This window comes from Callorhinchus milii, unplaced genomic scaffold (genome assembly GCF_018977255.1).
Source record: "Callorhinchus milii isolate IMCB2004 unplaced genomic scaffold, IMCB_Cmil_1.0 Scaffold12, whole genome shotgun sequence".
NCBI lineage: Eukaryota > Metazoa > Chordata > Chondrichthyes > Chimaeriformes > Callorhinchidae > Callorhinchus > Callorhinchus milii.
In genome coordinates, this window is record NW_024704753.1 from 15801257 (window position 1) to 15907306 (window position 106050).

At 44.1% G+C, this 106050-nt stretch overlaps 5 protein-coding genes across 12 annotated transcripts in view; 1 reads left to right on the forward strand and 4 right to left on the reverse strand.

Annotated features, from left to right (window-relative positions):
• Positions 1 to 10055, reverse strand: part of klf15 (Kruppel-like factor 15) — a 12005-nt gene extending 1950 nt beyond the window's left edge. Inside the window, exons 1-2 of the mRNA XM_007890363.2 lie at positions 9961 to 10055; positions 3450 to 4582 (exon numbers count right to left, since the gene is read on the reverse strand). Of these exons, the coding sequence (XP_007888554.1) occupies positions 3450 to 4462 (1013 nt within the window). The 5' untranslated portion in view covers positions 4463 to 4582; positions 9961 to 10055. The remainder of the gene's footprint in view (positions 1 to 3449; positions 4583 to 9960) is intronic.
• Positions 10056 to 21716: 11661 nt separating this feature from the next.
• Positions 21717 to 32876, reverse strand: LOC103176683. 6 transcript variants are annotated; one of them, XM_042339743.1, is made up of 12 exons: positions 32665 to 32873; positions 30999 to 31250; positions 30800 to 30861; positions 29536 to 29653; positions 28790 to 28891; positions 26717 to 27513; positions 25545 to 25621; positions 24502 to 24609; positions 23599 to 23816; positions 23428 to 23496; positions 22708 to 22803; positions 21717 to 22412 (listed from the first exon to the last, which is right to left on the reverse strand). In XM_042339743.1, the coding sequence occupies exons 2-12, from the start codon at positions 31196 to 31198 to the stop codon at positions 22157 to 22159; spliced, it is 2103 nt and encodes a 700-aa protein (XP_042195677.1). In that variant the 5' UTR covers positions 31199 to 31250; positions 32665 to 32873; the 3' UTR covers positions 21717 to 22156. The 6 variants fall into 6 exon arrangements, with proteins under 6 accessions (XP_042195677.1, XP_042195681.1, XP_042195683.1 ...); XM_042339747.1 differs by having other exon boundaries at positions 26717 to 27321; positions 32665 to 32872; XM_042339749.1 differs by having other exon boundaries at positions 27167 to 27513; positions 32665 to 32870.
• Positions 32877 to 33611: 735 nt separating this feature from the next.
• Positions 33612 to 48554, forward strand: cfap100 (cilia and flagella associated protein 100). 2 transcript variants are annotated; one of them, XM_007890369.2, is made up of 17 exons: positions 33612 to 33648; positions 35132 to 35259; positions 35381 to 35475; positions 36331 to 36408; positions 36850 to 36953; positions 38473 to 38665; positions 39300 to 39367; positions 40607 to 40770; positions 41362 to 41442; positions 41690 to 41871; positions 43047 to 43137; positions 43986 to 44088; positions 44745 to 44896; positions 45293 to 45428; positions 45877 to 46079; positions 46773 to 46866; positions 47994 to 48554. In XM_007890369.2, the coding sequence occupies exons 3-17, from the start codon at positions 35415 to 35417 to the stop codon at positions 48105 to 48107; spliced, it is 1824 nt and encodes a 607-aa protein (XP_007888560.1). In that variant the 5' UTR covers positions 33612 to 33648; positions 35132 to 35259; positions 35381 to 35414; the 3' UTR covers positions 48108 to 48554. The 2 variants fall into 2 exon arrangements, with proteins under 2 accessions (XP_007888560.1, XP_007888561.1); XM_007890370.2 differs by lacking the exon at positions 33612 to 33648 and adding an exon at positions 34211 to 34246.
• Positions 48555 to 49957: 1403 nt separating this feature from the next.
• Positions 49958 to 59995, reverse strand: si:dkey-156n14.3 (zinc finger X-linked protein ZXDB). The gene is made up of 10 exons (XM_007890563.2): positions 58156 to 59995; positions 57700 to 57852; positions 57120 to 57198; positions 56345 to 56475; positions 55832 to 55999; positions 54291 to 54988; positions 53650 to 53737; positions 53098 to 53246; positions 52401 to 52502; positions 49958 to 51958 (listed from the first exon to the last, which is right to left on the reverse strand). The coding sequence occupies exons 1-10, from the start codon at positions 59993 to 59995 to the stop codon at positions 51875 to 51877; spliced, it is 3492 nt and encodes a 1163-aa protein (XP_007888754.2). The 3' UTR covers positions 49958 to 51874.
• Positions 59996 to 64574: 4579 nt separating this feature from the next.
• Positions 64575 to 97359, reverse strand: uroc1 (urocanate hydratase 1). 2 transcript variants are annotated; one of them, XM_007890373.2, is made up of 20 exons: positions 97084 to 97342; positions 92271 to 92401; positions 91617 to 91710; positions 91245 to 91304; positions 90424 to 90552; positions 88666 to 88727; positions 87063 to 87129; positions 83858 to 84001; positions 81055 to 81143; positions 79511 to 79573; positions 78596 to 78775; positions 77901 to 77998; positions 75588 to 75660; positions 72411 to 72532; positions 68823 to 68896; positions 68082 to 68180; positions 67196 to 67295; positions 66322 to 66403; positions 65345 to 65444; positions 64575 to 64872 (listed from the first exon to the last, which is right to left on the reverse strand). In XM_007890373.2, the coding sequence occupies exons 1-20, from the start codon at positions 97207 to 97209 to the stop codon at positions 64732 to 64734; spliced, it is 2034 nt and encodes a 677-aa protein (XP_007888564.1). In that variant the 5' UTR covers positions 97210 to 97342; the 3' UTR covers positions 64575 to 64731. The 2 variants fall into 2 exon arrangements, with proteins under 2 accessions (XP_007888564.1, XP_042195511.1); XM_042339577.1 differs by lacking the exons at positions 64575 to 64872; positions 66322 to 66403 and having other exon boundaries at positions 65374 to 65444; positions 97084 to 97359.
• Positions 97360 to 106050: the final 8691 nt, after the last annotated feature.

Here is a 106050-nt window from a genome sequence, read left to right on the forward strand (position 1 = left end):
GATTATTATTACTATGATAATGTCTCATCCGAAAAATGGCACCTCCGACAAAGAAACATAACCCCCACCCCCCACCCACCCAGCACTGCATTGGTCTGTAATACTGAGGCTTCAGACCGGGTTACAAGCATTTTAATCTTCTTTACTCTGCACGTGAGCGCAATCCCCTTTAAATGAATAAAAGCGAGGCTGACACAAAATAAGCACTTCTTCTTCCAAGAAAGCGGAATCTCGCACAGCAATCGCACAGCTCATTGGAAAACGGCTAACTTGGAGCCCCGAAGGAATCAGGAAATACTCGGAATTCTGGGATCCCTGCCAAATTTCGGGCCGTGGTATTTGAGAGCAGCTTGTGGGAGCCCATTGAAGGTGTGGGATTACAGCGCTGAAAAGCGGAATATTTTACTTCTCGTGACATTGGCCAAGCAGCCAAGGGTCAGATGTGATTCCAGTCTTTAGTGATGAGGTCAGTCACTTTACAGCCTATCCTGTGAAGCGCTTTGAGACGTCGCCAGGACGTGATAAGCCGCTCTATCAAATCCAAGGATTACTATTATTTGTTATCATTAGTATTAAAACAGCCACTGACATGTAACAGTCAGAAACGAGCAGTGAAGAGGAACTCGGTCATTAGTCGATTGGCGGATCGTATTCGAGGATAACAATCTCTCCAAAAAAAAAATAGTAATTTGGCCACTCAATCCACGGCTGTTTGTGGGGACGCTGCTGTGCGCAATTGGCTGCCGGAAAATACACAGTCAGTTCACTTTACGGTATATTCTGTGAAGCGCTTTGAGACGTCTCAACGACGTGAAAAGGCGCAGTATCAAATGAAAGGATCGTTATTATTATTATTATTATTACTAGCAATCGTCTGTAACATCCTGGGTCTCGCACGTCTCGTGCCTGCCCTGAGCCATATTATGTTCGGCACTGGCTCCCACACTGCGGTTAGAGTGTGCGGTTAGAGTCTTGCAATTGGCCTCTGTGCCCAGGGGGCAGTGAGGGGTCCTCAAGGAGTGTGGTTAAGATTTCTCGAGACCGTCAGCGTCAACGCTGAGAATCACATCCGAGACCACCCCCTCCGCGTCTCGCTGCTATGCGCCCTGAAACTCGGGATCACGCTTCCTCTGTCCCTCCGTCTTGCCCTTTCCTTCCCCATTTTCAGGTCGCGCCTGAAGATCTTCCTGTTCGACCGCGTCTATGGTCAAGTCCCCGTTCCCACCACCCCCGGCTCGGAGGCGTGCACGACCACCGACAAGCGCTCTGGGACTATATAAATACGAGTTGTTGTTGAAGTCTGTGCCGAGTTTTCTGCTCTCAGCTGGGGGAAAGTGGGGGGGGGGTCACTGCAGTTAGCCTCAGCAATCCTGACGGTAATACAGGGGTTGAAATCAGCCCCAGCTCCCGTTCACTGTTCACAGACAACACGTATTTCCGTTGAAAACAAATCCAATTTATTGAGAGTGGCCCAGCCTCAACTCGCACAGCTTGCTGTTTCTGGTCACCTGGTTCCTAATTTATCACATGAGCCTGAGAGCACATATCCTCTCCCCTCCTCATAGCAATCTCAATACAACATGGCACACGGGATGGCCATTGACATACATAAACAGCCCCGATATCACCTCAATATTGTGCCTATATAGGAGTTATCACCACCTCAATACTGTCCATACATGGCAGAACCAACACCTCAGTACTGTCTATGGAGGTAGAATTGAAAACAAATTGAATTACAATGATCAAAAGTCAGACTGTTGAGGTGGAACAGGCTGTTACTCTGATCCAGTATAAATCAAGTCTTCACTGAATTAATTTGAGAAGGTCACAGGAGGCCTGAGAAGCCTTGAACAATGCTGGTGTTTAATACCTGCTGCCCACGTAACTCTGGTGCAGAAAGGCCTGTGTTTCACACTATGGAAATGGAGATGCCAAGGTCTAGATACTTGGACATTTACTTCATCTCACCAATGATTTATTCCTGCGTCAACAACTTAACCCAGATTTTTACTGTGTATTTTCCTGATCTCAGGTTTCTAAGCCTTTTCAATCTGATTTACATATTATCGTGGTTTAACAAGGCATCATTGTGCCTGGATCTCTATAATCTCATGTTCTAAGGAGTGTGTGTGTGTGTTCGGGGAGGGGTCTTAATAGTTTCTGGTGAGAATAAACCCCGCAGTACAATAATTCAACACTACTTTAGTAATTTTACTACGGAGGAGCCAAATGAGGTTGAAAATGACATAGACATAGACACCCATGTGCTCTCTTCTGAGGATTAGCCAAGGATGCATTGGGGTAAGGTAACGAAATCTTTACTCTTCCCGTGAGCCAAGCCATGCTGGCCTATGGGAACATGTTCTATTACTAACATGCAAACAAAAAACGTGGAGGGGATGGTTTGGAATATTTTCTTCAATGTGTATCACATAGATGTCATCGTGGGCCATTGACCCAATGGTGCGGTTGATGGAATCATAGAAATAACAGCACAGGAGGCTGTTCAGCCCTTTGAGGCTGATCCGTGCCAACTCACCAACTGAAGCTAACGACAATACTCTCATCTTGCCTCTTTCCCCATGCTCTCTTTTATTCTTCCTCTTCAAACGTTTATCCGATTCTCTTGCAAATGTCATGTCTATGTGTGTCAGCCTTGCTCAGTGGTAGCTCTATCATCTCTGAGTCAGAAGATTGTGGGTTCAAGCCCCACGTCGGCCCTTGGACGTTTACACAGTCTAAGCTGACACACCAATGAATTGCTGGGGATGTGTTGCATTGTTGGAGGTGCCATCCTTCGATTGAGATGTTAAACCCAGATCCCGTCTGCCTGTTCAGGTGGACCTTAAAGATCCCGTGGCACTACTCCAAAAGAGAAGAGTTTTTCCTGGTGTCCTGGCCAACAATCCTCAAACTAAAATTGCCCCTCACTCCATAGCTGTTTGTGGGACATTGCTGAGCGCAAAACTGGCTGCCGTGTTTCACCCACAGATGACAGAGTCCAATCTACTTTGCAGTGCATCCTGTGAAGCGCTTTGAGGCGTCTCAATGACATGATAAGGTGCTAAACCAAATGCAAGGATTATTATTATTGATTTACAGTTCCCTGATTGAATTACAGTACTCCATTCACTTCTGGGACCTGGGTTCGTCCCCAGCCCAAATGGATGGGTCACTCGAAAAGAGAAGGGAGTTTCTGTCTCCTGGTGTCGTGGCTAAACGATCCCCCAGATAAAATCGTTCGATCCCTCCATGGCCGCGCGTGGGACATTGCTGCGCGCAAACTGCCTGCCGCATTTCACCCACAGTCACCGCCACTGTACGGGATACCCTGCGAAGCGCTTTGAGATGTCTCGGCTACATGATAAGGCGCTGTATCAAACGCAAGGATTATTATTATTATTATTATTTATTTACTATAAAGTGAGAGGGCGTGCTCAACTCACCTCCAGCCGCACCCTGGCCAAGTGCAGGCAAAGGGTTTCTCTCCCGTGTGCCTCCTCAAGTGGGCTTTCAAGTGACTGCTTTTGGTGTACATCTTGTTGCATTCCGGAAACGTGCACTTGTGCATCTTGATCAGCTCGGCCGGCGTGCCCTTCGGAAACTTCTGGCTGATGAGCGTGGAACACCCGGGACTCTGCGTGCCGTCAGCCGCCCCCTCCCCCGAGGGTTTGGCGGCGATGGGGATGGGCGCGATCCTTACAAACTGTCGCGAGGAGTTCAAGTTGGAGGACTGTACAAATTGAGGGACCAGAGTGAACATCTGGCCCTGAATGTTCACCACCAGCTGAGCGATTTTAATATCCCCCTGCGCTTGCGGACTGACACCACTGCCCTGCTCTTGCTTGACCTCCTGGAGCTGGAGAATGAGCGGGAAACCTCCCTCGGCCCTCGAGGCCTCACTGGCTTCGTCCGCCGAGTTGTTTTTGGGATTGTCACACTCCGCACTGCGGTGTTTGCTTTGGTCTTTACCCTGCACGGCGGTGGCCAACCCCTGATCGCCGTGCACGATATGTTGGTGCTCGCCCTTTAACTCCATCTCCATGTTCTCTTCCAGAAACTCCTCGATCTCTTCCAGAGTGGGCTGGAAAGGCCCCACCAGATCTTCCATCTCCGTCGCAAAATCAGGAAGCTCCAGGTTCTCTTCCTTGACGACAAATTGATTTTCCTTCCGGTCCCAACAAGGAGCCGGGATGTTCCCTAGGGAGGCCTGGGAGAGCAGGAAATCTATGATGCTCTCTCCGCTCTCCGCGCTTGACGTGCTCCTGTAGCTGGAGCTGAGGACCAAGGAGTCTGGGCTGGAGCAGGAACGCGAACTGGAGCAGTCGCTGTCATCCTCAGACAGTGGGGACGGGAGGGTCTGGTAACTCCTGTTGTCCATCACCATCTCGTTCAGGTAAGCCACCGGCAAACCCATGGGATGGAAACTTTCCCCATGAGGGAGCAGGTGATCCACCATCCCTGGCTCCTTCTTGGAAGAATTTCCCTTGGCCAACAGAGGTCACGAGCAAGGTGGTTCAGCGGCCCGCCCTGCTGCCTCTGCGTCCAAATCCACCTGAGCAACGCACCAAAGTTTCTCCTGATAAACAGAGACACCGTTTAGATTTGATTTCAAAACTCTTAATAACAACGCTAATAATAATAATAATAATCTTTGCACTTGATGCAACGCCTCATCGCATCCTCGAGACGTCTCAGAGCATTTCACAGGGACATACTTTGGCTTCGCGCGAACCGGGCAAGTCGGCCTGTCGTGGTGAGACGGCTTTGCTCTTTCCAGACTTTCTTGCGGTCTGAATCCCAAACTACACCCCGGCTCCAGGTGCGACGATGTTCCGCTCGGGAGCCACCCCCGGTGCGTTAAACGTGGGCGGAATCGGAACCAATCCGGAAAAATTAAGATGCGGTCAAAAATTCCCGGTTCGACGGCGATTAAGGAGAGGAAGCGCGGTGGCCGAGAGGGAGACGGGAATCGACCGAGCTGGTTCTGAGAGCTGCTGAAGGAGGAAGCCGGCCAGCCCAGTGCGGTCTGATGAAGGGCTTTTATTTTAGCTCCCCGATCTGGGCCACTTCGGTTTCAGCTGTAAATCTTGGCCGTGCCAATGATCAAACAGAATAACTGTCCAAAGATTTGCTAACCCTTCCTAGCGCACGGCCTTTAACGGATTAAAGTCCGATCCCGAACGCACTGCCTGTCATCTGGTATTTATCGACTGTAACCATTAAACCGCCTGTCTGAAAGAATTCTACCGCATTGCCATTAACCCTGCACGCCCTGGAGCGCTTGCGAACGGCCTGCGAATTATTAATGATAATAAAAATAATCCTTGCACTCGATATATAGAGCCTTATCACGTCATTGAGAGGTCTCGAAGGGCTTCACAGGACGCACGGGTCGAGTGGGTTTGGTGAAAGAACCCAATACTTTTCCCTGCTCGTTTCTTTACAAACATGAGACGTTTGCTCAGACTGACAAGGCTCGAAATGTAGTACTCGGAGGTTTAATTTGTCATGGAAACACTGCCCCTTTAAGTATCTCCTGGCTCCTTTAATACTCACCTGCTTTATAGAAGGGCCCAAAGCTACTGTACTTCTTTTTAAAACTTTTGTGTTAAAACTCTTGACACGCTCGCGAAACCCATCACCGTGCAAAATCTCTGGGTCAGAGATTGCATCACACGCTCGAGGAATGCTAACACAGGAACTAACGTGACTGAAAAGAGCACAACCATTTAACAGCAGCTGTGCTGTTAAAAACACAAAACATAAGGTAGCAGATTCCTATGCACTCAACCATCGATCTTTTAATTAATTGCTCAGTTCGTTATCTCGCAGGCTGTTGAAATCAAACACTTGGTGTGACCTCAGGCCCATTTCATCACATCCTCTCTGATCGTTTCAGCCTTGCTGTTGGCGTCTTGCACTGAGAACCTTTCTCCTTAAAAAACACGCATTTAGCTGCTCTGGATTTCACACGCGAACTCCTTTTGAGGAGCTTCTCAAACACAGCAGTTCGAGATCCTTATGTAGGTCAAGGTGAACCAAATGATTTACAAGCAGTTCGCTTCCCAATGTCTCTGTGTTTCTTTCTCAGTGACTCTGACTCGAGCGCAAGGCAAGGCAGCCTGTCATTCGATCCCTCTCTTGTGTGTTCTGCGGAGCAAGTGATCCCATGTTGAGGAAATGCCAGTCACCGGTGGAACATACCCATTTTTTCTCCCTCTCACCCCCCCCCCCCTCCCAGCCACCACACACACACACACACACACACACACATGTAAGTGCCTCTGCTTTAAGCAATACGCAGATGTGGACAACCCTGTGACAGTGAGAGCGAGATTAGGATTGTCATTAGGGAAAAAAAAACTTTCCGCAAGTTTGACATTAATCACATCAGCCAGGCGGGCACGCAGAAGTGGTTTAACTTGAACTCCTCGAATTGAGAAAAAAACATTTTTTCGTGGGAAAAACCGGCTCGGGCAGTCCGCAAGCTGTTTCTGTAATAATAATCTGTAATGGGACTTGCGTTTGCTTCACACCAGCCCACACTGATGGAAAGAACGCCTTCATTTGCTGCTCTACTAAGTTTCCTGACGTAAAAACAAGTTTGGCTCAGCCTCAACCCACCTCCTAGTTTTCCTGGCTCACCATCAAGAAAGCACACACGCGCGCAAACACATACAAACACACGTGCATACACTTACACATATGACTCGTGTGTAAAATTTCACAGGTCAGCGTGCGTTGGGTTATGATTCTAAGTGTGGGTTCAAGACCCATCTCAAGATCCTCCTCTTCGATCATGCCTTCGGTCACCCTCCCACCCTCCCCTCTCCCCCTTTACACGCCTCCTGATCCCAGCCACCAGCTCAGGTGAATGCCTGACTGCGAATCCAGCGCCTTGGTACTTCCTCCTGAAGCAAAATGTGCCATACAAATGCAATTTGTTGTTGTTGTTGGTAAAGTCACAGACTTTAACAACAACAGTCTCTTGTCCCACAATCAACACACCAATGTCCTTAATGATACACATTTCATCTGGACTAAGATCCGGTGACTTTCATCTGCGAGAGCAACATATTTTCCATCCTGGATTGGCAGCAGTGTAAGTAACAGGGCCCATCCTGACCAGCAACAACTGCAAGATGTCTTGCAGGTGTCGCAAGAGCTTTAAGACGTCTCAACGACATGATAAGGCGCTATATCAGATGCAAGGATTATTATTATTATTATTATCATAGAGATGAGGACTGGAGGCAACTGGCTTCGTGTGCATCCAGACATGAACAAATTTGCCTGGACCTAATGCAAATTAAAGCTCTCAGAGGGTTAACACGGTTCGGTCCTGACCAGCAAAAGGTGACTTTAAACTGAATGTCGAGCAAACAGACATCGACTCGAGACTGGAGGTCATTGCATCGGGTCTAACACACTCCAAACCCCGGTCATTCACCAGCAAAGAAGGAACTTTGCACAACTAACCCCAACTCTCTCCCCATTCAGAATGAAGCCACTTTTTTTTAATATATAAAAATGTTTTATATCACACGTAACGTGCGTTTAATTCATTATAAACCCCAAATTAAAGGGTTAAAGAGAGAGAGAGAGAGAGAGAGAGAGGGAGAGAGAGGGGGAGACAGTGCATTTTGCACAAAGTACAGTACATCGGTTAGAAACGTCGCAAAAGACTGCATCGTCCTTAAAAAGGATATATTTTGCTCCAACAAAAAAAGAAATCAGTGGAAAACTCTCTCACCAACGCAAACAGTTACAGATTCGCTCAGAAAAATCGTCCCCTCTGTGGGTATATTTTTTGGTGTGTGTGTGTGATGTGATGTGATGTGAGCGATCTGAGTGGATCAGCAAGTCACTTCTTTATATATATACACACACACACACACACATATATATATATACACACACACATATATTATATAATATTAACAATAAAAAAAGTAGACCCATAACACATCCAAAATAGACCACTCGACGCACAAACAGAAAGATACGATTGATAGATCGGAATATTCTGATTGCAAACCCAGTATTGAGCCAATATATAGTACAGATAATATATATATATATGTGTGTGTGTGTGTGTGTGTGGATTTCCAGTTGGTCGGATTAGCCCCAAGTAACTCGTGGCTGCAAATTCCCTACTGCTCGCCTTGAAAATGTTTCCCTTCCCCATGAATCGAGGGGATTGTTTTGCCATTATAATTTTTTATATAAAAAAAACCCAGTTTCCTTATGTTCCCAAGTTCCTCCCTCTTTCTCTCCCTCTCTCTCTCTCTCTCCCCCTCTTCCAGGAGTCACGAGTCTCTCTCTCCCCCACCCCCCCCCCCCCACCCCCTCCCCCAAAACTGGCCCCTTAAATCCATTTGACCGACAGTAACCTTGGGACGACAATGTCAACATTACAATTCAGCTCTTACACACATTTACACACTCACTCACCTCACTCACTCTCACACACACCAGTGTTGTGTGTGAAAACCCTCATCTCTCTCTCTCTCTCTCTCTCACTCACTCACTCTCTCTCCCTCTCCTGACATATGCTGCACATATTGCATTGGTCTCTCCACACCCCCCCCACCCCCTCTCTCTCTGCCCCCTCTGCTCCCCCCCCCCACACACCCCACACCCCCTCTCTCTGCCCCCCCCACACACCCCCACCCCTCTCTCTCTGCCCCCCCACCACACCCCCCACCCCTCTCTCCTGCCCCCCTCTGCTCCCCCACACCCTCTCTCTCTGCCCCCTCTGCTCCCCCCCCCAACCCCTCTCTCTCTGCCCCCCTCTGCTCCCCCCCACACCCCCCACCCCCCTCTCTCTCTGCCCCCCTCTGCTCCCCCACACCCCCCACCCCCTCTCTCTCTGCCCCCCTGCTCCCCCCCACACACACCCCCACCCCCTCTCTCTGCCCCCTCTGCTCCCCCCACACCCCCCACACCCTCTCTCTCTGCCCTCTGCTCCCCCAACACACCCCCACCCCTCTCTCTCTGCCCCCCCACACCCGCCACCCCCTCTCTCTCTGCCCCCTCTGCTCCCCCACACCTCCTCTCTCTCTGCCCCCCTCTGCTCCCCCCACACCCCCTCTCTCTCTGCCCCCCTCTGCTCCCCCCCCCCACACCCCCCCACCCCCTCTCTTCTGCCCCCTGCTCCCCCCCCACAACCCACCCCCTCTCTCTCTGCCCCCCTCTGCTCCCCCCCCACACCCCCCCCACCCCCTCTCTCTCTGCCCCCTCTGCTCCCCCCCACCCCCCCCACCCCCTCTCTCTCTGCCCCCTCTGCTCCCCCCCCCCCCACACCCCCCCTTTCAGTGTTAATCTCATGAGAGAGAGAGAGTAAAACAAGTGACTGAGATACATCCTCAGTCGATACAATTTGGATACAGTTTGGATACATTTTCGATACATTTTGGATTCGCTTTGGATAGAATTTTGGATACATTGTGTCCCACCGATAAACACCGCCACCAACAGCACATTGACGGGTGTTTAAACCTGACAGCGATCGGGAGACTCTGACACACACATACAAATACACCGCCCCCCCCCCCCCACACACACTCACACACACACTCACACACACAGACACACACACACACACACCCACAGACAGACACACACACATACACACACACACACACACAGACACACACACACACACACACATACAGACAGACACACACACACAGACAGACACACACACCCACACACACATACACACAGACAGACAGACACACCCACACACACACATACAGACAGACACACATACACAGACAGACACACACACCCACACACATACACACAGACAGACAGACACACCCACACACATACACACAGGCACACACACACACAGACAGACACACACATACACACACATACATACATACACACACACACACGTCTCCAGCTTTATATCTAAATAAAACACATCTTACACGAGCGACCTACCTGCAGGGAAGAATTTGCCCTTGACTGCTGGCTGTTGCAATCGGAGCGCAGTGCAGTGCAGTGTGTGTGTGTGTGTGTATGTGTGTAATGTAATGTATGTGTGTGTGTGTAATGTAATGTGTGTGTGTGTAGAGTTACTATATTCATCGCTCACATGACACACAGGGACCTATGTGAATAAAGAGGCGAGTGGAAGGCTCGACCTCAACTACTGGTTCTATTGGTTCTGCAGCATGAAGGGAGGAACATTTGTCCCACTTGCCATCAATGGCAGTCTCTCCCTCTCCCCCCCCCTTCTCTCTCTCTCTCTCTCTCTCTCCCTCCTTCTCTCTCCCCACCCCCCCCCCCCTCTCCCTCCTTCCCCCCACTCTCTCTCTCTCTCTCTCTCCCTCTCTCTCTCTGTGAATACATCTTTATTTCCTTTATGTTATTGTGTTTGGACTCGATCCACAGTTCTTACTGATTTGCCTGCGAGGGATTTGGCCCCAGTGATGTGTTTACATTATAAGATGCAGAGAGATCTTATAAGATCAAGGCGATCGCATTCAAAGGGTTTCTCTCTCTCCCCCCCCACCCCCCTCACCCCACCACCCCAACCACCTTTAAATCTCTGCTCACGTGAACTAAGAGTCTCTCACAGTTGTCTCTCAAGAGAATGTTTTGATGTGTCAGGATACGAGTTAAGGGATGATTGGCGTAGGATTTAGGACCGAGATCCCATTTGTGATTTAGCCGTTTATCCGATTTATAAATTACGACGAGTGCAAAGAAATTGAGTGTTTTTTGGTAGGAAACTGAATGGGATTCGGGTACATGGACGACTTATACCGTTGGGCAAGTTTCCTTACTCCACGCGCCTCTGTTGACCGAGCAGTAAGTAGGAACCCGGTTATTAGTCGATTGGCGGATTGCTTTTCTGGGGGTAATAATTCCTCCCCAAAAAATAATAATAATAAATTGGTCACTTCAATCCACGACTGTTTGTGGGACTCTGCTGTGTGCAATTGGCTGCCAAGTTTGGCCAACAAGATGCACAGTATATTCTGTGAAGCGCTTTGAGATATCTCGAAGATGTGAAAAGGCGCTGTATCAAATGCAAGGATTATTATTATTATTACCAGACTCAGGAATCAGAATAGCATCTGGCCATTTAAACTGTTGGTTACAGGCTTACAGCGTGGATCAGATACAGAGCAAAACTCCCACTACACTGTCCCATCAAACATTTGACAGGTCACGTTAGTTAGAGAGTATAGGCCCCTCTACACTGGCACAAGGTCACTCAACCTCAACCTCAGAAGAGTTCCCCATTATGGCCATTTCCATACCGGCCATCACTTGAACCTGTGCCTATTCAGTACAATAAACACCTTGTTCAACCATATCATGAATGCCTATCTTAAAAGAGATTGCTAGTGTAATAATAATATTCCTTGCCTGCGCCTTATCACATTGTTGAGACGTCTCAAAGCACTTCGCAGAATATATTGCAAAGTGGATTGACTGTGTATTTTGTGGGCTAAACACGGCAGCCAATTGCTCACATCAGCGTCTCACAATAAGTGGTGGATTGAGTGATCATGTTGTACCTTGTACTGTGGGATTGTCTTCAAAAACCAAAATATTTTCGCTTTGCCAAGCGCTTGCCCTTCAGTCCAACATCAGCTCGGCCCATAAACACAAGTTTCTGGTTTACTTTATAGCCTGCGCTATCAGCAGCTTGTGTCACTTGAAGCAATAAATTGCTGATAATAAAGACGACTGTACATAAACAGCAGCAGCAACGTGAGCTGCACTGCGAGAGGAAATAGGGACCGTCTCTGCTGACACATATTTATAACAAATTCACTCCCAAATATCTCGTTAATTAATTGATCTTGTTAATGCCTACAGGAGGTTGCAAGGACAGATTAGTTGCTGTGTGTTTGCCTTTGTACCATTTGAGACGTTTTGAAGTGATAAGGTGCTACATCAAATGCAAAAGTGAGTTTGAACGAATCAGATGCAGACCATCTGGACAAGAAGTTCTTGTTATAAAAGTTTTTATGTTCTTCCTCGTACGACTTTTTCCTCCTTTATTTCTTATTCGTAGAATTATATCATCTGTAAATTATGAAAATAGACCATTTTCACTTGCAAAATACACAGCCACTACACTTTATAATAACATGCCTTACGTTTGACAGAGCACCTTATCACGCCTTCCAGACGTCTCAAAGCGCTTCACAGAATATGCTGTAAAGTGAATTGATTGTATATTTTTGGGGCGAAATGTGGCAGCCAATCGTGCACAGCAGCGTCCAACAAACAGTCGTGGATTGAGTAGCCAAACTTTTTTTTAAAAAGGGATTATTGCTCCAGAAGGCCATCCGCCAATCGACCAACTTACTTACTGCTAGGTAAACAGAGGCGTGTGGAGTAAGGAAACTTGCCTAAGATTTCACCCTGTCCAGGAATCAAACCTGGGTCACCTCGCTTGCGAAGTGAGTGCTCTAACCAATACACTACAGGGCTTTACACTAAAATTCTGTGAAGCTCTTTCTGTTGTCCTCCCGAAGTGAAAGGCGCTATACCAAAGGCAAAAAATATTTATTATTATCGCTATTTATTTGACCCAACTAGTCTGGGTCGGGATTTATGCTCAACCTGAGCCTCCCCGCTCTCCCATATCTTTATCACTCTATTCGCTTCTCCTGTATCCACTTTCCAATGGGTTTCCGGGTCCTTTGTTTTTTTTTGCCGTGTTACTTTTACAGTGCCCGATAGCCAGCAAAACAGTGACTCACACAGGGCATTGGGGATATTTTTTCGCAGGACTCTCAACGTGTTGAGAAGCAGCGTCTGAAATCATCACACAGTCGCGAGGATTTCAACCATTGCCATTCATGAAAAAAATCCTGGTTGTAAAATATTTCTGGGTTGATCTTTTCTGTTCCAATTACACGCTTGATAGAGTTTCCTTAATCACACAATCACAACAAGCTTCCTTTTGTCTCTCCGCCAAGATGTGCACTTTAAGGCTGAATGCAAGTTACTCCACTTCAGTCTGAGCTGCTTCTGATCCAGTCATTTCCTCTTAAAGGGGTATTGGCGACATCTAAATGGGTTTGAAAATGAAATGACAAAAAAAAAATCAAGTGTGCTTATTGGGTCGGGCGCTTTTAAAGAAACTATTCAAAAGTTTGCAAGTCCTTTTTTTTTTGCAAACTTATTCCCGTTTTACTGTCCGATTTTTAAATAGAGCAATGTTCGGTCTTACTCACGTTTGCCTTACGGGGAGTTTAGAATATAGGAATGAGAAGAAAGCATTTATGTCATTGAGCTGACTGCCTTTCAGTCTTCACAACACCTAGACTTTATCCCACCCTCTCTAACTCCTGGGGAAAAAGGCTGCTCAGAGACAGCCTGAATACAACAACAACAACTTGCGTTTGGCGTCCTAGAGCGCTTAACAGTGGCAACGTCTGACCCGAGCCAGGGGGAGAGGGAGGGAGGGAGGGAGGGAGGTGACCGTAAGCACAATCAAAAATACTAAAGTCAATCAAGCAATCTTCCACAATATTTGTGCATTCTAACATCAGTTCCCTCAAGAAACATCTATAACCCGATTTACGTTGTATCCTGAGTTAGCCATAGCTCAGCAGATTATCAAGAGGCAACAAAAACAACAGCAACAACTTGGATTTACATAGCGCCCTCCACGCCGGACGGCGTCTCAGAGCGCTTCACAGTAACGGATCCCGGGGCCGAGCCAGGGGGTGAAGGGGCGGGGGGGGGGGGGGGAAGGCGACCAAAGGCGCTGCCCAAAGAAAGATCTTCAGCAGAGACCTGAAAATAGGAAAAGAGGGAGTGAGGCGAAGGGAGAGAGGAAGGGAGTTCCAGAGCCTCGGGGGTTAGTGGCTGAAGACACGGCCGCTGATGGTGGAGCGGAGGATTCGGGGGACAAGGAGGAGGCCAGACCCGGTGGAGTGAATTCCGCAGGTAGGAATTCCACAGCAATTAAACCCATGTAGTCAGGGGGGGAAAAAAGTCAACTTTAGACGTAGATTCAAATCAGGCAATGATTGCCACACCAGGAGATCCTCCAAGCTTCTGTAAAGACGAAGTAAAACTGCGCCAATGTCCTGTTTCTTCAGCTCTTTTCTCCACCGAAGGATTTCCTGTTTTACTGCGCTGATAAGTACTTATATGACGGCCAAATACACTGACTTTGTAGCTGTGTTTATCGGTTTCAACTCTCTGATTTGCACACTGTTCCTCGTGACATGAAGGGCTTTACCAAATGCAAGGATTATTATTATTTGTCATTAATAATATGATAAAAAATAAATTCATCTTATTTTTCTTTTAGGAAATAACATTATGGGATATAGTACAGGAAGGTGGAAGGCGAACTAGATGGACCTTGTTTTTTTTTCATCTAGCATTTCTTATGTTCTAATACATTCATTAGTATTAAATAGATTTATTAATAATAATAAAGGGCGATTCCCATGAACTCCCAACAAGTTCAAAAGCTTGTGAATTGAACAATGTTAAACATAGAGGACACTTCACACTCAAAAGCAAACAGCTTGATGTGTGCAGGAGGCAGCCCTAACTCCACCGAGGCAGTAAAAGGGAGAATTTGATTATAGTTTTGCACAATATATAATAATACAACAACGAAATCACATTTATAGAGTGTCTTTCATGTCGAGAGGATGTCCCAAAGCGCTGAACAGTGAGGTGTCGGGGCCCGAGCATGGGGGAGGGGTGGTGTAGGGGTGAGGGAAGGCAGAGAGATGGGAGGGAGACCAAAGGCACGGTTGAAGAGAAGGTTCTTGAGACTGGCCTTGAAGGATGCGAGGGAGGAAGCGAGTCCAAGGGACTTTGGGACGGAGTTCCAGAGTGTGGGGGCAGAGAGGCTGAAAGCCCGGCCACCGATGGTAGGACGGGTTGGGCAGGCGACATGGAGCAGGCTGGTGCCTGATGAACGGAGGGAGCGGGCAGGTTGGTAGGGAGTCAGCAGGTCAGAGAAGTAGGAGGGGGCAAGGCCATGGATGGCCTTAAAGGTCCTTACTAACCCTTGCTTTGGATATAACGCTTTATCACGTCTTCGAGGCGTCTCAAAGAGCTTCACAGAATTGACTGTGTATTTTGTGAGTGAAACGCGGCAGCCGATTGCGCACAGCAGTGTCCCACAAACAGTCGTGGATTGAGTGACCAAATTCATTGGTTTCAGAACAAGAAGAATTGGGATGTTGGCAGAGTGCGGGCAGGAGTGAAAAGTTAATCTCTGCATTCGATATAGTGCTTCTCATGTCAAAATGTTTCAAGATACTTCACGCTATGAGTCATTTTTATGTGTTGTGACTTGTTATGTAAGCATATTTGAGAGGTGAAAGGACAGTCCCTCGTAAACATGATTCCTTAAAATAATTCAAACATATAACATTACTGCAATGTAGAGCAGACTGCTGAGAGTTAATATTGATTGTATTGCATACTGGATTTTACACAATTAGGTGCCACAGTAACAATCTGATATTGACAGTCTAAGGGGTTTACGCTCAACAAATATATTAACTTTATTTACAATACAATATAAAAACTAATAATGCTTCAGGCACCAGTGCATTACAGTATCAAAGTGAATATAATTATCAGGTTATTTACCTGTTTAAATGGCCCCATGTTTCTTTCCCCTTATGAACAATTGGAGACTTCGGATAGAGGTTCCTTTTTAAAACACTGTATTAAAATGCTAACACTGTATGAAACTCTTGTCCTCAAATAGAACAAGTAGTACGCACTGACAGGCAGCTCTTCTGAAGAGTTCCAAGCACAATCCTCCTCTTGGAATTAATCCTTCTTTATACTTCGACGGATATTAATCAAACTGAGGGGTTCTGTATCAGATTGATCTTGGTTTTTAAACCAGATTTTCAAGTCTAATAGTTTTTTCTCCAGGCAATTAGCACAGGAAAGGCAATCCCACGTACCTCAGCCTGCACATTATCAAGCTGAACATTTACTGTTAATGGTTATTTAAAAGATGGATATCAGACATCTTGATTATCTCAGTCGACTGACTTGAAGCAAGAAGGTTCTTGATTTACATTTAAATGGGTCTGCTCAACCCTTCAAACTATTACAGTAAGGATGATGACATGTTAAGTGGGTCTCTAAGGGGTCGGTTGTGCACTTACTGGTACACTGCATTTCTGAGATGTAAGTGAAGCTAATGGCTATTCCTTGACCGCCACAACAAATGAAGAATCCTTGACAGCATTCCCCCCAGGAATACATTGAACTCAAAGTTGATTTCTTGCAGTGTGAAGTAATCATTTACACTTGTTGCAGTATGATGTTCTTTCTTTATTCTCTCAGAGCTTGTTAAATATTTATATAAATCTTTCACGATTTGTTTTTTCCCCCAAAAGTCCAATTTAAAACTGCTTTGAAACTGAATTCACTTTGTCAACTGCCTTCCATAGGAAGTTGCTGTTTATTCTATTTATTCGCCCACAAAATATACAGTCAATTCACTTTACAGTATATCCTGTGAAGCTCTTTTGAGACCTCTCAAAGACGTGATAAGACGCTGCATCAGATGCAAGGATTATTATTATTATTCCACTGCCACACATTTTATTTTTCTCCAAAATATTTGCTTTTCTGCTATCCTGACGACACTCACTCAACGTGGGTTGGTTTGTGGTACCTCAGGCATTCGTTCCACTTGCGTGCGATGGAGTTTTGCAGGCTGCTTGACTGTGGGGTGGGACCATCTTAACAAAACCTGAACTTACCCAATATTCAAACGTGCACCATCAAGAACAAGGATCCTGAGTGATAATTCCCTCCTTAGCCCAAGGGATCTCATCCGATCTATCATCCCAACCACCACCCAGATAAAAGGTTTAAAAGGGAGAGAATAAAATGCAGTCTGTGATGCTTTCAGTCTAGGCGAGCTTGTGAAAGGAGAATATGCCTCTCTGATGGGTTATGACATGCCTGGAATGTTTACGGCTGCAATAAGGATGCTGATTATCTACAAGAGTTTTGGTGCCACTTTAACTGGGTTAACACTATTCACGTGCTATAAATAACTCCGGAGATATCTGCCACTTGTTGCACACTGTATAAACATGTCGCGGGTATTGTATCGTGCAAAGCTCAGTACAAATACTGCTGATGTAATACTATAATAATAATCCTTGCATTTGATATAGCGCTTTTCACACTTTACAGGATATTAAAATGAATTGACTAATAATAATTTGATATAGTGCTTTTCACGTCTTCTAGACGTCTCAAAGCGCTTCACAGAATATACTGTAAAGTGCATTGACTGTATATTTGTGGGCGAACGCGGCAGCCAATTGCGCACAGCGGTGTCCCACAAACAGTCGTAGATTGAAAATTTATTATTGTTTTTGGTTTTGGAGGGATTATTATCAGGCGTGTGGAGTAAGGAAACTTGCCCAAGGTTTCGCCCTGCCGGGAATCGAACCCAGATCTGTGTAGGAAAGAAGGTTCGTTCATTGTGGGAAAAAAGGTGATGATGAAATCCCTGTGGTAGATGATCCTCTCTCCATCTCAACCTTTCTTATCTTTACTTTAGCTTTGTATCTACGGTCATTTCTCCTCTGGCATTGGCAGTAAATCCACTAAGGCTCAGTGCTATTGTGTTGCCCTCTTTTTGTGCAGGGTTGATCCGCTCTTTAAAAACATCGGACTTAGTATTGCAGCAAGGGCGTTGCAGCAATCGGACTACAAAAGAACAATAATTCCCAAACATGTATACACTTGCGCAAATACTCCGGGAATGCAAGTTCTTGTGCCAAATTCTCTGCAAAGGATTTGCGATTAAAGAGAAAGGGTAATGATTTTTTTTAATAAGAACGACTCTCCTTCCGCACCACCTGCTTCACTCAATATAGTTGCAGCCCAGTGTGAAACTGAGCTAACCAGGTTCAACCTTCTGGCCTGTGCCAAAAGCATTCTGAGCCATCTCCGTTGAATGCTACTGAAAAGTGCCTGGTGTATGGATGTTGGAGAGGACAGGGTGAAGATCAGCTGTGATGACCCTCAATGGTAGACACTCGCTCTTTGTGTTCACGCATTTACAATGGCCACTCGGTGACATACTCGAGGGCAACTGCAAGCTGTGGAACTATAACAACTTGTATTTATATAGCGCCCTTCACACAGGGTAGCATCTTGGAGCACTTAACAGTGGCAGAGCCTGACAGCCTCAAGCCAGGGCGGGAGGGAGGAGGTACATGGTCTAGTTTGGGTTGAGCGACATGCAGAATCTCTGTAATTCTTAGTAAATCAGTTCAGTTCCATTTGTGGTCCGTGCTGAGCTAGCTGATCTCAGGCAGGCAGGCCAAGTGGGTGCATTGAAACTTACCTCCGAATCCCTGGGCTAGGAAGGGGGAAGTGTAAAACAGAATAATTACCCCGGCCTCTAGTCACTGTCATGGAACTCCTCACGGAAAGGCAAGCTTGGATGTGGAAGAAGGCTGAATGGTTATACAGCTTAATGACACTCACTGTCTACACCTACACACACCAACAATAGGGAGATTTATGCCAGACTAAAGGGACGAGCAGGGGAGAAACATTCAAAAAGTTTTATTGTGTAACTGCACTTCTAGAAATTTGTACTGAATGTGTAGCGACATCCTGTGACCCAATTGAAGTACTGCACACACATATCCAATTCCTTGAAAATAAGAGCCGGCTTTATTATGGGGATCACAAGTACAGTAAACATTTAACTGCAAATTAATTTCAGCGTTGGGAATCATGTTGCGTGCGTCACTGATCTACACAAGTTTATTGAAATAAAAAATTAATGTAATTTTTAAAATAAACCACATCTTGCTTACAGGACACTCATCATTAAGTTAGTGGATCCGGGGAGTTTACAACAGCATCTTCAACACTTCTCTCTATCCACAGGAAAAAGCTTTCACTTCTAAAAAAAAAATCAGACAGTGGCACAGAATTACGATCTGATATTAACATCCATTATGTTTTGTCCATTTGAATTTCTTTTTCTGAAATATTTTTGTTTAAAGAGGATGTCAACATTACCAGGACGTTAGTTTTGTGCAGAAATTTATTGTTGAATGGTTTGATATGTTTCCGCAAGAGACGGAGCTTTACTACAGTCATGTCACATTTTGTGTTTCTGACAACAGCCATCCCATGCTCCCTCCGTCTGAGATTACCAATTGTTTACTATCCCAAGAGCTATTTTATGCTGCTTTCAGGATGGTTTTACAGACACTTTTGAGTAGTTGCAGAGGTCCCCCAACTCAGGACTGTGGGCTGTCATGGCTAGGGATGGTTCATATCACAGTGTAGGAACACCAAACCAAAGATAGGTGAATAAAATATTTAAAATAAACATAAATCTCATTACAGTCTTTAAGGTTAGAGCCTAGGCAGCTCCTTATGTCAATCCCTCCATCGTAGCCAGTTACGAAGCAGAACCAGGCCTTCCCAAGGAAGAGGAAGAACTACAGGACAACCATTAAGACATATTAAACAAAGGTCCTAACATTTAATGGAGCAGTTTCGCTTGCTGTATTGCTCCTGCAATAAGCTAGCCTCCTTAAAATAGCACAGAAGAAGGAACAAACCTTTACCCCAGCTCTGACCACATCTCATAGCTGGGTGGGCTGTGAACAAATAATAATAATCCTTGCATTTGATATAGCGCCTTATGACATCTTCGAGACGTCTCAAAGTGCTTCACTGGATATACTGTAAAGTGAATTGATTGTATATTTTGTGGGTGAAATGCAGCCGCAACGAAGCCCCAGAAAATACAGGAAGCAGCACGTCTGTCAAAGGCCACAAGTACAGAGGAGCTTGTAGTCAAATGCTCCGAGATCATGTTTCAGTACTACTGCTGGAAACATCGAGTCATCTACCCACTGTCTATTTACAACATTTTTTCCAAGTATTTTGTCAAAATCAATAACAGAATGCTGCAATAACTGAAAGGTAAGTAATTATTGCACCAAAAACATGTTTAATCTACCACACCTAACACTGATTTCTTTGCCAGTAAACCTTCAGAACTGTTGGGCGTAAATAGATCATTTAAAAAAAACGCCAAGCTATGTAACACAGTTTCAAATCGAGTACACATTTTTCTGCTCACGTAAAACTGACCTGAACAATGAGTATTAGAATTAAAACATGTATATAAAAATATAAAACCTTTATTATAGTTACAAATAGATTAGAATAAATAATAAATAAATATTCACAGCTGTTACACTTCTAGTCCCAGCTACAGAATAAAACTATGTAGAGGCACTCTGCCCAGACTTTTGATAATCAGCGGCAGGATAGCGCCGAAGTCTCGGTGATTGAGTGGTACCATTAATGGGTTCAGGCGGAGCTGCCATTTAACAATCTCCCGCCTAAACCCCCGCGAGACGTCACTTCCGCTCGCCTGGTTTGAATCCCTGGAACCAGGTGTAGTATAGTCTATTAATATCTCCTTCCCCTCCTGCCTTTTCCCTGCAGGCTGCTCGGTGTTGTCTTCTAGATTCAGCAACTCCCTTACGAACCCATCCAATCGGGTTTCCGTGCTGTGGTGTGGTTTTCCCCGGTGAGAAATTCCATTCTGTCCATCTGTGACCAGGGCTCCCTCTGTCTCCTCTTCCTCTTTGAACTATCTGCTGAGTGGACCACTCTATCCTCCTCCACCGCCTCTCCTCTGAACCTCATCCTTCAGGGTTCTGTCCTTGAATGGTTCAAATCTTATCTCTCACACTAGCTCCACTTTGTCTGCACAAATGGCTTCTCCTCCAGCCCCTGCACCAATTCGTGCAGCGTTCCTCAGGGCTCTGTCCTCGGTCCTCTCCTCTTCAACCTGTACATGCTCCCTCTTGGTGACATTACCCACAGACATGGGGGCAGCTTCCACATGTACACAGATGACATCCAACTCTATCTATCCGCCTCCACCCTTGACATCAGGACCGCTGATGTCCTGACAAGACCGTCTGTCTAACATGAAGTCCTGGATGACAGCCAACTTTCTACAGTTAAACGTCAGTAAGACCGAGGCTCTACTAATTGGCTCGCTTCAGCGCCTCTGCAACTCAGGCACTGGCAGCATCAGCATCCATGGATACACACTCCAAGTAGTCAGGAACTTAGGTCTTGTTCCACCCTCAACTGTCCTTTCACCACCATATCCGTGCCATGACCCACTTTGCCTTTCTCCACCTTTGCAACAGTGCCACTACGCCAATTCCGCCACAGACTCACACCTCAGGCCGCCAAAACCCTCAAACACGCCTTGATCACCACCAGGCTCCACTATGCCAATGCCCTGCTTGTCGGCCTTCCCAACTCTTCCCTCCACAAGCTGCATATCATCCAGCACTCTCCCACTCATGTTCTCTGCACACCAGGCTCCATGATCCAATCACACCTTGCGCAGCTCCACTGGCTCCCCATCCCTCAGAAGAACGAGTTCAAAATCCTTGTCCTCACTTTCAAGGCCCTCTATGGCCTTGCTCCCTCCTACCTCTCCGACCTGTTAACCCCTCATCAACCTTCGGCTCCCACCGTTCAGCAGACTTCAGCCTGCTCCATGTCCCCCACCATCGGTGGTCGGGCCTTTAGCCTCCTTGGCCCCACCCTCTGGTACTCCATCCCACATTCCTTCGCCTTGCTCCCTCCCTTGCCTCCTTCAAGGCACACCTCAAGACGCCCCTCTTCGACCATGCCTTCGGCCAGCCTTCTACCTCCCTGATCCACCACCCCCCCACCCTGCTCGGGTGATGGATCAGGGAGGTAGAACCTTATTCAGCACCTTGGCACGTTCTCCCGACGTGAAAGGCACTTTACAAATGTAATTTTGTATTCTATTGTAGTACTACCTCCACTTATCGGAATTCTATCCCTTTAGCAATTAGGTTAGTCAACAACCCAGTTCATATGAATAGCAGAACCTGAGGAAAATTAAATAGACAGAACTAAAGGATGTTGATTTGATTTCTTTCCTACCGCTTAATTCTATGAAAAGTACTGATAACGTGGTTTCCTTTTTCTAAAAGTGGTCCTTACCTTGAGATTCTTCCTTCTTCCAATTTGAAGGCAAAAAAACCATGAAAATAATTCAAACAGATATAACAGTCCTGCATAAAATGCACTACTACCTTGAGGACCCTCACATTATCTGCCGGTTTGACAATTTACATAGCTGATAAATGTTAGTTGTGATTGAAGCTGGTGATGGTTTTGATTTTACATTTTTATGGTATTGCTTGGAAGTGACTGTTGTTGCCTCTGGTTTACTTGTGGTATCACGTAAGGGCCGGGTGAACAGGTCTTTCATCAGCTGCTGGATGTAGCGGTAGTGCTTCTGGACTTTTGTGGGTATAGCTCTGTAGTGCTTTGTGCGTTTTGAATACATTCGGCAGTAGCTGAGAAAAAAGGAAAACTTTAAATCAGTCCTTAAAGGTGGAGGACTCAGAGAAGCTTATCTGCATTTAACCTGTACTACACCTCAACTGGGAGCACTTGATGTTGACACAATATGGAAACATAGTATTTCATTCTCCCCCCCCCCCCGAGCATAAAATTCACTCCACAAAAAAGTTAAACCCAGATCTGAGCCCTGTTAAATATATTCATAAAACTCTCAACTGTTTACTTTGTTTGATTGCATATATTTGTTGCACAGCCTACGCAGTGTATTCCCTTTCCTGATTTACTCACATTATTTCACCATCAGCGTTTCGTTGGTATTCACGGTTAACGTGTGAATTATAATCAATTACTGCAAGCAAATTCCGTATCTTGTATCCATCGTATCTGCAGGGAGAAACAACAAACTGAAAAATACCCCAACTAAAATAGAGGCAGCAATCTGACACTGACCCTCAACCTTTAATACCACGAGTTAAAAATGATTCATCTTTAAGATAAATAATGAGAGTCTTCAGCATTATATGTACAGAGATACAGAGTGTTAATTAACCATAGCAATAACTTCCATAGCTTTCTGATGAAGGTTTTTCTTAGATCTATTTCTAGCAAAAGGAAAATATCTTCCACTGAATTATCATATAATCCTAAAGGTTACAAAAGCAGTTATCTGTATACTTACCGCTCCTGTCTCAATTACTTCTTGTTACTGCTTTTCATGCTTTAGAGCTGCTGGTTAGAAGCAATCAGGGAGAAGCTGTTTGTATAGCACTGCCTTGATTTGTTTCCATTCCAGTGACACTGGGTTGTGGGTTATTTAAAGGATTAGAAACAATAAAGGGGACAACCAACAGATACTGATAACTAAAGGATTTTGAGGCAATTCTGCAGAATGTTCTTTTCTATAACTCTCCTTGTTGCCAAACTGAATGCCAGAATGTAACTGGCCTGTTGATGAATAATATCAAAGAAATAAGCTTTTGGCTGATTCTTACTTACTTACTTACTTACTCATATTTGAAGTTCTTTCCAATATACATCTGAATATGATCATTAAAGGATTCCAGTTCATTTGCTACCCTGCAAATTATTGAAACATTGTCTTTATACAAAAGAGCAAATGCGGTACAGAATGATATAACAATGGTTACTTGAATCAATAAAAATATAATAAAAGCAAACCTCGCGCGGATGAAGTAATTCAGGTGGGAGACGAGCCACTTGTCATAAATCACCTCCCTTAGGGCCGTGTGTGCTGCTGAACCCGCTTTGATCCACTTCTTGGCAGCACTACCTTCAGTTGTAAGAGATTTGTGTTCGCATGATGTTCCAGTGACTCCATCGCCAAGCTGCCACTCGTGCACGTTCACAACGTGGTGCAGAAAACTGCGCCAACGAGACTTTGACCAATTCATTCAGAGTTAGTTTTACCGCAATAGAGTTTGTGGTTCAAACATTTGATTTGTCAAAACAAAAAGCCTTTTAAAATAAGTCGATATTAGAATCTTGCAAGTATAATAATCTTTGCATTCGATACAGCGCCTTAATAATAATAATAATAATCCTTGCATTTGATATAGCGCTTTTCACGTCGGGAGGACGTCCCAAAGCGCTTCACAGAACACACTGTAAACTGAATTGACTGTATATTTGTGGGCGAACGCGGCAGCCAATTGCGCACAGCAATGTCCCACAAACAGTCGTAGATTGAAAATGACCAATTTAATTATTGTTTTTAGTTTTGGAGGGATTATTATTAGGCGTGTGGAGTAAGGAAACTTGCCCAAGGTTTCGCCCTGCCTGGAATTGAACTTAACATGTTGAAGCATTTAAAATTTATCAGCTTTGGACCATTTTCAACTAATACCTGAATTTTTACAATGTCATATTGTGGAATATAACTCACTACTATTAGAGCAATTCAATGATGGGGTTTCTGTAAATCACTCAATTTCACAATTCAACAAAATCAGTCAAAATTGCGCATTGTAGAAATCCTGTCCAAAAGATGATTACAATCTAAACCTGGATTTTACTACATCCCCTTCCTCCCATATCTGTCAACAGGGCACAAGTCTCACTCACCATCAAGATATTGGCATCATCGTTGCTATGCTCACAACAGTACTTGAAATGGTTTAGAATATCCACTATCCATGGCTGCAGATTTTGGTTAACCTTGTTAGTTATTAGCTGCAAAGTAGAATGGGAATTGGTGTTAGGACACATGAAAAGCAAGAACGAGGAGATGATTCAGCCTATCCAGTTCGCTCTGCTACAGGTCTAAGTACTTGATCCAACCCAGGTACATAATCCACTCATTATTCAATCAGAATCAATCCAATTCTCTTTTGATTTGAGGCACTGGGTGGCATTCTATTCCATAACTGAGAAACATAAACTTTTTTTCAGTAAATGCGATTACACTATATTTGCAGGGAATGCACATTTACTATGGAATTTCTAGAACTGTGGCCAGAAGTGAGTACTGTATTTCAAACCAAATCCAGAGTTTTACATTTTGGGGTTATGGCAGCAAAAATAACATTCCTGTGCTGTGAGCTGCACTGAACTGGAGTCAGCAGCGGGTCACTAAATTCATGTTACAGCAAAATGTTCCAGTTTGAATACTCCTTGCGTCCAGTTTTCTTCTTTTACAGTATTCCTTGATTGCAATTTGTAGCCAATTCAACTTCCTGCAAACTATCACTGCTCAACATTGAGCAATGCTCTTTATCAACACCTGTAAGTCATGAATGCTCTTTATCCATTCCTATAAGTCTGACGTTTTGTAACATTTCAAGAGACTTTTGGAAAATTAAGACAATTGTTAATGGTTTGCTGATGATTCAAATGAAAAACAATTTCTTCTAAATATAGATTATCAAAAATCATTTTAATTTTTTGTACTTTTTGTTAAAAAGAAACATCTGTTGGGGCTCTCTGTGCTAACTGCCTTCCTTGTCTCTGGATCTACATCCTAAGGCCTCCAGTCATTTGTATTCTAAAACTGACCACAAGAGTGGCCTGAGGGAGGGATATCCCTATCCAATGATTTTCCCCTCTTTCACATATTTCTAAGGAAGGCATCAATTGTTAAATGAAGCAGCTGTTTGGGTTGGGATTACCTTTTCTAATTTCTTATTAATAGCTTCAATGCCGTGCCAGATGTCCATTTGGTGAAGAATGTGTGGGAATTTCAGTTCTGTAAAGAAAATGTAACAATATCAATAGCAAGTACTGTACAAATAAGACAGAGATGTACCTCAAATTTCAATCGCAGGTAAAATTAATTACTCTTGCCTGGTTTATATGGTGCTTTTTGGCTCTGAATCATTGTGAGAAATTCAGCATAAATCATAGCTGTTTGTGGGCTGTTTAAGTGCTCCGAGATGCTGCCCCGCTTGAAGGACGCTATGTAAGTACAAGTTGTGGATGACATGACGATTGGCTGCAATATTCGGCTACAAATAATCACACTTTATACAGTAAATTCTATAAAGCGCTTTGAAACATTTTGATGATGTGATAAGGTGCTATTACAAATGCAAAGATCATTATTATTATAAATAGGGTTTGAGGTACAGCAATTCCTGCTGGAGAATTCCCTTCTGAAGACACACTGAAGTGATAATTCACACCACTACGATTCAAATTAATTTGGCCTGCGTTCAAAAATGGTCCCTTAAAAGCTGTGGGTGGTCCAAAGGGTATTTAAGGAAAGGATTTTTAACATTATTAAAGAATTAAATCTTTAATAATGTTAAAAACTGTCACTTGGCGCCTGGGCTCCTGACCAACACAGTTCGGAACGGGCTTTGAATCATGCTTTCTGCTTTTGATAATAATAATAATCCTTGTATTTGATATAGTGCCTTCGAGACATCTCAAAACGCTCACGGAATACACTGTAAAGTGAACTGATTGTATATTTTTTGTGGGCAAAACACGACAGCAGTGTCCCTCAAACAGTCGTGGATTTTCTTTTGAAGAAGAAATTATTATTAGCAACTGGGTTCCTACTTACTGTTAGGTAAAAATAGGCGTGTGGAGTAAGGAAACTTGCCCTAGTTTTGCCATGCCGGGTATCGAATCCAGGTCTCTTGCTTGCGAGACGAGTGCTCTAACCACCGAGCTACAGGACTCCATGAGTCACTTTACTGCTGACAGCTTTTGACAGCATCAATGATGCACAATGCATACTAGACACAGTAGCCTCGATTTTGTAGAAATCAGATACATCAATGTATTATAATTAGCAATTCTTTCACAACTAGGACACAAGATCTCTAATACTTACTCATTAATGACAAAATCTCTGCATTGGGTTCAGTAACCGCCTCAGAAACACATATGTTATTCCGTGTCAAAGATTCAAGAGCATTTTGAAACCATAAACTCTCAATATTTCTCGAATTGTTCATCTTTTTTGCTTTGACATTGATGACTTGAACTTCAAGAACTTTCTGGGTGAAATTGTCCATCATTGTGTAGGTAAAATATTTTTCAGGAAAAGCAGAGTTATTGTTGAAACCCTCGGCCAAAACTACGATAGGATCTGTGATCTCTTTATAAATATCCATCTGCATTTTCTTCCAATAGTCGCTAACTGATGGTAAAACATATAACCTCTGGATTTGGAGGAATGAATGATGTCCGATGGGAACCATGTTCATGAACTTCAACATGAGCGCGATTTTACGGTAGTTATTTCCTGATAAAACTATACTCGATGCCAATTGAAAGTTACCGGCAGGGATTTCTTTCAGCAACGGCTGTGACCACCAGACAGACTTGTGGCCACTGCGACACCGAGTTATGATCTTCATTGCCGTTGCCACCACTTTCAGTTCCAGATCCAATTCGCTGTTGCAGTTGCGCCACTCGCATTGCTTGAATGCTTTTCTGGCCAAGGACATAAGGCAAGCGTCAAACACAATGCCCGTCCTCATCGCGTGTATATTCTTGTCTAACCGTGCATTACTGGAGATTGGCACAGGTTCCTCTACTCCACAAAGATTTTCATCTGGGTGATCTTCCTCAAAGTTTAAAACTTCTTCCTCAACTGCACTGTTCTTTAGCCCAGTCCCTACAAAACTGTACAGCCATGACAAGTTAGATTTATAACTGTATATTCAAATCTAAATTATAAGTGGAAGGAACTTCCACAAAGAGTAACTAAATTGTAAATGTTATAAACGATGATGCCTTTACTATAATCTCTTATTTGTTCCTTTTTGTGTGTGTTTTATACCATAATCTCTTATTTGTCCCCTTCTTTTTGTGTTTTATACCATAATTTCTTATTTGTTCCTTTCTTTTTTGTGTTTTATACTTTCAAACTGCTGGGCAAGAGATGGCTGGGAAGTAAACGTTTTGTGCAGACATTCCTATCCAGTCTGCTGTGACTTTTAGCCACATTATCACTAAAAAGGGAATGCCATAAAACCTGTCTCTCGCAGGACTTTGTCAGTTGGAAAGTGCAATACACTAAACTTGCTATTTGTTTTGAGATTGGAGCAGAGGGATTTTTGAGTGTATATCAACTTGAAATTTCTGGATAAAACCTGGATACAAATTTTCAATCATCAGGGGGAGTAAACCTCAGAATACAAGCCACGAGGATAACAAAAATCAGTGTCCTTTATCACTGCTCTGGTTTTTCTTTTAAAACGTGGCTCCAATCCAAACAGGAGGGTGAAAACCTGCAGTACAACAACTACAACAACAACTTGCAATTAGATACGCCCTTCACACGGAGTAGCAACATTTTTAAAGTTGTTCGAAAAATAAATCTCACTGGTAATGGCCAAGAGTAAGTGTTCCAACTCGTGACTCATGCGGCTGATTCAAAAAAATCTTTACTCTTAGCATTGCTGGTGGCCAAATGGCTAATTTGTTTGGGATCAAGATCAAATATTTTGTCAGAGTTTATTGTGTCAGTCAGGTGAGAGAATGGATTTATAGATAATACAAATCTGGATAAATTACAAAACTTGTAGAGGGAGGAATCAATTGTTCAAATGGAAAGTACAGTATGTAAGAATATCTAGGGATTAAGGAGATAGGACATGAGATGGGTGGATTGACTGGAATACACTAACAATTGGTTGGAGAACCCTAGTTTTAAGATCAGTTTTAGTGGAGTGACTTTCTAATGTTTCTCATGTTTAAAGCAGGATTTATTAGTAATCTATTACATCAAAGTTACTCAAAAACAAATTCAGCATTTCCTTTAGTTATGAAAACCTTCCACTTGATTGCAGTTCCTTAAATAAAAGTAGCCAGCATAAAAAAATGTACAGATAACACAGTCCTCTCCGTATCTGGTCAGTGTTGAACAAAGAATATTATTATGGGAAAATATACCTACTTGTTTGGTCCAAGACAACTAGTCATTTCTACAAATTCTTCAGCAGACTCCACACTATCTTCAGTGGAATCTGTTTCTGTATCATAATGTTCAATAGATAATCTGTAACAGGTAAATCATGTAGCACAAATTGAATTGAAGTCGGCCAGTTACATCCACCATGACATATCTTGTTTGTATTCAACTGAATGTATTACAATTAGGAAATGAACACTGTGTCCCCTGATGACTGTGTGAAAAGGGAACAGACCCTATTAGAAAGAGCAAGATTCTGGGTTCAATTCCTGATGTGATATCAATCAACGGAGCAGTACTACACAACAAAATCGTGCCACTTTATTCACTGATGGTCATCCCAGGATATTTCATACCAGAAAACTGGGCTCTGAGGCCCTTGATTGAAGTTTTCACATTTGCTTGTCCAATGCCTTGGGACGTCCTCCCGACATGAGAGGTGCTATACAAATGTAATTTGTTTGTTTGTTCATGATTTCAATTCACTCTCTATTCCTTTTGCAGAATAACAACAACTTCAGCAACTTGCCTTTATAGTGCCTTTCACCCGGGCAGCGTCCCGGAGCGCTTGAGAATAAGGTATACTGTAATTACCGAGTAAATATTCCCAATCACAATCACTCACTACCAATTACCAGTCCATATACACTCAATATTCTAAAATGGCTACATTAAGGGAAAACTATCTTATTGCATTAATAATCCAATCTGGTTTCACAGAAAAAACTTACCCAGCTGGGGAATCTATTTGTGGAATCTTCTTTTCAGGTAATTTGTTCAGCGTTGTGGAACGCAGTGGCTGTCCGCTCTCATTTATTGATGTGCATGTGGATGTGCTATCATCATTTCCTGCAAGATAAAACACAATTTACCGTTAACCTATATTTTAAAAATATGAATCTATTCAACAGCATTTATTATTATCTGTTGGACATATTGGACCTCTATAGGGTAAATTGGGAGAAGCCTCTTCTTCTCTCTATATAGAAGTAACTATAGTAATAGGAAATTTGTTATTCTGTTCAGCATGTCCTTAACTTTAAAGCCCTACCTCTGTGACATCCTAAAACCCTATTAACCTCTCCACTCCCTCTGCCCCACATCCCCTGCCCTCTCCACCATCGGAGGTTGGGCCTTTAGCCTTTCTGCCTCCACCTTCTAGAACTCCATCCCGGAGCCCCTCCAACTAACCCCTCCCTTGTCTCCTTCAGCTTGTCTCAAGACTGCGCCTTTGGTCACCTTCCCACCACCATCTCCTTGCCCTCCATCCCTCTTTACTGCAGCCTGTAGTTCTGGTGCAAACCCTTGACTATCCCGCAGCTTGGGATGTCCTCTCGACCTGAAAGGCGCTATGCAATTGCAATTTGTTGTTCTTTTTGTACAAGGGATGGGGGAAGAGTCTGGTGTTACCTATACTACGGGCTGGGACTAGATAGCCGAGTAGCCCCAGAAACAACTGGAGCAGCAAATTTGACAAAGTAAATGGGTGAATCCAGTTAAGCTGCAAGTGATCCCATTCCATAATTCTTACTGCTCTGCATTACATACGGGGGGCGGGGGGGAGAAGCGACTTGCATATTCTCGTCAGTACGCAATGCATGAGGAGGTGGGGTGTGAGGGATAAGCTACGATAAAGCTAATTGAAAATTAACTCAGGCCAATTTGAAATAAAACGTTTAGACACGTGAAGAAACTAAAATAATGTCAAAGTTATGGTATGACACTGTATAAATATATATATATGATATACAGTACTGTACATAGTGGGACCACAATCCAAATGGACTATGTTTCAAGACTAACTCATCTTCTGGGATTGATATGACATTTATCCGAACCCTTTATTATGTTGCATCTTTTTGTACACTGTCGTCTAATGTAATGTTTTCTGCTACATTTATTACTTCTTATACATGTATTGCTACATTTACATTTTTTTTTACATTGTTTTATATTTATTACATTTGTAAATACAAGTATATTTTTACAACTAACCTTTATCGACAGTAGTTTGTCTTGCCTTTGAAGCTGTATCTAACAGAGAAACACCATCACATCTGCCGAAAATTGGAAAAAGATTTCATTAAAAAATGTTGATTAATGGATGCAGACATTAAATAATTTTTTATTTAAAAACTACATGAAAGAACTAAAGTACAGCAAACAAAGGTTTCAAAATATGAAAATATTACACCTGTAGTAATCCATAAGGATTTTAGCGAGATTCTCATCACTGGGTATATTCAATTCCTCCTTCAACTGACGCCACTTTTCAACTTCAGCACCTAAATTAATGTAGCGCTTTCTTCTCTCCCTGTAACGTTCCAAACGGCGCCTTTTTGCTTCAGACGGTGTGAGGTAAGGCTTTCGGCCACGTTTAGTTTTCTCGGGCATTATTGTGCTGTTCAGTTTGGTTTATCTGAGTTTCTTCTGCACACAATGTAAACTTTAAACAGAGAGAAACAATTAAAATGTTGAGGAATGCTAAAATGATATTTTTATGTGGTTTCAAGGTGACAATATGCTCGTATCTTGAGATGGACTATTCAATAGAGACAAATCACCCATTGTGGATTTTTCATTTGCACATTTCTTTACAAAGTGTTTTTTTCCCCCCCCTTTCCCTTTGCCTCAGATCTCTAGATGTTATTTAAAGCCCCAGGCTTTCCTACCATTGTTGTTTAGAAACTAGCTGATAGGAGGTTATACAGTAAACTCCTGATAACTCACCCCTGACTTGTCCACTTCCATCATATTGTCAATGTCCCTATATGCTGACATTATTTGTACATATATGCCTTCGTCGCCACTCTGGATAGCCTGTCACTGAGCCCTTTTCTCTTGCGAGTGATGAGTTATCAGGAGTTGGGGGGGGGAAATGGGTGGGGGGACAACTGGGCTCAGCGAGACACGACGAAGCGGGGGGGAGGGGGGGGGAGACACGCAGTAGGTTTAATACTGACTCGAGGCTCATTTCGGGTAACCGAGCGCCCGGGGACACTGTCCTGCGTGGAAGGGCGCTACGTGAATGCAAGTTGTTGTTGCTATCGTGGGGGCAAACTTTAAGTCACTTACTTTTCTGAACTCTCCCCCAAAAAACCCTCCGCCTCGTTCCCCTCCTCCCTCTTTGCTTTCAAAACCCACCTTAAAAACTACACCTTTGCCATCCTCCGCCCCACCCCCCACCCCTCCCCATCCACTCCATCGCTCCTCCCTCATTCCCTCTCCTCCTACCTCGGTCTTCACACCTCATTCCCTCCCTTTCTTCAGCCCCCCCTCTCCCCTCTCCCTCTCTCTCTCTTCTCCCCTTCTTCATTCCCTCCCTCACTGTTCCCTCCCCCTCTCTTCTCTCCTTCATTCCTTCATTCATTCCTTCATTTAATTCATTCATTCATTCTTTCATCCCCTCCCTTCTCTCCTCCTCCTTCTTCATTCTCTCCATCACTCTTTCCTCCCTCCCTCCTTCCTTCCCTCTTTCTCTCTCTCTCTCTCCTCCCCTTCTTCATTCCCTCCCCCCACACTCACTCTCTCCCTCCCTTCTTCCTTCCCTCTCTCTCTCTCTCTCCTCCCCTTCTTCATTCCCTCCCCCCACACTCACTCTCTCCCTCCTTCCCTCCCTCTCTCTCTCTCCTCCCCTTCTTCATTCCCTCCCCCCACACTCACTCTCTCCCTCCCTTCTTCCTTCCCTCTCTCTCTCTCCTCCCCTTCTTCATTCCCTCCCCCCACATCACTCTCTCCCTCCTTCCTTCCCTCTCTCTCTCTCTCTCTCCTCCCCTTCTTCATTCCCTCCCCCCACACTCACTCTCTCCCTCCGTCCGTCCCCTCCTCCATCCCCCCCCCCCCCTCATTCCCTCACTCACCGCGGCCCGTTGTTAGGAACGCTGTAGCCGCCATTTCACCATCGTGAGTCGGCGGAACGGCGACGGCAATTTTAAACCCAAACCGCCGCCGAACGCAACCCCAGAGCCGGGGCCTGAGACCAAACCCCGGGGGGGAGAGGAGGGGGGAGAGGGGGGGTTTGAACCCTCTGCTCACGCGCCTCTCTGCCCTCAGAGCCGTTAGACAGACCAACCGTCAAAGACCAGGGACCTTTGACCCGGAACCATCCACTGGGGGGGGGGGTGGTCGGGGGGCGGGTGATATCGCCGCGCGCATTTTCTGACGTTCTATACATATATATATAGACTGAACGGATATAACCTCAGACAACATAACTTGAAAACAGTTTTCTGACGGAGTTTGAACGGTGGCGGTTTGATTGGGTTCATCCATTCCCCCCCCCTCCCCCCGCCCGCCCGCCCACTGGCGTCACAAAGGGCCTGGTGACGTGCTGCTGCTGCTGCTGCTGTCGTCGGAGGCGTCGAGTTCGTTGCCAACGGCAACCGCGGTCGACCGTCTCCATGGCAACCGGTCAACACAGGCACCCGGAGCTCGTGAGGCAGCGACTGAGTGAGTGACCGAGTGAGTGAGTGACCGAGTGAGCGAGCGAGCGACTGACTGACTGACTGAGCGACTGACTGACTGACTGAGCGACTGACTGACTGACTGACTGAGCGACTGACTGACTGACTGAGCGACTGACTGAGCGACTGAGCGACTGACTGACTGACTGAGCGACTGACTGACTGACTGACTGAGCGAGCGAGCGAGCGAGCGAGCGAGCGAGCGACTGACTGACTGACTGACTGACTGACTGAGTGAGTGAGTGAGTGAGTGACTGACTGACTGAGTGACTAAGTGACTGAGTGAGTGAGTGACTGACTGACTGAGTGACTGACTGAGTGACTGAGTGAGTGACTGAGTGAGTGAGTGAGTGAGTGGAGTGGAGGAGACGCTGCAATCAGGTAACGATAACACTAACTATAATCATCCTCATCATCATCATCATTAATAGTAATGAATATTATTTAATATTTGCTGCAGCGCCCGACCACGTCTTTTTTGCAGCGGGGTCCCGAGGCGCTTCCCGGGGTGCACCCCGGAGGGTGCCGTAAGGGGTGCCGGTGCGTGTTGCGCGGGCGAAAGGCGGCGGCCAATTGCGCGCGCAGCGACCTTCCTCGCTGACGCCTGGTTCCCTCGAAGTGGCGGCGTGCACTCCCATCTGCACCGAAGACCTTCCCTCGTCGACCGGGTCTAAGGTCGCCTCTGCCCGTTCGCGCCTCCCTCCCCCCACACGCACACACACACACACACACGCACAAACCCACCCCCACCCTCACCACCGGCTCGGCATCAGGCTCCGCCACCGCTGAGCGCTCCGAGACACTACACCGCATGAAGGGCACTACGTAAGCGCACGTTGTTGTTGTTGTTGTTGTTGTTTTCGACCCTTTACCTGATCCAGAGCACCTCAGGGCTCTCTCGCTGGACGACGCAGCGACGCTTAACGGGCGCCAGCCGGCCACGTGCCGCAGGCAGCAACAAGCCCGTCTTTTCCTCCAGGTGAAGTGGGATGAGGGAGAAAGGTAGATCAGGAACACCCGAGAGAACTGCCTGCGCTTCTCTGAAACGGCACTCCGGGAATAATACGTGGTGATAAAATAAAATAAGATGGCGACACAGTAATCCTGTAGCTTAGTACAACAAGTGGAGTCCGGATCGCAAGCGAGAAGACCTGGGCTTGATTCCCAGCAGGGCGAAATATTTTTCCGGGGATAATTCCTCAAGAAAAATCATTTGGTCACTCAATCCACCACTGTTTGTGGGACATTGCTGTGCGCAATTGGCTGCCAGGTTTCGCCCACAAAACGTACAGTCGGATTCACTTTGCAGTAGATTCTGTGAAGCACGTTGAGACATGATAAGGTGCTATATCAAATGCAAGGATTATTAATATTATATAATCCTAGAAATAACAAAATGGCATTGATTTATGTCAGCAAACCAAGAAATATTCAATTATAGAAAAGAAACATTTATTTTGCTGGGCCAACCAAGGAAGTTGCACAGTAATGAACACACCCCAGTTTATGCACTTTCTAACAGGAGCCATTGGGATTGGGACACCTGGGTTCATTTCTTTTCCTATCTTGAACCCAGGTGTACTGACGAAGCTTAGTATTACTACAGCCACCCCAGTTAAGAAGAGATAACTGCATGGGGAAGGGTGGAGGGGAAGGTGTCTGTGTATTTAAATAATCACCAAAGCCTTTGTGACACAAGCCTGACATCAGAAATTAACTCAGAAAATGTGCTGGCACCTGTACTCTCAATAGGTTTTGTGCAGGTAAACATTAACTTAATGTCACACATGCACACACAGAGCGGATACAGGAATGAGAGGCCCTTTAAACTCAGTCTGCATCTTCCTTTCTTTCCCAAATTCAGGAAGACCATTGCCATGGCCCGTTTGTGGCAATACGTGGTGCGCAGAGCGGCAGAGTTATAGTACTTACAGAGAATCCGTTAGGATTGAAGGACTGTCCCCTTGTCTGCCTGTCCGTGTCTGTCCACAGGTAACAAAAATGAAAACTACAGCCTTTCACCTGCAGTGTTGGAGCCCTGGAGCTCAGATGAACAACAGATCCATTGGGTTCGGTCCATTATTCTAACGTTCCGTTTCATTCTGCATTTCAGTCCAAACTGAAGCTCTACGCACATTCGTGGTAACATGTCCTCTCCCATGTCTCCGCAATCTTCAATGTCTCCTCATCCTGGAACAACACCCTCCAGTAAGAACCCGTACAAAATTTTCCTCCGTTTCAAACTTTTTTCGAAAGTTTCTGAAAGGTATTTTGGGGGCATTTGTTTCTGTAATTTGTTAGGATGACACTGCAGGGGAACCAGAACACTCATTTCTACCCAGCATCACCTTCAAGCAATCACAGGATACACACAGCGAAATACAGTGTAAAGTTCTCCGTCACAGGCCAGATATCCAGCTGAGCTAAATACAGGGTTCTTGCTTCAGTCTCAACATCAGAAAAGCAATTCCAATCGTACCTGTGCGAAATTTAGTTCTCTCACATCCAGGATCTATTATTTCCCTGCAAAACACAGCCACTACACGTATGCTCCAAGACACTACACTGCATGCAGGGCCCTACGTAAATGCAAGTTGTTATTGTACTTCACGTGAAGCACTTTTGAGACGTCCTCTTGACATGAAAGGCACTTTATCAAACATGAGGATTAAGATTATCATTATCCTCTGTCTTTTTGTCACATATTTCGAAGAGCCAGAAATAGGGTGGAAAAATCTGACAAAAACTTGGGAAGCAAAACACCAGGCGGATTGCGATTTCTTTCAGCAAATTTCAGCCACAAAAAGATTGCAGAAACCCAAAATGTTTCCTGCCAACCTACATCAGGGTCTTTGCCATTGCTGATGTGATGCCTAATTCCCAGCATCTTGCATAGGAGCAATCCATTGGGGGTTTCCCTAGTATTTTTTTTGTCCATCTCTGTCTGTCTCGTTGTCTACCTGTCCGCATCTTAAATATGTAGTAAAATTGCGCAGCATTGTGTCAGTTGAAGTTATTACAGATGCTAATGATGCGGTATTTTCCTTTGCCCACTTGTTAAAGGAGGGATATTGAGTTTGATCCAGTCTAGGCAGCAGACCCCAGACCCATCATCAAAGATTGAAGGCGTCAAGTTTAAAGGTAACCGGAGCAGAGGGCTACAGCAGCCGGAAATGGCACAAAGCATTGGGGTTTTTTTCAGCTTCTTGCTCTTTATTTTATTTTTGTAAAAATATTTTTTTGGGGGGGTTTGAATGAAAAACAGGAATAGGGAAAGCTGTTGAGAGGTGGGTCTTTAGGGCACGATTGAAAGCAGGGGCATTGAAGGCAAATGATTTAAGAGAGATGCAGAAGAGAAAGATAACTAGGGATGAAGGCAAACAGCTATGAACAGTGGTTTAAAAACTAGGCCCATCCATGGCTTTTCAGGGTAAATTGGGATGAGCAATAAATCCCAGGTCACCTGGCCTTTCCACATCACAGATTATAAGGGGATAAAAATAGTGTAGGGGAATGAGTGTGCTATGCTTTTCACTGGTAGCATTCCCTTGAAATAAAAGGACCTCTATCTTTTTTCCACAGTATCTGAAAATGAGGCAGAGTCGCTAGACAAGAATCCTTTCAAACTCGCTTCCGACACTGATATTTTTCTGCTTCGGGAGAAGGAATTACAACAGAAGCAAAAGGTAGAGCTCACACCCTGATTGCGGCCGACTTTTCTCACAAAAGCCCATATCTCTCGAAATAATAGATGTGGCGCATTTCTTCATTTCTCAAAAGATTTCAAAAAAGGCATCACAATGTACCTCACCAGCAAAAGAGCCAGAACCTGCATAGATTTATTTATTGCCACTGTTCTCTCCTCGCCCGAAGCTGCTAACTCGTACTGGGGGTATGGATGAATTCCAGCTCTGTCAACATCTATGAATAATAACCATTCTTGCATTTGATATAGTATCTTTTTCACGTTGGGAGAAACAACTCAAAGCACTTCACATGATTCACTGTGAAGTTTGATGACTATATTTGTAGGTGAAAATGGCAGTTAGTTTGCACACAGCAAAGTCGTACAAAGAGACTGGAAGTGAATGATCACTTTTATTTGCCAGGTTTGTTGGCCAGGACAGCGGGAGAAACTCCCTTCTCTTTTGGAGCAGTGCCGCGGGATGTTTAATGTCCACCTGAACAGTCATGGGCAGGATCTGTTTTCAATGTTTGACCCGAAGGGAGGTACATCAGACAATGCAATGCAAAAAAAATCCCAACGTGTACATAAGAACATAAGAATTAGGAGCAGGAGTAGGCCATTTGGCCCCTCGAGCCTGCCCCGCCATTCGATAAGGTCATGACTGATCTTCAGACCTAACTCTAATTATCTGCCCTATCCCCATATCCCCTAATCCCTCTGTTTTTTAAAAATCTATCAGTCTCAGCCTTGAAGATGTTCAAGGACTGAGCATCTATAGCCTTCTGGTGTTGTGAATTCCATAAATTCACTACCCTTTAAGTGAAGAAATGTTTCCTCAACTCTGTTCTAAAAGGCTGACCCTTAATTTTAAGACTGTGACCCCTGGTTATAGATTCTCCCACCGGGGAAACAGACCCTCAGTTTATCAGCCCTTTAAGAATCTTATATGTTTCAATAAGATCTCCCCTTCTTCTGTACTCTAGAGAATACAGCCCCAGTTTATTCAGCCTATCCTTCATCCCAGGAACTAACCGAGTGAATCTACGCTGCAGCCCCTCTAGGACAAGTATGTCTTAAATAAGGAGACCAAAACTGCACACAATACTCTAGGTGTGGTCTCACCGGGGCCCTATACAGTTGCAGCAAGACTTCCCTACTCTTGCACTCTAAACCTTTTGCAATGAACGCTAACATGCCGTTCGCCTTCTTAGTTGCTTGCTGCACCTACAAACTAACTTTTTGAGACTGGTGTGCCTGGACTATGAGATCAAAGTCCTAACATGGAACTTGAACCCACAACTTTCTTACTCAGAGTTGAGAGCGCTATCAACTGAGCCAGACTGACGTAAATCCACATTCATTCAGAGAAGCAGTTATACTGAGGGCTACAAGTAAGTAAAGAAGGTAGTCTGAGTGTGAGCCACCTAGGGGATTCAGGAGTTCATCTGTCCTTTAGCCTCCAATGCCTTTGATTTGTTCAGTATCAAATATCTTTGTGTGTGCTTTTTCCCCCACAGGAGCAAGAAAGACAAAAGAATCTGAAAATCCACGAGAAAACAACATACACAGCTCAAGTGTATACCAGACGCAACAACCTACGAAGACTCTTAAAGGAAGGTGATCCTGAAACCCTAACATCAGAAGAGGCCAATTTAAATAAACTCTCCTCTCTCAAGGATGATCCTTCCTGGAAAATTAATCTCACAAAAGGTGATTTCAACAGGAAGAGAGTCAGATCTTCTCTTCAAAGCCCATCAATGGTTAAATCAGACCTTTCAAATGCCCACCTCACTTATAGAGGATCTGTGCTGAGCATCTGATCTCAGCAATGTGGTGAGCATCACTGAAAGTTCAGAAACAGAATCCTCAAACCAGGATCAGATGATACTGTGTTGGAATCCCAGTGGTTCCACTCAGCCCTTTGCTATTTCAAGATTGAAAATAATATGTAAAATATATCTCTTTCAGGGACAAGTCCACCATTAGCAAAGCTTAATTGTCAGCCCTTTTGGCTCATCAATAAGAGTTGGAGGCATAGAAAAGTCCACAGTCTCCTAAACCAGAGCTGCTTGGAGTTATAGTGGTTCTATCTCAGGAAATTTCATGAAACAAACTAAAGCTTTATTATGTCAGAATCCATTTGTGGTTAGGACTGGACGTGGTCCTTCAATCATATGCAGAGGTTGGATTGATGCAGCAATTAGCTTGGCCAGAATAAGACTGGCCTGCAGATTATACCAACACAAGTTGTTTTTCTCCACGTAAGACCAAGTTGCTCTTTTCCAGTTTGCAAACTAGTTTGTGTGTATGGCTCGGTTCGCAAATTTTCTTTTTTTTATTTCAGATCGTCATATTGAGAAAGAAAGCTTGGACGATTATATCAACAAGAAAAGGGAAATGTTTCTGCTCCAGGTAATTCATTTTTGCAAGTTGCATTTATATAACACCTTTCACGATGGGAGGACGTTCCAAAGGCACTGGACAGTCAAAAGGTTGCACCCAAGCTGGGGGTTGGATTCGGTGTATGTGTCGGGTGGGGGTGCGGAGGTTGAAAGATGTCCGAAGGCATGGTCAAAGAAGAGTGTCTTGAAACAGACCCCGAGGGAAGCGAGGGAGGGGGCGAGGTGAAGGGACTCCAGATGGAGTTTCAGAGGATGGGTCAGAAAGGCTGAAGGCCAGCTGCCGATGGTGTGGCAGGCAGGGCAGGGGGACATGAAGCAGGCCAGTGCTTGCCGAAAGGAGGGAGTGGGCAGGTTGGTAGGGCAACAATTTTGTTCCTTTCTTCTTCTGTATGTGTTTGACTCATTTTCCCTTTTTCGTGGGGGAATACAGGTCCACAGATCCCAGACACTCTCCTGTACCTCACCCATTATTCATTTGTGGGCCTTGTTACTGATAACATTTGAAGGGGGGAATAGGGGGAGTTGGGTTCTGCTTGGCACCGGGATTTAACTTTATTTCAGATAGCTGTCACCAGATTAACATTTCACCCGGCCATGGATTTGTTAACGTAGCCTTTTAGTAGGGACTGGGTGGGTGAACCCTTTCGGAATACGACAGAAACGACAACAAAATTACATTTGTAAAGCGCTTTTCACGTCGGGAGGATATCCCAAGGTGCTGAACAGTCAGGATCAGGACCCGAGCGTTGGGGGGTGGGGGGCAGGATTGGGATGAGCGAGGGCAGAGGAGCGGGTAGGAGGGCAGCTCAAGGCACGGTCAAAAAGGAGGGTCTTGAGTCGTGTGTTGAAGGAGGCAAGACAGGGAGCAAGGCGGTAGGGCAGGACACCTGGAGCAGGCTGGAGCCTGCTGAGCTCCTTTTGAGCCTAAAATGCAAAACTCTTATCTTACATTTACCATAAAAACAAAGCGTTTCGTTCTAATTGGCTCTTCGTCTGGGTTCAAAATAAAAGAAAAATGAGTTTCTGGAACATACAGAACTAGATATCAATACTCCTGCGAACCACAAGTTAGCAAATTAAGTTTAAACCTAAAATATTACCCCAGTTTGGTTTGTGAAACTGCTGTGGTCAAACCTGTTATTAAACCGTGCAGTAGGGAACAATAATTGGAATATCGGAGACTGGAATCAGGCCAAATATTCTCTGGGCTTGGTAATGGAATTGTTGGCTTGGCCGTTCTATTTTCCAGTACTCACTGGTTGTTAAACGAGAGGAGATGAGGAAGCTGGAGGAAGTTGCACAGGCGGAAGAGAAGAAACTGGAGAAAGCCGAGCAATACCTGGAGGAAGACGCCGCCATGTTTGATGAGTTCTTGAAAGAGAATGACAGGAACTCAGCAGAAGCTATGAAAATGTAATAAAACTAATTAATACGTAAAGTTTTAGGTTTTTCACCCCACAAAATATACAGTCAATTCACTTTCCTGTGAAGCACTTTGAGTCATCTCGACGACTTGGTAAGACGCTATATTAAATGGAAGGATTTATTATTATTTGTAAACCTCTGTTATTGTATATTGGGCAGCATAGCTGCACAGTGCAATCAGAAATAATACAAGGAATAATACAGCTCATAAAGCTGATTTATGATTACCTAGGCTCTAGATTACATAGACATGAAATGCCAGGGGGGATTTTGTGCGGGGAGATCAACCTCAATTATACCATCGCTTCCATTGCAGACTCTCAGTTATATTGAATGTTATTGCTCCCTTATCCCCCCTCATTGCTCCTTTATTACAAGTATACTTTCCCACATCCTCTTCCTGTCACTATGTTGAAATCAAGATTCATCTCCCTTTTTTCCCCCAAGATCTTAAGATGGGAACTCCTTACCTGATGCCTACAATCCACAAGATTTTAAACCCCAGTGTTTTATTGTACTGTAGAGACAAGAGCTAGTACATTTCTGCTGCTTCAATTTTGTGTTGGGTTTTATTTACAGTGCTGAGCAAGAAACCAAATTAAAGATGGACAAAGTTGCAGAAATAAAGAGAATTACAACCCAGATGATGGGAATAAAAAGGTAAGAACCCCTAGATGCACAAGACTTGATCATTAGGATATGCTGTGTTAGAAAATCTCAGCAAGGCACCAGGTTGAGGGACAGTTTGTCTGCATATCCCTATCGTAAAGAGGGGAAAATGTTATCCAGGGATCCACTTCTTCAGAATGTTGGTGTCTGATAAGGACTGGAAAGGATTTGGTTCCAATTCTCTTATGGTCAAGATTAAAGGTTGCTACAAGTTTGTTTCATTTCTCTATCCCGGCAGTGAAATTTCCAAGAATGAGGAGGTTCTGAAGGAGTTCCTGATATACAGAGACTTTCTAAACAAGTTGTCTCCAAAGGAATGGCTGGAAGACAAGGAGAGGAAGAAACTGTTGCGTAGCCAATCAAGAATGATTACCCATAACCCAAGTGAAGATAGGACCAGAACCCCACCAATTTCAAAACGTTGGTAGCATCATACAAATGGCAATGAATACATTTAGCAAATTGGGATGAATGAATTCTCCAAAGGGGCACTATGGTTTGGGGGCTGCTGGTGCTGGGTAAGGAGAGTGTTGGTTGCGGAGGCAAGGAGGGGGCTTGGTTTAAACTGAATGGGGCTGAATGAACATGCTGACATTCTTGCTTGAATGCTTTTATCTATCTTCTTCCTTATATAATAACAAAATGACAATGTCTGTCGGTGCTTCAAGAAGGATCTCAATAACCTATAGACCTAGAGACATGATTTATACCTCAATGGAAAGATCTTGCGCCTGGAAGTGACATGGGCATATTTGTTTTCGGGTATCTCCTATCGCTCATGAGTTATTTTCAGCTTTGCGTTTTTCGTTGCAGTCGCACTTGGTGGGCGCCAAGTCAAAGTGGCACTGTGGTATCGTGTGTCACGAGAACGCACACATGCTGCAGTTACACCCGGTGGCCTTGCCGGCTGACCGTGGCTCTATAGTATCTTGCGTCACAGAGCACGCACGTAGCCGAGCGGTGAGAACAAAATAAAGAACACAGACGAAGCTAAGTCGCGGCAACAACAAAATTACATTTCTAAAGCGCTGAGTCCTCCCACAAGGATATAGATAAAGATGAAATGTCTGTCTGTGTGTCAATCTACATTCCATAGTGGATCCTTTGATTGCAAGTGAAGCTGCCAGTACAGCCAGTAATATATAATAACAATTTGAAGGGGGGGGGGCAAGGTGGAGGGATTTGAGGGAGAGAGTTCCAGAATTTCGGGGCACCGCCTGACCAGGGATGGGGGTACGAGGGACAAACAGAGCTTTGCAGAGAGAAATTGCTTCAATACAATGACTGTATTTAATGTAGCACCTGACCACATAACAAAGCCTTAGGTGCTGCTTAGTATGAGTTACTTTGAAATGTAGAGATTTATTTTGGGCGATTCAAAGCAACTCATTGTACATAGAGCTTTCAGACTTTTTAGCAATGATAAAGCCCTATACCGTATTAAACAACAGAATGAATTAACCTTCTGGGACCTAGACAACAAAAAAAAACAGATAGATAGGGAGCTTGAATTAAAAACTGCTGGAATGAAACTCTGGTGAGACTTTCTGCAAAAAACTTACTGAACACATTTGGAATATTTCTTTCCTGCCTAGGAACTGAAAGCAAACCCTCAGTTCGTCCTTCTGTGCAAGACGTACGAATACCAAGCAAAGGAACCAGTCGACAATTTAGCGCTAGAAAAATGTAAGCATCATCTTCCGGGTCTAGAAACCGATCAGGATCTAGAAACATGTTTACTTTTATCTGTGCAATGCGAGCCAGTAAAACGAGCCAGTAAAACGGTCTCTAAATTCTGAGAAAAAGAGATTTAATTCTTTATCGGATTGGTTTGTGTCTGTGCTGGGTAACTGAAAGCAAGTGGATTAAATATTATTTCGCAAATGGGATCAGCAACACAGGTGGTATTAAAAAAAATGCATTTGATGCATTTCCCCATTGGTTTGATGAATAAAGATCCAGTTTAGCACTACGTCTTACAAACCAGGCAGTCTATGTTTTCTGGTCCAGCCTGAGTTGACTCAGGTAGCCATGGGGAAGCTACAATTGGCTAGAATTAATTTACCTAATTCGAAGAGAATCAGTCAGGGCCCCTGCAAATCATTTCACCTGCTGTGTGTGTACGTGGATGGATATCAAAATCAGAATTGGGGTTGGCTGAGATTCTCCCAGTACCTTCCAGTCTAAGGCAAGAGGGGTGTGAAGAGAGAAAAAAAATGATGAACAAGCAGTCAGCAAGTTTTGCCCACAAAATACAGTATATTCTGTGAAGCTCTTTGAGACGTCTCAACGAAGTGATAAGGCTCTATATAAAATACAAGGATTATTAAGAGATACCTACAATAATAGCACCTTTCACACAAGAACGTCTCAGAGCGCTTCACTGTAATATGTAGCGACTGTATATTCTATTCTAAATGGAATAGAAAAATACTTATGTCTGTATTTCAGAGGGGGGGGGGAAGTAAATGTGTAGTAAAGCTTAACCATGCTCTCGTTTATGAGTTTGTGACCATAGTCTGATTATCTTGTAGGAGTTCTGCTCTCATTCAGTCACCTCCGCCCCAGCTGTCACCTGTTGTATCACCACTCATGGAGAATAAGACAACTGAAGAGATACTAACTGACAGTGATGAGGTTTGTGTGTCTTCACTTCATAATAATTCTTGCATTTGATATAATGCCTGATCATGTCTTTTAAACATCTCAAAGCGCATCACAGAATATATTGAATATATATATGTATGTATGTTTTGTGGGTATATATATATAATTGTATGTTTTGTGGGTGAAACGCAGCAACTAATTGCGTACAGCAGTGTCCCACAATCAGTCGTGGATTGAGTGACTAGATTATTACTATTATTTTTTTGAAGGGATTATTACCCCCAGAAAGGTGATCTGCCCCCTGACTAACAATTGGGTTTATACTTACTGCTAGGTAAACAGGGGTGTGGAGTAAGGAAACTTGCCCAACGTTTCGCCCTGCCAGGAATTGAACCCAGGTCCTCTTGCTTGCGAGGCAAGTGCCTCAAATTTAAATTGCCAACCCCTTAAATTTACAGCAACATATAAATATGGCCTCCCACCGCCCCATGCTTACAGGAGACGTCAGCCAAAGAGTTCAGAGGCCAGCTGGCTAACGCTTCGATTTGTCAGAATCTCTGATGGATGTGTCTGATGCAAACTGTGGTGCATTGCTAACACTGACTGTAATAAACACAACGAAAAAGCATTAAACACAATTAGTTTGTTCTCTTTGTTCATGTCTAATCTTTCCCATGACTATGTAGGAGCCTGAGTTGTACTTTAAGGATCCCAAGCAACTCCTGCAAATTTATACAGAACTCGAGGAGCAAAACCTGTCACTCATCCTGAACTCCCAGGAGACTGAGGAAGCCCTGGAGGAGATCAAGCAGACGACTCTCAACACAGAACGCAAAATGTAGGCAAATGTTTGCGGCTGTCAAACGATATGTTGAAATTTTCAATGTTTCGTTCCTTCAGTTCCTCTGGTACCTCACTTAAGTGGGCATTAACCTTAATGTATGAGACTAAACATTGAGCATTGTCAGGATATTCAACCGTGAGGTATCACAGTTGATCCTGATATCATCTACACCTTATGTCCACACAAATACATGTTACAGAGAGAATGACTGGTTAATTTCCCAATCTTAAGTCTGAAGCCAGTTGCAGTAACCCCTGATCATTGCCTGATCAGACACTATTATTTTCCTCCTTTATAAGTAACCTGAACCATGCAGTATATTTACCCAGTGAGCTTGTTGACTTTTTTGAAATGCAAAAATCCGATTATAATTTTTTTTCTTTTAATAAGGAATTGTGAGACCGATTTTCTCAAGCAACAGCTCAGTATCATAACTGAGGCCATCGCTAAAGAGGAGAGGAGGGCTGCAGAGCTTCAGCTGAAGGCTAAAGTATTCTCCTTTAGCCAGACCAGCATTGAGGATCAGGTACAGGAGCACACAAAGTCTGCGATGCGACATCGCACTGAACTTCGAAGGGATAACAAAGGGATAACAAAGAGATAACGAGGACAATTTTAGTACAGACTCCAGGAAGTATTTTTTTACAAAGAGGGTAAACAGCAACTTGAATCTTAGTCGATTATCACTGGAATAAGAATCTTTCTTATTTCTATCAATGTTAAATTGATGTCCCTTGGAATTTGAACCCTAAATTATAGTAAACAATTTGGTTACATTAGTTTCATAGTTTTGTCATCCTGAATTCACACCACTTAAAAATCTAATTTCGAAAGAGAACAAGTCCAACTCCTCAACCTTTTCTCTGATGTCATCTCAAGTACCACGTCAGAAGTTTTAACTCAGTGCTTAACTCAGAATCAACTCTGATGGATGACGCTTATTTCAATTGGAATTAAACACTTGTCTTTTACAGGATCAGCTGCTGGACGCTCTCAATAGGAAAGTAGGGGAAGTGTATCAAACCTGCATTGGCATCAATGATACCAACATGACAACACTACAGATGTTGACAAACTTAGAAAACCACTTGGAGGAAATGTTTGACAAACTTGAGAAGATCCCTCAGGACAAAGTAGAATCTGCTGAGAAAAGGAAAGATAAGGAAAGAAGAGCAAGGTAATGAATTCCACAATTATATTATATATATACCTCAAGGCTGAGACTGATACATTTTTAAAAAACAGAGGGATTAGGGGATATGGGGATAGGGCAGGTAATTAGAGTTAGGTTTGAAGATCAGCCATGATCTTATCGAATGGCGGGGCATGGGCTCGAGGGGCCGAATGGCCTACTCCTGCTCCTAATTCTTATGTTATGTTCTAATATAATAATCCTTGCACTTGATATAACACCTTATCACGTCTTCGAACGTCTTAAGACTATACCTCTGGTGTGAACAAAGAGTTGTACTGTAATGCCATATTTATTTTGTTACTTTACTTACTTTATGGCATTAATAGCATAACTATTATATTCCTTAAAAATTGGGATGTTTCTAAATATTTCTCTTATTTTGGGTTGACACTTCAACGCAGTAGTGAGAGTTGCTCTAATGTTGGCGACACCAATCTTCTGATGAGATGTTAAAACCAAGGTCTTATCTGCCATTTCACTTTGTGGTGTGGAACTGAGCCATAGAGCGATTACTTCAAGGTATGATCCATGTTCACAAATGCTGAATGGCTATTGTACCAAAGGGATTCTGGCTGTGAAATTGAGCACAAGAGGATGTTATTAAAAGCAAAACTACGCATTATTTCTGAAATACATGAGCTTTAATTTTAAGAGGTCATTTGTTGCTTGTAACAGATTACGAGAGGACAAATTGAGGGAAGAAAAGTTGCTGCAGGAGGAACGACTCCAGCGTGCTCTGATAAGAGCCCAGACTGATCACCGGAAGAAGGTATTAATTCACACTCGCTTAAAATAAACTGGGTGGTGGTGGGGGGGGGGGTGGGGGGTGGTCACATAGCAGATCAGTGAGCATCTGAAAGAAACGAAAAATAGGTCAATATTCTGGGTATAGTCTATCAAAAATAAAATGTTGGGCTTGGAGTTTCTGTCCCTAAAGAGATCAAGATGCAAATTGAGAGCTAATAGGATTGGATATAACAAAAGGCAGAAAATAGCCAGAATATAGTGAAATGCAGGTTGTGGGAGATTTTTAAAAAAATTGTGGGGGTGTAGGTGTGGGGGGAGGGGGTGTGGTGTGGTAGGAAAGCAGATGATACGGCAATGAGAGGTATAAAAATTCAGTCCAACCCTGTTCAAAAAAGGAAACAAACCATGAATTAGTAGAGAAACAGTTAAATATTGAAGATGCTGAAGTTAATATTCATGGCTGCAGTAGACCTGTAGTGGAGACTCATGTGGAGTATAAACACTCATTTATAGACTTGTTCGGCTGAATGGCCTGTTTTTTTTTACACACACAAACCTCCAAGTTCTGATCGCTGGTTCAAATGGGTTAGTCAACAATCAATAATTATTGTGGCTCTGCCAGGGATCTATCTCTCTTCAGAGCTCATTCAGCACCAGGGAGATCCTGCTTCCCTCGTCTGCCCTTCTCTCACCCCCCACCCAGATATTTTTGGATATGAACTCAATTTATAGCCACAACTGGAAAGGTTAGGGACTCTTATCCTCGTCTATCGTTTTTTCCATGATATTTCTTTCAAACTCTTTCTTTATTTTAAACCCCTCAACCTTCTCTGCTCCAACAGAAATTCCTAACCTCTGCACAGCTGTAACCTTTCCAGTATCTTCCTCTTAGATCAACACTACATCCTCCCCAGAGCTAATATCCTTTTTAGAACTTGGCCCCAAACCTCTGCATGACATTCCAGCTGTGACTAAACCAATGTCATCACTTCCTCACTTTTGTATTCAGAGCCTCTGGATATAAAATATTTGCAATATCATTTCTAACAAATTATGCATTTGCACCCTGTGATTTGAACACAGAACCATCAATTTTTTAACTCAACCAAAGCAAATTTCTAAAAACAATTTCCACGCTCGTCTTCACAGGTTAGCAGGAAGCTCATGTTCCGATCTCATCCTCCTATCCTTAAGCAAAAGGAGACGAAGAACCAAGACGACGTAGATAAAGATAAGGAAGAAAGTATGTTTTATTTCACTTAGTGTAATTGAATGGATCACGTTAATGTGTTAAGTGGTCTGTTTCACTGAAGTAGGTTTAGAATTGTTGGATGCGATGGTTTACAAGAACGTTCAATTTTGAAGGTGCAAAGAAAAATTCATTCCTTTTCTCTTTCCCCTCCTCCAATTCAAGAATTTACCTACATTCTTAACATAGTCGCATCACATGGATAATGACCATTAGCTTTGGGTTCCCTTTGACTCACCGATATACAAAATTTAGCCATTAGATATGGAAGTTTGGGAAGATGGACGAGAAACAATAGCAGAACGTTTTAATTATTAAAATAAAAAAGTGCTTTTAAGTGATGTAAGTGAATGGCTTAGAATTACCATTTCAATAGATTTCCAATAGGAACACTGACCCAGTTTAGTATCTGTGACATGATAGCTTATTATTGTACAATAAATATTAATGATTGATAACTACACTGCTTTATGTTTCTTCCTGAAGACTGTGAACTTTCTGGACCTTGGCTCAAATTTTGAGCATTTACATCTTTGTGATCGTTGTTTTGTCATTGTACCGTTAAACATTAGCAGGATACCATCACTTTTTTGATGGGTTGGGTAAGAATCTTTTGATAAATCATTCATAGGACGATCTCAATCTTTTGACAAATCATTCATAGGACGATCTCAATCTTTTGACATAAATCACAATTGCACATTCTATTGAAATAATACTGTAATAAACTAGCAATAATTCTCAGAACCACATGTATCTTAAGTGCTGGAAAATTTCATAAAATCACCTAACCAATAGAGTTGGTTTTAATCTTCAAATCAAAGGCATCCTCCATTCTGCAGGCACCAAGCAAAACATTGGGGAACCCATGAAAAGGAACATTTTTCACCGTAATAGCAGCACAACCGCAGGTTCTTAACTGTTGGTGCTACATATAAGCCTATTGGTCCAATTCATTACCATCACCTCTATTTCTAGTAAGCCTACACTCTACAACAAAAATTTAAGAGCAATATCAGAGCAATTAGCTTTGAAGCTTTCTGCTGGGAATCTGTGGAAACATGTAGATGGCAAATGACAAACATTCACCTCTTGAATACAGTCCAATCATCACCTCATGCAGATGAATTGTCCACCCAACAACAAATTATCATCTATGTTTACCCAGCTAGATACTGAGCTTACTTAACATGTCATCACACTGCACTTTTACATAGGGATGAGGAGCTGGAAAACTTGTCAATGTTTCCTAACCTGACCCAGGGGATCCAAAACCAATCCTTGCAATTGATATAGCACCTTATTATGTCGTTGAGATGTCTCAAAGCTTTAGACCAAGGATCACCCCTGGGACCTTCTAGGTCTGCATAGTTTAAGTTGTCACTAAACATTGGTTTTACTTGCAACTGGAAGAACAATCCATTTTGATTTCAAGTTAACTTCACTAATTATTTCAAAGTGTAGCAATTTCCCCTTCAATGGGTTTCTGCCTAATCTTGTTCCTTTGTGGATATCAATAGGCTGCAACTAACAAGTCTTAATGTGAAACTAACGCTACTAATGTTACATGTCCTGAACACCGCTTAAGCAATGCAGTTCATATATCTTATAATTTCACATCAATCTTGAAGTACCTTCACATCAACAGTTAAATCCCAAACATTAAACTGTATACTCTGATAAGTCAAGTTATCAATAGGCCTGAACAGACTGCCACTGCATAACATGGTGTTAAACTAGTTTCCACATTTCACTGTAATGGAGTGGCTATTAGCAGTCCCTCAATTTACATTTGATACCTCGACCATAGATGGTCCAAGAATTGATAAAAAAAATTATTAAAGAACAAACACTTGAGACTATGTAGGAAAACAAAACTGGAGCGGCACATTTAATGTTGTTCGTAAGTACATTTGCAAACCAAAACTGCAGTTGTTATAACCCTGTGCCCTTCCCCAACAAGGTGAGGTCGAACTTATAATAATCCTTATTGGCGATGACCACTCAGTTTCCAGATTTGTTTCTTCAATGTTATTGTTAAAAACTTCAATATTGGTGGTAATTTACAGAATGTACAGCCAAACAGGAGGGAAGAAATTTAGTTGAAACTCCAGTGGTCTTTACAGCTAGAATAAAGAACCCTCGATTATCCATTGACAGATTATTTCTATTTCCTTATCCATTTAAATTGTGAAAAGTTTAAACAACCCATTCTTCCTCATCAAAGTTATTTAATATTTTAGCAAGTACACAATATTTAGAAAAAGTTGTTCCATCAGTTTTACATTTAGCATAAAGGATTACATTGTCAATATGTACCTTCCAAATAGAAACTTACAAATGCCATCAATATCTGCTAAGTCAAATTCTCTTCACAAAGCAATTTTCTCCCCCCTCCCCCCATATTCTTTTTTGAGGTGTACAAAACAAATAAATAAAATATACATACTGTTTAATATAAAATCACATTTTTAAATATACAATATTTAAACTTTCGTAAGAAAGGACCAGGTGAGATTTGCTATTATTGGATCATTTGAAGAAAATTTTGCTTTCATCGTTTGTTGCAGAAATGGCAGCAATCAAACATACGTGTGTTTAATTAGTCTTCAAATAACCTATCAGAACCCTGACTCACCAGCTAGTAACCATGTTTATTTAGCATACCAAATGCAAATGAAAGGATTATTTCACCTTCAATCTACCTACTCTAAAAGTGGATCCGAAGCCATCCAGTGGAAAGCCTGTCAAAATAACTCAAGATATATAAGGTTAGAATACTGCACTAATCTTGTCATTTTGACTCCATTTAAAGGACTACAAATTGAACACGGAGTTCATGCAGATTCCTTCTTTCAAAATCCCTAATCTAACTATTGAACAGTCTGCATGATGAACGTGCTGTGACTGTTAACGTTAGCTGCAATGGACTGCATTTCTCCACGATGTGGGCAGCAATTTTAGTTACAGAAGTTTCACTTCAGGTCTGCATACCTGCAGTTAAGCTTCTGTAACTAAAACTGGCTTTACACCAGATGCCAGATTTTGGCCGTTCATCCTCAGCCTTCATTAAAAATCTTCTCAAGATGCAATTGACGTTCAGTTGACTTTTTGTAGCACTTATTTTAAAGCCAATGGGCTGGGGCATTCAAACAACCGATAGTGAGTTAGAATTTGCATTCATTATTGTGAGCCACAAGTGTTCTACGAGCTGCCAGGCCTATAGAGGTAATTACTGTTAGAGCTGCGGTTGGTTTGATCACAAAATCAACAACTTTATTCAGAGAAAGTTTCAGATCAAATGTATTCTGAGAAAGTTTCAGTGAATGCATATGATGAATTTGCAACAATATGTATGCAGTAATATGCACTTCATCTTCATGAGGAAAAACATTGGCCCTTCCCATTGTCCCAGCAATCTTCAATTTGAAACAGCACGTTTTTAACCCGATGGCGAATAATACTTAATCTCTGAATTGATATTTTCTACATTTGCTACGGCAATCTCTGCAACTGCCATCTTATTTATTAAGTTAAACAATATCAAAATCTCATCAAAGGCTTTGTTATTATTCAAACTGTACATTCCCCAGTTGCTGAATTTCAGCCACATGCCCTGTAAGAAAACCGTTTTCTGACTGACATAGATGATGCTAAACACAATCTGAAGATTATCTAACCATTAATGGATTGCTGAAGCATGAACTCTCCTCACACTTCCTATTCTGGATGAGCCCTGTGGACAGTACAAGTTCATTCAAGTGCATTTTTTTTTGATCCATTACTCCAAGTCCTGTAGGTTTATAGTGCTGCTAGTGAACTGGGAGCTGCTGCCACCATCATCTTCAGTTGATGGATGAGATTCCTGTAAAGAGATAATGCATCAAGTCATGAAAATATATATATCCCAAATCTCACCTCAGTGAATAAAGATTCTATTGGTAACATTCAATGTAATTGTCAAATAATTCACAGGAGACGGGTACAAATGGATTCAATTCTAATAAATTGTTTATCTGGACTTTTGGTCAGACAATGAATAGCAAGATAACAGGAGATTATAAGTACCAATCAAACTGACAGCAAAATTAGGGCAGTTTAAATGAAAGAACTCTCCACCTTAAATTAATGTAAAGTTTATTGAAAAATAGAATTCTGTTTTTCATTTTTTATAAACTCTTCAGACCCATGAAAGGAAACTGGGGAAAGCAGAGCTTGTGTTTAACAATAATGGTAGAAGTCTGGCTGGCAATGTTTGATGTGCAATTGATTATTAAAAGCTCAGAGATTCCCATGGTATTTATTACCTGAAGGATATTGACGGGGAGGTCAGCCGTGAGCTGTGAATGGGATGTTGATGATTGTGTAGTAAGCTGGAAGGCAAGATCCCCATCTCCTGACGGATCATCCTTTTAAAAGAGAAACAATAATATATTCTCAATATTCCTAATATATTCTTGAAACATTTGTAAATTGTGTTAGTGCTTCTATTTTAGGCTTAACTGCTTGTAAAGTTGCTTAATTTCCCATCTTCCGCGAGTCCTCTCCCATTGTAAAGTGGAGTCCTCACCCAGGAATATTGCCATGTGGAATGCATACCAGTGCTGGCAAACCAGATAAATACCGTAAAAGCTATCCAGTTTTAGAGTCTACTAATGCAATTTAAAAGTAAAGGCTACCTGTGCTAATATTTTTTAAAAAATATTAGAAGCCAAATCCCCATTAAAAAACCTTATTTGTGGACATCAGCGACAATAGGCAATTATGAGAATTAGTACATCAGGATTCTCTGCAGCCTTGAAAGAGTTGTAATAAAATATTTTAACTGGCGTTTATATGGAGGAGGTAACTGTGCCATCAGCTTCTGTAGGTCTACAGAAAGGAAAACTGGTCATCGATCCTTTTACGTTTACAATTCTCTGGAAAGCAGGCTTTTAAAAGCAGGAACTTTAATCTTTCAACAGCACATTCCTACATGATGTACATTTGAGGTAAAAGCCATACCTGCAATAGTTGGGTCTGGACATAATGTGTCCCAGTGGTTGGGTCCCGGATTGTCAGTCCGCCAGTCGGCATTATAACATTACCAAAGCGACTATGACTTGCAGAGGTTACCTTGCTAGTTTTTTTCCTTTGGGTACAGCTACAATTCCCTACAAGACAGGAAAAGGGAAATGTTTCATGAAACTTAAAGGCAATACGTGGTTTGTGTGTCGCCACACTGTCATGAATTCGCAGATGTAGAAGAGCTACTGTGATTCTCCACACACTGTTGTTAACTGCAATGAGAGCAAGCAATTTGTATTTTACCACAAAAAGGAATTGGGAAAGAATGAAGCACAAGTCATCCTGGGTTAGTCTTTCTTATGTACAAGACAAGAGTGGCATTGGTGGATAGCTAAAAACAGGTCACCAACTTGCTGTCATGAACAAAGGCAAGGGATAGTAATAACAGAGAAAAATTCAGTCCAAAAAACTTACAAAGTTACAGTGAAGATTTTGTCTCATTACCTTTTAAAAAGCACAACAATCATTCATGCATCTCAGTAGCCTTACCTGGACCCAGACTGTTTCCTGTTTTCTGTTTCCTTTTCTTAGCAAGCTGAATAGCTCTATAGTCCGTCCTTGCTGATCCCCCACTTTCCTAGGTAACATTTTGTAAATTAGCAATGCAAAACAAACATATAAACATAACTACACCAAGTGTCAGATATGAAAAAATGGTTCATATTGAAATTTGCTTTAAAAAGTGAACTTTGGGCTATTGTACTTTATGCACATAGCATATACCCTGAGCACGCTCAGGCCTGGTACTTTGGCTAGTTAAGAGAGATCTTTTAAGAGAAAATCCCTACGGCATCAATAACATCTCTAATTTGTCACCTCAAAAATGCTTCTGCCCCTTTAGTTGACAATAGCAGCTGTCGGATTACAAATGGTTCTCCTATAGCCTAAACTCAATTCAGATAGCATTGCTTCAACTTGCAGAGGAGTCATTTATGCCATCAATTTAAATTTAAAGTCATTTATGCCATCAATTGATAAACCCAGGTATTTACAGATAAAAGACCACTGTAATAACCAACTGATATCCAATTCCCCCACCTCCATGTCTAAAACTTGCATTTCTATTACTTATAGTCCTGAAATAGGAACAAGAAAATACAAGTTTAAACTCTAAATCATCCAATACCTACCAAAAACGAACAGCCAGACACCATGTTCAATTCCAGCTCTTTCTGTGCACTGAAGCTACCAGTTGGGGTGTTTAAATTTGAGAAGACAAACTGCGTCACCACCTTGCTACCCTCTTGCTGGCTCATCACATCGGAAACGTTCAGCACGTGTCTGTCTACTTTCGTTGGAGTCAGTAGCTCTGGAACGTGGCTGTTCCCCAAACTGCTCGAAGGAGTAAGGGTGGCCGTGTCGACGGTTAAAGCACTGCCCGACGACAGGCTGTGCAGGTCCTGACAACTGCTTGGAGTCCTTATTGACAGGGAGGCCAAGGATCCCAATGCCTCTGTATTAACTGTCTGAACGCCATCCAAACTTAAAGTGCTGTGTTGCAGTACTGGGCCACCATTAGTGAGCCCCAGAGTGCTGTCTATGGCATGCGACATATCTGTGGCAGCGACAATGAGAGGGTCTATAGTCTGTCCCATGCTGCTGTTATTAACAGATACTGTTCCACCAAGTGTAGAGCCTACAGAAGCAGCATCAATTGTTAGAATTCCTGAGCTCACTAGTGACATGTCTGACGAGATACCAACAGGGTTAACAGGTACACCACTAAACAGAGAAGCAATGTCCAGGCTGCTGAGGTCACCCTGACTTGAACTGGTCAGTTCATTGCTTGGGGTTAAGGAACCAGTCATTTCCAACTGAGAGAACAGATCTGAAATTTAAAAGAAAAACCAATATCAGCAGAGTGATCGAAGATTTATCTCATCATTCTATTTTCTAACTTCAGTGTCAAAAGAAATCAAAAGCAAACGTGAATTCTGTGGTCTTTTCAGATTCTAAAAGCTTCAGAATTTATATATACTTAATTTCATTAATTGTATACTTTATATTCTTAATTATACGTAGATCATTATATTTTGTCTGAACAATTCAGAAGTACAGATATCCACACTAATTTACATCATTATGAACACAAAAACACTGAAGTCAAGACCTCAGGTCATCGCCCAAAAGAAAATTAGACAGTACTCGCTAAAAGGTTGCCCCACCAGTACTGTTACAGTCATCACATAGTGCAAGCACTTCCCTCTCTCCCTGGACTCCCCATTGGTACCTTGAGCTTCATGCAACATCCATTCTTGACTTGTCATAAGTTTTTTTTTCTCCTAAATCCAATTTTTACCACATTTCATCCTGATATGACTGAGCTAGATTATATTTTTGCTAGAATCAATCTCTGACATTAGCCAATGTGGTCATGTGGTTTCAACCCGTCAGCATAAAGCCAGGGATTTGTCCATGCATCCCCAGACATGCACTGAACCTTGTTTGCTGAGCCTGATGAGAATGTTTTAGGTAAGATTGTTTGAAGGAAATTGGCTGGGAAAATTAGCTGGTGTGTGCCATCACAGCATTCAGTTGATTTCATTCTGTAAAACACCTGGCAATGGGTCTTTTAGATGGATGGCACTAAATAAATGTAAATTGTTGAAACTGCTGTTACCTACTTGATAATCCCAAATTAATTAAATACCAAATGGTTATAATACTATACCGGGGCTGATATTGTGCTGCTTCATCATGTGGGTTTTTATGCTGTGCTTTGAGTTGAAGACCTTGTTACAGTTTGTGAGGGGACAGCGTGTTTTCTTGTAATCCTCCTCTAAATGTTTCTTGGCATGAATATACAAACTGCTTCGTGCTGAGAATTTAGCTTCACAACCTGAACACAAAGAAAGACAGTGTCACCTTCGAGGAATTTGCTTCCCGAAAAACTTTCTGCACATTCGTACGTTAATCAAAACAAATTCCCATCCAAATTTTTGAAATATCCAGTAATACGAAGAAGACATCTGTAAGTGTGTTGTGTGTTTAAGTAAAAGGAGCGTACAGAGGCCGGAGAAATATCATGTACCACCAGAATGTGGCAGGGGTTGTTTGCAAAAAAAATTAGATCATTTCTGTAAATCTACAAAGTGCATAATGATGAAATAAATTCAGGAGCATTTCAAGCTAAAGTATCTGTTCTCCAAATAGCTCAAATTATTGAGTAATAAACCGTGTATACCTTCTACAGGACAAACAAATGGTCTGGTACCCAGATGAGTGATGCTGTGCCCTTTCAGGTGTTCTGCTCTCGTGAAAGATTTTCCACAATCATCCACCAGGCAAACAAATCGCCTATCGTCTTCGTGTGTCCTAAGCAACAAAATAGGGGGGGTTATAGAGGCATTAGGCACAATTTCTGGGGGGGAAAAATAATCCCAATGAAACAAAAAGTTGAATATATGAAAACACATGCACCTTAAAAGAAAATATTCACACAAAAATACATTTTTATGGGTTGTACGTTTGTACTCATCAAGATGAAGGATATCCAGACAGATGAAGCACAACTTATATGCTTCAAACGGTCTTAACTTCAACTCTGGAAGATCAGTACTGTACTGCTGCAAATTCTTTCTTATCACTAACTATCCTTGCAGCCTATTCAATTGTGATTGCCAACTTAGGAATTATGGGCACTTTGTACCAACTAAGAATTTGGAGAAGGCTGACCTAAATGATTAGTATCTCCACTGCCGTCAGAGGATTCAGGGCACTATGGAAAATTAATAAGCTTGATTTAAGCGCTCTGAGTGACCGTCTGGCGTGAAGGGCGCTCTGCAAATACAAGTAGTTGTTGTTGATTTCTTGGCTTCGGTTTAACTTCTTATGTAAAGGAAAATGGCACTTTTTCAGAATAATGTTTTAGCTGGCTGCGTCTCGTAGTCTCTGAGCAAAGGGGGTGAAGTGCTCTGATTGGAACCCTACAAATAGAGAATAAATTTGGCAAACCTTACCTTTTGTGGCGCAGTAATTTTGACATACATGTGAAAGACCAGCCACAGCCATCAAAGTCACATATAAAAGGCCTTTCACCTGAGCAACAAAAAATATTTTCAAACCTCAATGCTGTTTAACTTGAACAGAAAAACTTTGAACAAGTCATTGAAAAACAAAACTTTCACTCCAACCCACAAAAAGATTGGTGATACGGTGTTTCGAAAATACTCCCTAAAGTACTCTATGTCTTGAGAATAGTAAACAAAGTTTTGATAGATATCTTGTTAAATGGAACACATTTGACAGTGCCGTCACCAGACATATTTAGCATAATTGTACCAAGAAACAATTAAGAAATAATAGGAAACAATATCACAACACCATAGTCACATATAAAGTATCATTTCCATTCTCAATGTATAATTTCTTTCTTCGGTGCACTTTTATACTGTTTAAATAAATGCAATTCCAGTCAAGGTGAATGGAAAACTAAATCGACTGCTGCCCAGTTAAATCTGAAACTGTGATAAACCAAACCAGAACTCAGCTTAGTAAAATATTCCAAAACATTCTGAGAAGAAAACTGAGTAAACCTACCTGTGTGGCTTCTCATGTGAATCTTTAGACGGCAGGCTTTGTCATAACGTTTGTCACAGCCAGGGAAAGAGCAGGTGAAATGTTCCTGTTCCCTAAAATGAGAACGGTTATGGGAGCCTAAGGCGCTGATGGTAATAAATGTTTTCTCACAGCCTGCGATGAAAACAAAACAAAAAAAATTGATAAGACTGACATCAAGATTTACTGACATTTATTTCAGAATTGGAACATCTTTGGTTCATCTTTTTATCGTAGCAAATAATCTCAGCTCTATTTCTGAAGCTTCTCACATGCTTGAGTCCCATTGCACACCTCGAGCCCACAAATTACAGTCACTTTACAATACAATCTGTGAAGCACTTTGAGACGTCTCAACGACGTGCTATATCAAGGATAAGTATTATTACCAATAAACGATCCACACAAATCAGGTTTTGTTTCTTTATTCCAACTCACCAGGGAAATCACACTTATACGGCCGCTGTGGTTCAAAATGTGTTCTCTGATGACTACTGAGTTTGACGGCTGTGGAAAAGGGTTCAGAACACACCTCGCACACGAAGGAATTCTCCTGCACGTGCGCCTTGGTGTGCGCCTTCAGATTGTAAACAGTGGTGAACTTCTTCCCACAACCCGCCACCTCACAGGTGAAAGGTCTCAGTTTGACGTGGGATTGCTGGTGTCTTTTTAGTTTGTAAGACGTAGTGAACGACCACTCGCAACCCTCGATGGTGCATTTAAACGGCCTCTCGGTGTGCGATAAGAGGTGCACTTTAAGTTTGTGTTTCTTGTCAAACACCTCGTCGCAGCTCTGTTCCGGACAGTGATACATCTCACCGGGTCCCTTCTTCCCGATGCCGAGGTTTTCCGACAGCTTCATCAGAACGTCCCCGCTTTCTGTTATGATGAAGTTCCCGAACGACGCCGTTCCCGATTCGGGGCAGATACCGATACTGCTTCCGGCGCCGCTGCTCAGGGGGCCGCCCTCGAAATCCTTGCGGGACGCCCCGCCGGAGGCCGACGCCGAGCGAGGGTCCGGGTAGGCCGACGGCTCCCCGTCTACCGCCGTCAGCCCGGGCTCGCTGGCTCGGAGCTCGGCCGAGCCGCCGCCCTCCGCCGCGGACGCGCACGCCCTGTGGCATTCGGGGGGCTTCTCCGAGTTGTGGTAGTGAACCACGACCATGTTGTTGTTGTTGTTGTTGTTGTCGTCGCTGCTGCTGCTGCTGCTGCTGTTGTTGTTGTTGTTGATGCCGCCGGAGAGTGAAAGGGCACCGCCAGCGCCTTTGGCGACACCGTTGCTGCCTTCTCCTTTGACGTGGCAGCCGTCTCCCCGGTCGTCCCCGTCGTCTCCCCCCGGGGCGGCCAAGGTCAGGACCCCGTTCTCGATCCTGACGATCAGGTTCTTGTTGTTGATGGTGATGGTGCCCGCAAACGTGCCCTGACCCGCCAGGTCAGCCGCTGCCTCCGGGCTGCCGGGGCCTCCCGTCAGGCCGTCCTCCGCCCCGGCCTGGCAGTTCGCGTCCGCCGGCGGCCGATACTCCGGCCCCGGGAGGGCCTGTCCCCGAGGCTCGGGCTCGGCCTCGGTCTCGGCCTCGGGCGCGCAGCACAGCAAGCCGACGCTCTGGCCGTCCGAGCGGCGGGCGGCCCCGAATCGAGCCCGAGGCTTCTCCTCGGCCTCCTCCAGCTTCTCCAGACCGCTCTCGTCGGAAAAAGGGCCGAAGTAGTAGATCTTGTCCGCGGCTCCGCTGCCGGGATCCGGGTAGTCGGCGGCGGCGGCGGAGACGGAGGAGGAGGCGACGGCGGCTTTGGCGGCGGTTCCGGGTCCGGGTCCCTCGTCGGAGGAGCAGGTTCCCTTCAGGGAGAAGTCCACGTCCGGGTCCCCGACGATGTTAAACAGCACAAAGAACTCCTGACTCTCCTCGGCTTTCCTCGGGCCGCCCGCACTCGGGCCGGCGCTGTACCCGAGGCCCTGGCTCTGGCCTTGGCCGCCGGGCTCCTCGCCGCCCTCCCGCCGCTGCCCGCGGAGCTCAGGCCCCCGGAGGCCGGAGCCTCTCGACGCCTCCTCCACTTCCTCCTCCTCCGGCTCCGGCTGAGGCGCCTCCGCGAAGAGGCCGAGGCCGGGCCGGGCGGAGCAGTCGGAGTCGGGGTCGAGGCCGGGGCCCCCCGCGCCGCCCCGCCCTGCCCGGGGGGCGCGGTGGCCCGGCGGGCGGCGGGAGGCTGCGGCCGCGGGCTGGGCGGGGGTCGGGAGGCCGCGGGCGGCGCCGCCATGTTGTGGCCGCGGCCCCTGCCTTTCCATCTTTGGTGTCCCCGCAGCGGCCCGGAGGGGGGGGGGGGGGTGTCGGCCGCAAAACCCGGCGCGGAGCGGGCCGCGGCCGCGCTCGCGCAATCCCGCAGGTTCCCCCCCCCCCGGTCCCGATCCGCGCCGGAGTCCCCGCCGCGCGCGCGGCGACGAGGGAAAACCCGGACCGGATCCACCAGTGCGCTCTCACTGCTCAATCCGTGTCGACGACGACGACGACCACCACCACCCACCACCACGACGACGACGACGACAACAAGATTCCACTTGGGAGAGGGAGAGAGAGAGAGAGCGCCTTTCACGTCGGGAGGACGTCCCGAGGCGTTGGGCGGTCGGGTCGGGACCCGAGCGCGGGGGGTTGCGGGGCGGGGTGGGGCGGGGCGGGGGGGGGGTGGGGTGGGGGGGGGGGAAGCAGGGGACAACGACGACGACAACTTGCACGCGCATATATGATGATAATAATAAATATGTGTATATATATATATATATGGGGCCCTTCGCCCTGGGTGGCGTCCAGCGGCGCTTACGTCCCAACGTACTGCGCCCACAAAACATACAGTCGATTCACTTTACGGTGTATCCCGCGAAGCGCTTTGAGACGTCTCGGAGACGTGATGAGGCGCCGGGTCAAATGCAAAGGTTCTTATTATTATTATTAGTAGTAGTAGTAGTGGTAGTAGTAGTAATCATGTCACAGTGCTTGGATTTGACCCGGCGCCTTATCGTATCAGGTCCACGCATCTCAAAGGGTTTCGCAGGAGTTTTCTGCGAAGCGTTGCGAATGTGTTGCGAATTAATACGACGAGACGAAGGAGACCCTTTCGGCCCATTTGATTTCATCCGTCTAAATGGGATTAAGAAAGTGAACCCAGAACAATATTTTGGGATGTATCGGGGCAGCAGAACAAGAGGGACTTTCGGTCTAATTCCAACCACAAATGTGTCCAGGTTATGACGCGTTGCTTACAAATACAAAACTACGATGCAGTAAATGACTTGACGTGATTTGAGACGTCTCGAGGACGTGATGAGGTGCTGTATCAAATACGACGATTGTTTTTATTGCTTCGTTCATTCCAATTGGTTTAATCGATTAAAAATGATTTTCGTACTTCTTCACCAAAAGGGGGCATTCCAGGTCTTTAAATCTAAATGCTTGACGGACTCCCGGGGAGGTGACATGTCACTATCTCCACTATCTCCTCTCGTTCTTAAATCAAACTCTTTCATCGATGAAACTGTTTCCTGGGAGTTTGGTTCCCTTTTTGTGCCAGATATTCAAGTCCAATCAAGACCTGAGTGTTGAGGTCATATATAAATGTAAATTGTATTCTAAGATTTGGTTTTAATAACTGTATTTAGGACAAATAAATCTATCGGGATGGAACACTCTCAATCACAGGGTGTGCAAGTGTATTTGTGTGGTATAATGGATGGCCAATGCATGGCATTATTGTGTGTCTTCAGCCATAGTCACTACAGTACAACACAGTTAGGGAGAAGGAAACAAGATCTACCAAAGCTTCTGTGCTTGATTGCCCTCCAGTGGTCCCCGATAGATGTCCGATGAGGACCGGATAGGATTTGACTGAGATTCCTCCCTGCCCAAAACAGGTAAAGTACGACAACAAATTACACGTGAGTAGCGTTCTTCATGTCGGAAAGACGTTCCAGGGCGCTGGACAATCAGGGGTGTTGGACCCGAGCTGGGAGTTGGGGTCAGAATGGGAGGAAGACATCAGTCCGTGATGACTCAGTTGCTTGTGGAATTTACTCCAGTGTCAGTCAGCGCCGACCAGGTGATAAAAATAAATAAAATACATATTCCCATTGGAAGGAATCCATCAATTTAATAAGAAAAGTTCAATACGCCCTCCCCCCAAACCAACACATCTGCTTAATCTGTTCATTGTTTGACTTAAAGCTGCTTTAAGCAATTAAATAAAGTAAGATCGTTGAAGCAAGTACGTGAATGGATGTTGGAGACACTTCACAGAAGACCCGATTACCTTGAAATTTCTGACTCTCCAGGAATTGTAGGAATCTGTAAACAGGGCAGTGCTGCAGTTGGGATTGTTACAAGTAATGGGCTCAAGGTTGGACATTACAATGGTAGTGTTCTGTTTCCCCGCAACCACAGACCTTTTATTGCACCCCTGCGGGTGAGCCCCACTGATAATAATTATCGTCCTTATGTTCGGTTACAGCGCCTTTCACATCAGGAGGACGTCCCAAAGCGCATGATTTACTGTAAAATGCAGCACCAGGCAACTTTGCGTAATGTCCCACGAACACTCATGGTGTAAATGACCAATTTTATTTGGGAGATTGTTGGCCGGGACACGAGGAGAAACTAGTTACCAATCAGTAGCCGAAATCCTGTCTGATTTAACCTATTCCTAGCCCAGGTCACTTGTATCGTACCACCCTTGGCTGACCTGGTGGAGATCTGCCAGCTTTTCCCGGGCCCAGCTGCTGGTGCTGTTTTACAGCAAGCGCACTAGGTGATGCTAGAAGCTTAGAAAGTATTTGCTTTTTGCAACGTTGTGCTGTTTGTGTGAGGGAGGCTGATGGGAGACCCTGTAGTCAGCTGTGTTCAGTTGCTGAAGTTTCTTGTGCCAGTGTGTCACACCCACAGCTCCTGTCAGGGTTCACCCTGACTTGTGTTAAGGATTGCTGAGTATTAGAGCCCATTAATATTCTGCATCAAGGTAGTCAAGGCAGACAATTAAATCATGGGGTTCAATGCACTCTGATTGCAAAAGGTACTGATCTTTTCCGTCAAATCCCTTCATGGCCTTGTCCAACCCTACCTCTGCGACCTCCTATAACCCTATCGACCCATCCAGTTCTTCCACCAACCTGCTTCATTCTCCCTGCCCAATCCGCCCCACCACCAGCATGCCAGCTTTCAGCAATTCTGTCCCCCACTCTCTAGAACCCCCAAAGTCCATCTGAATTGCCTCCTCTTTTTTCACTTCTGCCTTAAGATTTACCTCTTCAATTGATCTTTCAGACATTTTTGGACATTTTGGAGTCCTGTAGCTCAGTGGTTAGAGCCTCGCAAGCGAGAGACCTGGGTTCGATTTCTGGCAGGGCGAAATGTTGGGCAAGTTTCCTTACTCCACACGCCTCGGTTTATCTAGCAGTAAGTAGAACCCGGTTGTTAGTCGATTGGTGTATCGTTTTTCTGGGGATAATAAATATCCTTCAAAAAAAAATTGATCACTCAATCCATGACTGTTTGTGGGACGCTGCTGTGCGCAATTTGCTGCTGCGTTTCGCCCACAGAATATACAGTCAATTCACATTACAGTATATCCTGTGAAGCGCTTTGAGACGTCCCAAAGACATGGTAAGGTGCTATCAAATGCAAGGATTATAATTATTTCCCCTGCCCCACATGCACACTGCTTTGGTGCCCAGCCAACTCTGTGAAGCACTGTGAGACGTCCTTTCGACATCCTGGTGAAGGCGTTATATAAATGTACATGGTATTGTACATAATTCCCATTCTAAAGAAATCCAGATTTTTATCAATGTGAGTGTGTTGGACGCACGATCAGTTTCAAACCTATTCGTGAATTCCATATGAAAAATGGGCCTGAGCAGGGCTCACTCACTACCTGTTCCTTAATTTGCTTCAAACAAATAATTGGTTCAGACCCACTTGATCTGGCGAACACATGCGAGCATTCGTACCTGATTTAGATTAGCCTCTTGATGCATTGATGTGATTTTTTTAATAAACGAGAAGCTTGGGAGTGTTGAGAGCCAATTAAAGGCCCTCTGCTTGTGGCCCCTGACTGGCTTTTGACCCGTCACTCTTAACTCCTTTGGAGTTGGCTTTTGTGCGGACAGATGGAAATGGTTGCCATTGCTCGCCCCTTCGTTTGAGCTTCCCAACTCCAGCCGAATGATGGTTCCCTGCGGTTTTGCTGCACAGAGGGTAGTCCACAACAGAACGTTGCCCAGAACTGAATCCCGAAGGATTGATTTGTGAGGTACATTGGCTGCAAAGGTGCAAAGGTTTTTCAAATGTTTTTCCTTATGATCTTTCTGCTGTGACTCTTGTCGGGCTGCCAGTCACTGTCTTGCTGGCTGGCAGCCCTTTGGCATCTCACCCAACTCTCCTCACAATCCTTCACCAAAAACAGTCACTACACTTGACAGGATTGCCCGTGATTCCCTTTGAGTCGTTTTGAATCGGTATGGTGAATAAATATGCAAGTTCTTTCTTACTGTCCGATTAGTTGCAAGGGGCGACGAATAGGAATAATAATCGTTGCATAAAGTGACTCATTGGATATGCTGAAGAGTGTAGGGAATGTGTATTTTCCTAAGCCAGAGGTGAAATAGTTACCCTGAAGCCAGGCTGACACGAAGTTGCAGGTCTAACTCAGCATAGACTAGGGGATAACATGAGAAACCTTCCAGTCTCTATGATCTGTTTCGAACTGGACAGTACCCTCTCTTACCAACTGAGACAGCGGGAGCTCAATTTACTTGAATAAATAAGTGCCCTGGAAATCCAGTGGTTCTGGCCAGCAATCACCTCTCCAGTCATCTTAGCGAGTTACATTTAAACACTAGCTGCAAGTTCTTGCAGGTTTAATTCATCTGAATTTTTGCATTAATTTCATACACAGAATTTTTGAGGTTTGGACATCAACCGATTAATTATGCTATGTGGTTCCTGGAAGTGTTGTGTTTATTGAGAGCTTGACGAGCGATTACTTTCCCAATGCTTTGTCCAGGATCTTCTCGTCTTCCACTCTGTAAGGCAGCGTCACTCTCAGCGTGCTGTGTTCATTCATTGTTCTGCAAATTGTTTCATATGCCTTGGGATTGCCAGACCAGGAGCGTCGAGCCACCTGAGGTACAACGTACGTAGAGAAGACTTTGTAATTCTTCTGGGAAACAGATTCCTTAGGTTTCGCCCAGAAAATATGCAGTTAATCCACTTTACAGTATATTCTATGAAGGACTTTGAAACACCTCGAAGATGGGATAAGGGGCTATATCAAATGCAAGGATTATTATTATTACTTTATTCACCGCAACTTCCAGTCAGGACTAGGCTTTCAAGGGCATTTTATGCCTCAGTTGCTTTGTGTGTTAGTAAACGTTGAAAGGGCCCCAAGAAATGAGAAGCATGGAGAGCCTTAGTTCTCCTGATGTGTTGAGGAGTACTTGTTTACAACAACAACAAGTTACACCGATATAGCATCTTATCACATCTTCGAGATGTCTCAAGGCTCTTGACAAAATATACTGCAAAGTGAATCGACTGTATATTTTGTGGACGAAATGACAATGACACCACAGTTGCAGCCTGACACTTACCCCATTGGAAACGTCCCAATTCAGCATCATTTTAGCTCTCTCCTCAGATTTCATAGAGCCGTCCAGGACTAGGCCAAAGCCACCGTTAATCACCTCCCCCCTGCACACCAACAGAGAGCAACGTCACAAAGCCTGTTTTATGAGGTTAATTCATGTTAGTATTGAGACTCTTACAGACTCATTGACTGTTTGTCCTGGTCTCATCATCACCAATCCTTGAGGGTCTGGACAGATATTGGATACTCGATGTCAAGCGCGAGTCGTGTATATGTTGGGATAAAATGCAATATTCCGCTCAGGTGAATTAGTTTTCAATGAGAAACCAGCGGACAACACATCAGGTCCATTGTTCCTCACTAAGAAGGAATCAGCAAACCTTTTTTTTCCCCCTCTTGCTCACTCCTTCTTTCCATGGACTCCCTTTCTCCTTCTGTTTTTGTTGCACAGACACTATTGTCTGCTCGGATTTTGCTCGTGTGGCTGCTATTCATGCCTGAGTCCCGCCATTGATATTGATTGCCACCAGGACAATCAACACAACCAAGTCCCATCAGGTCTGCAGACCCAGGCTGTACACATTGACCTTCAGCACGAGCAGGACCCTGACTGACTTTTGTTTCCCCTCCTTAACACAGAGGTTAGGAGATCATTGTGACACCACAATTCCCAATTACTCAGAGAAGATCAGGAATTGGACCTTGGACCTTCATGACTCAGTTTCACTCTAGGAAGTGGCTTTACCCGCTGAGATCTCGAGGGCAAGCCCGTGCTTATGTTCTTACAGTTTGGGATCCAAGAACTCACGAATCATAGAGAAGGAAACTCAGCGAAAGGCTCGCCACAATTCTCTACCCATTGGTGGTCAGAAAACATACTTTATCCACGTGGGAATAACTCTCTCCTCTTGTCCTCTCGCAGGTTAACTCCTGAAGTAACTCTCACTGCAGAGCTAGTCTAGTACAGCACTCACTACTCACCAGCCCACACCCCCACCATTGTGCAGAGCCACCCAGGTAGCTCCTCGGAAAGAATCACCGACAAAGTTCTGCACGGCCATATCTGAGAGGGGAACGAGAGCCTCAGCCATCACCAACGTTCGAACCAACACAAAACCAAATTTGGGGAAAAGCACCTTTCACGTTAAGGCTGAATTCAAGATGTTAAATTATAAGGCAATGGTTTTAAGGCTAAGATCGTGCGGGATTTCGGGCACTGGGTTCCAGTTGGTTAGTGCCACAGACATCTGACGTTCTCACTGGAATACTCAGGTGGTGGGCACCAAATGTCTGTGATTTGGTTGAGTGTTCAGTGCCATATACACAGGGAGGAGCTTTGCTTTACATTTGAAGGCATTGGAAGCCTGTTAACTATCCCACAATCGAGGGGCATGTAGAGGGCATGTAGCCATGGATCGGTTGGTCGCAGTTAAAGCGATCAGGGTAAAGGAACGAGCCAGAACTCAACGGTGGAACAAAGGGATGATTCATCAGCAGAGGAATGGTCTGCAGTTTGATTAGACAAAAATGTGCTGTTATTTTAAGTTCAATTTACTTCTGCCTCACAACCCAGCACCGTCTCTTGCATGCAACTTGCCAATGTTGTGGAAATCTGTGCCAGTCAGTGGGCAATTGCCCATCAGAAACTTGGTTCAGATTGCTCAAACTTATTGACTTAGGACACACTTACAGCCAACAGAGAGCGGAGACTTGCCACATTCACTGTCTAAACTCACACGTAAACTGCATTCCAGCAAGATTCACCAGTTGGGTTAGAAAACAGGGAGGAAAAACTAAACCACCGGGGACACTTCACAGAGACGCTGAAGTTTCACTCTCTGAGCTGTAGACTCACCTGCGCAAAACGCAGACCCATCGTAAATATTGGAAGTCTCTCGGAAGGGACTGTCCGTTCCACTGACGTCATGATGATCGCGGCTGATCACCACAGGAGCCTGTAAGATGACAAAGTGATTCGTACCAGACAGACGCAGGCATTATCATCTTGTTCAACTCTTTAATAATAATAATAATAACCCTTGCATTTGATATAGCGGCTTATCAGGTCTTTGAGACGTCTCAAAGCGCTTCACAGAATATACTGTTAAGTGAATTGACAGGCTATTTTGTGGCATCGAAATCAGATTTAATCTCCTCAAAATTAGGTCGATGAGAAATGATCTGCGATTCTTTGCCTTACATTTTACCAGCAATCGGCGGCAACAAAGCTCCAGGTAGTCCTGATGTTCAAGACGTAATCCAAAACAGGCCGAAATAAAACAGCTTCTTTCAGGGAAATGTACGTTTAATTTAATTTTTGACTAAAAGCATTCGTCTCTGCCAATAAACACCCACACACTCATACACACACACACTCACGCACTCATACACAGATTCATAGACACTCATACACACACGCGCGCACACACACACACACGTTACAACATAAACATACACGTCGGTTATACTGCAGTGTTTGTGTAGATCCAACACTATTTTATCGTGTACCAGTACAGACTTTGTAGTATAACTGTAGCTTTAGGAATGCAGGAATGTTTATAAGAAACCGTGTGAACTTCGACTGTGCCTGTTTTGTTGCGTAACTACAAATACACCCACTGAGTGCAAGCAAACCCCAACAAATCGACAACTTTGTTTTTTGTTTAAAATTCCGTCCCGAGCCACCGCTATGGAATATTTATTGTCAAGCTGCCCCAGTTCTGTTGCTAAGTTTATTATACCTTGATTTTGCCTGCCCCAATCGCCCGGTTTATTGCGAGTGCTATTGAGACACGTCCTTTCTGATCCGAGTACAGGATGCGAGCCTGGGATCCCACCACCTGGAGAACAGACACGGAAACGAGCAAAAGGAAGAGTTAAATCAACCCGGGGATGTCGGGCTGCATTGCCAAGCCTGGGATTTCAATTACAATTGCAGTCGGGGTACCAAGCTTCAAAATCATTGGCAGAAAAGATCAGAAATAGTTTATTTGAGCTCTCGGGGACTCTACCTTGTACGAAGGGCACTGCATAATTGCAAATTGTTCCAGCTGATACCTGAAGTTGAAGTTCAGGAGAGGCTATTGATGGTGAAAGTCAGTGGCAAGAGACTGTGGGTCATCTGACATCTGGAATATTGATGACAGAGTAGCGACCAATCTGCCTCGTATCAGTTCTTGAAAAGTGCCAGAAAAAACGCTTCCAAAATTCTGCACAGTCTTAAGACAATTGCTGAGCAAATGAGAGGCCTTTGATTGCTGTGCAGAAACACTGGTAGATACAAGGTTGTGGATAATTGGACAAGGAACATGACCAGGCTTAGCTGTGAGAGTGAGAGTCCCACCATGGTTTGATAACCCATAGAACCACAGTGATCTGTGAATCACTTGGATGAGGCCCTGGACAATCTCCTCCCCTTCTCCCAGCAAAGAGTTATGAGAAATAGCTGGGAAAGGAACAGAAGCAAATTGGCTCATACAAACCATGTTGTGTTTCCCAGCCTGAGTGATCCAGCGAATGTTGTCAGAATACTGCTGCTTTACTGAGCTGCTAACCTCTGGAAATAGAATAGATTGATTGAATGTTAGCACGTATCTGATCGACGGGATCTCTGCAGCTCTACTTTATAGCAAGGAGAGGAACCGGGTTCGATTCCTGGCAGGGCAAAATGTTAGGCAAGTTTGCTTACTCCATGCACCTCTGTTTACCTGGCAGTAAATAGGAATTTTGGGGAATGGGGGTGGAGATAGGAGGGTGACAAGAAAAAGTTTTGAAGACTCCATAGTCTAATAAAACCTGGTTGTTAGTCGATTGGCAGATCACTTTTCCAGGGGTAAGAATCCCTTAAATAAGGTCACTCAATCCATGACTGTTTGTGGGACGCTGCCGTGCGCAATTGGCTGCTGCATTTTGCCCACAAAAAATACTTTACAGTATATTCTGTGAAGCGCTTTGAGACGTCTCGAAGATGTGAGAAGGCGTTATGTCAAAAGTGCAAGGATTATTCTTATTCTTATTATCAATGTTCTTTGTCGTACAGTATCACAGGATGAACTATAGCATTTTTAGCAGGAGACAAACTTCCATCGAAGCCTCCTGCTGCGATTGTAAATAACCTGAGGACTGAAACCAGATGTTTGGAGACCATTAAAATAATTGTTTGTTGGAACTAATCCTCAATATAGCTTTTTGAGTATGAATGTAGCAGAAACCGTCAGTTTTATTTCCCCCCCCCCCCATGGCGAAATAGCTCTGTGCAAAGCACGCCGGGTGGGACATGGGTTTCATTTGCCCCATTCTGCAGATTTATGATCTCACTCACATCTCTATAACCACTTGTGCCCAGCCGGGTCCTGTGACCTGCTAACTCCATACAGACTTTTCCGCTCAGCTGGCGGAAGAGCCTACTCTTCGTCTCTCCCCCACCCCCCACCCCACCTGACCTGCCCACCCCACCATCGGCGGTCGGGCCTTCAACCTCTCTACCCCCACCCTCCGGAACTCCATCCCACAGTCCCTTCACCTCGCTCCTTCCCTCGCCTCTCTCTCGAGCCCCGTCTCAAGACCTTCGTCTTCGATCGCGTGCTCTCTGGAGTTGCGCACATCAGTAAAAAATGCAGAACAAAGAAAACTGGAATATAGCAGGAATTTTGGTTTTATTGGACTATGGAGTCTTCGAAATCTTTTCTTGCCACATTCCTACCTCTACCCCTCACCCACTTCGCTCCCTGATTGATCGTCCAAATCGTCCTCCCGACGTGAAAGGCGCTATCCAAATGTAACTTGTTGTTGCGGCTTTGGAGTGAGAGACTCGCCGACAAAATACACAGTCAATTCATTTTACAGTATATTCTGTGAAGCGCTTTGAGACGTCTCAACGTCATGATAAGGCGCTATATCAAATGTAAGGATTACTATTCTCGGGAAACTGATCTCGTTGCTCATTTTGTACGTGCAGCTCCAGAGGAGAACAAAGGGACATTTTAAAAAAAGATTCAGGTGTGTTTTGAGGATTTTCAGTGTGGTTTGAAAATAAATTCACGTCTTTACTGTGTTCGCAACTGTGCCGTGTGCTAATCGCGGGCGAGTGGCCAATAAAAAAAGTGTACAAATGGCAAAATGACATTAGTAGCTTGTTAAAAAATCAAATAACCTCCGAAGAGGATAGTTAACGGACTGGAAAGTACACGAAAAGAAGGTTTTGAAGGCTCCATAGACAATAAAACCAAAGTTCCTGCTTTATTGCAGTTTAGTTTACTCTGCATTTTTTACTGATTTGCACATTGATCCAGCACAGCAGAGAGAGAACAACAACAATAAAGTAACATTTATATAGCGCCTTTCACATCAGTAGGACGTCTCAATGCGCTGGGCGGTTAAGGATTAGCTCCAGATTGTCACTACGGTGCCAGGAACACATGTAGCGCGAAACTCATTACAAGTGGATTTTGTGGCTCGATAAAAATTGAACTGGATAAAACATGAAAGGGTGAGTGTAGGAAAAGAGCTGAAGAGTGAGACAAATAGAAGGGTCGACTAAAAATCAGCCAAAACTCATAGTGGCAACAACAACAACAACAGCCCTCACACAGGATAGCGTCCCAGAGCACTTGACGGTGGTGGGGCATGACTTTGAGCCGGTGGGGGGGGGGAAGCGGAGGTGGTGGGAGGTGACCTGAAAATGGGGAAGGAAGGGGCAAGGCAGAGGGATAGAGGAAGAGTGTTCCAGAGTTTGGGGCGGAGTGGCTGAAAGCGCGGCCACCAATGGTGGGCACGGCGGACATGCAGGAGGCCGGAGCCAGTTGAGCGGAGACAACCGGTTGGGGGTTGGGGGGGGGTAAGCAGGCCGGAGAGGTAGGGAGGTGCCAAGGGAAGGCATGTGGCACACACAATGGGCCAAAAGGTCTCCTTTGTGGTGAACATTTCTATGCTGCACTGTTCTGAATGGTTTGCATCAATTCCCACAAGTTACAGCAGCAAAGGATCACAAATGGATTCTACTCCCCCGGGCGTACGCCTCTCTCTCCAAACACTGGGTGTGGATGGAGCTCCGTGAGACAACGCATCACAACACCACACGTTCGAACAAAGACATGAGGTCGGGAAAAGGTTTAAAAGACCCTGACACCGAGCCCTCTTTAGAGGGGTTAATTCTAATAGTTAACTGTAAGAAAATGCAAGACCAGTGATTGGCACGAAAAACACTTTGCACTGCTCCGCATTTTTCAGCGAAACTATTCAGATGTCAAAAGGCTGCGTTTAAACACTGAAAGGTTAAATTCAAATGCCAACTTTTTCTAATCATGCTCAGCTTTTTTCTCCATCTGCATTCCTCCCTTCAACTTCCTGCCAAGCACAATAGAAAATCCAATAATCAGGCTCAGTTATTAATCCCCTTCCCTCCATCCACTCAAAACATAGACAATTTGTCACCGGGCTGTGAAACCGCATTTATTTCCTGCACTTGCCAGAGACTGAAATATTTCGGCTCGAGTCACGTTTAGTCTGGGGGCAGCGTTTGAGAAATTATCTCTGGATCTCACCAGCAAACGGTCAAGTGAGAGAGTTGATATTTTTGTGCAACGAGACACACTGACCTCTATGTTAACCCGAGTCTTGTTGCAGCTTTTTCCCCTGGGATTCAGTGAGTGTAAAATTGCTGGTCTCAGAACGCTCAGTTGGGTTTCCAGGGGCTTATTATGGCCATCATTCTGATGCAGGGATCTTTAGCTCCATCACAAACCGAGGTCCCATCTGCCTTGTTCAGGTGGATGTTGAACATCTCATGGCACTGTTCGTTAAGAGAAGGGAGTTTTCTCTCTCGGTGTTCTGGCCTACAATCCCCCTGATAAAATTGGTCACTCATTCCATGGCTGTTTGTGGGACATTGCTGTGTGTAAACTGCCTGCGCACAGCAATCCCAAGCCCTAAGAGAGTATCTCTAAGCTCTTCAGAGGCACCTCCTCATGGGCTGAGCAGGTGCAGGGTTGGTAAGAAGACAGAACAGCTCAACTGGGAAACACAATAAAACGCTATAAGACGCAATCGGAAACACAAAACTTTTCTGTCACCTCCTTTACTGATGATGCCCTCGAGCACTGTGGTGGCAATGGTGTCTGTCATGGCCAAGTCGCTCGGGTCACCCGAGGTGCAGACCCAACGAAAGGGTCCAAATCCGAGGGAGAAAATATCCCTGAAATTAGAAAAGAACATCCATTAATCCCCCAGGGACCTTGACACATAATAATAAGCCTTGTATTGGATATCGGGTCTTATCAAGCTGTCACAAAGTGCTTCACAGGATACACTGTAAAGTGAATAGCTTGTACATTTTGTGGGTGAAACACGTAGCCAATTGCGCACAGCAGTGTGTCAATTCGGATACACACACAAGGCAGACCAAAGAACCTCTGGCTGTTCAAAGAGAGAGTGACCATCAAAACCTCTTCTACAAGGCAAATCATGCTGAAGTATATCATTAGGTTACTTGCGTGTGACAAGAATAAAGTCCTGCTTCCAATTAAAAAAAATCGAGTGTTGCGTTGTTGGAGGACCTATCCTTTGGATAAGACTTTAAACCAAGGTCCCATCTGCCTGTTCAGGTGGACATTAAAAATCCCATGGCATGATTTGAAAAGAGAAGGGAGCTTCTGCTGTCCTTACCAACAATCCCCCAAATAAAATTAGTCACCCACAAAATACACAGTCAATCCATTTTACAATTTATCCTGTGAAGCGCATTGAGATGTCTCATGATGTAATAAGGTGCTATATCAAATGGAAATTTATTATTAGTTTCCCCATATCGCTGCAGTTTACTCCTCTTTAAATATCTAGCTCCCTTTTGAAAGCTAAGGGGGCTTTACAGACATTGCCATCTGTCTTTAATTTGTAGCTGGTATAAATACTCTTGAAAAAAAAAAACAGGTCATTATACCCTGTTGTTTGCCTCCCATCAGTGATAGAACGTGGAAGGCACAATATTAAATGCACATTGTTGTCGTGTGTTTGCAATAGAATGTCCCATTTTCCCATTGTACGTGCTTCCTGTCAGTACCTTTTCCCATCAGAGAAGAAAATAATCCCCAGGAGGACCGTGGAAAATGATTCAGGAATCTAGCCGGGGGTGCGTGCTTTGACAGATTTAAAAGATGTTTGAGTTGAGTTTGAGCCATCTGGCTTAAAGTCAGAACAAGTGACATGAGTCTTATTGCATTCCATGGGATTCTGCTGATTTTTTTTATGAAAAAAGGTTTTAGACAAACAGTCCACTTGTTTCAATCCTTTACTCCCTCTTTACCGCGAATCACTTCACATCTTGTCACCAAAGAGTGAATGAAGAAAGAAGAATTAAAGGACCTTGACTCAGTGGGTAAATGGGCTCAATGTGATCAGACTTGGTGCCCTGGTTCAATCCTTGGTCTGTGTAGAATTAACTGATCTCAATGGAGGTGATGTACAATATAATAGGGAGTTCACAATATGTTTTTCCCCAACAAAATACACAATCGAACACTTTACAGTATATCCTGTGAAGCGCTTTGAAATGTGTCGATGATGTGATGAGGCACTATATCAAATGCAAGGATTACTATTAATATTTTCCCCATAGCGCTGTAGTTTACTCCTTCTTAGAAATCTAGTTCCCTTTTGAAAGCTAAGGGCGCTTTCGAAACAATACGATTGCTTTCAATACAAATTTACATTTAGACAATGAATTTTATATTGGGAGGAAGTCCCAAGGTGCTTAACAATCCTCAGTGCCATAGTTCCACCTTCCCAGTTAGAGAGAGTTGAATATTGAAGTTCCCACTTTATACTGTGATAAACTAGAACAGTGAATAAGCAGCAGATGATTTCCTTCAAAATAGATCCTAAAGGATTGGTTCCCACAACTTAACAACATCAGGATTCAGCAATAGAAAGGGCTATTAGTTCATTTGGGTCTATGTGCCACGGATCCAATTTAGTCTCATCTATATTCGAATCACCGGAGTAGGACAGAAAGATTATTCTTCAAACCTCTAGTCTTAGTTAAGGCTTGTTCATTTGAAACCTATTCCTTTATCCCTACACACTCAGTATCCGGTCTAATTCTCGGTATTCCTCAAAGAGATTCTTTAATAACTTTGAGTTGCAAATGGGACTGACTGTCTAGCGGTAACCAGAAGCTTATCATGGGAACAGCTCAGAAGTAGACTGTGGGGTTCAGTGTGTTTGTGTTGCATAGTCTTGGTTAAGAGTCCTGGTTAACAGACACAAACAATGATAAATGAGGCAAATGTAGGTATAAAGAAATAGCAGGAAGTCGGGTGGGACAGAGACAAGTCAATATAATTCCTGGAATTGTAAAAAAACACAGATAAAAGATTGTTTGTGGAAAATATGAACACGTATCAACATCGTTCTCACTGTTTACATTTCCTTCTCTGACCATCGATCACACTTGAAGATTTGATCAACGACCTAACAAGCCAATTCCTTGGCAATTCTCCATTTCCTGTAACAAATTCCTCGGCTGACATTACAAGAGTGGGTCACAGAGCAGAGAGATCCAACTGACTGATTAATTGCTTTATACAGTGTTTACTTCTTTTGGTCATTCACTCTTTGAGGACCTTGTGTCAATATCAGAAATTCAACAGCAGGAAGGAGTAGACTTTATCTCCCCTCTTGTGTCACACAGCAAAGTACACCTCACAACAACAACTTACATTTATCTAGTACCCCTCCCACAGGATAGTGTCCCGGAGCACACCTTGACGTCATCTGACCTGTTGCCTAATAACTAACCTTCCTCTCACCTCCAATCTCTCTCTCTCTCTCTCTCTCTCCCTCTCTTTACCTGTCTCAGCCTTTCTCACTATCCTGTGTGAAGGGCGTTCTACAAGTGCAAGTTGTTTGGATTGTTGTTTCTTGTCTGGCTCTACCTTGTTACTGCTGTTGTTGTTGCTCCCCTGCAGTTTGCTCTCTGCTTCCTTCAAAGCACCTTCAGATATCATCCGAGGAGCGGCAAAGAAGGGGCAGAGGGACTGAGGCAGGGAAAACTCAATGTGAAACAAGGAGCAATAGCTCTGAGGGTTAAATGATATTACCAATTGGAGATGGAGCCTCTGGTAAATCAGCTGAATGGAGATTGTAAAATAGCACAGCAGTGACATGAATCACTTGGTATCAGTCCAGCAAGCTTCAATTCCATTTGATGTAAAAAGAAACACATTTGAGCCCAAATGGTTTGCCTGACATACCCCATTATGTGCTGGACATAAGACGGGAACTTGAACTCTATCTTTCCACCTCCAGTCTTTTCCACGTCAGCACCTGCAATTCATTTAAAGAGAGACGTTTAGTGTGTTTTATTCAATGGTTAATCAGTGTTTGAGGCACTACCGGCACATCTCATAGATTTTGTGAGCTGGAAGGTTCAACAACAGTTAGAGACAGAGGAAACCTCCTTCAGTCCATCTTGTATTGAAGTGTATTGAATGGTTGTTTGATTGAAAGTCTCCACCACCCTTCAGAGCCCAACTGAACCACACCGAGTGAACACGAAGCTGCAGCTCTAACAGTGTACAAATGCCGTCCTGAACCATCGCTATAATCAATAGAAGATTGCTGCTCGCACGCACTTGAATTAAATTTCCCACAAGAAATAACACATGTGGACAGGGAAACACTCTCTCTCTCTCTGCTAATTGGTGACAGATCTTGTTGCTCTCTGACTGTCTTAGCTGAGCAGCGAGTGGTAATACCTGCACACCGTTGAAAACAAAACCCAGCAGTGCTTCCCAGCACCGTGGAACTGTGCAAATTCTGTCTGGTGGGAAATGCCAGCTATTGGAGTCCCACAGCGTAGTGGTTAGCACGATCATCTCGCAAGCGAGAGGACCCGGGTTTGATTCCTAGGATGGGGGGCGGCAAAACCTTAGCCAAGTTTCCTTGCTCCACACGCCTCTTTGTACCTAGTAGTAAGTAGGAACCCGCATGTTAGTCAATTGGCGGATCGCTTCCCGGGGTAATAATCCCTTCAAAATGTATTTGAATGTTTTTGTCACTCAATCCACGACTGTTTGTGGGACTGCAATTGGCTGCCACGATTCTCCCACAAAATACAGTCAATCCACTTCATAATACAGTATATTCTGTGAATCACTTTGAGACGCCTCAATGATGTGATAATTTTATAAGTATATACGATATGTATTTAATATATATACATACACTATATGTAGCTCAGTGGTTGGAGCACTCGCCTTGCAAGCGAGACACCCGGGTTCAATTCCAGGCAGAGCGAAACCGTGGGCAAATTTCCTTAAAGTGTAGTGACTGTGTGCTTTGTGGGAGAAACACGGCAGCCAATTGCGCACAGCAGTGTCCCACAAACAGTCGTGGATTGAGTGACCGCATTAGTATTATTATTTTAGAGGGATTATTACCCCCGGGAAAGCGAGCTACCAATCGACTAATAAACAGGTTCCTGCTCACTGCTAGGTAAACAGAGGCGTGTGCGTGAGGAGTAATGAAATCTGCCTAAGGTTTCGCCCTGCGCCTTTAAGAGATGCAATTGTAACAAACATAAAACTGTGTAAAATGCAACAACAGATGAAAGGCTCTGAAGGAGATTTAAAAGTGGGGACCCTCAAAAACAGCAGTAAAACCCAGCGCACAGCTGGGTCTGATACTTAAATCCTCCCAATGGGCTGTCGTGAATCAAGAAAATGTTTTACAGCAGGATTGGGCGCCTGTGGAGTGGTGTTAAAATTGCAATAAAATAAACTGGTGCAGTCTTTGTTAGGTCTTTGCTGTAATTCATTGGGGGGAATGGCACGCAGGCTGGCGTGTTAATGATTCTCCAGAAAGGCGAGAGGCGATGTATCTGGTTTAAGGAGCTGAGCGGTTTGTGTTTATTAAGCCAGACACAGAGCGGTTTCGTGCGGGAATTGGCTCACGAGGCTTTGACTCTCTTCCCTGCTCTGGATGGTCGTGGGTTTGAGATCCAAGTATATCGCAGTGCAGAGGAGCACTCCACTGTTGGAGGAGCTGTCCTTCTGATGACATATTAACTGAAGTCCTGCCTTCTTTAGGCGGGCAATAAGGATAGCCCCCGAAATCGGCCAAACAAAAGAATTGCCCTTTGTGAGACACTATAATAATAATAATAATTATTGCATCTGATATAACGTCATTAAGACCCTCCTCAAGACCCTCCGCTTTACAAATGCAATTGGCTGTTGTTGAGACATGTCAGCGCGCTTCACAGAATATTCTGTAAAATTAATTGTCTGTATATTTTGCGGCCGAATTGTTTCATTTGTCTACATAAAAATATTCAAAGTAACTGACGTGAAGCTCTCTGAGATGATTCGCTATTGTATCTGCTGCCGGGTTTCACCCACAAAAATACAGTCATTTCACTTTACAGTATATACCGTTGAAGCGCTTTGAGGCGTCTAGGAGACGTGATAAGGATGTATATCAAATGTATTTATTATTATCTTTACACTAAAGTTTCAATCCTTTTCCGAATTCTTGACAGCTGTCAATCTATTTGATTTACTCACCAGCTCTTTTAGCTTCCAGCAGGAAGGCATTGCCATAGTCCCAGAAAAACAATCCCTTCTCAGACAGTTTGTTGATAGCTTCCACTTGGCGTCTCAGACTGGGGGTGTGGGGGGAAAAAACATGTGCGTTATGTTCAGTGAGTGCCTAGGTTGATACTGCAGTACATTACTGGTGAGTGCTGTGTATTTTCAGAGATGCTGTCCTTCTGATGAATCAATGTTGAGTTGAATAAGTGTAGAGAGAGACGGAGAGAGAGGTTTTATTATTCTCTCTGAAGCATCACATTCAATATCAGGAAGGGCTTCCATGCCTTTGGTGCCCGGTCCGATCGATTATGGTATATAAGGAATTTAAGTTTCGAGGAAAGGTTTTAAGGAAATTGGGCTTTGAAAAAACACGAGACGTTCAACATGAGGCACACGAGATGTTGAGGTACCCAAACTGAGGAGTTCAGATCTATGGGTTCCAGTCCCACGTCGGGGCTCTGAACTCGTAATCTTGGGCGGACTGGCACTCTGGTGCAGTGCTGGGATTTGCTACATTGTTAGAGGTGCCAATCTTTAGATGAGATGTGAAACTGAGATCCCGTCTGTGATTATTCATTGGATGTTAATTCTCTGACACGGCTCTGAGTTACCTGCACCGAACCAGATAGAAAGGTTGGAGCTCAATAGGCCTGTGACATTGACCTTACCTCTCCTGTACTAGGCTGCGGAATCTCGCTGGGTCAGTGTGCATCATCTCATTGGCCTGCTCAAACGTAAGCTGAGCTGGATAGTAGCCTCCGTTGAATGGATTATGGCAGGATGTCTGATCAGAGCCCATGTCCACCAAAAGGTCTCCAGTGGTTTCATACTCATGCACCAACCTCTCCCTGTTAATGCCAAACAAATCTACATTAGAGAGTCTGATAAATTTCTCTCTCCGAACTCGAGTGGGGGAGTTTAAGCTAAAGCTATAACAGAGGCTAAGTAAGAGACCGCAATGACCTTCAGCCATGTGATGCAGGTCAACCCCTCAGCCACTGGACCCACAATAGAGGCTTCCCCTCCACACAGGCTGAGAAATTACTTTAACAGGAGATTTATCTCTCATCCATTTCCAAGCTTCACTAAACTTCAAGACAAACCCATGAAGCTCCCTTACCTGATTTCTCAGCCACTGAATTGAAGGTGAGGGTGTTGACTGGGGGAGCCCAGGAGCAGAGAAACATGAGGGGGGGCTTAAAGAATAACAAACCTTTATATTATGTGTAATGTGTATAATGTGTAAATCCTGCGCGGAGGAGGATCCATTGCCAGGCATCTCAGCTAATTCCTTGTGGAATTGAGTCATACGGACTAAGACTGCGCCGGGCTAGCTGGTCTGTGTTGGGTTGGGTCCCAACGTACTGGTCTGTGGTGGGTTAGCTGGTCTGTGTCAGGTTAGCTGGTCTGTGGTGGGAGGCAGAGGAGATGCTACAAATGGATTCAATGTGCCTGGGCTCAGGAGGAGAAAGGGCAGCCAGAGACCCATTTCTGACTCTCCAGCGAGCTCCACCACTGGGCCATGAGAAAACAGCAAACATTTCTGTGAACACGTTGGTTTCGACTGTATACTTCCCACTTACCAGAGGTCCACCACATTGCCATGGTAACCCAGGCTAAGCGTCATGTTCTTCTTTCTGGCCTCCCTGCAGTGCAACAAACAGGCAATGGAATGGTCAATCATAGCAGTGTAAAATGTCATCATTGTGTCTACTGAACTGCCGGGATTCTGAAAATGTCATAATGATAATAATCATCATTATTATCGTGATTATCCTCATATTTGATATGCGTCTATCACGTTGGAAGGATGTCTCAAAGAGCCTCACGGTGTAAAGTGTCAAAATTGGCTGCAGTGTTCATGTTGAGTTTATTTAATGAGCAACAATATAGATGAGGAATGTCCCTGGTCTTTGATCTCAGGTGAGACAGGCAGCACGACAATTGGCCTCCTAGGGGGAATAGGTGGCCAGGGTTCTTGCTCCTTACCGCTATCCAACATCTGCTGAAGGCGGATTGTGGGATGGGGCTCAGCTATGACTCCCCTATTAGCAGATACACTCAACCTCAAGGCTCACACATAAGGAATGACCACTTGGGATAGATGGCCAGGTTGATCAGAGACAATGGTAGCACACAGCAGGAAAGGGAAATGTCTTGTAGAAGGGAAGGGGAAGGGAAGGGAGTGGAGGGGTGAAAGTTGACAGACAAAAAGAATTCAAATAGGTCCCAGTGAGAAAGAACTACAGATTGAAGCAAAGTGAGTAAGGACAGAACCAAAGTGAAATACAAAGCGGAGAACACACAAGAGAGGAACAATAAAAATATAACCATTGCATTTAATGTAGAGCCTTATTGTGTCATGAAAACCACTCAAAGTGCTTCACAGGCCTTTAATGCTGTCAAGTGTAGTGACTGTGTCGTTTGTAGATGAACGAATAATGAGGAACAGAAGAGACTAAAAAGAGACCGAGACAGGAAAGAGATAAAGGGAGAACAAGAGGCCCTTAGTTTCTTTTCTGAGCTGGAATGAAACTGAGACAAAAGGCTTACATCTTCTATGGCTGGAAATAATTCATTCAAAAAGGAATTTATACGATTCCTTTCATATCTAACATGAAACGGCAGATGAGCAGAAAGCTGGGGTTTCACAAGCATTCCAACTGTCTGATCAGTTCCCTCTTCACATTCAACATTAAAACAGTTTTATATTCAACCCATCTTTACACATGTACATACAGTGCAGGGTTAATGTAAAGACGAGGTGGCACATTCAGATATGTTCACTCAAGTGCATTGGAACCACACACACATATCGTGCTACCCACCACCCGGACATCCTCAGCTAACTCAGCACAGACAGGGAACTCGGGACCCTCCTGGCTTGAACGGCTCAGTAAACTTGCTGAGCTACTGGTTTCTCTCATCTGAAGGTGAACTGAGCAATTTCGCCCTGAAGCAGACAGTCTAAATGCATTTCCCGAGAGAGGGATTGAGGAACAGGATGAGGCATACAGGTAGGTAAGGGACACATTGAGAGAGTGAGACGATATCGGTTTGTTTGACCCAATAACCTTATCCTGTTCTCCAGCGTACTTACGTTAAATTCCATTCATGTGAGACATACCTGATTTGAGCTATACACTGGTCCAGATTGTTGGTGATCTGCATCAGCCAGCCTTGTTGATGACGTTTTTTCAGGGGAATCTCATCAACCTGAAACCAAACAGGCCGAGATGCAAAGTTATCAAAGGTCGAAATAGCTCTGCGACTGTTTGTGGGACATTGCCTTGTTTTGTCACAAAGTACACAGACACTCCACTTTACAGTATATCCTGTGAAGTACTTCGAGATATCTCGGTGACGTGAAAGATGCCGGAACAAATGCAAAGGTTATTTTTATTCTAAAAAATAAATTGGTCAATCACTTACAATTGGTTTGCGGGACATTGCTGTGCGCAAATTGACAGCTGCATTCGCCTAATAATACACAATCGTTACACTTCCCAGTAAAATCCTGTGAAGCTCTTTGAGACGCCTTGACAACGTGATAAGGCGCTATATCAAAATCAAGGATTATTCATATTATATATAAATATATATGCATTTTTTTCCCATTCAATCAAATAGATTTATTGATCACTACCGTTCTCTTGAACTCACTCGCTAAGGATTTCCTCCAGTGATCTGTCATTAAAAGGGAAATCCATTCGACTGATGGTTACAGGCAACTTATGAACACGCAGAGCTATATCCCGACCTTGGAAACGATGGTGAAATATTACAGCCAGCAAGCTTCGCTTCTACCAGTAAAGGTTTAGTGTGTGCTGTGCAACCCGATAACTCTCCAAAGTAAGTTTAATCAAGTGTCCGCAATGCATTCATTGTAGACAACTGACTACCCTCTTAACAACAACAACTAGCGTTTGTATAGTGCCTTTTACGTGGTGTAGTGTCTCGTAGGGGAGCACTTAATGGTGGAGCAGTTTGATGATGAGCCGGGGAGAGGGGTGGAGGTGACCGTAGGCACGGTCAAAGAGGAAGGTTTTCAGGTGTGACCCGGGCAAGGAGGAAGCAAGGTGGACGGATCGAGACAGAGAGTTTTATAGTTTCGGGGAGTAGTTGCTTAACCGAAATAGGTCCAGCGTTTCACAAAGGAATGCTCTTTAATTACCAGGCGCAAAGAGTTAAGTATTTCGTTGCTGCATTTGAAACTAATGTAAACTCAGAGGGAGGGAGACCGGGCACTTGAAGGCAGACGTCCACTGGTTTTGGGGGAAAAGGTAACTGACACCATCTGGTATCAGCATGTGGACTTGTGGTCACTAAATTCCAACCACATGTTCCAATTTCTTTGCTTTGGGAGCACGTTCCAAGGCTGGAATGTAACAAGAGCGTCATTCTGATGAACTTTCCCCAAAGTATGTGTGAAAATCAATGGCGACGGAGAGGAAATATGCCTTATTACGTTCTTTCATAGTCGAACCTTACACATTTAACAGGGCTTGAGGGACCCGACAGAAGGTTTTTATCATTTTCTTTTAAATATTAATAAAACATCAAAGCGCCGACAGAACCAAATATTTTGGAAACCACTAATGTCACCTTAATGAGGAGTGAGTGGGGGATGGGGCGGAGGCAGGAGAGGAGGGTGGGGGAAGTGGCGGTATCTTCTGACAACATCTTCAAATGTTTAGGTCAGTCGCCGAGTTGTTGTTGCAATGAGATTGTCAATGTCTTCGCGAATCAGCAGAGCAAAGGAGCTAAGCTGCCTCCGTGATTTTGTTTGAGTGTGAGATAGAAAATCCACACCTGCAACTATGAGGACAAAGAAGATTTCTGCATAATAATAATAATACTTGCATTTGACATAGTGCCTTATCACATCTTCAAGACGCCTCAAAGCGCTTCACAAAATATATTGTAAAGCGAATTGAATCTAACCACTGAGCTACAGGAATCCACAAGATCTGCTCAGCTTAGACCTTCCCTATTCATATGGTTGAATTTTCCCCACTGTTCAGTAGCTTTACAGCCTGAGCCACCCAGGGAACAGGGAAGGATTTGGCTGCTGTCTGTAATAATGAACCATTTGCTCACCTCATCTCATCCCGCAATGAGATGGCACCACAGTGGTGCTATCTCAATGATAAAATTCCAGCCCGGATCAGCCACCAGTGATTAACATTCCAGAGGATGTTTCCAGGTGGCTGTAACGTTAGAGAATGTAACTAAAACAAATAAATAACGAGGAGTAAGCAGCTTTTGTTGGACGATAAATTAATAGAGTGCTTCTCTCTGGCAATCGGTAGCTCCTAGGGTCAAGTACTGTCACCCCCACCCCCCTCTGGGCTCCGCTATTTTCTAACGTCCAATTTGTTCGCAACAGAATTGAGCCACAGATGGTCTTGATTTCTCTTCTTTTTGGAGACGAGAAGGTGATCCGAAGATGTGGCCTTTGACCCTCGACAGCCAGGGCAACGCAAGACATTGCGGGCCGAATGTTCAAGAACGGCAGGCACCTCTGACAGGGGGCATTTGTGAATTAAAGGAGCCTCGCTCCACACTTTCCACTGAACTCCCCACTCGGGAGATGCGTACAGTAGCTTCTGTTGGAGCGTGCAAAACGGGGCAGAACATCCTCAACTGTTCGCGCGTGATGATTCTGTCAGTAAGTGAGTAAAGTAAGGAAGTGGTCAGTCCTGTGAGAAACAGCCCCAGCGTCAACCTCCGCTTGGTTGACCTCCGGGCTCTTCTCATATGGGTTCGGAGTAGAGCTGTTGGATTTGGTCCCATCTTACTCCCCCACTCAGCCCTTCCCCCTCACTCCCGCAGACAGCGATCAGCCATGGTTTAAAGGATCAGAACGAGAGGAGAGAAATACAATAGAATACAATCCCTGTTCGCAACACCCGCTCAAACAGCCTCACCTCAGCGATGACCCCCACACACCCGGCAATGGTGGCCGCCTTGGCCTGAGCTCCGCTCATTCCACCCAGTCCCGACGTGACAAAGACTTTGCCGCTGAGGTCATCCAGCCCCAGGTAGCGCCGGCCGGCATTCAGCACCGTCAGCTGCAAGAGAAGCGGAGGCCGGCGGAGGTCAGTCCACAAGGCAAACGGTACAGATCTCAAGGACGTGATGTCAGTGGTGCTTCCTGCGCATAATCGTGTAGTAAGTGATGTCAGTGACAACGTGTTGACCTGGAAGTTGGCCACGGTTCTGGGTTTTGCTTATAACACAGCAACTGGGCTACTGGGCACCAGAGAGTGCGTCATAAAGAGGTTCCTCTGTATTCATTTGTACTATTGGTTTGACAGATTAATCGACTGGTTTGATACCTGTATTCTGCCTGAGCAATGGACCAACAGACCTCACCTCTGAGGACCAGCCTGTTCAGGTGGACATTTGATAAGCGAGGGTAGCTTATCCTGGTATTATCCTGGCCAACAATCCCCCAAATTTATTTGCTCACTCACTTTACAGCTGCTTGTGGGATGTTACTGTGTGCACATTGGCTGTGGCGTTTGCCTACAAATACAGTCAGCACACTTCACAGTAAAAACTCCACTTCGAAACGTCTAGACCACTGATAAGGCAACTGATATCAACACAACATCCTTCAACTCTTTTCCGATGAATCGTCTCGAGGAACGAAATAATCTGCCCGATTTACTCCGGGTTTATTCTGTGACATTTTTGTGCCGATCCATCCCACAGAGTATCGCGAAGTTACATTTTATAAGATGTGTAAATTGTTTTCGGTTTCTGTTGTGTTCGGGGCAGAGCAATACGATCGAAATGGTATTTGAAGGGTTTTCTTTGCAATTGTAACCATAGCTGGAGTTCAGGGCCGTCCTGACAGGAAGATGGGAGAGCACACTTTGCCTTAAACTACCTTCACTTTGAGAGGAACTGACCGGAAATTGCCTGAACCAGACCTTGTTACATTTATAAGAAGACAGGCTAATGCAAGGGAATGGTGGGCACTTATACCGTGTGTATGATACACTCAGCGGCTGAGAGCAGGAGTTAACCCTGTAAACCACCACCTTAATTCCAGTCTTTTATAGAATGAGGGAACCCAGATGAAGGGGCCAAGTTCCAAACCACAAGACATCACCGCAAAGCGCTGGTTAAGGGATATCAAGCTTGCATGTTAGGAACTTGCAGATGGTAGGAGGAAGAGCAGCCTGAGGGAGGTGAGGTGAGCCTGAAGGAGGTGAGACTGGAGGAGAATATTTGGAAAACTGCGACAAAGAATATAAAATCATTGTAAAATCATTTAAAATTAAGATTATTATAATAAAACCAGCCTAGCTAATAGCACCCTCAGAACCCTGGATCAGAAGGTTGATACACTCCCCATGTCTGGATTTGAGCTTATAGTCCAGGCTGACAGTCCAATGCAAAAGTACTGCTTGTGTAGGCTTTGAGTGAGGTTTTATTTTGACGATGATGCTCCCACAAATAGCGTACTGACACTTGATATCTAGACCCAAGAGGAATGGATGCTTGGGCGAGCGATTGGATGGAAACTATCATCTGCGAAACTGTACCCCAGAGAAGAAAGACTTACTTCACAAGATCACAAGCTCGGTTTGGGCGAAGAAGGCTCTTCGTCCCATCTGATCTCATCCATTCAGAACACCCGCCCTCCCATCCTCCCATTACAGCTTCACTCTGCTTTTTATACAGCACTTTGGGACGTCCTCCTGACGTGAAAGGCATTCTATAAATGTAATTTTGTTGTTGTTGTTGTTGTATACTAGTCCAGTGTCCTGACCTCAACGACCTTTCCCAGTAATCTATTTCAGTCATTGATTCCTTCACTGTTAAGAAAAAATTATCGGTTGCTCTGCAATGAGCTCAAAACCGTGCAATGCAATGAGCTCAAAACCGTCTATTGTTTATCATCTCAACAGAGAACTGTGACTATCACTCGCTGGAGATGTTATTCACTGAGGATCAGAACTTAATGACATCAACCAACTAGGAGGAATGGAAACTATTCCGCTGCATGTGTTAGTCCCTCAGTTAAACCATGTCTACAATCAATCAGACCTGGCTTTTGGATCCCAGATCATAATAATCTAAATAGCGATTATATTTCACAGAGCGAAAGACAAAATCTCACTGCTTTACAGATGTAACTACAACTCAACTACATGTGTCTCCAATAAGAGACCCCATAAAATGAGGCAAACTACTGGAGTCAAATTCAGCCTGTTGACATTATGCTGTCAAATAAAGTAATATCTATCCTTACACCCCTGGGATGTGGGTTTAAATCCAGCCCAAGAAGATGAAATGAAAGTCTTCTTGTCTCCTTTCGCTGTTGGCTGAGGGTCCAATGTAATATGAGCTTGGTCTAGTTTTAACCCATCTGAACTGAGATGGCTGGTTTACTGATGAAACATGCTACATTTTATTATTATTAATCCAATAAACCTTACATAAAATGTAAAATGTAACATGAGTTATGCAAAGTATGAGTAATGTGCCTGAATAGAATATAAACTTTAGGGCCGATTATATGATTTATACAGATCAGACGTATGTGGGTTTTGCTGTATTACTGAGCAAGTCTACAATGATGGCAGATAAGGGAAATGCTCCACATTTGATCCACTGTTGGTGAGAGAGCAGAAATGTTTATGTCCGTCTAGACCAGGTGGTAAGCTGAGGACCGAGGATTCAAATGGAAAGTGTTTCATTCCCAACGACTTGAAGTGCAAAAAAAATCATGAGAAAAATGTATTGAAAAACTTGGTGGAACTGGGGGATGGAATTGAATGTCAAGCTATCAGGTTGAGGATGAGACTTCCCCACTACCATCCTTGTGATTTCTCTAACCGAGAATATCAATTTGTACTGTAAACTTGCTCTCGCAGAGAATTAACTGGGTCAAGACTGTCCCAAACTAGCTCCTTGCGGCCAGCAGAAAGGAATCTTTTATCTCCTCAGTCTGCATTGGATTGGAATTCACATCCTAGATCCTAGATAGGCTACTTTTACTAGGCTGAGATGCTGAACAGAAAGGAGAATGTAATTTATTAATGTAAAGTTCAAAAGTTAATTGACAGCCTCCAAAAGTCAAACAAGATCATGTGGAGCAGAAGTAGACCATCTTACCACAGTTCCGTGGACTATTCCTTGTGGCCCTATGTAGCAGTAGCTCCCAGCAGTCATCTGCCCATACCTGCAAGCGGGAGTGAGGTATCAGGTTACTTCAAACCATTACACCTTTAAACCTTCAGTAAGAAAAAGCAAGATCACAAAAGCATAATAATTGATAATCTTTGCATTTGACAAAGTGCCTTGTCACGTCTTCGAGATGTCTCAAAACGCTTCGCAGGATACACTGTAAAATGAATTGACTGTGTATTTTTATGGGTGAAAAAGGTTGGAATGAGAAAACGTCATTCAGCCCAACAAACACTTCATCACAGTCCAATCCAGCTACTTCTGCCTCTCACACTGACTTGACATCCTACGACAGACACTCTCTTGCAAGACCCCAAAGATAATGTGTGTCCATCGTCTATCTACAACCCATACCCCTGCACTCCACTTATCTCAGCTTCACAGAAAATGGTCCTAGTGTGTATCGAGTCAATGCCCATCCCTGCTATTAATATTCCTGCAATTCGCAACACCATCCCCCTGTATTTCATCAATTGTTACTGTAAATACACACAATAATCTTTAGCATGCGGCTGACCAAAGAATAACACACACACAAAGGCTCCGACCCGGAGGAATGACCAGTCAAATAATTCCTTTGTTCGAATCAAATGTGCAGCACGAACTGAGTAAAATTATTTTCCTTTTTTTTTGTGAACAAAAATCTGACGAGGGAGGCACTTTTTAACTAAACGGAAAACCATTTACAGAACTGTATCCCTTTAAGCACTCCCACCTTCTAAACACAAACCAGGTGCGTGCTCTCTCTTTGAACACTTTGTACAGTAAATTAAATTAAAGGCATGGCATGACAGGTCAGGGTTGGCTTTTTAAGCTCGCAGGTGTAGAGAGCTTTCAAATGAACGTGATGAATTGAAGTCATAAGACCCTGGCAATATACAATCCTTTCAATTCAGGTTCGTAAATTTGTGTCAAGACAGCTTCATTTGAAGAAATTCACACTATTTCAAAGGTCAGAGTATCCTAGAGTCAGAGTGAAACATCAGAGACCAGGAGGCACATTGCAGGTTAGATGGTCTGGGCTGGTCTCAGTCTGGCCGCAGAGGGGATATATATAATAATAATACTAATAATCCTTGCATTTGATATAGCGCCTTATCACGTCTCCGAGACGTCTCAAAGCGCTTCACAGGATATACTGTCGAGTGATGCTAAAATAGACCTCAGTATCCCTGAGCTAGGGAGGGCTGGATAACAGCCAAGCTTCTGGTTCCTGATCACAATTCAGGGAAACCAACAGAATACACACATTTGCATCTCGACTCAGGATAGAATCGGGTTTCACTGCCATTACCTCCTCCCTCTACTTTAAGGACATAGTTTCCTTCTGTCTTTCTTCTAGTGTAAGGTTTAGGACATCGAATGAGATGTATTAACCTTGGCTCATCTACTGGGTGTAAACAAGGATGCTGCCCATTCTCCAACACTGAAGGGCTGGTGTTGGATTGAGTATCTGTTGCTCAATGTTATTATTCCCACAACTAAGTTCCTTTCATTTGATTTGCTGTCATGTAGAACAAAGAGCTCTTACATTGTCACGCCCATTGCAAACATCTTCTCATATTCATCCCTGGAAGAGTAGTTTGGGACAACCTGGAAAGGCAGAAGCAGTAAAAAGACCATCAGTCAACTTCAACACAAGAGGCAAAACCTCACCCCATTCAGAGAATTGCTAGACAAACGAAGACCAAGGTCCATTCAGTTTGCTTTCCACCATCCTGGCAAGAGCACGGACATGTCTTATCCCAAACTATATAACTGGAAGCAGAGGAGAGAGAGGGGATTCCACCTGATGACTGCCCTGCAGGACAACTAAGGCTGGAAAGAGGCAGGGGCAGAAAAATAAGGTAAGCCATGAAGCAGTGATTAGGTGATGGCAAATCACTGGGTTTCAAAAGCCTGAAGACTGTAGGAGGAAGGGAAGAAGTACGAGGGAGTGGAGTCTCGTAGGGTAGTACTTAGTGCGCTCACGAGAGAGAGGACCCAGGTTCGATTCCCGGACAGGGCGAAACCTTGGGCAAATTTCCTCACTTCACACGCCTCTGTTGACCAAGCATTAAGTAGAAACCGGGTTGTAAGTCAATTGGCAATTGCACGGGTTGTATTTGCCTAAAGCCACCAGGTCTAGTGATGTAACTGGTGTTGAACACAAAAGGAGAAGACACAGAACTAGCTTCATCACTGAAATTGTGAATATATGTTAACCCACGCAGTCGAAAGGATACCTTTAATCAATGGTTAGAAATGTTTATGACGAATAGACACCATTTCGATTAATGGTTAAAAATGGCGATGCAGCTAAGAAAATGTCAAGATGATTTGTTATTGTAGCTGAAAGATTGTTGAAGAGGTTTGTCCATCACAAATTCATGTTTTAATTACGTGTTGCGTTAAAGCTGAAATCGCTGAAAATCTCTTCCCATCACAAATTCGTGTTTGTGTTAAAGGTGTTTTCAATACCAATTCACGTTTTATAACAATTTATGTTCTTCTATATCACAACAACAATTCTGCAGATTATATTTTATTATTCTTTTATGTGAGATGATTGCTTCACGGACGTGAGGAAGGCAAGATTATTTATTTGCATCCTGCCTGGGCAAAATCGATTCTAAAAGGTGTATGGCCGAACTATACTTTGTTCAGCCGAGGACATAGGATATCAAGTGCTGTCCACACAAGAGCCATCTTTCATGTGACGATATGAAGCGGTGAAGCAAATGTGTTTGTCTTCGGGAAATAAGATCCGTCAGAGTTAGACTATTCCATCGTTTCATCAACTTTCGGCAACTCCGGCACTTTCAGGAAAACTTCTTCTGCAGAAGTTCCAGAACGTCTGAAACCGTCTTAAAAGGTAACGGGAGGAAAAGCATAACAACGTATAACAATTGTCAAATAAAGTGCACAGCTCAGCTGTCCATCATTTAAAGATTCAACTTTAACATCGTAATCAACGAACCCGAGCAAGAGGCTTCTGGTCTGAAGCGAGAGACTTTTCATCTGATGCAAGACTTTTGCCCCCTGTTTGTGAATTTACCAACTGATGTTGATACGGACATCTGTCTGTGCTATTGATCCGTCTGTTCTATTTGTGATAATTGATGTTTCTTATTGAGTAAAGAATTTTCAAAGCCTGAGTTGCTGAGTGTCTTTGATTCCTCTGTTCTCGTGTCCTTAGTTAAAGGAAGGCTATAAAGAATAAGCTGGTGTTATTCTGCTCATTGCCTAGAACCCAACACCTGGTTCCTTGAACGCACAAACAAATGACAGCTGAGGCTCCTGCTCTTACCATGCCATTTGTGATGACAACCCTAGGGGCGTTGACGTGGCTCGGGAACAAGCCCTGTGGGTGTCCACTGCACATCACCAGTGTCTGCTCCACGGTCATCTCCGACAGGTACTGCATCACCAGCCAGAACTGACAACAGGACAACAATCACATTCAGGCCATGAGAATTCCACCACGAGGGTCAAATCTCCACACAAACACAGACAAAGCCCACGTACACTACCCAATGGACAGTCCAGCGCCTCGGGCCGTCCTCCCGACGTGAAGGGCTCAGCACAAACATAATTTTGTATTGTATTGCAGAGAGGCAGTGGCTTGTGACAACACATTAACCAGTATTTCTAATCACACTTCCACTCGCGTAAAAACGAACTTTTTATCACCATGAAGTGACGCACAGGATTTATTTTAAAGTGTAGTCACCGTGTGTATGTGGGCGATTGATAAACTGGTTTCCAAATTACGACTGTCATCTTCCCACCCACAATTCCCTTACCCTCCACCCTCTCTGGACTCCAGCCCAAATCTTGGATGCAAACCCTTGACTGTCCAACGCCTTGGGACGTCCTCCCAACATGAATGGCACTATATGAATGCTATTTGTTGTTGCTGCTGTTGGTGTTGTTGTCTACAAGCTGAGAAGAGGTGAAATTTTGCAGTGAGCTGTGTCAAGGTTACACCTGGAATCTAAGAGATAGTGCTGCCCATCATGTTCTTGTCCAATTCACTTGGCACATGGTCATGTCAGACTATGAACTGCAGGTTGGAGTCAGTCTATGTGTCATTCTCCGCACTCACCTTCCACTCGCGTAAAAACGTACCTGAGCCCAATTGCTGAACACCTGCCCATTGCCTCCGTAAGTCACGAGTTCCTGGGGAAACTGAAAGAGAAATCACACAGGTCTGTGTGGCTAATAATAATTTGCTCACTCAATCCACGACTATTCGTGGGACACTGCTGTGCGCAATTGGCTGCCGGGTTTCACCCCCACTTAACATACAGCCAATTCACTTTACATTATATCCTGTGAAGCTCTTTGAGACGTCTCGAAGACGTGATAAGGCGCTGTATCAAATGCATAGGTTATTATTAGCTGGCCACTGGCTAAAGCCACAGAGGAATGCGTTATCTACGGAGAATGTGTGAGTGGGAGGTTGTTGCTATGCATTAGGTGTATGGCTTTCATCCTTACCTGAGCTACCCGAGGGTCCAGGTTATTCATGATCATGTGCATGACTGCAGCGGTTTCTTTGGTCTTGCAAGGATACTGATTAATCGGGTATGCCCTGAAGTCAGCGGAAATAAAATTTGTTCAGGGATTATTGTACAATGACGAGCACTTCACAGGTAAAATCTTAAATGGGATTAGAAATCAGAAACCCTCAACAATAACTTAGGATGTGTTGAGGCAGTAGAACAAGAGGACACAGGTTTAGAGTTGCAAAGGGAATTTTAGGACAAACACCAAATGGCTTATCTTAATCAATTCGACCACAAAACATGCAGTCGATCCAATTTTAAGTATATTCTGTGAAGCGATTTGAGACGTCTCGAAGACGTGATAGGGTGCTACATCAAATGCGAGGATTATTATTATTATTTTTATAAATGACTGACACCATATGAAGCCAGGGAAGTGTCCTGCAAGATCGTTACAATTCCTAGGACACACACATCACACACCTTGCACTAAGGACCTATCCCCTCTTAAACAGGCCGCTGCCTTCAATGACGCCGGCAATGAGGTCTGAACGTTCCAGTTTCTTCAATCAACAGGACTGTCCCCCTTCACTGCGAGATCCAGCACTGCTGCCACAGCACAGCCACACGGAGCTAAGGCACTAACCTCATGCTGATCTGTGGACAGAACCTGTACATGTAGATGTGGCCGTATGATCTCAGCTCCTCAACAAACTCGGACGCAAGAGTGGCGTGAGCCTCTGGAGGGAAGTAACGCAAGGCATTTCTCAAAGCCACCTGTTTAAATTAAAACCATAGCGTTAACACAGGTCCAAATCAATAAGCTACGTTCCAAAAAAATCCACCGCCTCTCTCTCTCTCTCTCTCTCTCTCTCCCTGGCTATGTCTTTCTCCTGAATCTAATCATCCATTTTGGAGTGGGGAGGAAGTTTGAAATAAAAATGATTGTTCGTTGGGTGAAAAACAAAGCTAAAGTCTATTTGTTTGGTTGACTTCAAAATCAGATGTTGATGAATTCATCAGATGAATCAGGTTAGTCGTTGGTTTTTTAATTGCCTTTTCAACAACAACAACAAGAAGATTGCATTTATAGAACGCCTTTCACATCGGGAGGACATCCCAAGGCGCTGGACAGTTGGGTCGGGACCCGAGCAGGGGGGAAATGGTTAGGGTGAGGGGAGGGAAGGGAGGGAGCGAGGAGGGGTAGAGAGTCGAGAGGGGAGGTGAAGGCACGGTTGAAGAGAAAGGTCTTGAGACCGGCCTTTTCAGTGCCGCTTGTTTGAAGAAGCAACTTTGATCTCATCCTTCCCGAATCCTAACCCGACATTCCTCTCAACACAGCATCAAACTGTTTCCGAAATGAGTCCAGGGACCTAGCTTATACCACACTTCCTGGGAACATTTTACCTAGTGGTGAGCATATGTTTTGTCAAGAAATACCTCCTGGTCTCTGTCCTAAAATAGTTTTTCCTAATCCTGAACGTGTATCCTCTTGTCCAGCTTCCTTGGGTATCTCAAAATATTTGTTCTCCGTTTATTTTATGTCATTTAGCATCTTATATACATCTGTAAGATGCCCTGCGAGGTGCCCATTTTTAAGGGCAAGAACTTATGTAGTCGTTCCACTTCGCTGATCCCGCCAACACTGTAGTATTACTGATTATTTTAACATCATCGTACGTAACGAGTTGAAATAAACAAGTGCAAGAATTTTCCTGGTCTGGCCAGCAACCTACAGCAGCTGAATACGGAACATCGATCTATAGTGGAACAGATTTTCATTCTAAAATCATGTTCTTTTCTTTTTCAGGGTCCGGTTGGGAGTGCACGGATTCAGGCTCGATTCCTCTTACAGAGTAGATGAGTGCTATATAAATGCAAGTTGTTGTTGTTGTCAGCCTCAGAGTAGAAAATCTCTCTCTCTCTCTCTCTCTCTCTCTCTCTCTCTCTCAGCTGTCGGCTGTGTTTAGCCCCGAGAACCCAGTTCAGAGATTCAAATGAAACAAACAAGAAAATAAATACAACTATTTGCTCGACAGAAAAGCTAAAACACATTCACAGTTGGAGCTGAACACTCATTCGGAACGGCCGGTTGAAGGTCTCCCCACTGTCTGCGCTGGGCACGTCAGAAAGCCATTGCCACTGAACCTGAAAGCAATTTTAATCCAATATCTTTACATGAGTGATCAAAAAGAGAGGCAGACGCTCTCCTTGTCACACCCTGGAGGAGCTTGCGATTCAGTCCAATTTCAGCACGGTTTATATAACGTTATCTAAAAGTGCCCCTTTGTTAAAAGAAAGGGAGACACAGAGAGAGAGCGAGAGAGAGAGAGAGAGGGGGGGTGGAGAGAGAGAGAGAGAATCAGAATGTCCGTTCACTCTTTTCACCAACAAACCTGGAGACAAACAAACTGTGCCGTGGAGACACCAATAAATTGCGGTCTCTTTACGAGGGATGGGGTGGTCACTGCACTGCACTGCACTGTACCACCCGAGCTTTCAAGATTCGCTCTAAGTTTGGAGCAAGTGTCATTTGTCTTTGTCAAACACGTAGAATGTAAAAGTTCATCAGGCTCAGCAGCACAAATCAAAGTTCACGGAGACCTCTTTGTGCCTCTACGGCGGCTGATTTCAAGGTATCAAATACTGTGTACATGATAAATCCTCCCTGAAAGCAATGGAGCAAATCCTCCCCAGGCTCGAAGAGGTTTTGGTTTACATTTTCTCTCGACGTTTCAGGCCAAAGTCCACTTAGGCCAGAGGCCTCCAGGAATATCCCCTCCCCTCCCACTGCTGTGTCCACACCTCTCAGCCCACACTTAACGACCCAATGGCCAAAGGTGAAAGGACATTTAACAGCTTGACACGTATAAAGTTTGACACGTTTCTGTGCAGCCCATTGGTAATCGACGGGTGAAAGGTTGGAAGACATTAATGTAATAATAATAGTCTTACCACATCTTCCAGAGATCTCAAAGTGAGCCACAGGATCCACTGGAGAGTGTAGTGACTATTGGGCAGGCAAATTTGACTGTAATCCTCCTCATACTTGTTTTACTAACAATTACTTTGAAGAGAAAATGAGGAGGAGCGGGGGGCCATGATTGAAAAGTTATACAAGGCGTTATATGATGTGTTATATATAATAGCAATATAATGCTGAGAGAAAGAGATAAGTTGGATGTAAGTAAACAACTTGACCTAAAGCACAAATCCGGAGGATCCAATTTTAAAATTAATAATAATAATAATAATCCTTGCATTTGATATAGCGCCTCATTGCATTGTTGAGACGTCTCAAAGCGCTTCACAGAATATACCGTAAAGTGAATTGACTGTGTAATTGTGAGCGAAACTCGGCTAAGCCACCTATTTCCAGCAAGATTGCAGAATAGATTCCTCATGAAGTGGTGGAAATATGGAACAGACCTCAGTAGTTAAAGCTACATTGACTAATTCTTCTAAAAGCCGAGAAATGATTGATTGGGATTAAGACTTTATATGGATAAGTGCAGAGTGAGATGATCAAACACTCCACACAATACAATGGCTCTTGTGGTTATGAGGTGGCGGTGAAGAGGAGGTTGTCTGTGAAGGGAAGAGGAAGTCAGGGTTGAATAGTGGAGATGTGAGAATGGATGAATATTCTTTGAGGATCTGGGAGGATTTATGTAGAACTTTTCCCCTGGAGAAGACAGAGTGGGTGAGGTGGAGCCACAGTAAGTAAGGTAGGTTGTAACTGGCTTGAAGGCCGATGCTGGAGGCTTCAGTCAGAAGATATTGTGAAGAGTGAACGGTTAGGAATGCACCGAAAATCCACACCAGGCTATTCCCCTCCGAGCTCTGCCAAGATCGATTACTCCTGAAATTGATGTGCTTAATAATTGCCAATGAGACTGAAGCGAGTTAGCTCGAGCCTTGAGGTGGTTCCAATGCAGCTGAAATGGCAAGATTTCTGAGAAACCAATGGAGTGACATTGCCCTAAGTACACTTGTACATAAGAAAGACTCTCCCTCCCTTTCCTCTCCCCAAATTAGGGTAAGTGTGTAAGTGCTGAAGGGAACTCTGCAAAGGCTTATCAAAGTCACACCGTCAAGGGTATGTTTAACAACAACAGCAGCAACTTATACTTGTATAGCGCCCTTCACGTTGGAAAGACGCCCCAGTGGTGTGAATGTGGTGGACATTGTTTAATGCATCAGTGCTCTTCCTTTAACAAAGGGATAACTACTGTTGGGGGAAGTTTTCCAATGGCTCAGTGCCTGGAGCTGACGGACGGCGTCAGCTCTCCACACATTCAGCGCATTGCCTTGGGACGTCCTCCCGATGGGAAAGGCGCTATATAAATGCAATGTGTTGATGCCTGCTAGGAGCTGCCTTATTGCTGACCCGATGCACCAAATATACAGTTCAAGAGAGTATATGCTGTGAAATGCTTTGAGATGTATCGAAGATGTGGTAAGGAGCTATATCAAATGCAAGGTTTATTATTATTATTATTAATATTCTGCATTTGAGTTTGCAAACCTGGTCACCATCAACTTTTTATCAAGTGGGGCGGAGAGATAGATCTTACAGCACAGGCTGTGGTCAGGACGATTAATGGGAGAAATAAACCCTTAACCAAATAGCATCAGTTACATGTCTTGGGTAAACGTCTTGCCATATTGTCATAGCAACTGAGAATCCCAGATTTGGAGCAAAAGCAAAAAGATTTCCGTTCCAAACAGCCTCTTCCTCCTCAGTGAAGGCAATGACTGGTGCAAACCCCAGTTTACACGCTAACCCAGGTCTGGTTCCTAGTTTCTGCTGAGTTAGCTGACCTCGGTGGTTATCAATGTGCTCGGACTCCCCTCGATGGCCCTGAGCCAGGGAGGGGAAAAGAAATCCCGTTGCCGAGACCCTGGCTAGGAAGTGCGCGTGTATGCGACCATCGAATGAGGACAGGAATGGCTGGACCGTGGTGGTCCCTCCACACCACAACAACGACAACTTGCATTTATATAGCGCTCCTAACGTAAGGTAGCAATCCCAGAACCCTTGGTCATACCTCAGCGATATTCAATGCACCGTCAAGCCACACGCGCAATGAATAGGGTGAATGGTCTTGGAAAACAGCAAGACGAGAGGGCAGAGGAAACAACAACAACAACTTTCATTTAGAGCAGGCCCTTCATGTAGGATTACGGAGTGCTGGCTCTCATGACGGGTGGCAGGGAAGCCCTCAAGAGACTCTTTTTTTACTCAACCAAAAGGCACATTGAACTTTAAAGCAGAACAGCAACTGGATTATCGCAGAACAAGAACAATTTTCACAGGGTTTTTTTTTAGTTTGGCAGAATTCTCCCCCGCCCCCCCCCCGCCCCACCCACACATATAAATACTCGATTTAACGACAACAACTTGCACTTATATAGGGTCCTTCATGGAAGGCTGAGTCTCGCAGAGCTTTACATACCTTCTCCTCGTGCGGGCTGAGGTTTGGGGTCCTGATAGGTGCGTGGGGCACTCCTCTATCCCTCCCTCTGTTGGGGGGCAAAGGGTCCAGAGGGAGACCTGCACACAATGCTCTCAAGCTGCTCATCGCTCTTCAACACGAAAACAAGAGAGTAGGTGGGTAAGTAAGCTGGGGTGGGCGGTGAGGGGAAAATCGGTCACAAGGTCCAGCAAGGAGATACTCTGTCAAAACAGACTCGAGCGGGAACAAGCCAACAAGTGTCGATTGAAGTGGCACCCGACCCGCCTACCTCCTCGCCCCTCAACTCCAATTGGGCATCGGACGTGGGGGTCAATAAATGGTTAACACTTGCCCCATACTGGAGGTAAACATCGGCTTGTCTGCCATCGATCGGGCTGGCTTTACACGGTTAAACATTTGTAAGTTTCGCCATGTAGGAAAGGTCATCTCGGTGTGTTTTAAATGATGCCTCTGTCACTTTTTTATAAACTTTGCCCAAATAGAACATGAAAATACGCGCTCAGTTCCCACAGTGTTTGGTGCCCGGAGGCATTCAGTCCAGAGGCCCCCAAAGCCAGGCTAGACTGCGGTTTCTCCACCGTTTGTTAGGTCAGTCGGTCATTGCTATCTCCAGAATTGGTTGTTCTGTAGTGACGTGTTACACATCCAGAAAAATACAGTCAATCCACTTTATAGTACAGTATCTGAAGCGCTTTGAAACATCTCGATGACGTGTTAAGGCGCTATGTCTAGTGCAAGGATTATTATTATTATTATTATTATTATTAATGTTTATACTCTGGAGTTAAACCTATTCCACGTTCAGTACTAAGAAATGTTGTGGCCGGATAGCCAACTCCTGTTTCTATGCAGGGACTTACGTCGATTTCTGATCAACTGTTCCGAACTCACAGCAACTCTCCAAAATTAAATGCAACATTGATTTGCTAGACAATCTGGAACTAAGCGGCTGGTTTGATTCCAGTGAAAGGGTCAGGTCAATGAGCTCTGGGAATCTGCGGCCCAGGACTTCAGCACATCGCATTGGTCAGACTGAATATTAACTTTGTAAATAAACAAACAGCGAAAAAGACTCGTCCACGAGACCAGAGGAATTTGGCTTCCTCAAATTCATCTTCATAGAATTAAAAGTGGATTTATTTTTGACACAAATGTGGATTTACTTCCAAACACAATCCAATAAACACAGTAAATCATTGTTTCATTTTGCAGATAAGTAACGTCAAGTGTAGCGATTATATGGCAAACTTGGCGGCTGTAGAATCTGGAGGTTGAGCGTAGCCCAGATAGATGAGGGTTCGGACTTGTTTAGCCCCTAGATAAGTAGATAATTATTGGGAGGGGGACAAGTTTGCAGGGTTATGGGGAGAGCGCGGGGGAGTGGGATTGATTTGGATAGCTCTTTTAATTGATACGATGGTCCGAATGGCCTCCTTCTGTGCTGTCTCAGTCAATGATTCCTCTATAAAGGATCCAAACGGCTTTTAACCAAATTGCCTTTGTCCAGAAAATGGGGAGAGTTTTGCACCGCCAGCAGATGGCGCGGTTACACTTTAACAGTATCGTTTATTCATGATTGTGTGTCATTGTGTATGTTGTGTGTGTGTGTGGTGTGTGAGTGTTGTCACCCTGTACATGTTCCGTGTGTGTGTCCCTGTACATGCTATGTGCGTGTGATTGTATGGGAGGGGCAGGTGATAACCAACGTATAGGTCGGGTATTGAAGTAATGAAGTTGACTTTGAGACAGAAAAACAGAGACAAACAACTTTAGGAGAAAATGTGGGAAGCAAATAAGCAGGCGAGAAAAACGGTCATTAAAATACAGTGACATGTGCGAAACGAATGCAAAGGTTTGCTTTGTGTAAAAGTGTCCTCACTTGTAAGATTTTGTTGTTGACATCTCGCTATAAAATGTACCATAAAACGTATTATTCCTTTGCCCACAAAATGCACTGTCGATTCACTTTGCAGTGAATTCTGTGAAGCCCTTCGTGACGTCTCGAAGATGGGATAAGGCGCTATATCAAATCCAAGGATTGTTATTATTATTATTAATGCTCCTTTTGACCTCTCCCAAAAGCAACGTCAGTTCCTAGAATCATGAGCTCACAGTGTGGGAACAACTGAGAACATTACAATACAGAATTCCTGCTTCAGACTCCTGATGTCGGAGAGAAGTAGGCATTTGATTGGTAATCACAGGTCAAGGGAATCAAAGGAACGTGAAATGTTTGGTAGAATCTGCGTTGGACAAAAAACAGGAGTTTGTCAAACACATTTGTTAATATTAATAATGATAATAACCCTTACATTGTGATATTGTCATTACATGATCGAAACATTACAAGGTGGGTCACTGGATTTTCTGTTGTGTTTCGGAGCTTGAGGAACGTCCGTTGCACGTAATTGTTTCCTATTTCAGGGCTACAACATCAGCAATCAGCTGCAGATTGGATAGAGAGCAAAGCTCCCTCTACACTGTCCGGGCAGCACTCCCAGGTCAGCTACAAAACAGATTAGAGACAGAGTAAAGCTTTTTCTATCCTGTTCCAACAAGTGAGGTGACGGTACACTAAACCTTTAGTAACGATATTTGCGAAATAGAAATTTGAAACGTTTGGATTTGAAGAATCGTGGAGAGATCTGAAACAAAAGTGCTAATTTTATTTGCTTACCAGCAAGAGAGGCGGCTCACGCGGACACAGATCAGCGCCAGCGTCACTCAACAGCAGCGAGAGTAAACCCAGAATTAAACCCTCTAATTGAATCCCAGGAATTGGGAAAATTCTTCATTTTGTTTCGAATCTGCGCAAAGCAAAGGTGCTCGGACTATTTTTGTCTTAGTCACTCGCTGCTCTGCTTAGCCACTTGAGCAATCCGCGGTTACAAGAAGATCTTCGCCAATATTTATGGGCAAAAATGGGAATTTTATAACCCTGGTTCAGTTGAGTTGAGAGCACGCTTGCTCACCTGTGGTCAGAAGGTCGTGGGTGTGTCCCATAGCAGAACGTAGGATCATGGTCTGATACGGTGCAGTAATGAGGGGCACTGCGCAGTTGATGGTACCGTTGTTTGGATGTGATGTGAATCGGTACTTCTCTTCTGGTGGTTGTGACCCCACTTACCACTTACCACCCCCACCCTTACTCACTAGTTACATTTACATTCATTCCACTGATGGGAAAACAGGAGAACCTCTACGGCAAGACATACAGAATATGAAAATATATGAGGTGCAACAATTTCCTACATTAATAATAAGAACGCTTCTGTTTACCTCGCAGTGTGTGGGAACCCATTTGTTGCTCAACTGATGGATCGTTTACCGGGAGTAATAATCTCTCCCCAAAAAANTTGGTCACTTAATCCACAGCTGTTTGTGGGACGCTGCCGTGCGCCATTGGCTGCCGCGTTTCTTCCACGAAATGCGCAGTCAATCCACTTTACAGCATATACTGTGAAGCGCTTTGAGACGCCTCAATACAATAGAAAATGCCATTTGTATAGCACCTTTCATCTCGGGAGAATGCCCCATGGTGCTGGACAGTCAGGGATTTGGACTCTGGCGGATGGGGTGGTTGGGATCAGGGGGGCGCGGAGGGCGTGGAGGGTAGGAGGGTGGCCGATGGCACAGTCAAAGAGGACCAGCGCGATAAGGCGCTATATCAAATAATAATAATCCTTGCATCTGACATAGCGCCTGATCACGTCTTTGAAACGTCTCAAAGCTCTTCACAGAATATACCGTAAAGTGAAGCCACCGTATATCTCGTGGGCGAAACAGGGCAACCAATTGCGCCCAACAGCGTCCCCACAAACAGGCGTGGATTGAGTGACCAAATTACTCTTGGTTTTTTTGGAAGGGGTGGAGGAATTTCTCCTTTTCCCCGTGGAAAAGCGATCCGCCAAACAACGCGGTTCTTACTTACTGTAGGTGAGCAGTAGGCGTGCGCTTGGAGTAAGGAAATTTGCCCAACATTTCGCCTTGCCCCGGCCGGGAATCGAACCCGGGTCCTCTCGCTTGCCGAGGCGAGCCCTCTAACCACTGAGCTGCGGGACCCCAAATGCAAGGATTAGTATTAATTATTATTAATTATTATTAAGAAACCCGATGCCGTCCCCGAAAGCCCGTCATCATTCCGAGCGGAAGCTCAGTCCGGGGAGACGGAGATGGTGCCTGTGGGCGGGTTGCGGTGGAGGGGTTGGGTTGGGTGGGGGGTGGTTGGGGGGAAGTCTCCCCTCTCCTTCCTTCCCTCCCATTGGATGCTTGGGGGGAGTGGGGGGTGAAGAGTGGGGAGGAGTTTCCAGCCTTTTTAACAATTTCCTCCCCAAAAAGGAATAACAGGAGTCAAAGGGAGTGAAGCTGACAGCAACACTGACTGACTGGTCCAGGCACAGAGCACAGAGGGACACACAGACCAGGAGAGGGAGAAAGAAGCCATCAATACACAACACATCAATAAAGAACAGCATCTGTCAGCTCTCAACCCCCCAAACCCACAACCCCACCCCCAGCAAAAAGAAATACAACAACAACCTCAATCTACAGGACAGGACTGAGTGACTGACTGACTGACTCACTGACTGGTTGCATTGGTTGACTGGGAAGATTTTTTGCAAATGTTCTGATTTTTTTTTTTCCTTTTCTCTCTCTCTTTCTCTCTCTCTCTCCTGGTTGGGGGGTGGAAACCACACACTGTATTGAGCAGAAAGAAATTGAATAATGGAACAAACGAGCAGATGGGCGATTGTTTGAAGCTTCCTCCTGTCTTCCTATCAACGAAAAGGATTTTTTTTTAATTGCAATTACACTGTATATGCACTGATGTGTGTGTGTGTGTGTGTTTTTTTGGGGTCTTATTCTCCTGGAATTGTGCAGCATTTTTTCTTTTAAATTTTTTTGCAAAAAAAATAAGTGAAGTTCCCAAGATCGAATGCATTTCAAATTGCTCCAGAATATTGACTGGTCTCTTTAAATGCACGATGCTAAAGGGAGCATTTATCTGCACCAGGCGAAATAGAAAGAGAGGAAGGAAAGAAAGAGAAAGAGAAAGAAGAGAGAGACGTGGTCTGATGGGGAGGATGCATTAGAGACTAGTCTGCCTTTTTGGGAGAAGTTGTGAATCGTCTTGTCATGCAGGGGACACTTCTCCTCCTATTGCTGGGCTGCATCGTTTGCTTACCAGGTACCTGTGCAGGTAAGACACCATCTATATTTATTATTATTATTATTATGATTATTATTATCATACAGTATACAGTCAAGTCACTTAGCCGTGTATTCTGTGAAGCGCTTTGAGATGTCGCGAAGGCGTGATGAGGCGCTGTATCGAACATTATAATATTATTATTCTTGTCATTCAAGCGGTCTGCTTGACGCGAGCCTGCACGAGGGGGGGGGGGGGGGCTATATAAATGCAAGTTGTTGTTCTTGTTGGAAGAAAATATCTTGGTATCCAGCTTTTGAGAGTCCTGTTTTTACGCTCGCTTCATTTTCTTTTTTACGAAACATCAGCGCTCTCCCTTTTATTATCTCTTGCCGGTTCTCAGATGAGAATAATCTTAGATATCGATCAAATAAAGCAACATTTGATTACTTTTAATCCGTGATTAATCGGGGCAAGACAACTAGTGAGATGCTTCCTGTAGATTGTGTTTTATATGTAAGACAAGTGATAACATATGACAGAAATATTACTGTAATAATACTCAGTCTCCTGCCCCCGTGACTTGCATTTCCACACCCTAATGTGCAATATATTGCATGTTCTATTTCCTATCGTCCAACCTCTTCTCTCCCATGGTCAGAAAGCTTCCACTCTTGAGCAGTCAGCTAACACCATCGAACAGCATTGAGCCTTGAGTGAGGTTTCCCTGTTTTGTGTGTGTGTGTGATCAGGACATTTAAATTATTTTCACATCTTTCCTCTTGTTCCCTAGTTTACAGGACCTCGCTGTATATTTCTATCGTGCAGACACATATTTCCATACTACTTCTGAATTGCATGTGCGCATCTATAGTTCTGGGTTAAGATGTGATTCCACATCACGTACATACACAATTTGTTTTGTATATGAGTGTACAATTCCAAGGCACGTGCGTACAAAAGAGAAAGGAGTTTCCCTCTCCCGGTGTCATGACCTACAACCGCCTGAATAAAATTGGTCACTCGCTCCATGGCTGTTTGTGGGACATTTGTGTTCGCAAACTGGCTGCCACAAAATACACAGTCACTCCAGTTTACGGTGTATCCTGTGAAAGCGCGTCGAGACGTCTCGACGACGTGATGAGGCGCTGTATCAAATGCGAGGAGTGTTATTATTGTTGTCTCCTAATTGCTGTTTATATCCTCACATATATGGATGCAGTGACCTTCTCTTCTGTCACCGAGGCTGTGTTTGTGTTTGCGTGTGTGGGTGTGTTGTGTGTGCGTTGGGGTGGGACGGGTTAACGAGTGCCTGGCATTGTTTTGCGAGCTCCCGCTGACAACACTCTTGACAAATAGCTTTGTTAATAATCAGACACATTCTGAGTAGCTCCATCCACAGTCTGTTAATCAGGAGGCGTCAAATCTGGAACTTCTCTACTCACACTAAGCCATGTCCACAACCTCCCGCCCGAAACCCTCAGAGAAAGAGGTGTTTAAGGCTGAAATTCACCCTCGATGTTATCTTTGATACTCTTGGTTACATATCTTGAACTCATTTTTATTCCCTTTACTTTTAAAGGTCTTGTCCATATTTTGCAATGTTAAACAGAGAGTAAATATCCTTTAGACACCCGTTATTCCATGAAAGCAGATGTCAAATGCAAGGAATTAACGAAATCTTTAACGGTATGAAATAATAATATTATGAGATATACCGATGATATTGTGAAAGGCGAGGATCAACCAGTACATGTACAGAAGGACCGAGGAAGAGAGAGAGAGAGAGAGAGATAGAGAGAAGGAGAAAAAACAGAAATGAGGCACAGATGGAGAACTATTGAGAGCGAGAGAGAGAGAGAGAGGAAAAGAATAATTATTGCTATAATTTTTGTGGTCAATATCTGGCTCCAGGAGCTTAGCCTTTGGTGGTATGCTAGGGGGAAGCTCTTTCCAGCGATGTGTTTGCGATTCCATTTCCTATAACTGTTAACCCACGGCCTGAGTCTTGTTCTTAAAACGGTTTCTGATGGGCTATGTTCCATTCCTCCGACTTTCAGGCTGGCAAATAGGGCAACGTAACTGTTTTGGTGTAAGCAACACCATCCAGACCACTCTACAACAACAGCAACAACTACAATAGCAGCAACTCGTGTTTATATAGCACCCTCAACGCCGGATGGTGTCTCAGAGCGCTTAAACCACCCTACTCCAATCTAATTTGTGTACCGGAGTTTCTACCCAGTGTCTAACAGATCGTAGATCCGGACAAAGCAGAACATGAAGATCCAAAGCTTATTTTTTTGTGTTAACAGCCTAACTCTCCCTGAGCTCAGGTCTAGATTTCACTGTGCGAATATGAAAGACAAAAGAAATGATGAAAAGGTCTTTCGACCCATCAAGCCTGCTCCTTCCAGACTAGATACAGCATGGTTTTATTAGATCGATTCTCGTTATGAAAAGACAATAAATACATAAATTCATCCAGCCCACACTCCTCAACCCTGACCTCCTTCCCTCCACAGATAACATCAACTTCTGTGGCTACTAACATGCAATGACCATTGTGTCCAGTGAAAGGTTTATATATTCCCGACAGCAGTTATTTCAAGATCCCCCAATACTTCTCTCAAGCGCTTGCGTGTCTAGGTTTCCTCAGTAACAATAACTTTTGCTTCCTCTCGAACTCCCAAAACACTGTCCTACAAATTATTTCTCCGGCTTCTCGTTTATTCACTGTTGAGATGAAGACTCAACTCAGTTTCCCTCCTGCTCTCGCTTTCTCAAGACTGTGGAAATCCTGATCTCTCACTGTTATCTTCTCCTATAATCCACAGCTTCCAATATAAAGCTTTGTGCCAACTAATGGTTCTTTATTTATCTTACCCTCTGGCCTATTCCCTTCAATCATATGCAAGCTGCTCTTTTTCAAACTCCATCTCAGTCTCCCTCTTCACTTCCCTGCATTACTTACATACTTTCTTACCGCTTCTGGGTTCATTTTTATATAATGAAATTTGTCACCTACAAAGCCCTCCATGGCCTCGCCCCACCCTACCTCTGTGACCTCCTAACCTCCTACCAACTTGCCCGCTCCCTCCGCTCAGCCGGTTGCGGCCTGCTCCATGTTCCCCAACCCACCCGCCCCACCGTTGGCGGGAGAGCCTTCATCCACTCTGCCCCCAACCTCTGGAATTTCATCCCCCAGTCACTCTGCCTCACCCGCTCCTTAGCCTCCTTCAAGTCCCGCTTCAAGACCCTCCTCTTCGACCATGCCATCGGCCAACCCCCTTCCCCTCCCCTCCCTTCTCCCCCCGACCCCAGGTCGAGTCTAAAATGTTGCACACTGTCCAGCGCCTTGGGACGTCCTCCCGACGTGAAAGGCGCTATACAAATGTAATCTTGTTGTTGTTGTTGTCCTTTCAGACTTTTTTTACGTAATCTCTTCTTTTACTAATATTCAAAATACAGTCACTGCACAAGTGCTTTAAGATGTCCTAATGTGAAAGGCAATACATCATTTGATATAGTGCAAGGATTATAAATTTAACTTGTGTTGCCTAGTTCTCCTCCCAGTGTCAAAGCTAGTGCAGTGCTTTTGGACGTCCTCTTGACGTGAAAGGCACTATGTAATTTATTTGTGTGTGTTGTTATCGATCTATTGGAATCCTAGGTTTGATCCATCCTTTTTATTTCTTTGTTGAATGCATTTAACCTCTTCATCTCAATTTAAAAAGCTCCCACCAATGATTCCATGCTCGGGTGGATGTCCAATTAATCTGGGTTAGGACATTTTA

What these genes read in the sequence shown, in the direction of transcription:
- si:dkey-156n14.3 (XM_007890563.2), bottom strand. Translation starts at nt 59,995, where the DNA reads ATGGAAAGGCAGGGGCCGCGGCCACAACATGGCGGCGCCGCCCGCGGC. An exon ending in TCCAGACCCAACTATTGCAG is followed by an intron (nt 52,503 to 53,097) that starts GTATGGCTTTTA and finishes CTCTTTTAAAAG; the next exon opens with GATGATCCGTCAGGAGATGG. An exon ending in TCCCCGTCAATATCCTTCAG is followed by an intron (nt 51,959 to 52,400) that starts GTAATAAATACC and finishes ATCTCTTTACAG; the next exon opens with GAATCTCATCCATCAACTGA.
- LOC103176683 (XM_042339743.1), bottom strand. Translation starts at nt 31,198, where the DNA reads ATGCCCGAGAAAACTAAACGTGGCCGAAAGCCTTACCTCACACCGTCT. An exon ending in ATCCTTATGGATTACTACAG is followed by an intron (nt 30,862 to 30,998) that starts GTGTAATATTTT and finishes AATTTTCGGCAG; the next exon opens with ATGTGATGGTGTTTCTCTGT. An exon ending in AACGCTGATGGTGAAATAAT is followed by an intron (nt 22,413 to 22,707) that starts GTGAGTAAATCA and finishes CTTTTTTCTCAG; the next exon opens with CTACTGCCGAATGTATTCAA.
- uroc1 (XM_007890373.2), bottom strand. Translation starts at nt 97,209, where the DNA reads ATGAGCAGCTTGAGAGCATTGTGTGCAGGTCTCCCTCTGGACCCTTTG. An exon ending in TCAGCCCGCACGAGGAGAAG is followed by an intron (nt 92,402 to 97,083) that starts GTATGTAAAGCT and finishes TAATTTAAACAG; the next exon opens with GTGGCTTTGAGAAATGCCTT. An exon ending in GTGTGGGGGTCATCGCTGAG is followed by an intron (nt 81,144 to 83,857) that starts GTGAGGCTGTTT and finishes GTTTGGTTTCAG; the next exon opens with GTTGATGAGATTCCCCTGAA.
- cfap100 (XM_007890369.2), top strand. Translation starts at nt 35,415, where the DNA reads ATGTCCTCTCCCATGTCTCCGCAATCTTCAATGTCTCCTCATCCTGGA. An exon ending in TCAGCAGAAGCTATGAAAAT is followed by an intron (nt 40,771 to 41,361) that starts GTAATAAAACTA and finishes TTTTATTTACAG; the next exon opens with TGCTGAGCAAGAAACCAAAT. An exon ending in AGACCAGCATTGAGGATCAG is followed by an intron (nt 45,429 to 45,876) that starts GTACAGGAGCAC and finishes TGTCTTTTACAG; the next exon opens with GATCAGCTGCTGGACGCTCT.